This window comes from Hypanus sabinus, chromosome 31, assembly GCF_030144855.1.
Source record: "Hypanus sabinus isolate sHypSab1 chromosome 31, sHypSab1.hap1, whole genome shotgun sequence".
In the NCBI taxonomy this organism is placed as follows: domain Eukaryota; kingdom Metazoa; phylum Chordata; class Chondrichthyes; order Myliobatiformes; family Dasyatidae; genus Hypanus; species Hypanus sabinus.
Window position 1 is genome coordinate 25,940,333 of NC_082736.1, and position 136,067 is coordinate 26,076,399.

At 50.8% G+C, this 136,067-nt stretch overlaps 3 protein-coding genes across 3 annotated transcripts in view; 2 read left to right on the forward strand and 1 right to left on the reverse strand.

Annotated features, from left to right (window-relative positions):
• The window catches only part of c31h11orf68 (chromosome 31 C11orf68 homolog), a 9,093-nt gene extending 3,637 nt beyond the window's left edge, over positions 1–5,456 (forward strand). Inside the window, exon 2 of the mRNA XM_059955238.1 lies at positions 4,538–5,456. Within this exon, the coding sequence (XP_059811221.1) occupies positions 4,565–5,326 (762 nt within the window). The 5' untranslated portion in view covers positions 4,538–4,564 and the 3' untranslated portion in view covers positions 5,327–5,456. The remainder of the gene's footprint in view (positions 1–4,537) is intronic.
• A 16,958-nt stretch (positions 5,457–22,414) lies between these two features.
• On the reverse strand, positions 22,415–121,492 carry rela (v-rel avian reticuloendotheliosis viral oncogene homolog A). The gene is made up of 11 exons (XM_059955240.1): positions 121,334–121,492; positions 80,763–80,810; positions 80,521–80,657; positions 60,085–60,230; positions 48,048–48,139; positions 47,798–47,938; positions 36,754–36,858; positions 29,073–29,288; positions 26,845–26,922; positions 26,254–26,346; positions 22,415–26,003 (listed from the first exon to the last, which is right to left on the reverse strand). The coding sequence occupies exons 1-11, from the start codon at positions 121,338–121,340 to the stop codon at positions 25,300–25,302; spliced, it is 1,767 nt and encodes a 588-aa protein (XP_059811223.1). The 5' UTR covers positions 121,341–121,492; the 3' UTR covers positions 22,415–25,299.
• On the forward strand, positions 87,183–96,712 carry LOC132383620 (uncharacterized). Its single transcript, XM_059954815.1, has 5 exons — positions 87,183–87,241; positions 88,282–88,417; positions 90,947–91,114; positions 94,253–94,587; positions 94,684–96,712. The coding sequence occupies exons 1-5, from the start codon at positions 87,183–87,185 to the stop codon at positions 96,287–96,289; spliced, it is 2,304 nt and encodes a 767-aa protein (XP_059810798.1). The 3' UTR covers positions 96,290–96,712.
• Positions 121,493–136,067: the final 14,575 nt, after the last annotated feature.

A 136,067-nucleotide genomic window follows, 5' to 3' on the forward strand; every position in this document is an offset into this window, starting at 1 on the left:
TTGCTATTTTTCACTTAGTCTACTCACACTGCCCTTTCTGTTACACCTCATAAAAACATAGAAAACCTGCAGCACAGTACAGACCCTTCGGCCCACAGAGCTGTGCTGAACATGCACTTACCTTAGAAATTACCTAGGGTTATCCATAACCCTCAGTTTGGTTAACCTCCATGTACCTGTCCAGGAGTCTCTGAAAAGATTCTGTTGTATCTCTTTCATGAATGTGAATTGTTACATTTGTTATGCACTGCATAATTCTCCTTTATACTATGTTCTCTTTATTTAAAAAAAACAATAAAGATATTGTCGAAAGAAAAAGAAAGACCCAATCGTATCAGCCATCACCACCGTCGCCGGCAGCCCATTCCACGCACTCACCACTCTCTGAGTAAAAAACTTACCCCTGACATCTCCTCTGTACCTACTCCCCAGCACCTTAAAACTGTGCCCTCTGCCTCTCATCATCTTGTACACCTCTATCGGGTCACCCCTCACCCTCTGTCGCTCCAAGGAGAAAAGGCCGAGTTCACTCAACCTGTTTTCATAAGGCATGCTCCCCAATCCAGGCAACACCCTTGTAAATCTCCTCTGCACTAATTGTGCTCCCAGTGTGGCCTTTTATATATTGGTGAGACCCGACAAAGACTGGGAGACCGTTTCGCTGAACACCTACGCTCAGTCCGCCAGAGAAAGCAGGATCTCCCAGTGGTCACACATTTGAATTCCACATCCCATTCCCATTCTGATATGTCTATCCACGGCCTCCTCTACTATCAAGATGAAGCCACACGCAGGTTGGAGAACAATACCTTATATACCGGCTGGGTAGCCTCCAACCTGATGGCATGAACATTGACTTCTCTGACTTCCGTTAATGCCCCCCCTCCCCTTCTTACCCCATCCCTGATATATTTAGTTTTTTTCCCCCTCCCTTTTTTTTCTTTCTCTCTGCCCATCACTCTGCCCGTTCTCCGTCTCCCTCTGGTGCTCCCCTCCCCTTTTCTTTCTCCCTAGGCCTCCCGTCCCATGATCCTTTCCCTCCTCCAGCTCTGTGTCCCTTTTGCCAATCACCTTTCCAGCTCTCAGCTTCACCCCACCCCCCCCACCCTCGGTCTTCTCCTATCATTTCACATTTTCCCCACCCCCTCCTACTTTCAAATCTTTTACTACCTTTCCTTTTGGTTAGTCCTGACAAAGGGTCTCGGCCCGAAATGTCAGCAGTGCTTCTCCCTATAGACGCTGCCTGGCCTGCTGTGTTCCACCAGCATTTTGTGTGTGTTATTTTAAATGTTGGGACCACGCTCCTGAATCCTCCCGGTCAGCAGGGGGTGGTATTGAACCTGTTTTAGATGTTGGGACCACTCTCCTGAATCCTCCCGGTCAGCAGGGGGCGGTATTGAACCTGTTTTAGATGTTGGGATCACTCTCCTGAATCCTCCCGGTCAGCAGGGGGCGGTATTGAACCTGTTTTAGATGTTGGGACCACTCTCCTGAATCCTCCTGGTCAGCAGGGGGCGGTATTGAACCTGTTTTAGATGTTGGGATCACTCTCCTGAATCCTCCCGGTCAGCAGGGGGCGGTATTGAACCTGTTTTAGATGTTGGGACCACTCTCCTGAATCCTCCCGGTCAGCAGGGGGCGGTATTGAACCTGTTTTAGATGTTGGGACCACTCTCCTGAATCCTCCCGGTCAGCAGGGGGCGGTATTGAACCTGTTTTCGATGTTGGGACCACTCTCCTGAATCCTCCCGGTCAGCAGGGGGCGGTATTGAACCTGTTTTAGATGTTGGGACCACTCTCCTGAATCCTCCCGGTCAGCAGGGGGCGGTATTGAACCTGTTTTGAGTCCTTACGAAGGGTCCCGGCCCAAAGCGTCGACAGTGCTTCTCCCTATAGATGCTGCCTGGCCTGCTGCGTCCCACCATCATTTTGTGTGTGTCGCATTCTTTCTCAGATAAGGAGCCCAAAACTCCAAGTGAGCCCTCGCCAGTGCGTCATAATGTCTCAACATTACATTTGAGATGCGAACACTGCATCCACCACGCTAAAGGTGACCACTAGGGAGTCCCGCACAAGGACTCGCTTTGCACCTCAGATTTCGTAATCTTCTCTCCATGAGAAAATAGTCTAGCTTAATATCTCCTGTTGAAGGGTCTAATCGGAAACGTCGACTGTTTATTCTTTTCAACAGCCGCTGCCTGGCCTGCTGAGTTCATCCAGCATTTTGTGTGTGTTGCTAGGTTAGTGGGTTAATTGGTCACATGGGTGTAATTGGGTGACATGGGCTTGCTGGAAAGCCCTGTGTCTTTAAAGTTCGAAGCAAATTTTAATATCCATGTACATGTATGTTACCACATACAATCCTGAGATTCGTTTCCCCGCGGGCATCCTCAGCAAATCTATAGAATAGTAACTGTAAACAGGATCAGTGAAAGGTCAGCCAGAGTGCAGAAGACAACAAACTGTGCAAATGCAAATATAAATAAATATCAATAAATATCGAGAACATGAGATAAAGAGTCCGTAAAGTGAGGTTCATTGGTTATGGAGACATCTCAATAGATGAGTGTAGGAGCCTTCTGTTCAGGAGCCTGATGGTTGAGGGGTAGTAACTGTTCCTGAACCTGGTGGTGCGAGTCCTGAGGCTCCTGTACCTCCCTGATGGTTGAGGGGTGGTAACTGTTCCTGAACCTGGTGGTGCGAGTCCTGAGGCTCCTGTACCTTCTACCTGACGGTTGAGGGGTGGTAACTGTTCCTGAACCTGGTGGTGTGAGCCCTGAGGCTCCTGTACCTTTTACCTGACGGTTGAGGGGTGGTAACTGTTCCTGAACCTGGTGGTGCAAGTCCTGAGGCTCCTGTACCTTCTACCTGACGGTTGAGGGGTGGTAACTGTTCCTGAACCTGGTGGTGTGAGTCCTGAGGCTCCTGTACCTCCTTCCTGATGGTTGAGGGGTAGTAACTGTTCCTGAACCTGGTGGTGCGAGTCCTGAGGCTCCTGTACCTCCCTGATGGTTGAGGGGTGGTAACTGTTCCTGAACCTGGTGGTGCGAGTCCTGAGGCTCCTGTACCTTCTACCTGATGGTTGAGGGGTGGTAACTGTTCCTGAACCTGGTGGTGCAAGTCCTGAGGCTCCTGTACCTTCTACCTGACGGTTGAGGGGTGGTAACTGTTCCTGAACCTGGTGGTGTGAGCCCTGAGGCTCCTGTACCTTTTACCTGACGGTTGAGGGGTGGTAACTGTTCCTGAACCTGGTGGTGCAAGTCCTGAGGCTCCTGTACCTTCTACCTGACGGTTGAGGGGTGGTAACTGTTCCTGAACCTGGTGGTGCGAGTCCTGAGGCTCCTGTACCTCCCTGATGGTTGAGGGGTGGTAACTGTTCCTGAACCTGGTGGTGCGAGTCCTGAGGCTCCTGTACCTTCTACCTGATGGTTGAGGGGTGGTAACTGTTCCTGAACCTGGTGGTGCAAGTCCTGAGGCTCCTGTACCTTCTACCTGACGGTTGAGGGGTGGTAACTGTTCCTGAACCTGGTGGTGTGAGCCCTGAGGCTCCTGTACCTTTTACCTGACGGTTGAGGGGTGGTAACTGTTCCTGAACCTGGTGGTGCAAGTCCTGAGGCTCCTGTACCTTCTACCTGATGGTTGAGGGGTGGTAACTGTTCCTGAACCTGGTGGTGTGAGTCCTGAGGCTCCTGTACCTCCTTCCTGATGGTTGAGGGGTAGTAACTGTTCCTGAACCTGGTGGTGCGAGTCCTGAGGCTCCTGTACCTCCCTGATGGTTGAGGGGTGGTAACTGTTCCTGAACCTGGTGGTGCGAGTCCTGAGGCTCCTGTACCTTCTACCTGACGGTTGAGGGGTGGTAACTGTTCCTGAACCTGGTGGTGTGAGTCCTGAGGCTCCTGTACCTCCTTCCTGATGGTTGAGGGGTGGTAACTGTTCCTGAACCTGGTGGTGCGAGTCCTGAGGCTCCTGTACCTTCTACCTGATGGTTGAGGGGTGGTAACTGTTCCTGAACCTGGTGGTGCGACTCTTGGGGCTCTTTCTCGAGGAGCAACTTCCTTACGTGGGGGTGGGGGGGTGCATTATGGAACAAGCTACCCAGCGGAAGCGGGTTGGGATAGGTATGACTTTTCCAAGACTCTCGCGTGGATTTAACGGGGTATGGGATAGTGAGAGCAGCTTAGATGAGATGGGAACCTTGGTCAGCACAGATCAGATGGGCTGAAGGGCCTTTTTCTGTGCTGTATGAACCTATGAAAGGCCCAATGGATGAGGAGCATTTGATGTTTCTGAGCCTGAACTTGATGGGGAACTGGGACTCAGGGGCCACTTTATTAGGTATGCCCTGCAGAAGGCAGTACAGAGAAAGTGTGGTTCAGGCAGTCAGGTGCAAAGTCACAATGAGGTATATTGTGAGGTCAAGAGAACAGGAGGAGGGGTGAGTGTGGATGGGCTGTCAGACGGGATAGAGCAGGTGGCAGCTCCTACCCCCCTCCACCAAAAGCCCATGGCTCACTCTCTCCCATTCCCTTTAACACAGGAACCCCACCACCCGGAGACCCGCAGGATGAGTGACCACGAGGAGGAGGAGGACGGCGAGGCGGCGCCAGCGGCCGGGGAGCCCCGTGAGGCGGTTGACTATGCGGCGGAGTCGATGGCGGCCGACATGGACCCCTGGGTGGTCTTTGACGGCCGCAAGACCCCGCGGGCCGAGTTCAACGACTGGCTGGACAGCAACCGCCCCTCCCGCACCTTCCGGCACGGGGCGCCGGGGCAGGGGGGCGAGCCGGTGGGCTGGATCGCCGTCTACGGGCCGAGCAGCGCGCCGCCGGCCGAGTCCGGCAACGTCGAGGGCCTGCAGGAGGACTGGGAGCGGCTGCTGTCCAGCGGCCGGCCGGTCACCTTCGAGACGGTCAGCGAGCTGGCGCTGAACCGCAAGGTGCTGAGTGGCAAGTGGCTGATGCACCTGGACACGGGCTTCAAGGTCGACCAGGCCTGGGGGCGCATCGCCCGGGCGGTGATGGACGGCAAGCTGCCCGCCGCCAAGGTCAGCCCATTCTGCCCCTCCTCGGGGGCCAAGCACGTGATCTGCGTCCCTGGCGACGACTTCACCGACCTGGCGCAGGTGGTGAGCCTAGACACTGCCATCCGCTCGCTGGGCATCAAGTGCCCGCTCTCCTTCAAGCCCGACGCCTACACCTACCTGGGTCTGTACCGGGGCAATCGCTGGAAGCTCTGTCCCACCATCTACGAGAGCCACTTCGACCTGGAGTGCATCCCCCGGCGTTCCCGCATCATCAGCAAAGTCACCATGCAAGAACTGACCTGATTCCGTCTGCGGGAGGTTTTTTTAAAAATTAACTTAAGCGTGTACAGGTTTTAACAGAGTGAGAAAAAAAATATCGGCAAAGAAACGGGTGTTGGCATCGTCAGTGTCTTGTAGAGCTGCTAGCTTAACCACTCATCGTGTGCACAAGGGTGCAGGGTCCCTGCCAGAGGGGGCAGTGTCTGCCCCCCTCGTTTCAGCCATGGCTCTCTCCACTCGGGGTGCCCTATAGTTTTCGGCGGGGGTTTTGAGGGAGAGGACTCGAATTCCGGCCTATTTCTTGCGTGTACGCCAAAGCGGACAGGGAAACGCGCCGTTTACTGCCGCGAGCTGGGGGCTGCCCACAAGAGTCGCCGCATAGTTCGGCTCCCAGCATGGCGTGCCCGCGGGCAACGGCAGAGTTAGCCGCAGCCCGCTACACCATTGGAGTTCAGGGCAGCAGTGAAGGTCCTCCCATCTCTGGCAGCGTTCGGGGCTTCCCTCCTCGTGTCAGGAGCTTCCTCTCGGTTTGCACTGCTGTCAGTCGTGCAAGTCCGATTGGAGACTCAGGAATACCGTCACACTCGGATGTAGGAGGAATCGTCACTGCTGTTTCCGTTTTCACAAAGTTTTCACAAAGTACACTGCAGATCCTGTGGTCAAATCTTTCAAATTTTCCCTCTCTACCCCTCTCTGCTTTTCACAGGGATCGTTCCCTCCGCGACTGCCTGGTCCACACGTCCCTCCCCACAGATCTCCCACCCGGCACTTATCCCTGCAAGGCTAAGTGCGACACCTGTGCTTACACCTCCTCTCTTACCACCATTCCGGGCTCCAAACGGTCCTTCCAGGTGAGGCAACACTTCATTTGGGAGTCTGTTGGGGTCATCTATTGCATCTGGTGCTCCCAGCGCGGCCTCCTCTACATCGGCGAGACCCGACGCAGATTGGGGGACCACTTCGTCGAGTACCTCCGCTCCGTCCGTCACAACAGACAGGATCTCCCGGTCACCACCCACTTCAGCTCTTCCTCTTATTCCAATTTGGATATGTCCATACATGGCCTCCTCTACTGCCATGATGAGGCCAAACTCCGGTTGGAGGAGCAACACCTCATATACCGTCTGGGTAGTCTCCAGCCCCTTGGTATGAACATCGAATTCTCCAACTTCCGGTAATTCCCTCCCTCTCCCTTCCTCCTCCTCCAGCTGCCTATCACCTCTCTCACAATTCTGCCTTTTTCCATAGTGCTTTCCCCTTACATTCCTTCTTTACCTCTCCTGCCTATCCCCTCCCTGCTTCCCCTCCCCCACCCCTTGATCTTTTCTCTGATTGGTTTTTCACCTGGCACCTTCCACCCTCCCCCCCCACCTTCTTTATAGGGCCCCTGCCCCCTCCCTCTTCAGTCCCGAAACATTGACCGCTCGTTTCAACGGATGCTGCCCGACCTGCTGAGTTCTTCCAGCTTGTTTGTATGTGTCTGTAACAGTTTTGTCTGACCATTCAGGGTTGTTAGCCCCGAGCTGAACCCCGAACCCCACTCTTAGTCTGGCCTCTACCCTTTGACCTGTTTGGCGTGGGTGGCCCTACCAGGAGTCAAAGCACAAGGCCCTGACTCCAGCCAGCACAGCTCTCTGGGTCACCGAGGCACTCAACCCTCCAAACCCAGCAAACCAAGCCCCTCCCCTCCCACTCTCACGCAGGGCTGTGAATGTACGAAAAATGGGAACCGGAGTTGGCTGGTGCCACTATTAATGGCTGACCTGACTGAATCCTCATCCCTCTCCCCTGTGCTAGTTCCCCAAACTTTCATTAAAGTTGTCTTATTTCTCTTCTGACTATCTACAATAAATGTATCTTTACCCTCACCCTCGCTCCGTAGTCCATTCGTCCCTCCTCACTAATCTCCCTCCCGGCACTTATACCTGCAATTAGCCTGCCCATTCACCTCCTCCCTCGCCTCCATTCAGGGCCCCAAACAGACCCTGTGAGTGAGGCGGCACCTCACCTGCGCGTCTGCTGGGATCTGCTGAGATCCCCTGATTCGATGAGACTCGCCGCAGATTGGGGGACCGCTTCAACGAGCACCTCCGCGCCGTCTGCCGATGAGTGGCCGAACATTTCAATTCCGCTTCCCACTCCTGTTCCAATGCACGACCTCCTCTCGTGCGAGGATGAGGCCACCCTCGGGGTGGAGGAGCAACACCTTAAACTCCGTCTGGGAAGCCTCCAACCCAATGGCATGAGCAAATTCCCCCACCGCCCTTCCTTTTAACCCCACCCTGACCATTTACTTCTTCTCACCTGCCTATTACTTCCCTCTGGGTCCCCTCCTCCTTCCCTTCCTCCCACGGTCCACTCTCCTCTCCTATCCGATTCCTTCCTCTCCAGCCCTTGACCTTTCCCACCCTCCTGGCTTCACCTATCACCTTCCAGCCAGCCCTCCTTCCCTTCCCCCACACCTTTTTATCCTGGCATCTCCCCCCCTGAGGAGGGGTCTCGGCCCGAAACGGCGACTACGGACGCTCCCTGACCTGCTGAGTCCCTCCAGCATTTTGTGTGTGTTACTGTGGATTTCCGGCATCTGAACACTTTCCCGTGTTTATGGTTTGCACTAATCAAATGCAGTTTATTGTGGTTAAACTATACACAATATACGAGGGGTGATTGATAAGTTTGTGGCGTAAGGTAGAAGGAGTCAATTTTAGGTCGTGGAGCATACGGATCTTGGACCTTCATAAAGTGTCCACAGGCTGGCCACAGTTTGTGGCCTCAGGTAGAAGGAGATGAGTTATACAGATCTTGTTACGTGCAGTTCAACTCTTTGAGTGATTGTGCAGAAAGTTTGAAGTTAATAACTCATCGGGGTGATTGATAAGTTCGTGGCCTCGGGTAGAAGGAGATGAGTGACTAACTTCAAACTTTCTGCAGAGTTGACCTGTGTGTGCATGTAACGAGAGCTGTATAATTCATCCTTTACCTCAGGCCATAACTTCAAACTTTCTGCAGAGTTGACCTGTGACTGCATGTAACGAGAGCTGTATAATTCATCCTTTACCTCAGGCCATAACTTCAAACTTTCTGCAGAGTTGACCTGTGACTGCATGTAACGAGAGCTGTATAATTCATCCTTTACCTCAGGCCATGAACTTATCTGTGGACACTTTCTGGAGGTCCAAGATCCGTACGCTTCACGACCGCTGGACCAAGTGTGTAAATGTAGGAGGGGACTGTGAGAAAAATAAATGTGCTAGGTTTTCTAAAATTGACTCCTCCTACCTTAGGCCACAAACGTATCAAAATCAACCCCCCCCCCCCATATATAACCATATAAAGTATATAGAAATGAGACATTTCTCTAAACCTGGGTGTAAAGCACAGTAGTACACATAACACATGATAACTTATGAAAGATTAAAATCTCCAGATAAATTACACATAAATAACAAACTAAAGTGCATTAACATCAATATTCAACCTCCATACCCCCCCCCCCCCCACCGGCTTTGAACTCCAGGGATTTCCTACTCTGCGAGGAAATCGGACATGCCTGGGTTTTAAATGGCAGCCCCTAATCTTGTATCTCTGTCCCTTCAAACCAGACGCTCCCACTGGTAAGAACGTCTCCACATCCCCTCGTCACCGCCTCCCTCGGGATCCGAATGTCCCGACCAGGTTGCTGCTCATTCTTCCAAACACCAAAGAACACAGGCTTACTTTCCTCGGCTGCTCATTAAAGGGGCCGAAAGATAAGCCGAGTGGATCTCTTCTGAACAACCACTGATGTCGGTATTCTCCTCTTTTGAAAATACGCTGAGTGGCCACTTCATTGGGTCCACCTGTACATTAACATGAATGAGCCATCATCATGATTAACATAATCAGCCAATCGCGCGGCAGCAACTCAATGCCCTGAAGCACACTGACACGGTCAGGAGGTTCAGCTGTACACCTGCCCGTTAATGCAAATATCTAATCAGCCAATCACGCGGCAGCAACTCGTTGCATTAAAACACGCAGACCTGGTCAAGAGGTTCAGCTGTTGTTCAGACCAAGCATCAGAAGTGGGGAAGAAATGTGAGGTTGACCGGGGAATGGTTGTTGGTGCCAGATGGGGTGGCTTGAGTATCTGAGAAACTGCTGATCTCCTGGGACTTTCCTGAACACCAGAACTGGTGCGAGAAACAGAACACATCCAGTGAGCGGCCGTTCTGTGGCCGAAAACGCCTCTTTAATGAGCGAGGTCCGAGGAGAAGGGCCAGACTGGTCCAAACTGACAGTAAGTCAAATAACCACACGTTTCAACAGCACAACATGTCAAACTTTGAGGTGGCCGGGCTGCAGCAGCAGAAGACCACAATGGGTTCCACTCCTGAACTTAGTAAAGTTGTCACTCTGTTGCAAGTTGATCTGAACTGTGCAGGGTCCCTCAGGTAGAGTCTCACAAGCTCCCCGGTTCGAAATTTTATCAATCACCGGCCCACCTACACTATTGCCCCTCTATCTTCTTCGTGCTCCCCGCCCCAACTCCCTCCGCGCTCAGGACAACACAAACAGCTTGCTTCGCTGCCACTCATTTCGATTCCCGGAACTGCAGTGCTGCTGATGTCGCTGTGGTGTGGTCACTGAGCCGGGAAATGAAGGAAACTGTTGTTTTGGATCCCTATGCGGGGTTTCGTCTTCAACCGGCGACAGTTCCCTTCCCCCGCGCAGATGTTGCTCGGCCTGCCGAGCTCCCCCATCAGCTTGTCGCTCAAAATCCCAGCGTCTGCTGTCTCTCACGTCCTCCACGAAACCCAACTCTTTGATTTCACTTCCTTGTTGAAACTCTTCCGATCCGAAGCTCTCCTTTGCCTCAGACCCTTCTTTGTGAGACTTACTGCCTGTTACCCCACTAGCATTTGAAGGTCCTCCAGCTCTGGCGATGTTCAGGGCTTCCTTCATCGTGTCGGTAGCTTCCTCTCGGTTTTCACTCCTGTCAAGTCACGCACGTCCCGGGTGGATACTCAGGAACACCGACACACTCAGATGCAGAAGGATTCTTCATTGCTGTTTCCATTTTGTTTGACCAGTCAGCCCTGAGCTGAACCTGGAGGATTGATGGGCCACTCTGAGTATGACCCCTACCCTTTGACCTGTTTGGCATGGGTGACCCTACCAACAGCCAAAGCATAAAGCCCCGATTCCGGCCAGCACAGCCCTCCGGGTCGTTGAGGTGGGCGAGCCCCCCCCCTCCCCCGGACCGTGACAGGGTTGGGGTCCTCTTGGGGGTCTTCATAAGACACAGGAGTAGAGCTCGGCCGTTCAGCCCAAGTCTGCCTTCATCATTCAATCACGGCTGACTCACTTTCTCTCTCATCTTATTATTCCCCTGCCCTCTCACTGTAACCTTTGACCCCCCCTACAAATAAGTCCCCATCAACCTCTGCTTTCTACCCAATGGCTTGGCCTCCAAAGCATTCAGTGGCCAGGAATTCCACGGATTCAACACCCTCTGGCTAAAGAAATTCCTCACCTCTGTTCTAAGGGGAGATACTTCTATTCCGAGTCTGGGACCTCTGGTCCCAGACTCGCGTATTATTGAAAACCTCCACTCTGTCTCGGCTTTACAGTATTTGGTGGGTTTAGAACATAGAAGATCAAAACCCTACAGCACAGTACAGGCCCTTCAGCCCACAATGCTGTGCTGAACATGTACTTACTTTAGAAATTACCTGGGGTTACCCACAGCCCATGCACCTTTCCAGGGGTCTCTTAAAGGACCCTATCACATCCGCCTCCACCACCGTCACTGGCAGCCCATTCCATGCACTCAGCACTCTCTGCGTACAAAAAAATTACCCCTGTATCTACCAATCAGAACCCCCCCCCCCCCATTCTTCAGATTTCCAGCAAATACAGGCCCACAGCCATCAAACAATCTGCTGATTAACCTAATAATCTCCTGCGTTAACCTTTGGCACCCATACTAATCAAAAACTGACAGTTTTAAGTATGAGACTATGAGAGATAGTAGGCCATTCTGCCCATCGAGCCTGCTCTGCCATTCCACCGTGGCTGCTTTATTACCCTTCTCAATCGGCCTTCTCCCCATAACCTTTGATGCCCAAGAGCTAATCAACCTCCACTTTAAATATACCCAATGGCTCGGCTTCCACAGCCGTCTAAGGCAAGGAATTCCATAGATTTACCACAAATTCTCTGTTCCAAAGGATATCCTTGTGTTCTGAGGTTGTGCCCTCCGGCCCTAGACTCCCACATTATGGAAAATACCCACCCTGTCCAGGCCTTTCAGTACTTGGTAGGCTTCAACTGGATCCTCGCCCATTCTTCTAATTTCCATAAATACAGGCCCAGAGCCATCAAACACGCTTCATAGTTAACCCTTTCATTCCTAAGATCATTCTCCTGACACCCTTACCAATCAAGAACACTCCAACTCTTGTACTCAAATCAAAGTATTGAGTATAAAAGTTGGAAATGTAATGGTGAGGTTGTATAAGACTTTGGTGAGGCCGAATTTGGAGTATTCTGTGCCGTTTTGCTCACCTAATTACAGGAAGGATATTAATAAGGTTGAAAGAGTGCAGAGAAGGTTTACGAGGATGTTGCCGGGACTTGAGAAACTGAGTTACAGAGAAAGGTTGAATAGGTTAGGACTTTATTCCCCGGAGCGTAGGAGAATGAGGGGAGATTTGATAGAGGTGTATAAAATTATGATGGGTATAGATAGAGTGAATGCAGGCAGGCTTTTTCCACTGAGGCCAGGGGAGAAAAAAAAAACAGGTCATGGGTTAAGGGTGAAGGGGGAAAAATTTAAAGGGAACATGGGGGGGGGGGGGTTTCTTCACACAGAGAGTGGTGGGAGCGTGGAATGAGCTGCCAGATGAAGTGATGAATGCGGGCTCACTTTTGACATTTAAGAAAAACTTGGACAGGTATTCAGATGAGAGGGGTTTGAAGGGATATGGCCCAGGTGCGAGTCAGTGGGACTAGGCAGAAAAATGGTTCGGCACAGCCAAGAAGGGCCGAAAAGCCTGTAATGTTCTATGATTCTAAGAGGCTATCGACCTCCGCTTTAAATATACCCAGCTCTGCTCCACCATTCAAACATAGCTGACTTATTTTCCCTTTCATCTCCATTTCCCTGCCTTCTCATTGTAACCTCTGACCTCCACCCCCACAAATCAACCTCGGCTTTCTACCCAATGACTTGGCCTCCACAACCATCCGTGGCAATGAATTCCACAGATTCACCACCTCTGGCTGAGGAAATTCCTCCTCACCTATTTTAGAGGGACATCCTTCTTGACCCGAGGCTGCGCCCTCTGATCCTGGACCCTCCCCCCTACCCAACAACTTTAGGAAACATCCTCGGCTTGCCCGCTTTATCTCGGCCTTTTGCCTGAATCTTTACAAACACTGAGACCACCTGCCACACCCCGCTCCCCAAGGCGTGATCTCTCGGCTTTAGAACACTTCCCGCCTTTTATTTCAAAACTTCTACTCCCTTTAGGCCCACTACCTTTTTTAAAAAATTAAAAATCCCAGCTGGAAATCGACTCTGATTCACAACAAGATGAAGTGTGGGCCCTGGACCCTGCAGAAGGTCTTTAGTCGTAGAGGAATCCAGCAGGGAAACACGCCCTTTGGCCCAATTCCATGGCGACCAAGTTGCCTTCCCCAGCTCGTCCTACGGTTCCCCCCTCGATATACTGCAAAACTCTCCACACCTGTACAAATACCTTTGTAACCACCTCTACCAGTTCCTCAGGCAGTTTGTTTCATGCCCGGTAGTGTAGTGGTTAGCACAACAGTTTACAGTACCAGCGACCCCGGCTCAATTCCCGCCACCTCCCGTAAGCAGCTTGTACGTTCTCCCCGTTTCCTTCCACGATCTGGTTACTAGATCAATCGGACATTGTAAATTACCCATGGTTAGGCTAGCATTAAATCAAGTCATCACTTTTATTGTCATTTCGACCATAACTGCCGGTACAGTACATAGTAAAAATGAGACAACGTTTTTCAGGACCATGGTGTTACATGACACAGTACAAAAACTAGACTGCATAAAGTGCACAAAACAGTGCAGGCATTACAATAAATAATAAACAGGACAATAGGGCAGTAAGGTGTCAGTCCAGGCTCTGGGTATTGAGGAGACTGATAGCTTGGGGGAAGAAACTGTTACACAGTCTGGCTGTGAGAGACGGAATGCTTCGGAGCCTTTTCCCAGACGGCAGGAGGGAGAAGAGATTGTATGAGGGGTGCGTGGGGTCCTTCATAATGCTGTTTGCTTTGCGGATGCAGAGTGTGGTGTAAATGTCCGTGATGGTGGGAAGAGAGACCCCGATGATCTTCTCAGCTGACCTCACTATCTGCTGCAGGGTCTTGCGATCGGAGATGGTGCAATTTCTGAACCGGGCAGTGATGCTGCAAATCGGGGGATTTGCTGGGCGGAGGGGCCCGCAAGACCAGAAGGGCCCACTCCACACTGTATCTCAGTAAACCAATAGACCCACCACCCTCTGTGTTGGGGAAAAATACCCCTCAGATCCCCTATTTGTTACCCAATCCCTGTTGATACCCACTACAGGGCGCTACAGTGCAGAAACAGGCCCCTTGGCCCATCGTGCCTATGCTGAACAATGACCCTGTCTCCTCCTATCAACCTACACCCAGAACATAACCCTCCCATCCATGTACCCATTCAAACTTCTAAATGTTGAAATTGAACCCACATCCATCACTTCCACACTGAGTGAAAATGCTCCCCTTTAATCCTTTCACCCTCAACCCATGACCTCTACTGTAGTCCCACCCAACCTCAGTGGGGAAATCCTGCTTGCATTTACCCATCTATATCCCTCATAATTTTGTACACCTCGATTAAAATCTCCCAATCTTCTACATTCCAAGGAATAAAGTCCTAAACTGTTCAATCTTGCAACTCAGCTCCTCCAGACCCGGCAACATCCTTGTAAATTTTCTCCACACTCTTTCAATATTATTATCTTTCCTGTAGGTACAGTACCGGTCAAAAGTTTTAGGCTCATACGTGTTCCTGCTGCTGCCCGTACGTTCTCCCCATAACCACGTGGGTTTCCTCCGGGTGCTCCGGTTTCCCCCCACAGTCGAAAGACTGACCGGTTGGTAGGTTGATCGGTCACTGTGAATTGTCCCGGGATTAGGCAAGGGTTAAATTGGATTGATGGGCGGCGCGGCTGAAAGGGCTGGAAGCGTCTGTTCCACGCTGAGTCTCAATAAAACATATCGCTAAGGTGCCCGGGGCTTTTGCGCAACGTGGAGCAGAGAGCAAGCTCGTAAATCTCAGGGGAGCAGAGGATGTTGGGAATGGCGTGGGTGGAGCGCCGTGGCGGGGGCATAGGAAAGAGTGCCGGGGGGTGCGCGGGTACAGACACACCCAGCCCCGAGACACCAGGCAAGGCCATTTGATTCCAAACAACTGGTTTATTGATCATTGCAGAACGTCTCTCAGGTGCTTCCCGCTCCCTCTCCTTTTCCCGACCACGATTCCCCCCCTTCCCACTCTCAGTCCACAATAGAGACCCAGATCAGAATCAGGTTTGTCATCACACACATAAGTTATGAAATTTGTTTTTTTTTGCAGCATCAGTACCCTGCATTACATAAAACCACTACAGTATTGTGAAAAAGTACTAGGTATATAGCTAGGCTACTGGACAGAACTGGGAGGTGACCAGCTCCACACACCATACTCCAAATTAAGCCTCACTTCAACATAGCATACCAACTTCAGTAGTCACTACTTAGATCTATGAAGGCCAATGTGGCAGCAGTTCTCTTTACGACCCTATTTAACTGTGACCCACTTTCAAGGAATCTTTATTCCCAGATCACTCTGTTCTACCACACTCCTCAGGGACTTACTGTTTGTCCTAAGCAACAATAGACAATAGGTGCACGAGTAGGCCATTCGGCCCTTTGAGCCAGCACCACCATTCACTGTGATCATGGCTGATCATACACAATCAGTACCCCATTCCTGCCCTCTCCCCATATCCCTCGACCCCGCTATCTATAAGAGCTCTATCTAACTCTTTCTTGAAAGCATCCAGAGACCTGGCCTCCACTGCCTTCTAAGGCAGAGCATTCCACATATCCACCACTCTCTGGGTGAAAAAGTTTTTCCGCATCTCTGTTCTGAATGGCCTACCCCCTTATTCTTAAACTGTGGCCTCTGGTTCTGGACTCACCCATCAGCGGGAACATGCTTCCTGCCTCCAGCGTGTCCAATCCCTTAGTAATCTTACATGTTTCAATCCCACACACTCACACACACACACACACACACACACACACACACACACACACACACACACACACACACAAAATGCTGGAGGATCTCAGCAAGTCAGGCAGTATCGATGGAAATGAATAAATAGTTTGTGATTGGATTACTGCACTGTTAAGTCTCATCCAGGGATGCCTACCCTGAAGAGGTTTAAATCTTCCCTTCGATGGGAGCTCATTGAGACCCTCTCTCACTGCTCCCCCTCTGTGATCTCTGTTGCCCTCCGAAATGCAGCTTCTCCAGCCCTTTATCTCTTTCACCAATCGACTTCCCAGCTCTTTACTTCACCTCGCTCCCTCTCCCGGTTCCACCCATCACCTGCCACCGTGTACATCTTCCTCCCCTACCCTCCACCTTCCTACTCTGACTCCTCATCTTCCTTCCCAGTCCCGAGGAAGGGTCTCGGCCCAAAACGGCGACTATGTACTCTTCCCCACAGATGCTGCCTGGACCGGGGGTGGGGGTGGGGGGGTGGGGGGAGGCAGTGGAATACAAAGGTGGGGGGAAGAGGGAAGCTGGAAGGTGATAGATGGTCAGGTAGTGAAAGGGCTGGAGAGGAGTGTGGACCATAAAGGAAAGGGAAAGAGTTGGGGACCCAGGGGAAGTGATAGGCAGGTGAGAAGAGGTAAAGGCCAGAGTGGGGGATTAGAGGAAGAGGGGCGAGGGGAGGGATTCCTACCCTTTTTGTCCTCCTGAAATAGAAACAGAGAAACATAGAAAACCTACAGCACAATACAGGCCCTTCGGTCCACAAAGCTGTGCCGAACATGTCCCTACCTTATGTAACCCCCTGGGTCGCCTCAGGCTCGCTCAGCTCGTTCTTGTCTAGGGGGAGCAGCCTTCAGCCCCGCCAAACTGGGTAATCAGCTGGTGTGGATGCTGTGTGATGTCCCCGCCTCGCCCAAAACCAGACAGTACACCATACGCGATTAAATGAGTACAATTTATAAAGGTTACTATAACTAAGTGATTAATAACGATACAGTATATATGAAGAGAAAAAATAAAGAAAAGGCGCCAAACTTATCAAAGTCCAAACCACTTCGTGCACTGCCGTTGGAGCTCAATTACTGAAGTCTTCTGGCCACCATTCGCTCCCCTCCGAACTCCTCGACTCGCAGCTCAGGACCCTCCGAACTCCTCGAATCGCAGCTCAGGACCCTCCGAACTCCTCGACTCTCCAAACAGCTCAGGACCCTCCGAGTGGTCAACCAAGCACATCTAGCTTCATCCCCCCCCCTCGGAGAATCTCCCGGCCACGGACCCCCCTTTGGGGTCCGATCCTCGCCCAGCTTAGAGCATTGCGTCCTCTCTCTCGACCCCCTCGCGCCGATCTCCCCAAAAGCCCGTCAACAAAAGCTTACAGACTCAGAAGAAAGAAAATTAATCCCCATTTGGTTTACAAAGGAATACCATTCTCGTTATCAGTGAATTAGCATTCCTGCTAGTTAACAAAAGGAAACCCTTTCCCAACAGTAACAAAGAAAAAAAAGAAACCCTCTTTACACACTTCTTCCACCAAATAAAAGTCATGTCCTCATGACTACTAAATAACTCGCCACCTTTCCTGCCAACACACCGTAACCCAAGCACAAACAGTGACATCTCCTCCCCACACAGTAAACCTCACGCCCTGTTCCTCAGGCGCTACTTAGGCCAACTATCTGGGAGTTCCCTAACCCTTCTGAGACCGCCGTACCCCCTCACCTAAACCCTTCAGGCTCGGACACAACTGGGGATACCTTGGGCCCACTACCAACTCCTCTCTCAACCTCTCACTCATGCCCCACACGGCACACAGCTAACTATCCCCGCTACACCTGACTCAATGGGAGAAGGGCCAAAGGTCTCTTCCTCAATCGAGGGAAAGTCAGCAAAAGGCAGCATGTACCACACATCCAGCACGATATCCATCGAATCTGTATTCTTCCTCATTCCTGTGATCGGTAGCTGCTGTTTGATCTTCTCCAAACGGAAACACGTGGCCTGCACTGCTCCTGCAGTCTCTTCAGCCTCCTGTTCAGTATTCACTGCACTTCTCTCCAGCTTTTTCTTCCTCATGACTTCTTCCAGATCAACTTTCAGGTTTTGCACTTCTTTTGAACTGTCGATGGTCATCTTCAGGTTCCCTTCAAGCTTCCGCTTCTCTCTTCTGAGATTCGTCTGTAATTTCTTCACCTCCGCAAACTCCCCTCTCCGGGTTCTCAGTTTGCTATTACCCTCAGTCAGACAACTTTCTTCATTCTCTCCAACTTGTAAGTCTTCCGAATGGTTCCAGATCTCTTTCTCCAGTCTCTCCGTCTTCATTTCAAACTTGATTCCGTAGAGACAGTCACTCACGAGCTGCGACCTTCGCCAGCCCTGGCACGTGTCCAGAAAACACTTTAACTCGGTAGTTCTCAGCTGCTCCTGCAACCACCTCACTTCATATTCTCCTGAGGCAAATCCAAACACCAAGAGATCATCCACATACACCAAAACTCCAAACGCCTCCACATCCCCTATGGTCTTCCACCTGCCCCGCAGGAAGTTTGCAGGGGCTCCAGATATGCCCTGTGGCATCTTTTCGGACCCGAAGACTCCTAGGGAATTTATAACGGCCGTCTTCTCCTTGTTGGCCCCACTCATCGGGATCTGGCAACATCCACTCCTCAGATCCAGCACCTTAAACCACTTCACACCATTCAGACAGGCCATCGCCTCTCCGGCCCTCAGGGCCATATTCTGGTCACTGACAGTGCGCCTCTTCAACGCAATATAATCCATACACACGCTGCCTACATCTTCCACGGCTGTAGGGGCCAGTCGCCGCAACCTCTCTCTCTCCGAGGTGTCTTCAGCAGTCAACTCCGCTCCCTCGTGGTATTTCGCAGAGTCCACTAAAAGGGTCTCACCCTCAGATACTTCCCCCAGGCCGTACCACCACTGGCTCATGTTTGAATTCGGTATCGGCCCAATACTGCTACACACGTCCGCACAAGCAGCTCGAAACTCTGGGTGCATCGACAATGCCTCCAAACAGCGCTCACCCGCCTCCTCCGGGCAGGCTCCCAAGCGCACCAGCAGGATTTTGGTTCTCTCTAGAACAGAAACGCTGCCCGTCTCAACAGGGTCCGGACACGTCAGCATTAACGATTCACGAACCTCAGTCTCCTCCACATTTGCCTCCAAGAACTCCATTTTCACTGACCAACAACCGTCGTCTGGATAATCACCGGCACTGGTACCCCGAATCTCCAGTGTCCTCAATGTCGTCAAGGGTAAATGCTTCCAATAACGGTTATGAAACAAACTGTACAGCAACTTAACCGGCGCCCCGGTGCCGAGGATGGCTTTAACTTGACTTCCATCCATCCGTAACAACACCTGTGTGCGTGGCCCCTCTAAGCCTTCAGGAATAGAGTCTGTTCCTTTCGGGAGTTCCTTGTACATTGCTGGGAACGTGCTCCCCCAGAGACCCCAAGCCGTTCCCCCACTGGGCCTCCTCTAAGTTTCCCGACACCTCTCGAATCAACGGAACAACTGATCCCCTTGACAGATCCCCTTGGACCACAAGCAATTTATCTGCCCCCCTAGGCAAAAAGGGATACCCTAAAAACTTCCCACCAATCTCCTGCCACGGATATGATAAGCCCCCCAGCTGCGGCATTTGACTTCCAGTCGAACCACACGCATTTTCCCACGCTTTCCCAGAACTGGCAGCGGTCACTTCGAGGTAATTGCGCCCGACAGTTCTAACAAAGTCACCAGCCCGCCTACTCAAACTTTCAACCCGTCCCTGTCGCTTTCCCTCAGCCAAGCACTGCCACTCACCCAACAACTGAGGGGTCCGCTCCGCCCACGCCTCCGCCCCTTTAGGGCTGGACGTTATTCCAACAACCGGGCGGAGCTCACCACTGCTGAAACATCCCAACCTGTCACTCCTCACTCTCCGAACAGTACGGACAACCCATGGTCCCATCACCATTTCGTCAGCACTAGTTGGAACTTGAACAACGACCTCCAGGCTACCAACAGCAGCCACCCCACCCAACACACACGCAGCGATAACCAGCAATCGCACACCCACAAAGGCACACCAGCTCTTCACCGCAGACACAATTTAAAGAGGGTGATCACACAGCTTCCATAGAAATCAATCCCGGATGAGCCCCCACAGTGTAATCCCCTGGATCGCCTCAGGCTCGCTCAGCTCGTTCTCGTCTAGGGGGAGCAGCCTTCAGCCCCGCCAAACTGGGTAATCAGCTGGTGTGGATGCTGTGTGATGTCCCCGCCTCGCCCAAAAACAGACAGTACACCATATGCGATTAAATGAGTACAATTTATAAAGGTTACTATAACTAAGTGATTAATAACGATACAGTATATATGAAGAGAAAAAATAAAGAAAAGGCGCCAAACTTATCAAAGTCCAAACCACTTCGTGCACAGCCGTTGGAGCTCAATTGCTGAAGTCTTCTGGCCACCATTCGCTCCCCTCCGAACTCCTCGACTCGCAGCTCAGGACCCTCCGAACTCCTCGACTCTCCAAACAGCTCAGGACCCTCCGAGTGGTCAACCAAGCACATCTAGCTTCATCCCCCCCCCCCCTCCTCGGAGAATCTCCCGGCCTCGGACCCCCCTTTGGGGTCCGATCCTCGCCCAGCTTAGAGCATTGCGTCCTCTCTCTCGACCCCCTCGCGCCGATCTGCCCAAAAGCCCGTCAACAAAAGCTTACAGACTCAGAAGAAAGAACATTAATCCCCATTTGGTTTACAAAGGAATACCATTCTCGTTATCAGTGAATTAGCATTCCTGCTAGTTAACAAAAGAAAACCCTTTTAACAAAGAAAAAAAAAGAAACCCCCTTTACACTTAGAAATTACCGTGGGTTACCCATAGTCCCCCACTCCATTTCCCTATCCAGGAGTCTCTTAAAAGGCCCTATATATTCCGCCTCCACCACCCCATTCCACGCACTCACCACTCTCTGTGTAAAAAAACTTACCCCTGACATCTCCTCTGTACCTACTTCCAAGCACCTTAAAACTGTACCCGCTTGTGCTAGCCATTCCAGCCCTGGGGAAAAGCCTCTGACTATCCACACGATCAATGCCTCTCATCATCTTGTACACCTCTATCAGGTCACCTCTCATCCTCCGTCGCTCCAAGGAGAAAAGGCCAAGTTCACTCAACCTATTCTCATAAGGCGTGCTCCCCAATCCAGGCAACATCCTTGTAAATCTCCTCTGCACCCTTTCTATGGCTTCCACATCCTTTCTGTAGTGAGGCGACCAGAACTGAGCACAGTACTCCAAGTGGGGTCTGACCAGGGTCCTATACAGCTGAAACATTACCTCTCGGCTCTTAAACTCAATCCCACGATTGATGAAGGCCAATGCACCGTACACCTTCTTAACCACAGGGTCAACCTGCACAGCTGCTCTGAGCGTCCGATGGACTCAGGACCCCAAAAGCAGCACCTCAGACCTGTCAGCAGTAATTGTCACTGTTTTCTCTTCCTCTACCATGCCCCACAACTTCCAACCCCTCCTCCATTTATTTCTGTCTCCTTCCCACACGGGATGGACGCCGGAGGGCCAGTACAAGTACAGCAATGAGACCTTGAGACATTGGAGCAGATTTGGGCCATTCAGCCCATCGAGTCTTCTGTGCCATTCCATCATGGCTGATTTATTATCCCTCTCAACTCCATTCTCCTGCCTTCTCTCTGTATCCTTACTCATCAAGAACCTCCCCTTTAAATATACCCAATGACTTGGCCTCCACAGCCATCTGTGGCAATTAATTTTACATTTTTACCACTTTCAAGGTTGTCAGAGCTGGGGTTGGTAATGGGAACAAGCTCCTGATACCTTTTAAGTGTCCCCAATGATTTGCACCTCAAATAGCCTCTGACAACCAAGTCCAGCTCCTGGCCTTCACGTGTGGCTTAGCTACCGAGCCCAGTAGAACCATTTCTACTGACAGGAGAAGGGGCAAAGGCGGGTTACCGACGCCTCAAAGCCAGTTGCTCCAGGCAGATGGGGCTCCTCAGCTCACCTAGAAGGCAAACTCTGATCTGAAACCTCAGCTGCTTTGCGGCCGGACCTGCTCACAGGGAGGGCCTTGGGAGCAAATCCCGAGGGAAAAATCTGGACTGGCAACCCCTGTGGCGCTGCTGGTACCGAACTCTGCTGTTCCTCTGGGCCCATCGGATGCGTGGAGAGGGGGAGCTTGATACACGGGCAACAGCCTGTATCAACAGCTGGAGAACCTGCTCTCCATATCGTCCTGCCCCGGCTTGCGTATCTAGGCAGCTAAGACGCAGTATCCGTGGTCGACCCTGACCGACGGAGGCCCCAGGCCGGACCCTGGCCAAAGAGATTTCTCCTCTGTTGTATTCCACTACTCTTTCCGCATTACCGCATTACCTCCCACCCTCTGCACTCATGCACTCCATCTAACCTTTTCAAGAATCAGCATGTTCCAGTGAGATCTCCCCCCTCCTTCGAAATGCTCACGGCCCAGTTAGCACGACGGTTTACAGTGCTGGCGACTGGGGTTCCATTCCCGCCGCTGCCTGTGAGGAGTTCGTACATTCTCCCCCGTTCCCCCCACCCCTGGTGCTCCAGTTTCCTCCCCTGGTCCAAAGCTGTGCCAGCTGGTAGGTTAATTGGTCACTGTAAATTGTCCCGTGATAGGGCTGGGATTAAGTCGGGGGCTGGCCAGGTGGTGCAGCTTGAAGGTCAGTAAAACAAATAAAACTGATGAACAGATCCCAAAGCATGAAGTACACTTTTAGCAAAAATTTATTATTCTTTTTTTAAAAAAAAAACACACTACATGTTAATACTTTTACACGTGCAAGCTACTTGCTATACAAAGATGTGGCCTGGCCAAGGTGCCTTGGCAATGTACATGCTGGTTAAGCTTCTGGTGAGCTCTACTTTGCAAAAGTGTGTTGATTTGTGGACCTTCGCCATTGTGGGGAGCGCACTGTTACAACTGTGTGGGGGCCTTCCCCCACCCTCATCCTCCCTACAACACTCATTGTTGTCCATTCTTCTTTGGCGAGCGCAGGGAACTGGGGACTTGGCCCTCGCCGCGGCCCAGCTCTCCCAGTTGATGAAAGTTGCCTCCCGGCAAGGTTCACCCCCATTTGCCCAGGAGGAGGGCGGTAGGGGAAGGGGAGGGGTGAGGGTGAGGGTCATAAACGATCAGCTTGCCGGAAGGAAGGGTGCACAAACTATTCAGGCACGACGCCCATCCGCTCCTCCCAGCGTCTCTCTCCAAAGTGCTGGAACTGCTTCGCTAGAGGGCTTTCTTAGGCACTTGGCATGCTGGGATGGCACTGCCTCCATTGTGTATTCAAAGCCTTCAGACGCACCAGGAACAATCCTACAACCTACCCCATCCTACCATCTTCTATTTATTTCCCTAGCCTAAATGCCACCCAGGAGTGGTTTATTTTTTTTTAAATCATAGCTTCCCTTAACATAATAGATGGGTTCTAAAAAGAGGCATCAAAAGAGAAAACGGTGAATCTACGGGAAGTTACCTGTTGGGAGTTAGACTCAAACCAGGCAGAACTCTGGCACTCTCTCCCTCTGGGGTGAGCAGGGAAGGCTTTAAAATGGAGGCAGGGCCTTCCCAGATGCCCAAGTACCAGCAAAAGCCCCCTTCCAATTTCTAGAACTTTGCAGAGTCCCGCTGCCCGCCAGAAATTGTGTTTTCTATTTTCACTTTTAAGGTATATTTTCTTTATACAAATAGTGAATGGAGGGTTTATAAGTGGAAAGAAAAGGTGTTCAAAAGTCTGTACAACAAATTACATGTCAAATAGATAGACATCTCAGGAAACAGGATTTACTCCAGCGCCTGCATTTCCCAAAAAAGATTCCAGAGGCTGGAAGCGTGGGAGGCTAAGGGACAGAGGAGAACCAAGACTGATCTCTTGCAGCTGGAGCACAAATGTCAGAATCCGAGGTTCTCCCCCCCCTCCAAACAGCAACTTCTTTAACAGAGGGTTTCATCTCACGTAGTTCTGCTCCCGAGGTTTGAAGGATAATTTGTTTTTGTTAAATATCTCTTTGTGAAGCAGACATTAAACATCTTTGAGAGTCCAGAGCTGGGTGGGAGTGGAACTGTTGCAGTGGGAAAGATGGGGACTGAGAACAAAGTTTGAGGGGGGAGCAAGGGACAAGCAGGAGATAGAATGGAGGAGGGAGAGAGAGAGACAGATGGGGTAAAGAGAGACAGACAGACAGAAGGGGGAAGGAGAGAAACAGACAGGCAGAGGGAGACAGACAGATGGAGGGAGAGAAAAACAGAAGATGGGGTAGAGAGAGAGACAGACAGATGGGGGAGAGAGACAGATAGACAGATGGGGAGAGAGAGAGACAGACAGACAGATGGGGGAGAGAGACAGATAGATAGAAGATGGGGAGGGAGAGAAAGACAGATGGGTCAGAGAGAGATAGAACATGGGGAGAGAGAGAGACAGAGACAGAAAGAAGATTTGGAGACAAACAGACAGGCAGATGGGAGAGAGACAGACATAGATGAGGAGAGAGTCAGAGACAGACAGACAGATGGGGAGAGAGAGACAGGCAGACAGAAGTTGGGGAGAGAGACAGACAGAAGTTGGGGAGAGAGAGAGAGAGAGAGACAGAAGATGGGGGAGAGAGAGACAGACAGATGGGGGAGAGAGACAGATAGACAGATGGGGAGAGAGAGACAGACAGACAGATGGGGGAGAGAGACAGATAGACAGAAGATGGGGAGGGAGAGAAAGACAGATGGGTTAGAGAGAGATAGAACATGGGGAGAGAGAGAGACAGAGACAGAAAGAAGATTTGGAGACAAACAGACAGGCAGATGGGAGAGAGACAGACATAGATGAGGAGAGAGTCAGAGACAGACAGACAGATGGGGAGAGAGAGACAGACAGACAGAAGTTGGGGAGAGAGACAGACAGAAGTTGGGGAGAGAGAGAGAGACAGAAGATGGGGGAGAGACACAGAAGTTGGGGAGAGAGAGAGACAGAAGTTGGGGAGAGAGAGGCAGACAGAAGTTGTGGAGAGACAGACAGACAGAAGTTGGAGAGAGAGAGAGACAGAAGTTGGGGAGAGAGAGAGAGAGAGAGAGAAGTTGGGGAGAGAGAGAGACAGAAGATGGGGAGAGACACAGAAGTTGGGGAGAGAGACAGACAGAAGTTGTGGAGAGACAGACAGACAGAAGTTGGGGAGAGAGAGAGAGAGACAGAAGTTGGGGAGAGAGACAGACAGAAGTTGTGGAGAGACAGACAGACAGAAGTTGGGGAGAGAGAGAGAGGCAGAAGTTGGGGAGAGACAGACAGACAGAAGATGGGGGAGAGAGAGACAGACAGAAGTTAGGGAGAGACAGACAGACAGAAGATGGGGGAGAGAGAGACAGACAGAAGTTAGGGAGAGACAGACAGACAGAAGATGGGGGAGAGAGAGACAGACAGAAGTTGGGGAGAGACAGACAGACAGAAGATGGGGAGAGAGAGTGAAGGTGCATGTCTGAGAGTGTGTCAGTTGAGAGAAGGGATGGGAGTGGGGGGAGAAGAGCAAGGGAGTGCAGAATTGCAGATTGGAGATGGAGGGGAGAGCCTAAATGGATCGGCTCCCTCAAAACCCGTGCTCCCTCTCCCTCATTCCCTCCCCCCACCCGCTCCCTGACTGGCCCGCTCCGTCTCGTACATGTTGTTGATCTCGGACGAGTTCATGAGCTCGAAGCTCTGTGTGAAGATGGACATGAATTGTTCGTCGTCGTCCGGCAGGAAGTCGGAGGCCGTCACAGCCGCCTCCAGCTCGCCGTTGAGCGCCGGCCCCGGCGCGGCCCCGGCCCCGGGCCCCGGCCGCAGATCCTGGCCGCTGCCCATCAGCTTGATGAGGTCGGGGGAGTAGCTCATCAGCGTGGGCTGCTGCGGGCCGGCGAGGGCGAAGTCGGGCTGGCGGGCCAGCAGGTCCCGGAAGTCGCCGTTGTCGATGGAGCCCAGGCTGACGCACTCGCCGTCCTGGCCGGGCAGCTCCACGCCGGCGGCCGGCTCACCCAGGTACAGCTCCGGCCGGTCGAGGGCCGCCGGGAAGGCCGCGCCGAACAGCTCGGTGGCGTCGATGGTGGAGAAGGCGGCCGGCGGCTCGGGGGCCTTGGGCGGCAGCTGGGCCTGGGGCTGGGCCTGCAGCGGGGGGAAGAAGTTGCCCAGTAGGCCCATCCCCGGAGGCTGGAAGGTGGGGAAGGCCGGCCCCAGGCCCGGCATGTCCAGGCCCCGGCGGGGCTCCAGGCCGCTGTCGAGCGGCAGGTAGGCGGAGGCGGCGGGCCCTGTGCCGCCCAGCAGGTCTGGAGCGCTGGCCCCTGTGGAGACAAGGCGGGAGGGAAGCGAGTGAGAGTGGCCATACCGAGATATGTCCCCCAGGACTATCAAAAGGAATCCCAGTCCTCCCTGCCCAAGCACCCAGCAATTCCCCCCTCCTTACTTGCCTGAACCAACCTCCCCCACACTCTGACCTCCCACCTCACTGATTCCCCTTCCACCCACAACCCACCTCTCGCCCCCACCCCGACCCTCCCACCTGATGACCGAACCCCCCCCCGGGTGACCTACCTGTCTGGGGGAGCTTGTGGAAGTGTTTCGGCTTCGCCCTGCCGTCGGGCCCGCGGGTCGGGATCGATATCGGCCTCTTGGAGATGGGCACCCCTGGGGAGGCGGGCAGAGGGTGCGAGGGTTAGCGGTGCACTGTGGCATCCGGAAGTCCGGATGGGAGGGGGGAGATGAGGAGGTGGGTTTCAGAGTAGAGGGCAAGAATGAGGTGAGACGATGGGTGGGAGGGAGCAGGAGGTTGGGGGGGAAGGGGGCAGGAGGGAACAAAGAGGGGAGGGGGAGAGGGCAGGATCAGAGGTTGGGGAGGGAGTAGGCAGGAGCAAAGGGGAAGGGAGCAGGAGGGAACAGAAAGAGGGGAGGGAGAGAACGGGAGGGTGGGAGGGAGCAGAGGGGAGGGGGAGAGGCTGAGTGGGAGAGGGCAGGATCACAGGTTGGGGGGGAGGGAGTGGCCACGAACAGAAAGGGGAGGGGGAGAGGGGAGACAAGGGATGAAAGGGCAAGGTGAGAGGGTGCAGAGTTCAGGGGTCAGAGGTTGGGGGCGGGACTGGGGTGGAAACAGGTTAGGGGGAGGAGTGAGGGAGAGGGGACACTCACCTGGTAGCTGGCACTTATGGAGCATGTTGACAAACTCGTTGTGGGTCTTGCGCCGTTTCTCCTGGGTACCGTACGGATCTGGAGGAGAGAGCGGAGAGAGTGATCGCACTCGGGGCCCGAGAGTAGCCGCAGCAGCCGCGAGAACACAGGCGCTCAGCCGAGGGCGGTTCACCTCCGGGGGCGAAGTGCCGTCTGCCTGTTAGAACCCTCCTCGACAGGACGCGCCGGAAGTGCGGTTGGCAAGTTCACTGGAATTCTGGGATTTTCCCAGGGGACTGGCGTGCAGCAGGAGGGAGGTTAATTTGATCCCGGAAGGATGAAAAATAAAGCGTGTGCCTTTGGTTTGTCATCGCGGGGAGTATTCTGACTGGGCTGCATCGAAATAAGCTGCAGAGAGTTGTAAACTCAGTCAGCTCCACCACGGGCACCGGCCGCCGTCGTATCCAGGACATCTTCAGGGAGCGGTGTCTCAGAAAGGCGTCGTTTGTCATTAGGGGACCCCCGTCACCCGGGACGTGCCCTCCTCTCATTGATACCGTCAGAGAGGAGGTACAGGAGCCTGAAGGCACGGCTTTCTCTCCCTGTTATCATGTAACCGCCGCGGCAAAGAGAACAAATCTCGCGGTGTATGCCGGCGCCGTTAAACCCGACTCCGATTCCGACGTTGACTGGACGGCCGGGTCCGGGTCAGGCGGGGGGGGGGCTACCAGACCGCTCCCGGGGATGAGGCCCACCTGCTGTCAGGCCGTCCGTCGAGGAGAGGCTCGGGGCTGCGGGCGGAACGCAGCGCTGGCAAGCGTACGGTCGCGCACCTCAGGAGAGGAGAGAAAAATAAAAAAAAGGGGGGGGGGGGGGAGACTGCTTTCCGAAGGGAGAGAAAATTCAAAAACTTGCACTCGCTGGAGCTGCGAGAATGAGGGGGAAACTCGTTGAAACCTATCGAATGTTGAAGGGTCGAGAGAGAGAGGATGTTTCCAATGGTGGGGGGGGGGTCTAGGAGCAGAGGAAACAGCCTCAGAAATAGAAGGCATCTGTTTTAGAACAGAGATGAAGAGAAATTTCTTCAGCTGGAGAGCAGTAAATCTGCGGAGCGCAAGTCACTGGGGATATTTAAAGCTTAGGTTGGAAGATTCTTGGTTGGTCAGGGCATGAAGGGATTCGGGGAGAAGGCAGGAGATTGGGGGCTGAGAGGGGAAATGGATCAGCCGTGATGAAATGGCAGAACAGGCTCGATGGGCCAAACGGCCCAATTCTGCTCCTATATCTTGTGGTCTTAAAATTATTAAAAGGAAATGGGGGAGACAGTAGGTGGTTGAAGGTGAGTTAAAAGCTTGGGGGGGTCAAAAAACGCTTGAGAGGGAAAATAACGTATTCATCGAGCATTTTTCCTGCAGGTGATGAGGTTCAAAGTGCATTACAATAGGATAAAAGGCAAACGTCAAATGAAAACATTAAACAGATGTTAGTTAAAAGCAAGGTAAGTAAATACTGGAGGTCTCGAGACGCCAACCACGTCAGCGTCCCTGTGACCCGCAAGGAGCTAGCACAGACTCGATGGGCCCAATGGCTGCTTCTGTTGCTGCAGCAACTCGCTGATTACAAATTTTTTTTTTAAACTTTTTATTGAGTTATTGGGACACGGCGCGGACTAGGCCCCTCGATTCGCTGTCTGCTAATCTAGTCGCGGGACAATTTACACTGACCAATTAACCTGCCAACCGGTCCGTCGTTGGACTGTGGAAAGAAACCCGGAGGAAACCCACGTGGTCACGGGGAGAGCACGCAAACTCCTCAAGGGCACCTTCAGGTAGGGTTCGGAGGCTCGCGTGCCTCAGTGACCCGGACAGCTTTGTCGGCTGGAGTCGGGGCCTTGTGCTTTGGAGCGTGGGAGGGTCAAAGGTTAGAGGCCTGACCAAGAGCGGTCCGCCGGCCCTCCGGGTTCAGGGCTAACAACCCTGACTGGTCAAACAGAATTGTTACAGAAACACCGATCCTACATCTGTGTGTCATCAGAGAGAGATGGAGGACCTCCACTGCTGCCCAAAACAGCAGTGGCCTAGTAGGCCTCAGGCCTTTAGGCAATGGCGGGAATTGAACTCAGGCCGCCTGTACTGTACAGCACAGCCCCCCCCCCCAGGACTGATGTTGACCCACGCCATCCAAGGCAACGAATTGAAAGCGAGCGCGGCAGAGGGGGCTGAGCTGGAGGGCCAGCGAGGCGGGTGTACCTTTGTCCTCGGGGAGGTACTGGAACTCCATGGCGTCGCTGACCTCCTTGTCGGACGGCCGCCGCAGCTGCATGTGCACGGTGACCGGCTGCGTCAGCATCACGTCCTTGTACGGCGGCGTCTTGAAGACGATGGCCACCTGCCGGTGCACGTCCGCCTGCGAGAAGGAGCCCTTGCCCTCCCAGTCGCTGGTGAAGAAGCGGACCTCGATGTCCTCTGCGGAGGTTTGGGGAGGGGAGGGAACCGGAGGAGATCGAGATCACAATCACACCGACAGACAAACACCCGCAGATCCAATGCACGCGGCCAAGTTCCAGTCAAAGAAACTTGGGACACAAAACTCTGGAGGAACCAGTCCCGGAGACAAGTCTCGGCCCACTGGAGGCTTAATGATCCATTATGTCCACACTAACACCTCCGGAGCAGATATATACGAGGCGCAGGAGCAGCATTAGGCCGTTCAGCCCATCAAGTCTGCTCCGCCATCCCATCATGGCTGATTTATTATCCCTCCCAACCCCATTCTCCCCGTAACCTTTCATGCCCTGACTAGCCAAGAGGAATGGCCTGACGATCAGACGGGCTGGATTGAAACGGAAGGGGGTCGGGACCGGAGGCGAGGGTCAGGTCGAGTTGGGCCAGGCCAGTTCTGTTCACTGCTCTGCGGTTTACTCTGCTCCTGGCTGAACTGAGGCCGAGGCTGCGGCCTGCTCCGGGCTTTGTGTCTACGGGCTCACTTTGGTTCTGAATGCTGTTGCTCGCTTTATTGTTTGCAAAATTTATCTCTCTCTCTCTCTCCCCCCTCCCTCTGCATATTGGGTGGTTGTTGCATTTTCTTTAACAACGGGTTCTACTGTATACTCAGTTTTGTGGCTGCCTGTAAGTAGACGAATCTCAAAGTTGTATGAAGTATACATACTCTGATAAAAAAATGTACTTTGAACTTAAGAAAAAACCCTGCTGTTGCACGGTTTTAGTGCCTTGCCCGGCACCAACCATCTGGGTTGGCAAGGTAGTGTAGTGGTTAGCACGACGCTTTATGGCATGGGAGGTCCCTGTTCAATTCCCGTTGCTGTCTGTAAGGAGATAAGTCCCAAGGTGCTATAATTTTTATTTATTTCGTTGTCTATTTATTTATTTATTGTGATACAGTGCCGAGTAGGCCCTGCGGCCCAGCAATCCTCCAATTTTAATCCCAGCCTAATCACGGGACAGTTGACAACGAGCATTTAATCTACCAACCGGTACGTCGTTGGGCCGTGGGAGGAAAACCGGGGCGCCCGGAGGAAACCCACGCGGTCAGGGCGAGAACGTACAAACCCCTCACGGGCGGCGGCGAGAATTGAACCCGGGTCGTCGGTACTGTAAACCATTGCGGTAACCGCTACGCCCCCCCCCCCAACCCCCACTTCTCTGTAGCTGTTACACTTCAGTCAACTTTGATTATAAATGTATTTTGAGCTCTGCTTTAAGTATACCCAAATGCAGTGGGAGTAGAGCAGTAGAAACTGGACCTTTGGCCCAAAGAGTCTGTACTGATCACAACTACCAACTTAATCTGCCTGTCATGCCTAAATTTGCTTCTCTTCTCCCCTGGCTATTCATCGCATCTGCCTTAAAACCTCTTTGATTTCCCCATCGTATCTGCTTCAACCGTTTCCCTTGAGGGCGACTCCGGCTTTCATCAAACCTGTGTGTGTGTGAATAAAAACCAGCCTTGTAATTCCGGGCTTCCCTCCTGATTGGCTAGTCCTCGACCAATCGGCTTTCCGTTGTCCCACCAGGTTTAGAATCGCGGAAACCTGATTGGTCGAGGATTAGCCAATCAGGAGGGATGGATGATGGGGGTATAAATACCACCAGACTAGACCGGGCCAGGCATCTCCTCAGATGAAGGTGGCGGAGTTTGTCATCGAAACATTGGGTTAAAATCGACACCCGGACCCAGCTGGAAGCCCGAGAAGAGTCTATTTGTCATATACGGTTGGAAAGCTCTGGATCCTTTTTGATCCTTGTAAATATTTAAAGTTTAAAAATCTTTCACCTGACTGTCTATCCATTCTCCAACTGTTACTTATTGTTATTTATTGAGATAAAGTGCAGAGTAGGCCCTTACTGCCCTTTGAAGGATTGCGCCCCTCTGCAATCCCCCGTTTCATCCCAGCCTAATCCTGGGACAATTCACAATGGCCAACTCACCTACCAACCGGTTTGTCTTTGGACTGTGGGAGGACACCAGAGAACCATTTCTAAAATAGGGACACGTTCAGCATAGCTTTGTGGGCCGAAGGCCTGTACTGTGCTGCAGGTTTTCCAACCCGGAGGAAACCCACTGGGTCACAGGGAAAACATACAAACGCCTCACAGCGGCAGGAATTGAACCCGGGTCGCTGGTACTGTAAACCGTTGTGCTAACCACTACACTACCGTGGTCTTACTGTGAGGTTGCACATCATCTCACGGCTCCTAAACTCAGTCCCCCAACTAATGAGGGCCAACGCACCAGACACTTTCCTAGCCTCCCTGTCCACTTGGGAGATCCAGAGACGACAGACCCCACTTGGAGTACTGTGCTCAGTTCTGGTCGCCTCACTACAGGAAGGATGTGGAAGCCATAGAAAGGGTGCAGAGGAGATTTACAAGGATGTTGCCTGGATTGGGGAGCACGCCTTATGAGAACAGGTTGAGTGAACTCGGCTTTTTCTCCTTGGAACGACGGAGGATGAGAGGTGGCCTGACAGGGGTGTACAAGATGATGAGAGGCATTGATGGTGTGGACAGCCAGGGCTGAAATGGCTAACATGAGGGGGCATAGTTTTAGTGCTTGGAAGTAGGTACGAGGGCGAAGTTTTTCACTCAGAGAGTGGTTGGTGCGTGGAATGCACGGCCAGCGAAGGTGGTGGAGGTGGATACGATAGGGTCTTTTAAGAGACTCTTAGATAGGTACACGGAGCTTAGTAAAATAGAGGGACATGCGGTAGGGAAATTCTAGGCAGTTTCTAGAGTAGGTTACAGGGACGGCACAAGCTTGTGGGCCGAAGGGCCTGTCATGGGCTGTAAGTTTCCATGTTTTAAGATCCCTCTGTTCCTCCACACAGCTGAGACGCCTCCCACCTGCCCTCCGGAGGGTGCGTCTTCCCACTCCTCCAGAAGGAGCTCCGTCTGCCCCTTCTCAGCTGAGCTCTGCCCTCCCCCCCGCCCTCCCTGCCGTAACCCTCGGCGACCTTCCGCACCGTCCACAACGGAGAGGGCCTGGCAAGCTCGCCAGCCCTCCCTCCCTCCCTCCCGCGCCTCCTCATCCGGGTAGCGACACCCGGACTCTGTGGTTTCCCCGAGCAGGCGCCGGCCGGCCGGCTGAGGCCGCCCAGAACGCCGGACGCCGCGTTCGAAGGTTAACGCAGCTGCAAGGTGACTTCACACAGAACCGGACGGCACAGTCACAGGCCATTCGGCCCACAACACTGTGCTGAACCAGCTCAAGAGTAAACTTTGAAATATCCCCAGAAACTAATCCCCCCCTACGTACACCACGTCCACGTCCCCATCTTCCTCACATCCATGTGTCTGTCCAAACGTCTCCTAAAAGCCTCTAATGTATTTGCCTCCACCACCACACCAGGCATCCACCGCTCTCTGGGTAAAAAACTTACCCCTCACATCCCCCTCTCACCTTCAATGCTACCCTCTGGTATTAGACATTTCGACCCTGGGAAACAGGTACTCCCTGTCCACTCTATCTCTGCCTCTCATCGTCTTGTAAACCTCCGTCAGATCTCCCCTCAGCCTCCGACACTCCGGAGAAAACAGCACAAGCTTGTCCGGCCGCTCACGATAGCCTGCTCGCAAAGTGCTACAGATGTACGGTGGAGAGCGTTCTGACCGTCTGTGACAGCGTCTGGTATGGGGGGGTGGGGGCTACGGCACAGGATCGAAGTGAGCTGCGGAGAGTTGTAAACTCGGCCAGCTCCTTCACGGGCACCGGCCTCCATCGTATCCAGGACATCTTCATGGAGCGGTGCCTCAGAAAGGCAGCATCCATCATTAAGGACCCCCATCACCCAGTACGTGCCCTCTTCTCATCGCTACCATCAGGGAGGAGGAACAGAAGCCTGAAGACACACACTCAGCGATTCAGGAACAGCTTCTTCCCCTCTGCCATCAGGGAGGAGGTACAGGAGCCTGAAGACACACACTCAACGATTCAGGAACAGCTTCTTCCCCTCTGCCATCAGGGAGGAGGTACAGGAGCCTGAAGACACACACTCAGCGATTCAGGAACAGCTTCTTCCCCTCTGCCATCAGGGAGGAGGTACAGGAGCCTGAGGGCACACACTCAGCGATTCAGGAACAGCTTCTTCCCCTCTGCCATCAGGGAGGAGGTACAGGAGCCTGAAGACACACACTCAACGATTCAGGAACAGCTTCTTCCCCTCTGCCATCAGGGAGGAGGTACAGGAGCCTGAAGACATACACTCAGCGATTCAGGAACAGCTTCTTCCCCTCTGCCATCAGGGAGGAGGTACAGGAGCCTGAAGACACACACTCAGCGATTCAGGAACAGCTTCTTCCCCTCTGCCATCAGGGAGGGGGTACAGGAGCCTGAAGACACACACTCAGCGATTCAGGAACAGCTTCTTCCCCTCTGCCATCAGGGAGGGGGTACAGGAGCCTGAAGACACACACTCAGCGATTCAGGAACAGCTTCTTCCCCTCTGCCATCAGGGAGGGGGTACAGGAGCCTGAAGACACACACTCAGCGATTCAGGAACAGCTTCTTCCCCTCTGCCATCAGGGAGGAGGTACAGGAGCCTGAAGACACACACTCAGCGATTCAGGAACAGCTTCTTCCCCTCTGCCATCAGGGAGGAGGTACAGGAGCCTGAAGACACACACTCAACGATTCAGGAACAGCTTCTTCCCCTCTGCCATCAGGGAGGAGGTACAGGAGCCTGAAGACACACACTCAGCGATTCAGGAACAGCTTCTTCCCCTCTGCCATCAGGGAGGGGGTACAGGAGCCTGAAGACACACACTCAGCGATTCAGGAACAGCTTCTACCCCTCTGCCATCAGGGAGGAGGAACAGGAGCCTGAAGACACACACTCAGCGATTCAGGAACAGCTTCTACCCCTCTGCCATCAGGGAGGAGGAACAGGAGCCTGAAGACACACACTCAGCGATTCAGGAACAGCTTCTACCCCTCTGCCATCAGGGAGGAGGTACAGGAGCCTGAAGACACACACTCAATGATTCAGGAACAGCTTCTTCCCCTCTGCCGTCAGGGAGGTACAGGAGCCTGAAGACACACACTCAGCGATTCAGGAACAGCTTCTTCCCCTCTGCCATCAGGGAGGAGGTACAGGAGCCTGAAGACACACACTCAGCGATTCAGGAACAGCTTCTTCCCCTCTGCCATCAGGGAGGAGGTACAGGAGCCTGAGGGCACACACTCAGCGATTCAGGAACAGCTTCTTCCCCTCTGCCATCAGGGAGGAGGTACAGGAGCCTGAAGACACACACTCAACGATTCAGGAACAGCTTCTTCCCCTCTGCCATCAGGGAGGAGGTACAGGAGCCTGAAGACATACACTCAGCGATTCAGGAACAGCTTCTTCCCCTCTGCCATCAGGGAGGAGGTACAGGAGCCTGAAGACACACACTCAGCGATTCAGGAACAGCTTCTTCCCCTCTGCCATCAGGGAGGGGGTACAGGAGCCTGAAGACACACACTCAGCGATTCAGGAACAGCTTCTTCCCCTCTGCCATCAGGGAGGGGGTACAGGAGCCTGAAGACACACACTCAGCGATTCAGGAACAGCTTCTTCCCCTCTGCCATCAGGGAGGGGGTACAGGAGCCTGAAGACACACACTCAGCGATTCAGGAACAGCTTCTTCCCCTCTGCCATCAGGGAGGAGGTACAGGAGCCTGAAGACACACACTCAGCGATTCAGGAACAGCTTCTTCCCCTCTGCCATCAGGGAGGAGGTACAGGAGCCTGAAGACACACACTCAACGATTCAGGAACAGCTTCTTCCCCTCTGCCATCAGGGAGGAGGTACAGGAGCCTGAAGACACACACTCAGCGATTCAGGAACAGCTTCTTCCCCTCTGCCATCAGGGAGGGGGTACAGGAGCCTGAAGACACACACTCAGCGATTCAGGAACAGCTTCTACCCCTCTGCCATCAGGGAGGAGGAACAGGAGCCTGAAGACACACACTCAGCGATTCAGGAACAGCTTCTACCCCTCTGCCATCAGGGAGGAGGAACAGGAGCCTGAAGACACACACTCAGCGATTCAGGAACAGCTTCTACCCCTCTGCCATCAGGGAGGAGGTACAGGAGCCTGAAGACACACACTCAATGATTCAGGAACAGCTTCTTCCCCTCTGCCGTCAGGGAGGTACAGGAGCCTGAAGACACACACTCAGCGATTCAGGAACAGCTTCTTCCCCTCTGCCATCTGATTCCTGAACGGACATTGAACCCATGAACACTACCTCACTACTTTTTTAAAATATCTGTTTTTGCACTACTTATTTAACTATTTAATATATATACAAACTGTAATTCTCGTCCTTTTTCTATTATTACGTATTGTGAAGACAAATTTCACAACATATGCCGGTGATATTAAACTTGATTCTGATCCGGCCCTCGAAACCTCTTCCGGTGAATCTCTGCTACACCCTCTCCAAAGCCTCAACGTCCTCCCTATGGGGGGCCGGCCAGAACTCAGAACTAGTTCATCTCCTCTACCCGGGCACGATCCGTCTCCACTAACCAGCTACCTGCCCCGCTCAGCCCCCAAGAGGACCACGACAACGCCGTGGAGTCTGGAGGCTTCCTGCCTCAACGACCCGGACAGCAGTGCTGCCTGCAGTCCGGTCACCCCACGCCAAACAGGTCGAAGGGTCGAGGCCAGACCAAGAGGGGCCCACTGTTTCGGGAGGGTGGGGGGGGGCAGCAGAGGGCCAACGACCGCGGCTGGTTCCGGACACATCGACGACGAATCCTTCTGCGCCTGAGAGCGGCCGAGCAAACCCGAGTCGGCACCATAAGACATAGGGGCAGAATTAGGCCATTCAGCCCATCGAGTCTGCTCCGCCGTTCCATGGTGGCCGATCCTGGATATACCTGCCTCCTCATCGTAACCTTTGACCGATCGGGAAACGATCAACTTCTGTCCTAAACACAGCTTGTGCCCCCACCGCAGTCTGGGGCAGAGCATTCCACAGATTCACTACTCTCTGGCTAAAAAGGTTCTCACTTCTAAAGGGCCGCCCTTCAGTACTGAGGCAGGGCCCTCGAGTTCTGGGTCGCCCCCGCCGTAGGAAACAGCCTCCAACCCGAGCAAGCCCTCTCAGGATTTGAGTATGTCAGCATTTCAGCATGGCCGACAGAGTGGAGTCACTCAAATGATGCCTTCATTGTGGCCCGAAACGCCAGCGGCGTAGCGGACGCTGCCATCTACGGCTCCTGGCAAGCCGGTCAGACGCGAGGGGGAAGTGGAAGCAGCGGGGAGGGGAGAGGGCCCAGTCAGCATCAGAGCCCAGAATCGAACCTGCGCCTTGCGAGCTGGCAGGCGCCCGCACTACCCTCTGCTCACCGCAACGGCGAGACGAGCGCTCGAGGAGCTGACGGCCGGTTCTATACCCCGGGGCCCGGAGTCACCCGTTACCTTTCTGAACCTTGTCGCAAAGCAGGAAGATCTCCTCACCGCCCCGGCAGCTTCCCGAATTCTTGTTCACCCGGCAGATCTTCAGCTCCGCTGTGTTCGGGGCTCCTGAGGCGAGACGAGAGGCCGTCAAAGACCAGGCAAAGCCGGTTAGAGCTCCTCCACACCGTCCCATCACACCCTCCCAGGGTCAGACACAGAGTGAAGCTCCCTCCACACCGTCCCATCACACACTCCCAGGGTCAGACACAGAGTGAATCTCCCTCCACACCGTCCCATCACACACTCCCAGGGTCAGACACGGAGTGAATCTCCCTCCACACCGTCCCATCACACACTCCCAGGGTCAGACACAGAGTGAATCTCCCTCCACACCGTCCCATCACACACTCCCAGGGTCAGACACAGAGTGAATCTCCCTCCACACCGTCCCATCACACACTCCCGGGGTCAGACACACAGTGAATCTCCCTCCACACCGTCCCATCACACACTCCCGGGGTCAGACACAGAGTGAATCTCCCTCCACACCGTCCCATCACACACTCCCGGGGTCAGACACACAGTGAATCTCCCTCCACACCGTCCCATCACACACTCCCGGGGTCAGACACAGAGTGAAGCTCCCTCCACACTGTCCCATCACACCCTCCCGGGGTCAGACACAGAGTAAGCTCCCTCCACTTCGTCCCATCACACACTCCCGGGGTCAGACACAGAGTGAATCTCCCTCCACACCGTCCCATCACACACTCCCGGGGTCAGACAGAGAGAAGCTCCCTCCACACCGTCCCATCACACCCTCCCGGGGTCAGACACAGAGTGAAACTCCCTCCACACCGTCCCATCACACACTCCCGGGGTCAGACACAGAGTGAATCTCCCTCCACACCGTCCGATCACACACTCCCGGGGTCAGACACAGAGTGAATCTCCCTCCACACCGTCCCATCACACACTCCCGGGGTCAGACAGAGAGAAGCTCTCTCCACACCGTCCCATCACACCCTCCCGGGGTCAGACACAGAGTGAAACTCCCTCCACACCGTCCCATCATACACTCCCGGGGTCAGACACAGAGTGAATCTCCCTCCACACCGTCCCATCACACACTCCCGGGGTCAGACAGAGAGAAGCTCCCTCCACACCGTCCCATCACACCCTCCCGGGGTCAGACACAGAGTGAATCTCCCTCCACACCATCCCATCACACACTCCCAGGGTCAGACACAGAGTGAAACTCCCTCCACACCGTCCCATCACACACTCCCGGGGTCAGACACAGAGTGAATCTCCCTCCACACCGCCCCATCACACGCTCCCGGGGTCAGACACAGAGTGAAACTCCCTCCACACCGTCCCATCACACACTCCCGGGGTCAGACACAGAGTGAAACTCCCTCCACACCGTCCCATCACACACTCCCAGGGTCAGACACAGAGTGAAACTCCCTCCACACCGTCCCATCACACACTCCCGGGGTCAGACACAGAGTGAATCTCCCTCCACACCGTCCCATCACACACTCCCGGGGTCAGACACAGAGTGAAACTCCCTCCACACCGTCCCATCACACACTCCCGGGGTCAGACACAGAGTGAAACTCCCTCCACACCGTCCCATCACACACTCCCGGGGTCAGACACAGAGTGAATCTCCGTCCACACCGTCCCATCACACACTCCCGGGGTCAGACACAGAGTGAAGCTCCCTCCCCACCGTCCCATCACACACTCCCGGGGGCAGACACAGAGTGAATCTCCGTCCACACCGTCCCATCACACACTCCCGGGGTCAGACACAGAGTGAATCTCCCTCCACACCGCCCCATCACACGCTCCCGGGGTCAGACACAGAGTGAAACTCCCTCCACACCGTCCCATCACACACTCCCGGGGTCAGACACAGAGTGAAACTCCCTCCACACCGTCCCATCACACACTCCCAGGGTCAGACACAGAGTGAAACTCCCTCCACACCGTCCCATCACACACTCCCGGGGTCAGACACAGAGTGAATCTCCCTCCACACCGTCCCATCACACACTCCCGGGGTCAGACACAGAGTGAAACTCCCTCCACACCGTCCCATCACACACTCCCGGGGTCAGACACAGAGTGAAACTCCCTCCACACCGTCCCATCACACACTCCCGGGGTCAGACACAGGGTGAATCTCCGTCCACACCGTCCCATCACACACTCCCGGGGTCAGACACAGAGTGAAGCTCCCTCCCCACCGTCCCATCACACACTCCCGGGGGCAGACACAGAGTGAATCTCCGTCCACACCGTCCCATCACACACTCCCGGGGTCAGACACAGAGTGAATCTCCCTCCACACCGTCCCATCACACACTCCCGGGGTCAGACACAGAGTGAAACTCCCTCCACACCGTCCCATCACACACTCCCGGGGTCAGACACAGAGTGAAACTCCCTCCACACCGTCCCATCACACACTCCCGGGGTCAGACACAGAGTGAATCTCCGTCCACACCGTCCCATCACACAACCCGGGGTCAGACACAGAGTGAAGCTCCCTCCCCACCGTCCCATCACACACTCCCGGGGGCAGACACAGAGTGAAGCGCCCCCCACACCGTCACATCACACACTCCCGGGGTCAGACACAGAGTGAATCTCCCTCCACACCGTCCCATCACACACTCCCGGGGTCAGACACAGAGTGAAGCTCCCTCCACACCGTCCCATCACACACTCCCGGGGTCAGACACAGAGTGAAGCTCCCTCCACACCGTCCCATCACATATTCCCGGGGTCAGACACAGAGTGAAGCTCCCTCCACACCGTCCCATCACATACTCCCGGGGTCAGACACAGAGTGAAGCTCCCTCCACACCGTCCCATCACACACTCCCAGGGTCAGACACAAGGTGAAGCTCCCTCCACACCGTCCCATCACACACTCCCAGGGTCAGACACAAGGTGAAGCTCCCTCCACACCGTCCCATCACACACTCCCAGGGTCAGACACAAGGTGAAGCTCCCTCCACACCGTCCCATCACACACTCCCAGGGTCAGACACAGAGTGAATCTCCCTCCACACCGTCCCATCACACACTCCCGGGGTCAGACACAGAGTGAAACTCCCTCCACACCGTCCCATCACACACTCCCGGGGTCAGACACAGAGTGGCGCTGTTCTGATTGCGCTGGGAGAAATCGGGGAAAAAACTACTTTTTGAAGGTCTTGAATGGCTTGGAAATTGGTTTCCAACGTCCCTTGAACTTCTAAGTGAGCGGCTGGTTTCGAGTGGAAGCTTCGTTTGGAGATTTTCTGCCAGTTTGGACGGGGTTCGTTGACGGCTTCGAACTGCGTAGCACCCAGCTGTGGCCGCTGGCAACTCGCCTTGAAGCAGTTTCGCTCCCAAAACCGGAGGCAAACGACGTTGTTTGTCCCCACTGACATCGAGGCAACCTCCTTCCATCTCTATCGTCGGGATTCTCGTTCGGTGTTGGAGCTGAACCGTTGTTTGAGACGTCTCGACCTCTCACGGCCTGGAAGTTTCTACAGGACTCACGGAGCCTTTCCTGGCGTTGGAATTTCTGGCATTGGGCCAAACTTTTCCCGCCAGTTACTCAACTCACTCCGAGACTTTATAACCAGCACCACCGTATCATTCTCGGTTCGGACACACAAGTAACATGCCGGACCAGTCTGCAGGGAGTCGCAGGCCTTCGGGGAGTTATGCAAAGGCGGCTGCCTCTCCGGCCTCGGACAACGCCCTGTTTCGGACGGTGAAAGTTGAACGCGGGGTGCAATGTATTTTGCGAACTGGAACTACGCTGGAAAAGTGCGCGGAGGCCATGGAGGACTTGTTGGGGAGAGATGGTGTTTTGGCCGCTGAGAAGGAGCTCGGGAAGGCGGTGTTTTACCTGAGGAATGATGAGTTGGTGCATCGGGCCCTCAGTAGAGGGATCACGGTGGAGAACATCTTTTTACAGATGAAGCTAGTGACAGCTCCCACACAACGCATCGTCCTCGGTCACGTACAGCCTTTCATCCCCAACGAGGACCTGCTTCCTGCATTGGCCCGCTTGGGGCAAGTACGGTCAAAGATAACTGCCATCAGGCACAAATTCAGGAGGCGCACCCTCCGGACCGTAATCTCTTTCCGGCGACAGGTATTCATGAAACTGGAAAGGGAGGACGAAGTTGAGGGCTGGTTTACTGTCCGGCACGGGGGGGTAGATTATCAGGTGTATTGGAGCTCTGAGCGCCCACGGTGCCATGCGTGCGGGGAGGTGGGGCACTTTCGGAGGGACTGTCCTAGCACCCGAAAACCCAGGGAGTCCACTTCAGGAACTTGTGCCCTAGCTACCTCTGCCCCTGATCCCATCCCTGCTCCAACACCTGTGCCGACCCCTGCTCCTGCCCCTGACCCTGTCTCTAACCCTGCCCCTATTCCTACGTCTGCTCCTACCCCTGTGGTTCAGGCGGGTGATCCTGGGGCTACGTGTGGGGAGGTTCAGGCGAGGGACGGGGTGGAGTCCGGGCGGGGCAAGAAAGCGAGGAAGAAGTCGAAACACGTGAAGAAGTCGGCCCCCGAGACCGCAGAGCTCACGCCCATTTGCCCTGAGGTGGAGAGGGAGGCTCGGGGAAGCGTACGGTTGGACGGGGCGATAGGAGCGGAGAGTACCGCGCTGTCGGTGAATTCCGCACCTGTGTGCTCCTCCGGCTTGAAGAGGAGATGGGATTGTTCCCCCAAGAGGGCAGAGAATGCAGATGAGGGGGAGTCCCAGAAAGGGGTGGGGATCCGGGTGGGAGTTGTGTCTAACCCTGAATCCCCAGATGTAGACACCAGTCCTGGGGTGGGTGGTGTGGTTATGCATGAAGCTAGTGCTGGGCCTGTTTGCACGCCTAAAACAGACCTGGAGCTCTCCACCCAGGACTTAGCAGTCAGCGCCTCCCTGGAGGCAAATGTATTAAGTAGTACAGGTGGAGAGGAGACCAGGCTCTCTCACAGTCAGCATCAGGCTGCCAGTGAATCCATTGGGCCAGAGCTGCTGGGGTCCCCTTCATGCCTGTCTCCTGGGGAGGGTGATGTAACCTGCATGCCGACCCCATTAACTAATGGCCTGCAGGGAGTCCCTTGGGATTTTCCCTCCAACGTCGCAACTGTGGGTAAGACTGCTGCGACGGTGGAGCGGGAAGGTATGGGGGAGGTACCCACTGTGCAGTGTAGGTTACAGGGGCAGCCACCTTATACACCACCTGAGGAGGACGGTGGGGGATCTGTCTGCAGTGAGGGGTTGGAGGGGGATTCATTTGACAGCGAGACAATGGACATCCTCACCCCTCCAGAGAAGTCCCCATTGATACCTGTGGAGGAGATCAGAGAGTTTATTCACTCCTCCGTTGGTGCAAAGCATCGGCCTAAACTAGCCTCGCTTCGCTGGCCTAGCATGCCGAGGCTGGTGAAGTCCCTGAGGGTCATCCTCAGACGGAAGGGGAAGGGGAAGAGGAATGCTGTGTCAGGGAATGACAGGCGGCAGCTGAAATCCTTCCTGGATGACCTGGTGCGGGACATCAGGATGAAAAGCAGCCTCGCTCCTTCGGGAGATGGTGGGTCACAGGGTAGCGATGGTAGCAGTCGGGCCCGGAAAGCAAAGGATATTCTCGGTTTTCTTCGGGAGAGTGCGGCTGAGGGCGCCATCGCTCTCAGTGGGAAGGGGACTGGTGCTGAGGCCTAGTGTGCTCTCGACATGAAGCTTACCATAGCTAGTCTCAATGTGAACGGTAGCAGGGGCTCTCCCTGCAGGTATAACAATCTCTCAGTCCTCAGGGATGGGAGATACGCGGTGTTTCCTGCAGGAAACCCATACCACCCCGGGGGACGAGTCCGCTTGGCTCCTGGAGTGGCAGGGCGGGGTCTACATGAGTCACCTTAGCTCCAACTCTAGTGGGGTGGCGATCCTGTTGGCCCCAACCTTCCGGCCAGAAATCGTAGGAGTCCAAGATGTTGTGCCCGGCCGTCTGCTCCACCTGGCTGTGCGCCTGGATGGTGTACCGTTACATTTTATCAACGTGTACGCTCCGAGACGCGGGGTGATGCAGACGCGCCTATTCTGTCGGCTGTCCACCTTGCTGAGTTCCATCGACCCGGGGGACTGCGTCGTCCTCGGGGGAGACTTCAACTGTACCCTCGAGGTGGAGGACCGCTCGGGCCTCCAACGCGACCCGGCATCAGCGAAAAAGTTAAAGGAGCTAGTCGGCTCCTTTGACTTGGTGGACAGCTGGCGGAATCTTCACCCCTACTCTAGTGCCTTCTCCAGAAGATCGAGAGAGGGGGGTTCCCGGATAGACCGCCTGTATATCTCTCGGGCTTATGTCTCCCGCGTGTCGGCTTCCTCCATGCGGCCGGTGTCGTGCTCGGATCATCACCTTGTGTGGATGGAATTTACTCCTCTGCAACCTCGGGTGGGATCCGGGTATTGGCACTTTAACAACCGGCTGCTGGAGGACAGCCGATTCCGGGATTCATTCCGAGCGTTCTGGAGAGAGAGACGGAGAGAGTTCAGCTCCCTACGGCTGTGGTGGGATGTGGGCAAGGCCCACATCCGGTTTTTATGTCGGGAGTACACTAGAGGGTCGACAAAGAGGCGGGGCTCTGAGATTGAGCGGCTTGAGAGAGCGTTGCTTGACCTAGAGTCCCGTCTTGGTCCGACCGGTGGAGACCATCAAACGTGGCAGGAATACCAGGAGAAGAAGGACACACTAAGGAATCTGCAGCTTCAGCAGTCCCAAGGTGCATACGTGAGGTCGCGGATCCAAATGCTGCAAGATTTGGACTGCAGCTCACCCTTCTTCTACTCGTTGGAGAAGTGGCGGGGAGTTCAAAAGCAGCTGGTGGAGCTATTGGCTGCTGATGGCTCCTCCATCACGGATCCTGACGAAATTATCGAAGAAGTCCGCACTTTCTATCGGTCCTTATTCTCACCGGATCCGTCAAATGCGGGGGCGTGCAGTGAGGTCTGGGAAGATTTGCCAAAGGTCAGCCCAGATGACGCAGCGCGTCTGGACGCCTCCCTGACTGGGGAGGAGCTGTCTGCTGCCCTTCGGCAACTCCGGAGGGGTAAATCCCCTGGCTTAGATGGTCTAAGTGTGGAGTTTTATCAGGCTTTTTGGGATGTCCTGGGGGTCGATTACAGCCTTGTTCTAGGGGAGAGCCTAGCCACCGGGGAATTGCCCCTCTCATGGCGGAGAGCTGTCGTGGTCCTGCTGCCCAAGAAGGGAGACCTTCGCCTGCTAAAGAACTGGCGCCCGGTCTCCCTCTTGTGCGCGGACTACAAGATCTTCGCCCGGGCAATGGCCAACCGTCTTGGTTCAGTACTGAGACAGGTGATTCATCCTGACCAATCTTACACAGTCCCGGGCCGCTCCATCCATGACAATGTCCACCTAGTACGGGACCTGATCCACCTGCACCAGGAGACTGGGTCCCCGGCAGCGTTTCTTTCTCTTGACCAGGAGAAGGCGTTTGACCGGGTAGACCACAGTTTCCTGGTGGGCACTCTGCAGGCCTTTGGGCTCGGACCACACTTTGTGGCCCGAGTTCGGCTCCTCTACTCTGCCGCAGAGTGCCTTGTTAAGGTCAATGGATCACTGGCAGCACCCATTCCCTTCAGGAGAGGAGTACGTCAGGGATGCCCCATGTCCGGTCAATTGTATGTGATCTGTGTCGAGCCATTCCTGAGCCTCCTACGGCGAAGACTGACAGGTCTGGTTCTGCGTGAACCGGACATGGAGGTCGTCCTCTCGGCCTACGCCGATGATGTACTCCTCATGATGACAGATCCCAATGACCTGCGGAGGATGCGCGGGTGCCAAGACATTTTCTCGGCAGCATCCTCTGCCAGGATCAACTGGGCGAAATGTTCCGGACTCTTAGTGGGTCAGTGGCAGGTGGACTCCCTGCCGGAGGAGATGAGAGCTTTCGAGTGGGGTACTAGGCATCTCCTCTATCTGGGAGTCTACCTGAGTCCTTCTGGGGAGGCCTGGCTGGCGAACTGGCAGGACCTGGAGATGAAAGTCATGGCCCGGCTGGGGCGCTGGTCAGGCCTTCTCAGGGTGCTTTCCTATCGAGGCAGGGTGGTGGTCATAAACCAGCTGGTGGCCTCCATGTTGTGGTATCGGATGGTCACCTTGGCCCCTCCTGCCCCATTTGTTGCAAGACTGCAGAGGAAATTAATGGACTTCTTCTGGGGCAACAGGAAACACTGGGTCTCTGCAGCGGTCTTGAGTCTCCCAGTGGGAGAGGGCGGACAGTCGCTGGTGTGCGTCCGAACGCAGCTGGCGGCTCTCCGCCTCAGGACTCTGCAGAGATTCCTGTACACCGAGCACCCTCCCAGGTGGCACGTGTTGGCGACTTTCTTCCTCCGGAGGGGCTGCTGTCTTCACGAAGACATGCGGCTACCACCGGCGGGCGTCAGCCGTGCGGCTTTGCGGAGTCTGCCCGGCTTCTATCAGTCTGGAACATGGTTGCCTCAGGCCGGGAATCCCCTCCTCCGGCGGAGGGCGGGGTCCTGGCCGGCCCTTGCCCTACCTCAGTGGCTGTCGGTGCGGCTCAGTTGTGTGGACCGACTCAGGCCGAGCTGCTGGTGGGGCCCAGACCCCGCAATCTTCTCCGGGAGCCGTGTCCACACAACTTGAGCCGTCTCTCATCGATACCCACAGTCCCATTCAGGGATGCAAGTAGGAGGTATTTGTAAGGGCTGCTCCACACCCTCCACTTCCTTGCCCTTGTCCGCCGTCCCGACACGCCATGGCGGTTGGTCCTTCCACCCAGAGGTGAGGAGGGTCCCCACTGGAAGTCCCTTTACGCCGGGGTTCTTCCCATGCACCTGGGGGATCTCGGCTGGAGGGTACTGCATAGGGCAGTGCCCTGCAATAAGTTTTTCAGTTTGTACATGGACTTCCCACCCGCATGCCACTTCTGCGGGCTGGAGGAGACCGTGTACCACATGTACATGGAGTGTGTGAGGCTGCAGCCTCTTTTTGCATATTTGCGTGGGCTGCTTCTTGCCTTCTGGCTGCATTTTAGTCCCACCCTGTTTATATATGGTCATCCAGTAAGGAAGGGGGCATGGAGGGATGAGGATGTCCTACTCAACTTGCTCCTGGGGCTGGCGAAATCCGCCATCCGTGGGTCTTGGAAACGGGTGGCGGGAGGATCTCCCCGGGCAGACTGCCTGGCAATGTTTAGGGGGTATGTTCGTGCCCGGGTAACTATTGAAAAGGAACACGCGCAGTCCACAGTGGCCTTGGAGGAGTTTCGAGACTGTTGGGCTCCGCAGTGTGTAAATGCCATCGTGGATAGGGATGACAACATTCTGGTGTAATGTCTATTGTCTATTTGTAGTTCAGTAATTGTGTTTGCCACTGTTTTATATATATTGTATAGCACCGAAATTTGTAATAAAGGATTTTGTAATTAAAAAAAAAGGGGTCAGACACAGAGTGAAGCTCCCTCTACACCGTCCCATCACACACTCCTGGGGTTAGACACATTCTTCTCAATGTGCTCAATAAAAAGCACAACAAGAAACAAACCCATAGAAAAAAATGAAAGAATAAAATAGCGCATAAAGGAAGACTGTCCAACAGCCAGCGGGCGTTGAAAAAAGACAGCTTGCAAACAGCAACCGTGATCGAGCAGCGTCTCTGAACTGAAATCCATAAGGAGGGTCGCATAGTTCAGCGCACAGCTGGGTAAACGCCGTGAAACAGCGAGCAGAGTCAGCCCGTACCTCGCCTCGGACCCTGATGCCCTGACCCTCTCAATATGGCCCGCTGGTTAAACCTCCGTCCCAACTGCGGGTCCTGCCGCTCGGGAACGCCGGACTTGGCCACCTCGATGCCGCCCGTGAAACAGTGGGCTCAGTGGCGTTGCCGCGCTCTCGGGCCCGGACCCCGCGGCTTCGATTCGACTCTGGCCCCGACCTTTCACGCCCTTCCTCGCTCTTGGCAAAGGGCCTGCCCCCTCACCTCTGCCACTCCTCCTGGTCCAGAGGGAAGTGAGAGACTCGCTCGCCACGATCGTTCGCCAGCAGAAGTTTGTTTAACAAACTTTTGTTCAGTTATCCTTTTTGATCCATTGGCTAGCAGACACAAGTCGCTCAGATCCACCGGCGCCTTCTCACACCGCAAATTCTCCTTCGTTCCTCATTTGGTTATTGAATGACTATGCAAATAATTGTGCCTTGTCGATACAGCTGCTCTGACGACCGTGAGCGGATCGAGGGGCCGACTTTCGAACGGAGGGCCGGAGAAATTCAGCAGGCCAGGCCGCATCGATGGAAATGAGCGAACGGTCTGCGTTTCGGGCCGGGAGCGTTCAACACGACCGAGATGGAAAGGGGGGGTGGGTAGGGAAGAGGCCAGCGTAAAAAGGGTGAAGGGGAGGGGAAAGAGGGAGGCTCGCAGGAGATGGGTGAAGCCAGGCGGGTGGGGAAGGTAAAGGGCTGGAGAGGAAGGAATCCTCAAGGGGACCGGGGGAGGAAGAGAAGGAGGAGGGGACCCAGGTTGTTGCGGGGGGAGGAGGTAAGTGATAGGCAGGTGAGAAGAGGTGAAAGGTCAGAGTGGGGTTCAAAAGAGGGGAGGGGGGGAGATTTGATTACTGGGAGGAGAAATCGATATTAATGCCACCAGGGAGGAGGGTACCCAGGAGGTACGGCTTAGCGGGCGCAAAGAAAAATCGCTGGGAGATTAGGCCAGGAGATCGACACAGTACCACGTTCTTCCAAATAATGAAGTTCCACAGCCGATAAAGGTCCAGCCGGTCCTTTACCATGAAATCGGCAAAGGCGTGCGATCTCACGGCGGAGGGAGACTAAACCAGCGATACGGCGCCCTTGGCGCTCAAACCAGTGCCCTAACGGGGCCGGCTGGCGGGGTAGCGGGCACCAGCACCGGACTTCAAGGCCGACGGCCCCGGGTTCAAACCCCAGCCGGAGCGGGACTCACCGCGGAAAGCCCGCCAGGTTGGACTCAGATTTCGCAAACGGGAGCTCTGCACTTACGGTTGTCGTAGATGGGGTTGGAGACGGCGGGCGGCAGTGGCACGCTGCAGATGCCCATCTCGTTGGGGAGGAACACCTGGAAGCACAGCCGGACCACGTTGAGGTCCTCCTCGGAGTCGTTCTGGAGCTCCTCCGCCGGGACTGCGAAGCAACGAGGGGGCAAAGAGACATTATAGGCCGAGGCTTCAGACCCCCCACCCCCTCCCCCGCCCCACCGCCGGGAGGAATAGGAGGAGGGGGAGAGCCTCACCGTTGAAGGGGTTGACGTTCTTGCTGAGCCGGTTCTGCAGAGCCATGGCCACCTCCCGCTTCTTGACGCACTGGATGCCCAGGTTCTGGAAGCTGTTAAAGAGCAACGGGATGACGGACGGACGGACGCTCACCCCCGATCCCTCGCCTCCCCCGCCCCCCAGGCCTCGACCTCGCCCCGGCCCGTCCCCGACACCCCTACGGCCCACGAGTGCCGTGCTGATCCTTTAATCTACTCCACCCTTCCCTCTCCCTTCACCCTCCGCTTTTCCATCATCCGCGTCTCTTAAACGTCCCAAACGCGCCCCTGTGTTCCACACACGTACCACGCCTCTTTGTGGCAAACCGACCGTTCACATCGAGCCCTACATGTTCCTCCAATCACCTTAAAATTATGCCCCCCCCCCCCACCGTGTTGGCCGCCTCCACCCCCAGAAACAGTCTCTGGTTGTCCACTCAATCCACCTCGAACAGGTCAACGTAACTTCATTTTCAAGGTACATTTACGTCACTATGTACAATCATTCACAGTAAAGGCAAGAAACTCAATTGAAAGGCTGCCCCCCAACAGGACGGACAGCGTGCAGCAGACAACCAGCTGTGGACGTACAAAGAGAAGAAAAACTATCAGCAGCAGAGAACAAGAACACGAGATGAAGAGTGAGTCCGTTTCTGTGATGGGGCGAGTGAAGTTGAGCGCAGTTATTCCTTTTAGTTCTGGAGACTGACGGTTGAGGGGTGGTAACTGTCCCTGAACCTGGTGGTGTGAGTCCTGAGGCTCCTTTACCTTCTACCTGATGGTTGAGGGGGGTAGTAACTGTTCCTGAACCTGGTGGTGTGAGTCTTGAGGCTCCTGTACCTCCTTCCTGATGGTTGAGGGGTTGTAACTGTTCCTGAACCTGGTGGTGCGAGTCCTGAGGCTCCTGTACCTCCTTCCTGATGGTTGAGGGGTTGTAACTGTTCCTGAACCTGGTGGTGCGAGTCCTGAGGCTCCTATACCTCCTTCCTGATGGTTGAGGGGTTGTAACTGTCCCTGAACCTGGTGGTGTGAGTCCTGAGGCTCCTGTACCTTCTACCTGATGGTTGAGGGGTGGTAACTGTCCCTGAACATGGTGGTGCGAGTCCTGAGGCTCCTGTACCTTCTACCTGATGGTTGAGGGGTGGTAACTGTTCCTGAACCTGGTGGTGCGAGTCCTGAGGCTCCTGTACCTCCTTCCTGATGGTTGAGGGGTGGTAACTGTCCCTGAACCTGGTGGTGCGAGTCCTGAGGCTCCTGTACCTCCTTGCTGATGGTTGAGGGGTTGTAACTGTTCCTGAACCCGGTGGTGCGAGTCCTGAGACTCCTGTACCTCCTTCCTGATGGTTGAGGGGTGGTAACTGTCCCTGAACCTGGTGGTGCAAGTCCTGAGGCTCCTGTACCTTCTACCTGATGGTTGAGGGGTAGTAACTGTTCCTGAACCTGCTGGTGTGAGTCCTGAGGCTCCTGTACCTTCTACCTGATGGTTGAGGGGTGGTAACTGTCCCTGAACCTGGTGGTGCGAGTCCTGAGGCTCCTGTACCTTCTACCTGATGGTTGAGGGGTGGTAACTGTCCCTGAACCTGGTGGTGCGAGTCCTGAGGCTCCTGTACCTTCTACCTGATGGTTGAGGGGTGGTAACTGTTCCTGAACCTGGTGGTGCGAGTCCTGAGGCTCCTGTACCTCCTTCCTGATGGTTGAGGGGTAGTAACTGTTCCTGAACCTGGTGGTGCGAGTCCTGAGGCTCCTGTACCTTCTACCTGATGGTTGAGGGGTGGTAACTGTTCCTGAACCTGGTGGTGCGAGTCCTGAGGCTCCTGTACCTTCTACCTGATGGTTGAGGGGTGGTAACTGTTCCTGAACCTGGTGGTGCGAGTCCTGAGGCTCCTGTACCTTCTACCTGATGGTTGAGGGGTGGTAACTGTTCCTGAACCTGGTGGTGCGAGTCCTGAGGCTCCTGTACCTTCTACCTGATGGTTGAGGGGTGGTAACTGTTCCTGAACCTGGTGGTGCGAGTCCTGAGGCTCCTGTACCTTCTACCTGATGGTTGAGGGGTGGTAACTGTCCCTGAACCTGGTGGTGCGAGTCCTGAGGCTCCTGTACCTTCTACCTGATGGTTGAGGGGTGGTAACTGTCCCTGAACCTGGTGGTGCGAGTCCTGAGGCTCCTGTACCTTCTACCTGATGATTGAGGGGTGGTAACTGTTCCTGAACCTGGTGGTGTGAGTCCTGAGGCTCCTGTACCTTCTACCTGATGGTTGAGGGGTGGTAACTGTTCCTGAACCTGGTGGTGCGAGTCCTGAGGCTCCTGTACCTTCTACCTGATGGTTGAGGGGTGGTAACTGTTCCTGAACCTGGTGGTGCGAGTCCTGAGGCTCCTGTACCTTCTACCTGATGGTTGAGGGGTGGTAACTGTTCCTGAACCTGGTGGTGCGAGTCCTGAGGTTCCTGTACCTTCTACCTGATGGTTGAGGGGTGGTAACTGTTCCTGAACCTGGTGGTGTGAGTCCTGAGGCTCCTGTACCTTCTACCTGATGGTTGAGGGGTGGTAACTGTTCCTGAACCTGGTGGTGTGGGTCCTGAGGCTCCTGTACCTTCTACCTGATGGTTGAGGGGTAGTAACTGTCCCTGAACCTGGTGGTGCGAGTCCTGAGGCTCCTGTACCTTCTATCTGACGGTTGAGGGGTGGTAACTGTTCCTGAACCCGGTGGTGTGAGTCCTGAGGCTCCTGTACCTTCTACCTGATGGTTGAGGGGTAGTAACTGTCCCTGAACCTGGTGGTGCGAGTCCTGAGGCTCCTGTACCTTCTATCTGATGGTTGAGGGGTGGTAACTGTTCCTGAACCCGGTGGTGTGAGTCCTGAGGCTCCTGTACTTTCTACCTGATGGCAGCAGCGAGAAGAGAGCACGGCCTGGGTGGTGGGGATCCCCGATGAAGGATGCTGCTTTCCTGCGACCGAGCTCTCTGTAGCTCAGTGGTGGGGAGGGATGGACTGGGCCATATCCACTACTTTTTGTGGGATTTTCCCATTCCAGGGCATTGGTGAGTCCGTACCAGGCTGAGATGCACCCAGTCAATACACTCTCCACCGCACGTCTGTACAAGTCTGTCAAAGTCTTAGATATCGTGATGAATCTCTGCGAACTTCGAAAGGAAGCTGAGGCGTCTCCGTGCTTTCTTCATGCCGGCTGGTGTGATGGATCGGCTGAAATGATATCACCAAGGAACTTAAAGCTTCTGTCGCGGCGTGGGATAACAAGTCTATCGGGACCCTGAGGACTTGTGGAAACTGCGTGGTGGTTTCTTTCGAGCTTATAGTCTTTTAACATCTTTGGACTATTTTTACTGTGCCCATGGTCTTTTTTTTATCAATTATAATATTGTCTGCACTGTTGTAACTATATGTTAACTATAACTATATGTAACTATGTGGTTTTGTGTAGGTCTTGTAGCTTTAGTTTTTGGTTTGTTGGGTGGTAGAGTTGGTCTCCTGACTTGGTGTGTCTGGGTATACTTGTTTTGTATGGTGGGTTTGGAGCTCCTTTCTGGGGAACGCGCTAAGACGGTAGCGCGATATTAATACGCAGCAGCCTCTCCAGACTCTGGATTGGGGATTGCCAAACGTTATGTGGATTTTCTGGTGTAGTCTGTTTTGTCATGTGTTTTGTTGATATCATTCTGGAGGAACGTTGTCTCATTTTTTTTACTGCATTGCGTTTGCGGTTTCTAAATGACAATAAACTGAAACTGAACTGAACTGAACTGAGTGACGGCAGAACGGGAATGGCCGGAATTTCCGGGGGCAATTCAGAAGGCACTGGAAAGATACATCCCTGAGATAAAGAAATCTTCTAAAGGAAGGATGGGGCAACTGTGACTGACAAGGGGAGTTGAAGGCAGCATAAAAGGGAAAGAAGGGGCATATAATAATGCAAATATTAGTGGGCAGTTAGAGGATTGGGAAGCTTTTGAAACCAACAGAAGGCAACTAAATGAGCGGGAGGATGAAATATGATGATTCAAGAGGATACCAAAAGCTTTTTCAGATATATAATGAGTAAAAGAGTGGATGTCAGACCCCTGGAAAATTACGCTGGAGAGGTAGTAATGGGGGGGGGCAAAGAAATGGCAAATTAGTAATTATTTTGCCTCAGTCTTCACTGTGGAAGACACTAATAATATGTAAGGGTGCCGGGGACAGCACAGAAGTGAGTGCAGTTGCTATTACTAAGGGGAACATGTTTGGGAAGCTGAACGGTCTGAAGCTTGACAAGTCAGCTGGAGCAGGTGGACTATGCCCCAGGAGGTGGGTCGAGATAATGGAGGCTTTAGAATCTGCAGAGAGATATCGACAGGTTAAGCGAGTGGGCAAGTGTCTGGCAGAGGGAGTGCAATGTTGGTACACGCGAGTTCATCCACTTTGGAAGGGAAAATGGAAGAGCAGATAATTACTTCAATAGTAAAGATTGCAGCATGCTGCTGTGCAGAGGGACTTGGGAGTGCTTGTGCATGAATCACAAAAGGTTGGTTTGCAAGTGCAGCGGGCTGTCGAGAAGCCAAATGCAATGTTAGCCTTCATTGCTGGAGGGATTGAATTAAAGAGCAGGGAGGTCATGCTATAACTGTACAGGGTACTGGTGAGGCCACACCTGGAGTACTGTGTGCAGTTCTGGTCTCCTTACTCGAGGAAGGATATACTGGCTTTGGAGACGGTGCAGAGGAGGTTCACCAGAGATGAGGGGATTAGACTATGAGGAGAGATTGAGTCGCCTGGGACTGTACTCACTGGAATTCAGAAGAATGTGAGGAGATCTTATAGAAACATATAAAATTATGAAACAGGTAGAGTCAGGAAAGTTCTTTCCACTGGGAGGTGAGACTAGAACGAGGGGACGTAGCCTCGAGATTCGGGGGAGTAGATTTGGGATGGAGATGAGGAGGAACTGCTTTTCCCAGACGGTGGTGAATCTGTGGAATTCTCTGCCCAGTGAAGCAGTGGAGGCTGCCTCAGTAAATATATTTCAGACAAGGTTGGATAGATTTTTGCAGAGTAGGGGAATTGAGGGTGATGGGGAAAAGGCAGGTAGGTGGAGATGAGTCTGTGGTCAGATCAGCCATGATCTTATTGAATGGCGGGGCAGGCTCGACGGGCCAAATGGCCGACTCCAGCTCCTGTTACTTATGTTCTTCAGGGTTCTAATGTTTCCTGTCATTCATTCTGGACGTCTGTGAAGAGTACGAATTTCAGGTGGTACCTGTATACCTTCCCCGATATTAAATGCAACCACGGAAGACCGGCCTATTGGCCGGAGTGGGAATAATGGGAGCCTTTTCCGATTTCCTTTTCCCCTGCGCTCCGCAGGGGCCGGTGCTGGGACCGCCACTCGTCGCGTTACTTGTCCGTGATTTGGCTGAAGAACTTGACGGCTCTGGTGGCCAAGGTTGCGGACGGCGGGCGGAGGGGCAGGTTCTGTTCAGGGGGCAGGCAGTGTGCAGAAGGACTTAGGGCAGATGGGCAAAGAGGTGGCAGGTGGAATGCAGAGTCAGGAGGTGCGTGGGCATGCAGTTTGGCAGGAGGAATATAGGTACAAAGGGACCTGGGAGTCCTTCTGCAAAATTCCCTAAAAGTTAACTTGCAGGCTGAGTCAGTGGTGAGGAAGGCAAATGCAATGTTAGCATTCATTTCGAGAGGACTAGAATATAGACTATAGATGCAGGAGTAGGCCATTCGGCCCTTCGAGCCAGCGCCGCCATTCGCTGTGATCATGGCTGATCATCCACAATCAGTACCCCGTTCCTGCCTTCTCCCCATATCCCTCGACCCTGCTATCTTTAAGAGCTCTATCTAACTCTTTCTCGAAAGCACCCAGAGAATTGGCCTCCACTGCCTTCTGAGGCAGAGCATTCCACAGATCCACAACTCTCTGGGGGGAAAAGTTTTTCCTCAACTCCGTACTAAATGGCCTTCCCCTTATTCGTAATCTGTGGCCTCTGGTTCTGGACTCCCCCATCAGCGGGAACATGTTTCCTGCCTCTAGCGTGTCCAATCCCTTAATAATCTTATATGTTTCAATCAGATCCCCTCTCATCCTTCTAAATTCCAGTGTACACAAGCTCAGTCGTTCCAATCTTTCAACATATGACAGTCCCGCCATCCCGGGAATTAACCTCGTGAACCTACACCGCACTCCCTCAATAGCAAGAATGTCCTTCCTCAGATTTGGAGACCAAAACTGCACACAATACTCCAGGTGGGGTCTCACCAGGGCCCTGTACAACTGCAGAAGGACCTCTTTGCTCCTGTACTCAACTCCCCTTGTTATGAAGGCCAACATGCCATTCGCTTTCTCCAATGCCTGCTGTACCTGCATGCTCGCTTTCAGTGACTGATGAACAAAGCAAGGTTGTAATGGAGAAGACCACACTTGGTGCATCGTGAGCAGATTTGGGCCTCTTTACCTGCTGGCATTGGAGAGGGTCCAGGGGAGGTTCGTGAGAATAATCCCAGGAAAGGAAGGGTTAACTTACGAGGAGTGTTTGACGGTTCAGGGCCGTTTAGAAGAAGTGAGGGGGGGGGATCCCATTGAATCCTATTAGATATTGAAAGGCATAGATAGAGTGGACGTGGAGAGGATGTTTCCTGTAGTGGGGGAGTCTAGGACCAGAGGACACAGATAGAGTGGATGTGGAGAGGATGTTTCCTATATTGGGGGAGTCTAGGACCAGAGGACACAGACAGAGTGGATGTGGAGAGGATGTTTCCTATAGTGGGGGGAGTCTAGGACCAGAGGACATAGAGTGGATGTGGAGAGGATGTTTCCTGTGGTGGGGGAGTCTAGGACCAGAGGACACAGATAGAGTGGACGTGGAGAGGATGTTTCCTGTAGTGGGGGAGTCTAGGACCAGAGGACACAGATAGAATGGATGTGGACAGGATGTTTCCTATAGTGGGGGAGTCTAGGACCAGAGGACACAGATAGAGTGGATATGGAGAGGATGTTTCCTATAGTGGGGGAGTCTAGGACCAGAGGACACAGATAGAGTGGATATGGAGAGGATGTTTCCTATGGTGGGGGAGTCTAGGACCAGAGGACACAGATAGAGTGGAGGCGGAGAAGATGTTTCCCCATAGTGGAGGAGTCTAGGATCAGAGGACACAGATAGAGTGGATGTGGAGAGGATGTTTCCTGTAGTGGGGGAGTCTAGGACCAGAGGACACAGATAGAGTGGATGTGGAGAGGATGTTTCCTGTAGTGGGGGAGTCTAGGACCAGAGGACACAGACAGAGTGGATGTGGGGAGGATGTTTCCTATAGTGGGGGGGTCTAGGACCAGAGGACACAGAGTGGATGTGGGGAGGATGTTTCCTATAGTGGGGGAGTCTAGGACCAGAGGACACAGATAGAGTGGATGTGGAGAGGATGTTTCCTATAGTGGGGGAGTCTAGGACCAGAGGACACAGACAGAGTGGATGTGGGGAGGATGTTTCCTATAGTGGGGGAGTTTAGGACCAGAGGACACAGATAGAGTGGATGTGGAGAGGATGTTTCCTATAGTGGGGGAGTCTAGGACCAGAGGACACAGATAGAGTGGATGTGGAGAGGATGTTTCCTATAGTGGGGGGTCTAGGACCAGAGGACACAGACAGAGTGGATGTGGGGAGGATGTTTCCTATAGTGGGGGAGTCTAGGACCAGAGGACACAGATAGAGTGGATGTGGAGAGGATGTTTCCTATAGTGGGGGGTCTAGGACCAGAGGACACAGACAGAGTGGATGTGGAGAGGATGTTTCCTATAGTGGGGGAGTCTAGGACCAGAGGACACAGATAGAGTGGATGTGGAGAGGATGTTTCCTGTCGTGGGGGAGTCCAGGATCAGAGGACACAGATAGAGTGGATGTGGAGAGGATGTTTCCTGTCGTGGGGGAGTCTAGGACCAGAGGACACAGCCTCAGAGCCGAAGGGTATCCATTTTGATGAGGAAAAGTTCCTTCAGCCAGAGGATGGTGAGTTTGTGGAATTCATTGCCACAGACGGCTGTGGAGGCCGAGTGGCAGAGGTCGATTAGTCAGGGTGACAAAGGTTATGGGGAGAAGGCCGGAGAGTGGGGTTGTGGGGGGGGGGGGGAATGATCAATCAGTCCTGATGAAGCGGTGGGGCGGTCTCAATGAGCCAAAATGGCGTAACTCCGCTCCGAGGTCCTGTCGCCTGAGGTTTGGCTGGCACCGGGCGAGAGGCCGCTGTGGTGGCACCGCTCAGACAGATTGTTCATTCTCCCCCCTACAGGCAGTGGCGTCATCAGCAAATTCAACTACGGCTCTGGAGCTGCGATCGGCCTCAGGGTCGTAAGTGCAAAGCGAGTAGAGCCGGGGGGTTCTCAGCACACGGCCTCGAGGTGCTCCTGCGCTGACGGAGGTCGCGGAGGAGCTGCTGTTACCAATCCGGGCTGTCTGGGGTAGGCAATCGAGGGTCCAATTCCACTCCGACTTACTGAGGCCGAGGTCTTGAGGGTTATTGATTAGCTTTGAGGGGGCTGAACGCCGAGCTGCGGTCGGTAAACAGCACCCTGATGTCAGCACCTTTCCCGCCCAGATGCTCCGGGGCCGAGGGAAGAGCCAGTGAAATGGGAACTGCTGTGGACCTCTTGCGACGGGAGGCAAATCGGACCAGGTCCCACTCCCTCCTCGGGCAGGGGACGGTCCGTTCCGTCACCACGGACGGAGGCGCTACTGACCGATGGTCATTGAGGCAGGTCGCCACGTTCTGCTTGGGCACCGGTATCACTGCAGCAGCTGAATATCTCAGACGGCCGAGGCGGGAGGTTAAAGATATCGATGAATACTCCTGCCAGTCGATTAACAAGGGTCTTTAGTACTCGGCCAGGTACCCTGTCCGGGCTGGACACTTTCCCCGGCTGGAGGCAGCTGTCATGTTGAGCTCAGAGACTGAAATCGCACAGTCAACGAGGGCCGTGAAGTTCCTGGAGGTGCCTCGGATCTTTGACGGTCAAGGCGAGCACGGAAGGCGCTGAGGACACCCGAGAAGGAGGTGACAGCGTTCCAGTCCTGCCACGCCTGTCCAGCGCCCTTCAGTGACCAGAGTCTGGTCCACCTCGCTCCCCGAGATCGCAGCTGGACCTTGGTCGCCGTCGAACGCCGGTGATCTGGCCCCTGGCAGGCAGCAGATCTTCTTCATCCCGGGCTTCTGGTTGGGGAGGGCGCTGAATGATTCTGTGGGAGCACCCTCGTCCACAACCGATTTTATAAAGTCCGTGACAATCATGATGTCATTGTTCAGATCTGTGGATGAGGCCCAGTCCACTGACCGGAAGCAGTCCCATGATCCCCTCTCCGTCCTCCTTCACTCCAGACTCGCTCATCTTATCTTCGTACGACCTGCTCTCTAATCCAGTAAAATCTCCTCTGCACCTTCCCCAAAACTTCCACACCCTACCTCTCACGTCCGATCCTCAGCCTTCCTTCTCCACTCGGATCGTGAATCCCACTCCCCAGACACCAAAATCACCCGCCCTCCTGGATCTCCTGCCCACTGTCCCCCCAGACTCTCCCCCCCCCCTCCCGTATCACTGTAGGCACTCCTAAAGCAACCCCTCCCAATCCCGCAGCTCGGCCCCTCCCAGACCAGTCCCTCCCTCTCCATCTCGATCACCTCGGTCCCCCCTCAGACCAACCACTTCCCCATCACCTCACCCCCTCCCCAGACCAATCGTCAAACCCCCACAACCATCACCTAAACCTTCCCAAACCACTCTCCCTCTCCCATCACCTCAACCTTCCCAAACCAGTCCCTCTCTCTCCCATCACCCCAACCTCCCCAAACCAGTCCCTCCTCTCCCATCACCTCAACCTTCCCAAACCAGTCCCTCCCTCTCCCGTCACCTCAACCTTCCCAAACCAATCCCTCCCTCTCCCGTCACCTCAACCTTCCCAAACCAGTCCCTCCCTCTTCCATCACCCCAACCTTCCCAAACCAGTCCCTCCCTCTCCCATCACCTCAACCTTCCCAAACCAGTCCCTCCCTCTCCCATCACCTCAACCTTCCCAAACCAGTCCCTCCCTCTCCCATCACCTCAACCTTCCCAAACCAGTCCCTCCCTCTCCCATCACCTCAACCTCCCCAAACCAGTCCCTCCCTCTCCCATCACCTCAACCTTCCCAAACCAGTCCCTCCCTCTCCCATCACCTCAACCTTCCCAAACCAGTCCCTCCCTCTCCCATCACCTCAACCTTCCCAAACCAGTCCCTCCCTCTCCCATCACCTCAACCTCCCCAAACCAGTCCCACCCTCTCCCATCACCTCAACCTTCCCAAACCAGTCCCTCCCTCTCCCATCACCTCAACCTTCCCAAACCAGTCCCTCCCTCTCCCATCACAACCTTCCCAAACCAGTCTCTCCCTCTCCCATCACCTCAACCTTCCCAAACCAGTCCCTCCCTCTCCTATCACCTCAACCTTCCCAAACCAGTCCCTCCCTCTCCCATCACCTCAACCTTCCCAAACCAGTCCCTCCCTCTCCCATCACCTCAACCTTCCCAAACCAGTCCCTCTCTCTCCCATCACCCCAACCTCCCCAAACCAGTCCCTCCTCTCCCATCACCTCAACCTTCCCAAACCAGTCCCACCCTCTCCCAACACCTCAACCTTCCCAAACCAGTCCCTCCCTTTCCCATCACCTCAACCTTCCCAAACCAGTCCCACCCTCTCCCAACACCTCAACCTTCCCAAACCAGTCCCTCCCTCTCCCATCACCTCAACCTTCCCAAACCAGTCCCACCCTCTCCCAACACCTCAACCTTCCCAAACCAGTCCCTCCCTCTCCCATCACCTCAACCTTCCCAAACCAGTCACTCTCTCTCCCATCACCCCAACCTCCCCAAACCAGTCACTCTCTCTCCCATCACCCCAACCTCCCCAAACCAGTCCCTCCCTCTCCCATCACCTCAACCTTCCAAAACCAGTCCCTCCCTCTCCCAACACCTCAACCTTCCCAAACCAGTCCCTCCCTCTCCCGTCACCTCAACCTTCCCAAACCAGTCCCTCCCTCTCCCGTCACCTCAACCTTCCCAAACCAATCCCTCCCTCTCCCGTCACCTCAACCTTCCCAAACCAGTCACTCTCTCTCCCATCACCCCAACCTCCCCAAACCAGTCACTCTCTCTCCCATCACCCCAACCTCCCCAAACCAGTCCCTCCCTCTCCCATCACCTCAACCTTCCAAAACCAGTCCCTCCCTCTCCCAACACCTCAACCTTCCCAAACCAGTCCCTCCCTCTCCCGTCACCTCAACCTTCCCAAACCAATCCCTCCCTCTCCCATCACCCCAACCTTCCCAAACCAGTCCCTCCCTCTCCCATCACCTCAACCTTCCCAAACCAGTCCCTCCCTCTCCCATCACCTCAACCTTCCCAAACCAGTCCCTCCCTCTCCCATCACCTCAACCTTCCCAAATCAGTCTCTCCCTCTCCCATCACCTCAACCTTCCCAAACCAGTCCCTCCCTCTTCCATCACCCCAACCTTCCCAAACCAGTCCCTCCCTCTCCCATCACCTCAACCTTCCCAAACCAATCCCTCCCTCTCCCATCACCTCAACCTTCCCAAACCAGTCCCTCCCTCTTCCATCACCTCAACCTTCCCAAACCAGTCCCTCCCTCTCCCATCACCTCAACCTCCCCAAACCAGTCCCTCCCTCTCCCATCACCTCAACCTTCCCAAACCAGTCTCTCCCTCTCCCATCACCCCAACCTTCCCAAACCAATCCCTCCCTCTCCCATCACCTCAACCTTCCCAAACCAGTCCCTCCCTCTTCCATCACCTCAACCTTCCCAAACCAGTCCCTCCCTCTCCCATCACCTCAACCTTCCCAAACCAGTCTCTCCCTCTCCCATCACCTCAACCTTCCCAAACCAATCCCTCCCTCTCCCTCACCTCAGCCCCATCTTAGACTGACCCCGGCCCCAGACCAGCCTCTCTCCCTCCCCCTGGCCATCCCCAACCCCCTGCAGACCTGTGAACGCTCCTCTCGGGCAGGTCGGCCTCGTAGTAGCCATCCTTGCAGTCCTTCCCCACCAGGTCGTGGGGGTGGGGTTTGTAGGGCTCCTTCTTGGTCACCAGGCAGATCCGCACCCGGGCCGGGCCGAGGTAGTTCACAATCTGCACGGTGGAAAGACCGACACAGATTAAAGGGGGGCCTTCCGCGTCCCACACCCGTACGCGGAGCCACACGGCACGGAAACAGGCCCCCTCCAGTTGGGAATTCCCCTCCGCGCCCTGTTTGGCCGACGGGCAGCAACCTCGTTCCCTGACGCTCGACCCGGCACAGCTGTAAATCGCATAAGGAGCCGGCCGGATTTGAACCTTGGACCCCTCGGCTCAAAGTCCAGCGCTGATACCACTATGCCACTGGCCAGCTTGAGCTGCCCCGCCAAACTCATCTCATTTGGCCCGTAACCATTTGCAGCTCCCGTGGGGCAGGAGGTACAGAGGCCTGAAGTCCCAGACCGCCCAGGTTCAGGAGCAGCGACTTCCCGATCTATCAAAGACCCCCCACCATCTGGGCCAGGCCATCTTCTCACCCCCCCCCCATCGGGCAGGAGGTACAGAAGCCTGAAGTCCCACACCACCAGGTTCAGGAACAGCTCCTTCCCCTCAACCAGTGGGTTCTTGAACTGACCTTCGCTACCTTGGCATAGTAAATAGCCGGCCGCTGGGGTAGTGGTATCAGCTCCGAGGCGAGTGGTCCCCGGTTCGAATCCAGCCGGCTCCCCCTTCGAACCCTTGCGGGCTTTCCACCCGTACTGGGTGGAGCGTCGAGCTAGCGACTCCCCCCCCCCCGTAAAAAAAAACAGACAAGTGCTAAAGAAACGGCAAAGTTGCTGCCCGATGTGCCACGAGGTGCGGAGAGGAACAATGATCGTATAGCGACACCGTGACCACTTTGCGTTAAAAGTGGACTTTTGTTCTACTGTCTTGTGAAAAATCTGTTAAAGTTCATGCATCTTCTAGTGAATGCCGAGTCTCTGATGCTACATCTCTGCCGTTGGATTTCTGCTGACCTCCTGACCTTCCGGGAGTCAAAATTAGCGAGCAGTCCTAATTCCAAGATTTCAGTTTATTTTAGAGTACAAGCAAACCCCCAAATACTAACCGAACCAATTAAGGAGCTGAGAGACGATGTAAGAAGGAATTAACGCTAAGGGGTGTAAGACAAAGGAATAAAAGACGGCGATTCTCAAAGATCTTTCACTTCTATAGGTAAGATAAGGAAAATTAAATAAATAGGAATCAATTAGTTAATAGGCTACATAATCGGGATGGTATGGAAACGTACTGGTTCCTAAGTGCTTTACAGTTAGAGGTGACCCATTTTCCAACGCAAATTTTCCTCTGACAGACAGACAGACATATTTATATTTCTAAGCTCCATGTATCTATCCAGGAGTCTCTTAGAAGACCCTATTGTATCCACCTCCACCATCATTGCTGGCAGCCCATTCCACACACTCACCACTCTCTGAGTAAAAAACTTACCCCTGACATCTCCTCTGTACCTACTCCCCAGCACCTTAAACCTGTGTCCTCCCGTGTTGGCCATTTCAGCCCCGGGAAAAAGCCTCTGACTATCCACACGATCGATGCCTCTCGTCATCTTATACAGACAGACATACTTTATTGATCCCGAGGGAAGTTGGGTTTCGTTACAGCCGCACCAACCAAGAATAGTGAAGAAATATAGCAATATAAACCATAAATAGTTCAATAATAATAAGTTAATCATGCCAAGTGGAAATAAGTCCAGGACCAGCCTATTGGCTGGGGGTGTCTGACACTCCGAGGGAGGAGTTGTAAAGTTTGATGGTCACAGGTAGGAATGACTTCCTATGACGCTCAGTGTTACATCTCGGTGGAATGAGTCTCTGGCTGAATGTACTCCTGTGCCTAACCAGTACATTATGGAGTGGATGGGAGACATTGTCCAAGATGGCATGCAACTTGGACAGCATCCTCTTTTCAGACACCACCGTCAGATTAGGCCAGGATTAAAATTGGAGGGTTGCTGCACGCATGGGGATGGGAGGGCCTACTCCGCCCTGTAGCTCCATAAATAAGTAGACAATCGAAAGGATTACATCACCACGGTCATGTGCTAATACTTGGCCAGTGAAAAAATGAGAAAGGTGAGAAAACATTGGTTTAGCTGCTATACCACTTTCTGCCGGTGAGCGTGGAAAATACATGAGCTTTGTTACGTACTCGTGACACATGACAGTGGTACCCTTGTCATGTGACTGGGGTTGAAGCTATACTGGACGAGGTAATGGTCTTGTGATGGTGGAGTGATGTCATTTTCCCGCAGTAGAGATCATGTGACAGGTTTTTTGTTACAGGTTATAAAAGGAAGACCCCACCCTGTGAGGGGGGGGGGGCAGTCCGTGGCGGGATTTGCCATGTTGACTTCATGCCACTGTGTGATTTAATGTGATGACGCAGTTTAGTTGAAGGATGAAGTTTTATCTAATGCCTAAAGTTTAAAAGGTCATTGCCAGCAGTTTCTTTACAATACTGCTAGTTGAGAATCAGTGGAGAGTGAAGATCGGAGTTCGGGAGTTAAAGATCGAGGAGAATCGATTTTCGACGGTGAAACGGGTTTCACCTTGTTTAATCCTTATTCGGAAGGAATTCGTTGACTGTTCTCGTGTTAATCTCTGCGGGATAGCAGGAAAGATTGAGGGCAATGTGATAAAGGAAAGGTCAGTGCCTTTAAGCTGTTTCGTTACGTTTCGTAAATTCTTCATTGGAAAGAGTTTGACTTCAGGGACTGAAGCAAAGCGACGTGAAAGAGAATTTAAATCGTCTTATAAAGTCTCTCCCTTAAATGGACTGTGAGCATTTCGAACTTTTGGCAATAGTACGTTAAAGAACTGTTTTTGCAACATCGCTTTAAGAACTGTTCAAGCTGCCGCACAGCAGCTGATTTCCGGTTACGGTAGTGTTTGTTTACTTTGGGGGGGTTTGTTTTCAGTGTTTAATAAACATGTTGTTTGTTATAAAAACCCTTGCCGAACTCATATATTTATTGTTGCCTGGATACATAACATAAATATGGGGGCATGTCCGGGAATGGATCGTTTGAGTTTAAATGCTTGTTGAATTTTGAGTCGGTGTTTTGGAAAAGGGGAATACTTGATTCTTTTGTTTGATTGGTGTGAGTGGTATTCGGCAACAAGGAATATTGATGAGTTTCTGGTTTCGCCAGATGCGGAGTTGTTAGCGAAGGCGAAAAAAACTGAGGTATCTGAGATAGCTAGTAAATTGCAACTTAAAGGTATTTTGCAGACTACACCTAAGGCTGTTATACAGAGAAAAATCGCGTCACACTATGTGGATTCGGGTGTTTTTGATTAATCGATTTTAGGGTCGTTTCCAATAAGTAATCTGGAGATGCAGTTGCAAATCGAACAAATGAGGTTGGAACAAAGTAAAGCAGAATTGGAGCATTGTAAATTGGAGGCGGATCAAAAGAAGAGAGAATTTGAATATGCAATGGAGGAATTAAGGTCTGGGGATCAGTCTTCTTGTTCTAGAAAACCGTTTGTTGCTAGTCAAGAAATTAAATTGGTCCCTCCATTTAGTGAAACAGAAGCGGAAAGATATTTTCAACATTTTGAAACTATTGCTCAGATGTCAGAGTGGCTGAAAGATAAATGGTCAGTGTTGCTACAGAGTGTAATTAAAGGTAAAGCACAACAAGTTTACACAGCTTTAACTGTTGCGCAAGCACTTGATTATGATATTGTGAAAATGCATGTTCTAAAAGCACACGAATTAGTCCCAGAAGCTTATAGGGAAAGATTCAGAAGTTTGAAAAAGTCTGTGGAAAAAACTTATGTGGAATTTGCCTGGGTCTCAAGATGGCGCTTATGGAGTAAACCGCTTTTGGCTTTGCTCCAAACCTTTTACGTCTTTTTAACCTACAAACACCCCTTAAATTATCTTTTTTTACTTATTCTAAAGGGGTTTAAACATATAGAATTTTTCTTTTTAACTATTTGAACTTGCTGAAATGTCTAAAGTAAAAGAATTGAAACAGACGAAAGAACCGATAACTTTAGAAACTATTGCAAAGCTTATAGAAGATAAATTTGCGGGTCTGGAGAGAAAAATTACTGAACAGCTTTTTGCGTTTGATGAGTGTTTAAAATCATTCGAAGGAGAACTTAAAACACTTTCACTGGAACTACAAAAACAACAAGCAAATATTTTGGTACTTGAAGAAGCCACTCGTAAGAAAGAACATAATATCGAAACTTTGCAACAAGAGCAAGCTTCGACTTCTCAACAGATGGATCGTTATAAATCTAAAATTATTGATCTTGAAAATCGCTCTCGAAGACAAAATCTTCGGCTAATTGGGATTCCGGAAAAATTTGAGAGCAGTGATCTTACCGTTGTCTTTTCTAAACTTCTAATGGATGTCTTCAGTTCAGAAGTTCTGGACTCTCCTTCAATAATCGATCGTGCTCACCGTATCTCTCGCTATCATTCTGATTCAGATAAACCATGGCATGCAATTCTCCGGATCCATTACCCTCATATCAAAGAGCGACTGATTCGAGCGGCTCGGAAAAAGGGTATGATTAACTTTCAAGAATTCAAATTTCGTATTTTGGAAGATTATAGCCCTGAAGTTTTAAGGGCAAGAATGGCTTTTAGACCGGTCATGTCTAAATTTCACCAGGAAGGCTACAAGCAAGCGCTGTTATTTCCAGCACATCTGAGAGTTACTTCTGAAGAAGGAACTGTTCGGCTGTTCAAATCTCCAGTGGATGCTCAAAGTTTTTTGGAACAATGACACTCTAGCGGGTTGACTAATGTAATAATTAGTCTATAAATTTCGATCTCTTACAGAATGATGGTTTTTTTTAGGTATGGCTGACATGTATTTTTTATATATTGTAAAAGTTCTCTTTTTTTTGGTTTATTCTGATTTTATTAATTTTTTTATATTTTATTAATCTATTAACCTTGAAAATAACTGATTAGGGTTCCCTTTTTTAAAGTTTGTATAAGCTTTTTTTATATTTTTAACATTTAAATATTAAGATTTAAAAAAAATGATAATAAAATGGCGTTTCTTCTCCCCGACAGACTCTAGTGCTTGGAATGTCATATCCGTTTTGATGAGTTTGAAAGTTTTAAACTCTCATTTAAAATACTAATTTAGTAGTATTTATTTATGGGTTTTATCAATTTAATTTTTTAATCCTTTTGTATATATATAATACTAATTTTATATTTTAACTTTTGTTATATTAACCCTTTCGTATAATATGGGTTGTTTGTATTTTTTTCAATTTTTTTTTTTCTGAGTTGCCGTCCTGAGACACAGGGGTAATTTTAGTATTAGTTTGCCTGCTTGCCTCTTTTTGGCTTTTTTCCTGGGGTTTCGAGGGTGGAGGGAGGGGGATTTTTCTTTTTCTTTTTTCTCTTTTTGCTTGCTTTTTGCTTAGCTTTATTTCATGGGCCTATATGAAACTACAAAAATGGTTGCAGTGCCGTGACTTCCTGTTTCTCCTTGAACTCACTCCCTTCTTCCGGGTTCATGAGTTCACTTTTTTTTTAAACTTATGTGTTAACTGTAATAAATATTGTCAACATGGATAGGATTATTAATTTTGTTTCTTGGAATACTAATGGTTTAAATCATCCGATCAAACGGAAAAAAATATTCAAAGTATTCCATAGAATGAATGCTAATGTTATTTTTGTGCAGGAGACTCATGTAAGGAAGGTGGATAGTCAACGTTTTTTTAGGTTTTGGAAGGGTCAACAGTATCACGCAAATTCGCAAGCCAAAGTAAGAGGTGTTTCTATTTTTATAGACTCATCAACTTCTTTTATACATCATGAAACAATTTCAGATCCACAAGGTAGATTTTTGCGTATTACTAGTCTACTTTTTAATCAAAAAGTTGTTTTAGTTAACGTTTATGCTCCAAATACTGATTGTCCTGAATTTTTTAAATGCTTATTTACATCCTTTCCTAATCTGAATCAATATAGACTGATAATGGGTGGGGATTTTAACTGTTGTTTAAACCCTGTGATGGATAGATCCAAGCCTACCCAAACTCTTTCAAATAAATCGGCTTCTCTTATTAACTCTTTTATGATTGATTCAGCTATTTGTGAAATTTGTTTTCTACACCCTAATGACAAAGAGTTTTCATACTTTTCCCATGTTTATCATAATTAAGAATTGATTACTTTTTCATTGATCACCATTTACTTATAGATGTTACTGATTGTAAATATGACTGTATTATCATATCTGATCATGCACCCCTGAAGTTATCTATTAAAATAACGGATTCATATATCAATGCTAAATTTTGGAGGTTTAATCCTATTTTATTGCAGGATTTAGACTTTGTTAACTTTATTAAACAACAAATAGATTTGTTTTTCGCAACTAATTCTACAGTAGAGATCTCTAGTGGAATTTTGTGGGATACTTTTAAAGCATATATTCGTGGACAGATTATTTCATACTCTGCTGGAGTTAGGAAATGAACTAATGCTAAAATATTAACATTAGTTGTCTCTTTTGTTTGTTTTTTTTTCTTTTATATTACTTATTAGCTATAGTTATTAGATTAGATTAGTTAGTTCTGCATTATATAAATTTTTTTGTTTTTTTTTCTTTCTTTTTTCTGTTTTTTTATATTATACATTATGAAATATTTAGATTTACTATGTCCATACATATATCTTATGGCCTATGTCTTGGTAAACTCATTTATATTGTAACTATTATGTATGTTTTTTTTTCATATGTAATGTGTATGTTGGTAATTTCTTTATCAATATATCATCTGTATTCTGTCCATATTATTAATATTAATAAAAAGATTTAGAAAGAAAGATAAAATCAAAGCAATTGATAAAATTTATTCAATGACCCCTAGTAAAGAACTTTATAAAGAAAGAGTGGGACTTCAAATGGAACATAGTTTATTATTATCCTCTTCGATTGAAAGTCAGTTAATTAAATCAAAAACTCAATTCTATATGCATGGAGATAAGTCTGGTAAATTATTGGCTAACCAATTGAAAATTGTTTTGGATAAACGACAGATTACTAGAATTCGTAAACAAGATGGTACTCTGACGATCGACCACAAAGAGATAAATAGAGCCTTTCAAAATTTTTATATCAATCCTTATATCAATCAGAATTCACTAAGGACTCTTCTATAAAAAATGAATTTTTAAGGAAATTGAATATTCCAAAAGTAACTGTTGAGGATAATATAATTTTAGATACACCTATTACAGAGTCTGAAATAGAAAAGGCTATTTTTTTAATGAATTCTGGTAAAGCTTCAGGTCCAGATGGTTTTCCTGTAGAATTTTAAAAATCTTTTTCTCCTATACTTTCTCCTTGGCTTTGTAAAATTTTTGAAGATGTATTAAGTGTAGGTAAATTACCACAATCTTTTTATGAAGCTTCTATTTCTTTAATTCTTAAAAAAGATAAAGACCCTACTGAATGTGCATCCTATCAACCTATATTCTTATTAAATATGGATTTTAAGATTTTCAGTAAAATTTTGGCTAATAGATTAGAAAATATATTACCTCGAATATATTAGTTCAAATATATTACCTTGAATATATTAGCTCAAAATTTATATCATGGATTAAATTAATATACCATAAACCTTTAGCTTCGGTTTTTACCAATAATCAAAGATCCCTTTTTTTTCAGCTATTTCGTGGTACAAGGCAAGGTTGCCCTTTAAGTCCTTTACTATTTGACATTGCTTTAGAACCGTTGGCTATAGCTATTCGTGAATCACCTAATATTCTGGGTATTACCCGTGGGGAGAGGACGTATAAAGTATCATTGTACGCTGATGATTTGTTATTATATATATCTGACCCTGAAAAATCTATCCCTGCTATTTCATCTTTGCTTGCTCAATTTAGTAATTTTTCTGGTTATAAATTGAATTTTAACAAGAGTGAACTATTTCCATTAAACATGCAAGTTCCAATTTATAAACATTTACCATATAAAATTGTTACAGATTATTTTACTTACCTAGGTATTAAAATTACTAAAAAACATAAAGATTTATTTAAGGTTAACTTTTTACCTTTAATTGATCAAATTAAGCAACTTGCTATTAGGTGGTCTCCACTATCTTTGTCATTGGTTGGTAGAGTTAATGCTATTAAGATGATGATACTACCTAAATTCTTATATTTATTTCAAGCATTACCAATTTTTATTCCTAAAGCTTTTTTTGATACTATTGACTCTAAAATATCTTCTTACTTGTGGCAGAACAAAAATCCTAGATTGGATAAAAAATATTTACAAAGCCTATTTACAAAGTTTGGCTTTACCAAACTTAAGATTTTACTATTGGGCAGTCAATCTACGGTATTTAATATTCTGGACACAAGAATGGACTATAGCTACTTGCCCACAATGGGTAAATTTGGAATGTAAATCTGTGCAAGATTTTTCACTGATTTCAATCTTAGGATCTTCACTTCCTTTTTCTTTATTCAAATTGAATAAACAGATAACTAATCCTATAGTCAGATATACATTACGAATTTGGTTTCAATTTCGTAAATTTTTTGGTTTGAATAAATTTATTTTATCATGTCCTATAATATCTAATTATTTTTTTTGGCCTTCATCTATAGATCAAGCTTTTCTTTTATGGAAAACAAAAGGTTTAACATGTTTTCGTGATCTGTTTCTGGATGATAACATTACGTCCTTTGAACAGCTATCTAATAAATATAATTTACCTAAAACCCATTTTTTTAGATATTTGCAAGTTAGAAATTTTTTGTATAATGAGTTACAGTATTTTTCGAAAGAATGTTCATTGGACATTACAGATAGAATTTTAGCCCTTAATCCTTATCAAAAGGGTTTAGTAGCCATCATTTATAAGATGATTATGAATTTACAGTTAGATGTATCAGAAAAAATTAAGAAGGAATGGCAAGAAGAGTTGCATTGTCCTGTATCTACTGAGTAATGGGAAAATATTTTATTATTGGTAAATTCATCCTCTGTCTGTGCTAAACATGCCCTAATACAATTTAAGGTTGTACATAGAGCTCATATGTCTAAGGATAAACTGGCTCGATTTTATTCTCATCTTAACTCAACTTGCAATAGATGTCATTCTGATGTTGCTTCATTGACTCATATGTTCTGGTCTTGTCCTTGTTTACAAAATTATTGGAAAGATATTTTCAGTATTATTTCAAGAGTCTTAAATATTAATTTCCAACCGCATCCTCTTACTGCAATTTTCGGTTTACCAATGACAGATAATAATCGTTTATCCGCTTCATCTCAACGAATGATTGCATTTGTTACATTAATGGCTAGAAGATCTATTTTATTGAATTGGAAATAAATTAATCCTCCAACTGTATTTCAGTGGTTTTCTCAAACTATTTCTTGTTTGAGTTTAGAAAAAATTAGAATTGTGGTATTTGATCCTTCAGTTAAATTTGAAGAAACTTGGAGACCTTTTACTCAACATTTTCACGAGTTGAATTGTCTTTTCCTAAACCTTACCTATATTATCCTTAATCAATTGGATGGAGGTTCGGAGTTATTGGCACTACTGTGTATGTACTTAATATTATTCAATGGCCCATGTTGGTTAGTGTTGTTTTTTTTGCTTTTTTTTCTCTCTTTTTTTGGGGTTTTTCTTTTTTTTTTCTTTTTACTTCTTTGTTCATTAATGTTCTGGGTTTGAGAGGTTATATATTTTTATTATTACATATCTGACTGTCTATTTAAACTATGTACTCTCAAACATTTTGTATTCATGTTTCATTTATGTTTGTTTAAAACTAATAACAAGAAAAGGAAAAGGAATTTGCCTATGATAAAGCTGTGTGTTTTGAGAGGTGGGTTTCTTCTAAAAATGTAAATGGGGACTATGATACATTGAGAGAGCTGATTTTAATGGAGGAATTTAAAAGAAGCATTCCTGTTGAAGTAAGGACCTACTTAAATGAGAGGGATACTGATAAATTGCAGGACTGTGCTAGATTAGCTGATGAGTATGTTTTAATCCATAAGAATAAATTTCCTCAGGGCACAATTTTTAAGAGGAAAAATAACACGGAGACTCAAGGTAAATCAGAAGTTAATGAGAAAGGTAAGGAGCAAGGTAAGTCTGTGAAGGAAAGACAGTTTAGTCTTATTTGTAACTATTGTAAGAAGCCTGGCCATGTAATAGCTAACTGTTTCAGATTGAAAAAGAAGGAGAAGGAAGCAGTTCCAGATGCTTGTGTGCAACATACTGAAGCACCTGTAAAGTTACAGGGTTTGATAAACACAAATGAGGTTTTGTTAGTGTCTGACCAAGTTAATGTACAATGTCCTGTGTATGTTACTCAGGATGGCCTCTTTGGTTTGTTACAAGTAGGAATGCTTCTTTGTCGGATAAGTGTTTCTCTCACCGTTGTTTCACTTTAGAATGGCTGATATGGTAATTGTATTCATTTGTTAATCAATGGGGAATGTTATTGTGTCTTGTGATGCTGGGAACTTGGGGGAGGGGTTTTCGCGGGTTTTTAGTGAGAGGGGGAGGCCGAGGAAGATGGACGTGTGCTGGACTGCTCGTAAGACCACCGGGGTGGTCCCAGGTGCGACGGCCGGATGGGTCCATTGGTTCGTTGATTGAGCTCCAACGAGTGCACTAAACAGACTGAACTTTGATAAGTTGGTGCCTTTTGTTTTTATCCTTGTATATATATATATATATATTGTATTGCCTACTACTCTTTTAATTTTAGTAAACTCTTTAAAGTGTATTTCATAACGGTATTTGTTGTGGGTTTGATACTGTTGCGGGCGCGAGGCATTAACTCGATTCTCCTTGAAAGAAGGCTCTACTCTGGTGCCAATAAAAATCCTTAGGGATACTGGAGCTTCTCAATCACTGATGTTAGACAGTGTATTGAAGTTTAATGGAGAGTTTGATACTGGTGAGGTAAATTACATAAGAGGTGTTGGGAGTGATTTTATGCCTGTACATTTACATAAAGCAAATTTAAAGTCAGGGTTAGTTACAGGATTTGTTAAAGTAGGACTACAGCATAGCTTACCTGTGAAGGGTATTTCTTTATTGTTAGGTAATGACTTGGCAGGTGGACAAGTTTTTCCTGAAGTGCATTTGACAATGGAGTCAGAGGAACCAGAGATGAATTCTAACACAGATTCTTCCTGTGTTGTGACTAGAGCTATGGCTAAAAAGATTGATGCGCAGAATGAGGTTGTTACTCATGACTGTTCAACTCAGGATTTAAGTTTTGAGGATGTGTCAGAGACTTTCTTAACTTCGTTGTTTGAACAAGATTCTGGGAGTAAGTCTGACTATAAAGATTTATCTCTGTCTCGGAACGAGATGATAGCAGAGCAGAATAGAGACTCTGAGATTATAAAATTAAGAGAGCAAGCTTTACTAGGTAGTGAAATTGCGAAGGAAAAAGGAGTGTTGATGAGGAAGTGGAGATCGCCTACAATTCCTGCAAGTGAGGATTGGAATGTTGTTTACCAGGTAGTTGTCCCGAAAGTTTATCGAAATGAGATTTTGACTTTAGTTCATAGTGTGCCTTTAGGTGGACATCAAGGGGTAAGGAAAACTGTGGACAAGATTTTAAAACATTTTTACTGGCCTGGTCTAAGAAAAGATGTGGTGATGTTTTGTAAAACGTGCCATACTTGTCAAATTGTGGGTAAACCAAATCAGGTTACACCAGTAGCTCCATTACAACCTATCCCAGCATTTGGTGAACCGTTTTCTAAAGTTATTGTAGATTATGTTGGTCCATTACCAAAGACAAAAACTGGTTATCAGTACTTGTTGACTATCATGTGTACTACTTCTAGGTTTCCAGAGGCAGTACCACTTAGGAATATAAAAGCTAAGACTGTGACAAAGGCCCTTATAAATTTTTTTACTTATTTTGGATTACCTAAGGAGATACAAACTGATCAAGGCAGTAATTTTATGTCTGGATTGTTTCAACAGATAGTTTATAAATTGGGAGCGAAGCAAATCACTTCGTCTGCATACCATCCAGAATCGCAGGGTGCCTTGGAGAGGTTTCATTCTACTCTCAAGAATATGATTAGGACATATTGTGTGGAAAATGAAAGTGACTGGGATGAGGGTATAAACTTACTTTTATTTGCTGTAAGGGAATCAGTACAGGAATCTTTAGGTTTTAGTCCATTTAAACTTGTGTTTGGGCATAGAGTTAGAGGACCTTTAGCTTTATTGAAAGAACAGTGGATGAGTAAGGAAGTACACACTAATTTGTTGGACGATGTTTTGAAATTTAAGGACAGGTTACATAAAGCTTGAAGCTTAGCCACGGAAAATTTAAAGTTGGCTCAGGAGAAAATGAAAACTTGTTATGATAAAGAAGCTAGGATGAGGATGTTTAAGCCTGGAGATAAGGTGTTGGTTCTTTTCCCAGTGCAGACAAATCCTTTACAAGCTAGATTTCATGGTCCTTATGAAATTGTGTCTAAAATCAATGATGTGGATTACGTGATAAAAACTCCAGATCGTAGAAGGTCAACACAACTTTGCCATATAAATATTATAAAACCATATTTTGAGAAACAATCTGATACTGTGACTGTTGTGGTTAGTGAGAATGAGTTTGATTTAACTGGGAACATGATAGATGATTCATCTGACTTTCATTCTAAATCCAACATTGTTTCTGTTAGGTTACCAAATTCAACCATTCTGGAAAATATTGATGAGAAATTAGCACATTTACAGCTAGAGCAGAAACAACAGATGAAGGGATTAATTTTTAAATATAAAGAGTTGTTTCCAGATGTTCCGAGAAGGACTACTATAGCTTCACATGATGTAGATGTTGGGGATGCCAAACCTATTAAACAACATCCATATAGGATGAACATAGAAAAATGTGAACTTGCTGAGAAAGAAATTGGATATTTGTTAGAGAATAATATTATTAGACATTCTAACTCGAATTGGAGTTCGCCATGTGTTATGGTGCCAAAACCAGATGGTAGTATTAGGTTTTGTACGGACTATAGGAAGGTGAATGCTGTAACGAAAACAAGTGCATATCCAATTCCTAGAGTAGATGATTGTGTAGATAAAGTTGGAAAAGCAAAGTTCCTTACAAAGATTGATTTATTGAAAGGGTATTGGTGTGTTCCATTAATGGACAGAGGTAGAGAGATTTCTGCATTTGTAACTCCATCTGGGTTATATAAGTATAATGTTCTTCCATTTGGGATGAAGAACGCCCCAGGTACTTTCCAGAGGATGATTAACTCTGTGATTCAGGGATTGAAAGATACTGATGCTTATATTGATGATTTAGTGACAGGAAATGATACTTGGGAAGCACACATTATTGCGGTGGAGAAATTGTTTGAAAGGCTTTCAAAAGCTAACTTAACTATTAATTTAGCTAAGAGTGAATTTGGACATGCCACTGTGACTTACCTTGGTTATGTTGTGGGTCAAGGTAAGGTAGCTCCTGTTCAGGCAAAAGTTCAGGCAATTTTAGAGATTCCCACTCCAACAGGGAAAAAAACTCTCAGAAGATTTTTGGGAATGGTAGGATATTATCGGAAATTTTGTAAGAACTTTGCTAATGTTGCCCTTCCATTAACTAACCTTCTGCAGAAGAATGTGAAGTTTGTGTGGACAGTGCCTTGTCAAGAAGCATTTGAAAAATTGAAAATAATGACATGTCAACAACCTGTACTTAAGGCACCTGACTTTGGAAAACCTTTCTCATTAGCTGTAGATGCTAGTGATGAGGCTGCAGGAGCAGTATTAATGCAAAGGAATGAGGGTGATGAGGTTGATCATCCAGTGGCTTACTTTTCTAAGAAATTTAATAAGCATCAAAGAAACTATTCGACAATAGAGAAGGAATTGTTATCTCTTGTTTTAGCTTCAGAACATTTTGAGGTATATGTTGGTACAACTCAAAAACCACTTATAGTTTACACTGATCATAATCCGTTGGTTTTTCTGAGTAAGATGAAAAACAAAAACAAAAGATTATTAAATTGGAGTTTGATGTTACAAGAGTACAGTATTGTGATAACTCATATTAAAGGTAAAGATAATGTGGTTGCTGATTGTCTATCTCGATGTTGAATGTACAATGCAACTTTTTATGGTGTGGTTTTTTTTTCAATTGTAACACTCCTACTGTATTGTGAGTTATAAGCTGTTATATGATGGTATTGTATATTATGTATGTTATAAAATTTATACCTTTGTTTTTCTTGTAAGCAATTGTTAAAAATTTTTGTTCTTGTCAGACCAAAAATGTGTTTTCTTTTGGAGGGAGGTGTTACGTACTCGTGACACATGACAGTGGAGCCCTTGTCATGTGACTGGGGTTGAAGCTATACTGGACTTGAGATAATGGTCTTGTGATGGTGGAGTGACGTCATTTTCCCGCCAGTAGAGATCATGTGACAAGTTTTTTTTACAGGGTATAAAAGGAAGACCCCACCCTGTGAGAGGGGGCAGTTCGTGGCTGGATTTGCCATGTTGACTTCATGCCACTGTGTGATTTAATGTGATGACGCAGTTTAGTTGAAGGATGAAGTTTTATCTAATGCCTAAAGTTTAAAAGGTCATTGCCAGCAGTTTCTTTACAATACTGCTAGTTGAGAATCAGTGGAGAGTGAAGATCGGAGTTCGGGAGTTAAAGATCGAGGAGAATCAATTTTCGATGGTGAAACGGGTTCGACCTTGTTTGATCCTTATTCGGAAGGAATTCGTTGACTGTTCTCGTGTTAATCTCTGCGGGATAGCAGGAAAGATTGAGGGCAGTGTGATAAAGGAAAGGTCAGTGCCTTTAAGCCGTTTCGTTACGTTTCGTAAATTCTTCAGAGGAAAGAGTTCGACTTCGGGGACTGAAGCAAAGCGACGTGAAAGAGAATTTAGATCATCTTAAAAAGTCTCTCCCTTAAATGGACTGTGAGCATTTCTAACTTTTGGCAATACTATTTTAAAAAACTGTTTTTGCAACATCACTTTAATCATCGCTGCACAGCAGCTGATTTCCGGTTATGGTAGTGTTTGTTTACTTTTGGGGGGTTTGTTTTCAGTGTTTAATAAATGTGTTATTTGTTATATAAACCCTTGCCTAACTCATATATTTATTGTTGCCTGAATACGTAACAGTTTGTTGTTACAAAGTTCAAAGTAGATGTATTACCAGAGTACATTTTGAAAGCCCTAGTCAGCCCAACTCCTCCCCTCAAGTCCTCGCGCCATCTTTGTAAAGGAGCATCTGCTGGCTTTGGGCCAGTGCTCGTTGCAGGTCAGAAGAACGAGATTGAGATTGAGAGTGATGATGCGACGACCACCTCCCACTCAACGTCAGCAAGGCCAAGGAGCCGATTGCCGACCTCGGCAAGAGGAAACTGGAGGTCTGGGAGCCAGACCTCATCGGAGGATCGGAGGTGGAGAGGGTCAGCAGCACCAAATTCCTTGGTGTTACCATTTCAGAGGACCTGCCCTGGGTCCAGCACCCACGTGCCATTACGAAGAACGCACTTCAACAAACTTCTACAGACGTGTGGCAGAGGTACTGACATTAACCAGCTGCAACACGGCCTGGTTTTGGAAACACCAATGCTCCCCCGGAAACAGGTTCGGGGACCGTTACTAGTCCTCAACCATCGGGCCCTTGAACCAAAGGGGATAACTTCACTCACTCCAACACCGAACTGTTCCCACCGAATTGGGCTCTAAATCTAAATCTTCATCTCATGTTCTCAATATTTATTGCTTATTTATTGTTATTTTTTTGTGCAGAGGGCTCCTCCGACAGCGCGAGACTCCGCAGCGAACGGGCACACTGTCGCAGAGTACAAGGGCGTCAGGTTAGAACAGAGACGAGGAGGAATCTCTGCAGCCAGGCGGGTGGTGGATCTGCGGAATTCATCGCCACAGATGGCTGTGGAGGCCAGGTCCTTGGGTGTATTTAAAGCGGAGATTGATACGCTCTTGATTTGAAAGGGCACCGGAGTTTACAGCAGAATGGGGGTGAGAGGGACGATAAATCAGCCATGCAGCAAACTCGATGGGCTAAATGGCCTAATTCTGCTCCGTTCTCTTATGGTCTGGACCCTTTCTGCAGGACTTCTGGTTTAATAACACCTTCCCCTCGCGGCAGGGCGATCAAAACTGAACCAAATACTCCAAGCCTGTCATGGGAACGGTAAGATCCCACAAACAGCAATGTAACAACAACCTGACTGTCGTACATCAAAGTACTGAGTACAGAGGATGGGATGTTATGTTGTACAAGACGTTGGCGAGGCCTAATTTGGAGTATTGTGTACAGTTTTGGTCACCGACCTACAGGAAAGATGTAAATAAGGTTGAAAGATGCAGAGAAAATTTACAAGAATGTTGCCGGGTCTGGGGGACCTGAGTTATAATGAAAGAATGAACAGGTTAGGACTTTATTCCTTAGAACGTAGAGGACTGAGAGGAGATTTGATGGAGGTATACAAAATCATGAGGGGTATCAATAGGGTAAATGCAAGCAGGCTTTTTCCACTGAGGTTGGGTGGGACTACAACCAGAGCTCAAGGGTGAAAGGTGAAAAGTTTAAGGGGAACATGAGGGAAAACTTGTCACTCAGAGAGAGTGGAACGAGCTGCCAAGTGGTGCACAGGAGCTTGGTCTCGGCGTTTAACAGAAGTTTGGATAGGTACATGGATGGGAGGGGCGTGGTCCCGGTTCAGGTCGATGGGAGGTTAAATAGCACAGGCTAGATGGGCCAAAGGGCCTGCTTCTGCGCTGTGACTCCCTTGACTGCGTCGCCTGCTTTAGCAAAATCTGGCGGCGGGTCACGCTACCGTGGAGTCCCGGCCAACGACCATCTGCAGGTCGCCCAGCCGCTCAGCCCCGTCTCCGGAACGGCCAGCCGACACTCCACAGCGTCTTTAATTCACCTTCTTACCCACGGGGGGGTAGACACGCTAAACAAAGCCAATCCCGCATCTCACAACACACCGTTCACCCATCCAGTCATTCCAGTCTTCCCTCCCATCAGATCAAATCTGGACTCCTACCCCTCACTCACACACTTGGGGCGGGGGGGGGGGGGAGGCAGCAATTAACTCCCCCACCCAATATTTGAGATTTGGTTTGTTACCTAAAACACTTGAAAACTTCTAGACGTACCCTGGTGAGTATTCTGACCGCCCGCATCACTGTCTGGTATGGGGGGGAGGGGGGGTTTACAGCACAGGATCGAAGTGAGCTGCAGAGAGTTGTAAACTCAGTCAGCTCCATCACGGGCAGCGGCCTCCATCGTATCCAGGACATCTTCAAGGAGCGGTGCCTCAGAAAGGCAGCGTCCATCATTAAGGACCCCCATTACCCAGGACGTGCCCTCGTCTCATGGCTATCATCAGGGAGGAGGTACAGGAGCCTGAAGACACACACTCAACGATTCAGGATCAGCTTCTTCCCCTCTGCCATCAGGGAGGAGGTACAGGAGCCTGAAGACACACACTCAACGATTCAGGAACAGCTTCTTCCCCTCTGCCATCAGGGAGGAGGTGTAGGAGCCTGAAGACACACACTCAGCGATTCAGGAACAGCTTCTTCCCCTCTGCCATCAGGGAGGAGGTACAGGAGTCTGAAGACACACACTCAACGATTCAGGAACAGCTTCTTCCCCTCTGCCGTCCGATTTCTGAATGGACACTGAACCCACGAGCACTACCTCACCACTTTTTATTTTTGTTTTTGGCTCCATTTTTAATTTAACGTTAATATGCAAATATATACTTACTGTAATTTCTCTATATTTATCGTGCATCGCATTGTACCGCTGCCACAAAGTTAACAGAGCTCACAACACGTGCCGGAGATATTAACCCTGATTCCGGTTCTTGCTGGTGGCAGGAAGAAGGGATGACCTTCGAGATGGGGGTCATCATCCGGGACATCCAGGAAGGCCAAAACCAAGACTGGTTGGCAGTTTACAAAAATAGCAGAAGGGTTCAAAGCTTTTAGACCATAAGACCATAAAACATAGAAACAGAGTTAGGCCATTCAGCCCATTGAGTCTGCTCTGCTATTCCATCATGGCTGATTTATTGTCCCTTTCAACCCCAGTCTCCTGCCTTCTCCCTGTAACCTTTGGGGCCCTTACTAATCAAGAACCTTGCTTTAAATATAGAAAATGGTGCCCTCCCCAGCCAACTATGGTAATGAACTCCACAGATCCACCAGCCTCTGGCTAAAGAAATTCCCCTTCATCCTCTTATACGTGGTAAATGGTAGGGCATTGAGGAATGCAGTAGAACAGGGTGATCTAGGAATAATGGCGCATAGTTCCCAGAAGGTGGAATCTCATGTGGATAGGGTGGTGAAGAAAACTTTTGGTACGCTGGCCTTTATAAATCAGAGCATTGAGTATAGGAGTTGGGATGCAATGTTAAAATTGTACAAGGCATTGGTGAGGCCGAATTTGGTCACTGAATTATCGGAAAGAGGCAGTGGCTCTTACTGTTGTGCCACTGTGCAGCTTTGGGGGGGGTTGGGGGGGGGGGGGTCAATGCCAGTCCCGGGACAGTGAGGAACAATTCTGCGGGTCCTTCTCCAACAGTGGGAAGATTTTTTGCGTTGCACCTCAGGTGCTAGATGTTCCAAAGAACTAAGAACAATACAGCACGGTACAGGCCATTTGGCCCACAATGTTGTGCCGACCCTCAAACCCTGCCTCCCATATAACCCCCCACTTTAAATTCCTCCATATACCTGTCTATAGTCTCTTAAATTTCACTAGTGTGTCTGCCTCCACCACTGACTCAGGCAGTGCATTCCACACACCAACCACTCTCTGAGTGAAAAACCTTCCTCTAATATCCCCTTGAACTTCCCTCCCCCTACCTTAAAGCCATGTCCTCTTGTACTGAGCAGTGGTGCCCTGGGGAAGAGGCATTGGCTGTCCACTCTATCTATTCCTCTTAATATCTTGTCTCCTCTCATCTTCCTAGCTCCCTAATCTCTGATCATAATCCTTACTCTCTAAACCAGGCAGCATCCTGGTAAATCTCCTCTGTACCCTTTCCAATGCTTCCACATCCTTCCTATAGTGAGGCGACCAGAACTGGACACAGTACTCCAAGTGTGGCCTAACCAGAGTTTTACAGATCTGCATCATTACATCGCAACTCTTAAACTCCATAAGCTTTCTTATCTACCCTGTCTAACTGTGAGGAAACTTTCAGGGATCTGTGGACATGTAACCCCAGATCCCTCTGCTCCTCCACACTACCAAGTATCCTGCCATTTACTTTGTACTCTGCCTTGGAGTTTGTCCTTCCGAAGTGTACCACCTCACACTTCTCCAGGTTGAACTCCATCTGCCACTTCTCATCCCACTTCGGCATCCTATCAATGTCTCTCTGCAATCTTTGACAATCCTCTACACTATCCACAACACCACCACATCTTATCCAGGCAACAGCACCCCCGGTAGGTTGAGTTCTACAGATTCTTGCGCAGAGTCTGCCATCTTCAGAAGTTTTCTGATTACTCTGCCATAGTTGGATGCATCAGCAAGGGAGATGAGGGGGAGTACAGGGCTATGGTGGGAAACTTTGTCACATGGTGTGAGCAGAATCATCTGCAGCTTAATGTGAAGGAGACTAAGGAGCTGGTGGTGGATCTGAGGAGGGCTGAGGCACCGGTGACCCATTTCCATCCAAGGGGTCAGTGTGGACATGGTGGAGGATTACAAATACCTGGGGATATGAATGGTCAATAAACTGGACTGGTCAAAGAACACTGAGGCTGTCTACAAGAAGGGTCAGAGCCGTCTCTACTTCCTGAGGAGACTGAGGTCCTTTAACATCTGCCGGACGATGCTGAGGATGTTCTACGAGTCTGTGGTGGCCAGTGCTATCATGTTTGCTGTTGTGTGCTGGGGCAGCAGGCTGAGGGTAGCAGACACCAACAGAATCAACAAACTCATTCATGAGGCCAGTGATGTTGTGGGGGTGGAACTGGACTCTCTGACGGTGGTGTCTGAAAAGAGGATGCTGTCCAAGTTGCATGCCATCTTGGACAATGACTCCCATCCACTCCATAACGTACTGGTTAGGCACAGGAGTACATTCAGCCAGAGACTCATTCCACCGAGATGCAACACTGAGCGTCATAGGAAGTCATTCCTGCCTGTGGCCATCAAACTTTACAACTCCTCCCTCGGAGTGTCAGACACCCCGAGCCAATAGGCTGGTCCTGGACTAATTTCCACTTGGGCCAGAGAGGGCGTGGTACCCACGGCTCAGTGCAAAGTGGTTAAGCGCGGATGGGGGGGCACTCACCTCGATGGCTGGGTACGTCCGCGTGCTGTCTGTGCTCTTCTCACCGGGGATGCTACCCGCCGAGCGGCCCTCGCATTTGTACCGGAACCGCATGCCCCGCTGCTTGGGCTGCTCCAGGATCCGGATGTAGGGCGGGGCTGGAGGGAGAGGACAAGAAGCCCGGTGAGCAAAGGAGCCCCGAGACAGCCCTCCCCCTCCCCGACGTCCAGCTCGTGGGAGCTCCCCCGCCCCCAGAAACTCACCTGGGGTGATGCTGTGCGTCCATTGTACAGTCGGCATCTGCAGGAAACCTGGGGCGGACAAGAACGCGAGGATTAGTTTGCTCTGCCCTTTCCACTCGGCCCATCGAGGCCCTGCTAGCCCACTCCCCCCTCAACGTAACTTTCCTGCAACCCATTCAGCCCTCCGCCTTCCTACCGATCCTCCCCCCCCCCCCCACCAAGGGAGACAACTGGGGCACCCAGAGAAAATCCACACAGCCTCGGGGAGATTGTCCAGACTCCAGGCCCAGCGCCCGAGCCCAGAACCGAACCGGGGTTTTGCTTCCGTTTTCCCAGTGTGCGGCGCTAAGCATTTGTGCGTTAGTCCTTTCCAGTACCCCTGACATGTCGGGCGCCTCACCGAGCCGGCAGCGAGGCACAGGACTTCCGGCCGCGAGCTCGGTCAGACCAATCACGACCTATCCTTCTGTTAGTCCGGACGCGATTCCCCGGAAGCAGCCGTCCCTGGACAACTGTCCGAAGTCAGCACTCCCCCGCCTCAGCCCGCAGCGGGATCGTAGCGGTCATCGTAACGCCCTACGGTGCCAGCAATAGGGATTCATTTCCTGCCTCTGTCTGTAGGGACCTCGTACGTTCCTCACCACAACCGCGCGGGTTTCCCCCGGGCGCCCCGGTCTACCCCCCTCCCCGCGACCCACAGGTGTACCAGTGAAGGTCAGCGAGCCGTGGGCAGGTTGCGCCGGCACCAGGAACGTGGCGGCATTTAGAGGGTTCAAAGTGCGCGCGTGGTCACAACCCCGCGACTCGCCTTGCACACAGGCGGCCACGGAACGGGGAAAAGCCAATGGGTCCGTTTACAGGAGAACATCAACCCCCTCAAAGTGAGAGAGAGAGAAAAAAAATCAAATCACGCAAAGGGCAATAGAAAGGACTGAATGCAAAACACCAAACCACAAAGACGGTGATAGAGTTCCGCTCAGTGCAACCCAGCGCAGGTCTCCCGCGACCACTAGTCCGCCCTGACAATAAAAAAACCCGCACAAACAGAGTAACAGTAAAAGAAAACTTTTGCGCTCCTCAGCACATCCTTGGGTGTTGGTCGTTGACAAGAATTAGATTAGATTAGATTAGATTCAACTTTATTGTCGTCGTGCCGAGCACAGATACCAAGCATGCAGTTAGCATCGAACCAGAAATGCAAAGAATGGTGTTATTTACAAAATAACTGTGAATAACAAGTAGGAGCTACAGCACACAAATATAAAAGTACTGAGACAGTCCAATATGGGTGTAATACTGCTTAGCGCTGTGATGTGAGGTTCAGCAGGGTCACAGCCTCAGGGAAGAAGCTCTTCCTGTGCCTGCTGGTGCGGGAGCAGAGGCTCCTGTAGCCTCTACCGGATGGGAGGAGAGTGAAATGTCCATGGTTAGGGTGAGATGCATCCTTGATAATGCTTCTCGCCCTGCCCGGGCAGCGTTTATGGTAGATGTTCTCAACGGTGGGCAATTGGGTGCATGTGACGTACTTTACATTGTACCGTATGTTTCGATGTACATCTGTCCAATAAGACTAATCTTTACAGAAAAAGGAATCAACACAGTAGTGTTCATGGACCATTCAGAAATCTGATGGTGGAGGGGAAGAATTAACAGTGGGTTCTCAGGCTCCTATACCTCCTCCCCGAGGGGAAGAACTGTTCCTGAATACTTCCTCCAGTGTCGCTTCTTTCCCCTTGTAGGTGGCTGGGGTCCTGTCGGAGTCCGAGATCTCCAGCTGCGCTCAAACCGCGGGCCTTCACGGCGGCCCCGCGGGCAGCCCGACGCCTCGCCGGTGTCGCGGACGATCGGGGGCCTCTGAACTCTGTCTCCCTCCCTCCTGTGGGATGTCAAATTTGTCGGGTAAGCAAAGGCTTTTGATTGGAGCATGGTCACTTTGGGGGCTTTGCGGTTGTTCGCATGGTGGGTGGTGATGGGGGGGGGGGATGATGCTTTCTGCAGGAACAAATGGGGGGGAAGGATCGATGCTTTGCTGCTGCTGCTGTGTGGGGGGGGGAGGGCTTTGGGGTTCTAAACCTTTCTGTCATTCGTTCTTTTGGGGTTTTTTCCCCTCTCTGTTTTGCAGGTGTCTGTGAAGAGTAAGAATTCCAGGTTCTAGACTGTACATATTCTCGGATAGTAAATGGAACTACAAACGATTGTAGTTGTGGGTCTTCGGGCTCCTGTCCCTCCTCCCTGATTCAGGGAGAACTGATCCAGATTTACTGTAGTTACTTTAAAGATTATAATTTATTATTGTCACAGTGACAATCAGATCGTTACATGGTGCATGGAGAGAGAAGGAAGTACGACAATATCAGAGTGAAGTGTTAAGTGGAACATCGAAAGTACAGAACAGTATGGAAAACCGTTATCTGCCGACCTTTGAACCTCCTCTAAGACCAATCTAACCCTTCCCGCTCACATAGACCTTTCCTCTTACATAGAAACATAGAAAATAGGTGCAGGAGTAGGCCATTCGGCCCTTCGAGCCTGCACCGCCATTCAGTATGATCATGGCTGATCATCCAACTCAAAACCCTGTACCTGCTTTCTCTCCATACCCCCTGATTCCTTTAGCCACAAGGGCCATTTCTAACTCCCTCTTAAATATAACCAATGAACCGGCCTCAACTTTCCTGTAGCAAATTCCACTGGTTCTCCACTCTCTGTGTGAAGAAGTTTTTCCTCATCTCGGTCCTAAAAGGTTTCCCCTTTATCCTTAAACTGTGACCCCTCGTTCTGGACTTCCCCAACATTGGAAACAATCTTCCTGCATCTAGCCTGTCCAATCCCTTTAGAATTTTATATGTTTCAATAAGATCCCCCTCAATCTTCTAAATTCCAGTGAGTATAAGCCTAGTCGATCCAGTCTTTCTTCATATGAAAGTCCTGCCATCCCAGGAATCAATCTGGTGAACCTTCTCTGTACTCCCTCTATGGCAAGAATGTCTTTCCTCAGAATACAATACTCCAGCTGTGGTCTCACCAAGGCCTTGTACAACTGCAGTAGAACCTCCCTGCTCCTGTACTCGAATCCTCTTGTTATGAATGCCAACATACTTTTTCACTGCCTGCCGTACCTGCATGCCCACTTTCAATGACTGGTGTACAATGACACCCAGGTCTCGTTACACCTCCCCTTTTCCTAATCAACCACCATTCAGATCATAATCTGTTTTCCTGTTCTTGCAACCAAAGTGGATAACCTCACATTTATCCACATTAAATTGCATCTGCCATGAATTTGCCCACTCACCTAACCTATCCAAGTCACCCTGCATCCTCTTAGCATCCTCCTCACAGCTAACACCGCCGCCCAGCTTTGTGTCATCCGCAGACTTGGAGATGCTGCATTTAATTCCCTTGTCTAAATCATTAATATATATTGTAAACAACTGGGGTCCCAGCACTGAGCCTTGTGGTACCCCACTAGTCACTGCCTGCCATTCTGAAAACGTCCCGTTTACTCCCACTCTTTGCTTCCTGTCTGCCAACCAATTCTCTACCCACATCAATATCATACCCCCAATACCATGTGCTTTAAGTTTGCACACTAATCTCCTGTGTGGGACCTTGTCAAAAGCCTTTTGAAAATTCAAATATACCACATCCACTGGTTCTCCCCTATCCACTCTGCTAGTTACATCGTCAAAAAATTCTATAAGATTTGTCAGACATGATTTTCCTTTCACAAATCCATGCTAACTTTGTCCGATGATTTCACCTCTTTCCAAATGTGCTGTTATCACATCTTTGATAACCAACTCTAGCATTTTCCCCACCACCGATGTCAGACTAACCGGTCTATAATTCCCCGGTTTCTCTCTCCCTCCTTTTTTAAAAAGTGGGGTTACATTAGCCACCCTCCAATCCTCAGGAACTAATCCAGAATCTAAGGAGTTTTGAAAAATTATCACTAATGCATCCACTATTTCTTGGGCTACTTCCTTAAGCACTCTGGGATGCAGACCATCTGGCCCTGGGGATTTATCTGCCTTTAACCCCTTCAATTTACCTAACACCACTTGCCGACTAACATGTATTTCCCTCAGTTCCTCCATCTCACTAGACCCTCGGTACCCTATTTCCGGAAGATTATTTATGTCCTCCTTAGTGAAGACAGAACTAAAGTAGTTATTCAATTGGTCTGCCATGTCCTTGTTCCCCATGATCAATTCACCTGCTTCTGACTGTAAGGGACCACATTTGTCTTAACTAATCTTTTTCTTTTCACGTATCTATAAAAGCTTTAACAGTCAGTTTTTATGTTCCCTGCCAGCTTTCTCTCATAATCTTTTTTCCCTTTCCTAATTAAGCCCTTTGTTCTCCTCTGCTGGTCTCTGAATTTCTCCCAGTCCTCAGGTGTGCCACTTTTTCTGGCTAATTTGTATGTTTCTTCCTTGGAATTGATACTATCCTTAATTTCCCTTGTCAACCATGGGTGCACTACCTTCCCTGGTTTATTCCTTTGCCAAACTGGGATGAACAATTGTTGTAGTTCATCCATGCGATCTTTAAATGCTTGCCATTGCATATCCACCATCAACCCTTGAAGTATCATTTGCCAGTCTATCTTAGCTAATTCACATCTCATACCTTCAAAGTTACCCTTCTTTAAGTTCAGAACCTTTGTTTCTGAATTAACTATGTCACTCTCCATCTTAATGAAGAATTCCACCATATTATGGTCACCCTTACCCAAGGGGCCTCGCACGACAAGATTGCTAACTAACCCTTCCTCATTGCTCAATACCCAATCTAGAATGGCCTGCTCTCTAGTTGGTTCCTCGACATGTTGGTTCAGAAAACCATCCCGCATACATTCAATGAAATCCTCTTTCTCAGCACCCTTACCAATTTGGTTCAACCCAGTCTATATGTAGATTGAAGTCACATTCAAGCTATCCTACAAATATACTGAAATAAGCAAACCATTGTTAATATAGCCTAATTTCTGAACAGTGACTATCTATTGTGCAAATATCTTTGGTTTTATTCACTCATGCAACCTGGGCTCTGTTAGTGTCAGTGGCTGGGTCCGGCAGCACCGTGGAAGTCCACAGCGGGGGTATTCCCTTCTGCCGCCTGCGTGGGATGACGAGTCCATCGGGACCCTGAGGACTTGTGGAAACTGTGTGGTGGTTTCTTTCGAGCTTATAGTCTTTTAACATCTTTGGACTATCTTTACTGTGCTCAAGGTCTGTTTTTTTTTAAATCAATTATGGTATTGTCTGCACTGTTGTAACTATATGTTAACTATAACTATATGTAAGTATATGGTTTTGTGTAGGTCTTGTAGCTTTAGTTTTTGGTTTGTTGGGTGCTTTGGTTTGAGTTGGTCTCCTGACTTGGTGTGTCTGGGTAGTCTTGTTTTGTCTGGTGGGTTTGGAGCTCCTTTCCGGGGAATGCGCGAGGATGATAGCACGATATTAATACGCAGCAGCCTCTCCGGACTCTGGATTTGGGGATTGCCAAACGTTATGTGGATCTTTTTGGTGTCGTCTGTTTTGTCACGTGTTTTTGATATATCGTTCTGGAGGAATATTGTCTCATTATTCAAACTGCATTGCAGTTGTGGTTTCTAAATGACAATAAACTGAAATTGAACTGAACAGACGAGAGGGAGAGCAAGAGCGCGCGGTTTCAAAGTTACCATCTGCAGCGCCGCTTATTCAAGTTGCCCCAACCCGAGGACAACAGCGGGGGGGGGGGCGGTTGGAGGGGGAAGGGGAGAGTACAGGGGCCTCCAACAGCCGCGCTGACTCAACGTTTCGGTGCTTCTCACGTTATATTCTGTGCTTCTCACTTTATTTTTTGCTTTTTTTGTTGCGCGTTGGGGGTTTGATGTTTCTCTCTGAACGGTTTCCATGGTTTTCTTCGTTTCCTGGCAGCCCGCGGGGAGGACGAACACCGCGTACGTACTTTAATAAACGCGATCTGAATCATCAAGACTGGAAGAGCCAGACGGCAGGCGGTGTCTTTGCCCATCGCTGGCTGACACCACCGCTGGTTGGACCCTCGTACCTGAGCAATCCCTCGCGCTCTCTTTCTCTGGCGAGGTCCTCGGGGACGGGCGGGGAGAAGCGACATCGGAACAGCAACTCTGCTCTCGCTGTCACAGGAGTGACCTCCCTCCCCCTCTGGTGAGACAGTAAGTGTTGGTTTGTGCACTGTAGTAATGACAGACTCTGGAACTTTGGTGGGGGGGGGGGGGGGTCAATGCAATTTGCTGCTGCTCTGGCAAAAGGGGGGGGGGCTTCTTGTCTTTGATCTTTCTATCGTTCATTCTGTGGCTTTTTTTTACTTTGTGGGTGTCTGTGAAGAGGAAGAATTTCAGGCTCTGTATTGGATATCAAAATCAAATCAAACCGAGATTAATTATCATCCAGGCCAGACTTCAAGATGGCGGCGCGACGCAGCGTGCAGCAGCCACTCCGGGATGAATATCTGTCATCTGTCAAGTAGGAAGCCGTGCACAATCCTGACTTGATGGAGACGGACGTGAGAAGCACGGAGGAACATCTGGTGAAACTTTGGACATGCCCGTTTCGCTGCCACTGCTACTGTGCGATCGAGAAATCTCCGGAGAGGAAGGCCCCGAATCCTCGGCTTTGCCTGTCGCTTGGCGGCCGGGGCCGGGGTCGAAGTGCTCGGCAGAGATGGCGCTCGGTGTCGGAGGCTCGAAGTTTTCGGACAGACTCGGAGTTGGCTGTGGTCGGGGCTCCCAGAGGCTGCATCGGGAAGCTGCGGCGCTGGAGGTTCACGGCAGGAAGAGTTTTCCTTCCTTCTACCGTCTGCGTGAGATGACGGGCTGTCGGGGACTTCGAGACTTTCATTTACCGTGCCCACGGTCTGCCCTTTATCAGATTACGTATTACTTTGCACTGTAGAAACTATGTGTTATAATTATGTAGTCTTTGTCAGTTAGCCTTTTATCAATTATGGTATTGTCTGCACTGTTGAAACTGTATGTTAACTCTAACTATATGTAACTATGTGGTTTTGTGTAGGTCTTGTAGCTTTAGTTTTGTCTGGTGGGTTTGGAGCTCCTTTCCGGGGAACGCGCTAAGATGGTAGCGCGATATCGATACGCAGCAGCCTCTCCAGACTCTGGATTGGGGATTACCAAACGTTATGTGGTTTTTCTTGTGTGGTCTGTTTTGTGCTTTTTCAGGATATCATTCTCATTTTTTAACTGCATTGTATTTGTGGTTTATAAATAACAATAAACTGAATTTGAATGTGAATCGGACATGGATACAGTCGAATGGGACAGGTGCAAAAACATACATTCAAAATTGTTAGAGTAAAAAAAAACACACATACACAAATCGTTACACAAGAAAACGCACGTATAGTCCAAGTCCCTGAGCGAGATGCAAATTGATGGTACAACTCCTAGCCTGTCCTTCTGCCAGACAAACACTAGAGGGCAGCACTGATGGGAGAAGCCAGCCCCCCCCCCCCCCCCCCCTAACACTGCCTCCGGGTTTTGTCTCAGCTGGACTGCAAGCCCGCAGTTTGGGGCCGAGACCTCGCCACAACTGAGGCCACGCGGCTGCCTCGCCGCCCGTCTCACCACCGAACGGGGTAAACAGGCCTGTGGCTTTTATTACATCCAACAGGGCCTTGCGATCGCAAGAGAGACATCCAAGACAGGGTCACACTTATTAAACCTTTGACAATAAACCTGATTATTAGATTATTTTAGACTTTTTTTTAAAAACACAAATTACTGCTCATTATAGAGTCATCAATGAGTTAGAAATTCAAAGAGAACCATAGAACATTACAGCACAGAAACAGGCCTTTCAGCCCTTCCTGGCTGTGCCGAACCATTTTTCTGCCTAGTCCCACTGAGCTGCACCTGGGCCATATCCCTCCATACCCCTCTCATCCACGTACCTGTCCAAGTTTTTCTTAAATGTTAAAAGTGAGCCCACATTTACCAGCTCATTCCACGCTCCCACCACTCTCTGTGTGAAGAAGCCCCCCACCAATGTTCCCTTTAAACTTTTCCCCCTTCACCCTTAACCCATGTCCTCTGGTTTTTTTCTCCCCTGGCCTCAGTGGAAAAAGCCTGCTTGCATTCACTCTATCTATACCCATCATAATTTTATACACCTCTATCAAATCTCCCCTCATTCTCCTATGCTCCGGGGAATAAAGTCCTAACCTATTCAACCTTTCTCTGTAACTCAGTTTCTCAAGTCCCGGCAACATCCTTGTAAACCACCTCTGCACTCTTTCAACCTTATTAATATCCTTCCTGTAAATTGGTGACCAAAAATTAGTTGCTTATAAACTCCAGTTCATTGTCGGAGAGGGTTTCAGTGCTGGTACGGTGGAGTTAGTTACTCGCCACTCGTGGGAGCTGTCTATGTTGCAGTTGAAGGGAGTGTACTGTGTACGAAGGAGATGCCACCAGTAGAGAGAGCAGTCAAACGGGCACGCAGTCAGAGTAGTTACGTAGGCACGCACACACACACACACACGTTGCCCCCGTCTGACGCAGGCCGATCGGAGTCCGGCCGCGACCGCCAGCCCGCAGCTTTTAATGCGGCACAGCGACCACCCAACCCGGACGCATCCCGGCTCAGCACGGGGCCGCGAGAAACCGCAGAGAGCCCTGTCCACGGCTTGGCACGTCGAGGCAATCAGCCGCCCCCTCCCTCCCCCAACGGACTCGAACGGCCCAATTCTGCTCCTATATCTTATGATTTTAATTGCATCCTCTCTGACTTTCTACCGTCGGGCAGGAGACTCCGATGCATAAAGACAAGAACGGTCAGGATGGGAAACAGTTTCTTCCCTCAGGCCGTCAGGCTTCTGAACCCCTGCCACATCGCATTCGAAGTGTCACCGGCTAATCTGTTCCGTACCTGACAATATTTAGTTTATGCACTTCAGTTTGTCTATTGATGAGTAATTCATGTAAAGATATTATCCTTACTTTCATCAGTTACTGTGCATTGAGAGTACTACTGTGCCTTACACCCTGGTTCAAAGAAACATCATCTCGTTTGACGGTATACGTGTATATAGTTAAATGACAATAGACTTGACTTGATGAACACCCTTTCCTTTCCTCCGGAGGATGCAAAGCGTCAGATCGCTTGACCGGCCTGGAAACAGACCATCGAGATGTTGATCATTGGCCCCGACAGTAGCAGAACCACGTTTGAAAGAAGGAGACAGCGTTGTGAACCGTCTGGAGGATGTCGCTCTCGGTCGCGTTGGACGCTGGCGCCATCTTTATCTAGAATAAGGTGAAAGGACGGGAAGCTCTTTCTGCACTATTTATGTTTTAAAGGTACATTCTTATTGTAATGTATAGTTATTTTATGTACTGCCAGAAACAAAAAAAAAGAAAATCACGTTATATGTCTGTGACGGTAAACGAGATTCGGACTCGCGGCACATTTCCCTGCGCGGATGCTGCTGGCTCGTTGAGTCCCTCCAACAAACCGTGGGTGGCTCCAGTTTCCAGCGTTTGCCTTCCCCCGCGTCGGCAGCCAGTTCTGTCTGGGATCTGCCCGGTGGCCTCCGCCCGCAGGAACTTTGCCTCATCCCAAATGTTCGCACCCTTCCTTTCCAGGCAGCGCACCCTGTGTTTCCGGCCAGCCCAGCCCAGTGGGAACGTCAGCCCCGACACATCCGCGCTGTCAAACCCCGCCGGTACTCCGTGCTTGTCAAAAATGCCACCTCTCGGATTTCTAATGGACTTATATATGCAGGGTGGCGCGCGGCCAAGTGGTTAAGGTGCCGGACTAGCGATCTGAAGCTCGTGAGTTCGAGCCCCAGCCGAGGCAGCGTGTTGTGTCCAAGGCACACTTAACCACACACTGCTCCAGTCCACCCAGCTGAAAATGGGTACTGTCAAAATGCTGGGGGTTACCCTCACGATAGACAGGCGTCCTATCTGGGGGGAGTCTCGTACTCTCAGTCGCTTCACGCCACGGAAACCTGCACAAGCACCAGAAACTGATGAACCTATAAGGCTCGGGACAGACTTTAACTTTTTAACTTATACTCAGGCATCTTCCCAAAATGTTGACTATCTAATCAGGAGGGGGAGGAGCTAAAAATGGCACCAGAGGGTGACTTCTCCCAGTCCGTCGGCAAAACAGTTTTCAATCTTCTCTTTAATGTCTCTCCTTTTCGAGGTGGCCAGGGTCCTGTCGGAGTCCGTGAGCTACAGCTGCACTCAAACTGCGGTTCGGCACGGCGGCGGGTTCCCGCTCGCCGAGCGGCCTGGCGCTTTTGACATCTCCAGCAGCGGCCGGGAAGACGGGCGCCTCCGGGGCGCGGCCCCGTGGAAGTACCGATTCCACGTCGGTGCCGCGGACTGAAGCGTCGCGGGAGGCTGCGAGCTGCAGTCAAAATAAGCAGCGGTCTGTAGGTCCCTCGCTCGCTGTGGCGGGGGCGGTACCTCACTCTCCCTCGTTGGGGAGAACAGTGGATTTTCTATGCACTTTACCTCGGGGGGTCACCAACCATTTTAGCACCACGGACCGGTTTAATATTGACAATATTCTTGTGGACTGGCCAACTGGGGGTGGTGGGGGTGTTAATCACGATCGGACTATAGGTGATGAGTCAACTATAAGTCACTTATAAGCGGCTAATACACTCAATTTCGTTTCTAAAAGGGTTTATCTAACGAATTTAATATTAAACACACAGCCCATATTTTCCCCGCATGAATATAGTGAAGTCAATTATAACACACTGATAAGTCAATAGCATCATAACATTTTAAGTAATGCTTGGATATTAAACACACAGCGCTTATTTTCCCCATATGAACATATAAAATCATGACAACACACCAGTGAGAGGACAAGGTAAGGACCGGAGGTCCCCGTACCGAGGCTGCGGCGGTCGCAGTCTGGAGAGAGCAGCTGACGAAAGTTTGGCTCGAGCTGCTCTGCTACTTGCGGAACCCCGAGCCCGAATTAGGTCGTCTGTGAATATTTTAGCCCCGGGTTCCCCGCGCACACGGGCCAGTAGCAACGGTGCTTCCCGCCGGCCGGTGACCCGAGGCCAACCGGCGATCCCCCGGCGCGAGGGCGTCACTGCGCTTCGGCGACTGGTGACCTCGCGTGTGTTCAAGTTCAACAGTGGGCGTGACAGGGAGTGAGGAAAGGTGCAGCTGACTCGTATCGTTCCATATCGGCCCGGTACCGGTCCGCGGCCCGTTGGTTGGGGACCACTGCACTACCTCATGGTCTCTTTGGGGTTTGAGCTATTTCTTGCGTGGGGGTGGTGGGAGGGGGTGATGCTCTTCCCCGAGGGGTAGGTTGATGCTTTTGCCACCTGTGTGTGGGAGGACGATCTAATGTTTTCCGCTCATTCATTCAGCGGGGGCTTTTCTTGTTTCGTGGACATAGAAACATAGAAAATAGGTGCAGGAGTAGGCCATTCGGTCCGTCAAGCCTGCACCGCCATTCAGTATGATCATGGCTGATCATCGAACCCAGAACCCTGTACCTGCTTTCTCTCCATCCCCCCTGATCCCTTTAGCCACTAGGGCCATATCTAACTCCCTCTTAAATACAGCCAATGAACCGGCCTCAACTGTTTCCTGTAGCAGAGAATTCCACAGATTCACCACTCTCTGTGTGAAGAAGTTTTCCCTCATCTTGGTCCTAAAAGGCTTCCCCTTTAACCTTAAACTGTGACCCCTCGTTCTGGACTTCCCCAACATCGGGAACAATCTTCCTGCATCTAGTCTGTCCAATCTCTTTAGAATTTTATATGTTTCAATAAGATCCCCACTCAATCTTCTAAATTCCAGTGAGTATAAGCCTAGTCGATCCAGTCTTTCTTCATATGAAAGTCCTGCCATCCCAGGAATCAATCTGGTGAACCTTCTCTGTACTCCCTCTATGGCAAGAATGTCTTTCCTCTGATTAGGGGACCAAAACTGCACACAATACTCCAGGAGAGCATCCTGTCCGGTGGCAGCGTGGCCTCGTGTGGGAACGCCAAAGCCCAATGTTACCTACGTGGCTTCTGACACAAAAACAAACTTACAAACATTAGCGAAAGTAGCTAAACACAATTATAAAGCACAATTATAACTACATAAAATGTCTAATGTGAACTACCGTCAACTCGATCTCTCTCTCCCTCCTGCTGAGGCCACATTAGTTTTGTAGAAACAGGACAGACCACCTTCACTTCTGGAGGCCAAGTCTTTACGTATATTTAACACCACGAGAGATAGGAGCAGAATTAGGCCATTTGGCCCATCGAGTCTGCTCTGTCATTTCATCATGGCCGGTCCGTTTTTCCTCTCAGCTTTAGTCCCCTGTCTTCTCCCTGTATCCCTTCATGGCCTGACCAATCAACCTCTGCCTTAAATATCCCAAAGGACACAGCTGCCTGTGGTGAAGAACTCCACAGATTCACCACCCTCTGGCTTAAGAAATCCCTCTTCATATGCCTTCTAAATTGACGCCCCACTATTCTGAGGCTGTGTCCTCTGGACCTAGACTCTCCCACCATCACAAACATCCTCCTTTCCACATCCACTCTATCAAGGCCTTTCACCATTCAATCGGTTTCACTATATATATATATATATATGCGTGTGTGTGTGTGTGTGTGTGTGTATATATATATATATATATATATATACGTATATGTGTGTGTGCGTGTATATACACACACACACACACACACACACACAAACACACGTACAGAGAACGTACACTGAGTGTTCTCCATCAAACGAGAGAGCGGAAAATCCTCAGTAACGGTAGTGGGTACTAACCAGACCATCCCAAACAATACACAGATCCACAAGGAGCACTGCCTCAAGAAAGCAAAATCCATCATCAAGGAAACCACCCGCCAACCCCCAACCATCCAGGACCACCCCCCACCCCGCACCATCCAGGACCCCCCACCATCCGGACCACGCTCTCTACTCGCTGCTGACATCGGGAAGGAGGTACAGGAGCCTCAGGTCCCACACCACCAGCTTCAGGGACAGTTATCACCCCTCAAACATCAGGTCCCACACCACCAGGTTCAGGGACAGTTATCACCCCTCAACCGTCAGGTCCCACACCACCAGGTTCAGGGACAGTTATCACCCCTCAACCATCAGGTCCCACACCACCAGGTTCAGGGACAGTTATCACCCCTCAACCATCATGTCCCACACCACCAGGTTCAGGAACAGTTATCACTCCTCAACCATCAGGGTCCCTCACCGCCAGGTTCAGGATCAGTTATCACCCCTCAACCATCAGGTCCCACACCACCAGGTTCAGGGACAGTTATCACCCATCAACCATCAGGTCCCACGTCACCAGGTTCAGGGACAGTTATCACGCCTCAACCATCAGGTCCCACACCACCAGGTTCAGGGACAGTTATCAACTCTCGACCGTCAGGTCCCACACCACCAGGTTCAGGGACAGTTATGACCCCTCAACCATCAGGTCCCACACCACCAGGTTCAAGGACAGTTATCACCCCTCAGCCATCAGGTCCCACACCACCAGGTTCAGGGACAGTTCTCACCCCTCGACCATCAGGTCCCACACCACCAGGTTCAGGGACAGTTATCAACCCTCAACCATCAGGTCCCGCACCACCAGGTTCAGGGACAGTTATCACCCCTCAACCATCAGGTCCCACGTCACCAGGTTCAGGGACAGTTATCACCCATCAACCATCAGGTCCCAGTAACCAGGTTCAGGGACAGTTATCACCCCACAACCATCAGGTCCCTCACCGCCAGGTTCAGGGACAGTTATCACCCATCAACCATCAGGTCCCACGTCACCAGGTTCAGGGACAGTTATCACTCCTCAACCATCAGGTCCCACGTCACCAGGTTCAGGGACAGTTATCACCCCTCAACCATCAGGTCCCACACCACCAGGTTCAGGGACAGTTATCAACTCTCGACCGTCAGGTCCCACACCACCAGGTTCAGGGACAGTTATGACCCCTCAACCATCAGGTCCCACACCACCAGGTTCAAGGACAGTTATCACCCCTCAGCCATCAGGTCTCACACCACCAGGTTCAGGGACAGTTCTCACCCCTCGACCATCAGGTCCCACACCAACAGGTTCAGGGACAGTTATCACACCTCGACCATCAGGTCCCACACCACCAGGTTCAGGGACAGTTATGACCCCTCGACCATCAGGTCCCGCACCACCAGGTTCAGGGACAGTTATCTCCCCTCAACCATCAGGTCCCACACCACCAGATTCAGGGACAGTTATCACCCCTCAACCATCAGGTCCCACACCACCAGGTTCAGGGACAGTTATCAACTCTCGACCGTCAGGTCCCACACCACCAGGTTCAGGGACAGTTATGACCCCTCAACCATCAGGTCCCACGTCACCAGGTTCAGGGACAGTTATCAACCCTCAACCATCAGGTCCCACGTCACCAGGTTCAGGAACAGTTATCAACCCTCGACCGAGAGGTCCCACACCACCAGGTTCAGGGACAGTTATCACCCCTCAATCATCAGGTCCCACACCACCAGGTTCAGGGACAGTTATCACCCCTCAACCATCAGGTCCCACACCACCAGGTTCAGGGACAGTTATCACTCCTCAACCATCAGGTCCCACACCACCAGGTTCAAGGACAGTTATCACCCCTCAGCCATCAGGTCCCACACCACCAGGTTCAGGGACAGTTCTCACCCCTCGACCATCAGGTCCCACACCACCAGGTTCAGGGACAGCTATCAACCCTCAACCATCAGGTCCCACGTCACCAGGTTCAGGGACAGTTATCACCCATCAACCATCAGGTCCCACGTCACCAGGTTCAGGGACAGTTATCACCCCTCAACCATCAGGTCCCACACCACCAGGTTATCAACCCTCAACCATCAGGTCCCGCACCACCAGGTTCAGGGACAGTTATCACCCCTCAACCATCAGGTCCCACACCACCAGATTCAGGGACAGTTATCACCCATCAACCATCAGGTCCCACGTCACCAGGTTCAGGGACAGTTATCACCCATCAACCATCAGGTCCCACGTCACCAGGTTCAGGGACAGTTATCACCCCTCAACCATCAGGTCCCTCACCGCCAGGTTCAGGGACAGTTATCACCCTTCAACCATCAGGTCCCACACCACCAGGTTCAGGGACAGTTATCACCCCTCAACCATCAGGTCCCACACCACCAGGTTCAGGGACAGTTATCACCCCTCAACCGTCAGGTCCCACACCACCAGGTTCAGGGACAGTTATCACCCCTCAACCATCAGGTCCCACACCACCAGGTTCAGGGACAGTTATCAACCCTCGACTGTCAGGTCCCACACCACCAGGTTCAGGGACAGTTATCACCCCTCAACCATCAGGTCCCACACCACCAGGTTCAGGGACAGTTATCACCCCTCGAGCATCAGGTCCCACACCACCAGGTTCAGGGACAGTTATCACCCCTCAACCATCATGCTCCTGAACCAGTGGTGGTAACTTCCCTCACTTCAACTCTGAACTGACTCCGTGACCTATGGACTCACTTTCAAGGACTCTGCACCGCATTTTCTCAGTACTACTTACCAATTGTTATTTTTTCCTCGTGTCTGAGCACAGTTTGCCCTCTAACCATTGGCAGCGTGTCAGTCTTTGTCTGTGTGCAGTTTTCCACTGACTCTATTGCATTTCCTTGTTCCACCGTGAATGCCCACGAGGAAGTGGATCTCAGCTGACATAAACACTACGTCCTTTGATAATAAATTTGCTCTGAACTTCTCAATGTTCCAAACACTCAACAGCCTGTATTAATTGTACAAATCAGCCCTTACTCAGGAGCTGGGGGAGTTATGGAATGTCCCCAGAGCAAGTTATTTTTAAACAGATGTACGGTGGGGGAGCATTCTGACCAGTGGCATTGGCACCTGGTGGGGGGGGGGGCTCCAATGTACAGGATCGGAAAGTTCCGCCTAGGTTTGTGAGCCCATCTCCCCTCCGTCATGGGCACAGCCCTCCCCTCCACTGAGGATAGCTCCGAAGGGCAGTCCATCATTAAGGACCCCCTCCCCACCCGTCACCCTCTTCTCATTGCTACCGTCAGGGGGGAGGCACAGAAGCCTGAAGACAAACACTCAATGTTAGGAACAGCTTCTTCCCTTCCGCCACTGATTTCCAAGCAGTCCACAAACTCCCGGACACGCGATCTTAGCCAAACGGCTGATTACGGGGTGAAGGCAGGAGAATGGGTGCTGTGAGCAGGATGGGATAGTAGAACACTTGATGGGCAGAATGGCCCAATACCACTTCTATATCTTATGAACAATATCTCAGTATTCCTCTTCAGCATAGTTATACATTCTCTGTAAGTTACAGTAACTTTATGTTTTGCACTGTCCTACTGATCCTACGGGGGGGGGGGGGGGGGGGGGGGGCAGCACCCTGTTGCACTCCTCGCTCGGTCGGTTGCTCTGCCCAGACTGTGACCACCGTGGCGGGCGGGGGTGCTACTGCACAGGATCGAAAGAAACTGCAGAGAGTTGTAAACTTAGCTCCACCGCAGGCACTAGCCTCCTTAGTGTCCCGGACATCTTCATGGAGCTGTGCCTCGGTCAGGAAAACGACCCCTCCCTCAATGTCGCAAAAACAAAGGAGCCGGTTGTGGATTGCAGGAGGGATGGAGACAGGCTAACCCCGACTGATGTCAATGGATCTGGGGTTGAGAGGGAAAACAGGACCTCACGTGGTCTGTACACAAAAGGCTGTGTGGTGAAAAATGCACAACAGCGCCTCTTTCACCTCAGACAGTTGAAGAAGTTTGGTGTGGGCCACCAAACCCCAAGAACTTTCTCCAGGGGAACGATTGAGAGCATCCTGACTGGCTGCATCACTGCCTGGTACGGGAACCGTACCTCCCTCAATCGCAGGACTCTGCAGAGAGGGGTGCAGACAGCCCAGCGCATCTGTGGATGTGAACTTCCTACTTTTCAGGGCATTTACAAAGAGGGGTGTGTGAAAAGGGCCCGAAGGATCATTGGGGACCCGAGTCACCCCAACCACAAACTTCCAGCTGCCACCATCCGGGAAACGGTACCGCAGCATAAAAGCCGGGACCAACAGGCTCCGGGACAGCTTCTCCCACCAGGCCGTCAGACTGATGCACTCACGCTGATTTGAGTTACACTGACTGTTCTATTTATTATAAATTACTGTGATTATACATGGCACGTTTAGATGGAGGTGTAACATAAAGATTTTCACTTCTCATGTATGTGAAGGATGCAAGAAATAAAGTCAATTTAATTCAATTCAAGAAGGTGGTGCCCGTCATTAAGGATCCCCGTCACCGTATTCTCATTGCTGCCATCAGGGAGGAGGTACAGGAGCCTGAAGACACACAATCAGCGATTCAGGAACAGCTTCTTCCCCTCTGCCATCAGGGTGGAGGTACAGGAGCCTGAAGACACACACTCAGCGATTCAGGAACAGCTTCTTCCCCTCTGCCATCAGGGTGGAGGTACAGGAGCCTGAAGACACACACTCAGCGATTCAGGAACAGCTTCTTCCCCTCTGCCATCAGGGAGGAGGTACAGGAGCCTGAAGACACACACTCAGCAATTCAGGAACAGCTTCTTCCCCTCTGCCATCAGGGAGGAGGTACAGGAGCCTGAAGACACCCACTCAGCGATTCAGGAACAGCTTCTTCCCCTCTGCCATCAGGGAGGAGGTACAGGAGCCTGAAGACACACACTCAACGATTCAGGAACAGCTTCTTCCCCTCTGCCATCAGGGAGGGGGTACAGGAGCCTGAAGACACATACTCAGCGATTCAATAACAGCTTCTTCCCCTCTGCCATCAGGGAGGAGGTACAGGAGCCTGAAGACACATACTCAGCGATTCAATAACAGCTTCTTCCCCTCTGCCATCAGGGAGGAGGTACAGGAGCCTGAAGACACACACTCAATGATTCAGGAACAGCTTCTTCCCCTCTGCCATCCGATTTCTGAGTGGACATTGAATCCATGGACGCTAGCTAACCGCTTTTTTATTGCAGAGTGAGTGTGTGTGAGTGTGTGTGTGAGTGAGTGAGTGTGAGTGAGTGAGTGTGAGTGAGTGTGTGTGTGAGTGTGAGTGTGTGTTAAATTAAATAAATATATACATAGTACATTATAATCTACATATATTTTTAAATATATAATTTAACCTTATGTATATTTAATGTAATTTCCATATTTTCTCTATCATGCTGTGTTGCATTGTCCTGCTACTGCAAAGTTAACAAATTTCACGTGTACCCGACTTTGACGATGAACCCAATCCCGATTTGACACTTGCACTCAAAGGCTGATGCACGTTTTGCTTCCTCATTGGCTTGTTGAACCCCAAGGCGAGTTCTCAGCGATCAGGGCCGTGTCAAGGCTACAGGGATTAGTGTTCCGTCCCCTCCTCTGGCACTGTCTGTCTGAGGTCTACTAATTCTCTCCGTGTTCCCTCCCACACCCCAGCAACACAAGCCACTGTACATTTTCCCCTGACGGGAGTATATAAAGTTCTGAGGGGCAGAAGTCGGGTGAATGGACACAGTCATTTCCCCAAGGAGCATAAAGTAGTTATTATTAATAATAATAACTGACATTGATCTGGAAAGTTAACAAAGTAAAATAAGAACTGAAATGACAATTTTCAGGGAACGTTATGTACATTTGAATGTGTTTAGATTAACACTACCTCGGACAAAAGGAGGAAGAGGAATTCTAGACTTTAAAAATCTGCACAACAACAGTCAGATAAAACTTTTACAGATAAGCTTGTGTAACACTCTTTAATATTTCACTGCTGGGGCTAATGAAATGGCCCCTCTGTAATGTTCCACTGCTAATGAAATGGCCCCTCTGTAATGTTCCACTGCTAATGAAATGGCCCCTCTGTAATGTTCCACTGCTAATGAAATGGCCCCTCTGTAATGTTCCACTGCTAATGAAATGGCCCCTCTGTAATGTTCCACTGCTAATGTAATAGCCTCTCTGTAATGTTTTACTGCTAATGTAATGGCCTCTCTGTAAGGTTCCACTGCTAATGTAATGGCCCCTCTGTAATGTTTCACTGCTAATGTAATGGCCTCTCTGTAATGCTTCACTGCTGAGTTAATGGTTTCTCTGTGGCAGCAATGTTTGGGTTATGACTAGATATAATGGGGCATCTTAGTCAATGAGTGGGATGTTGTTCTTTCTTGTGTGTCTGGGAGCAGGGATTTTCGCGGTCTTTTGTCAGGGAGCGATGAAGAGAGTGGACGCGAACGGAGGGAGTGGACTCAGGAGCGAGGGTCCGAGGGTCAGCTGCGCTTGGAGGAGGTCGACAGAAACAAATGGACAACACTGTGAGCTCCAAATGGGACCTTTTCTATTTTTTTTGTTTCTCTATTAACCCTATAGTCAGATTAAGAATTACAAAGCTCAATCGTTCAATCGCATATTGTGTACCATTTGTTATCTTGGGGTAATGATTTGAAACAGGGGACACATCACACAGCATCCACACAAACGAGATTTCTTAAATTTGGCCGGGACAGGGGCCATCATCCCCTAGATTAAGTTTGGCCGGGCCAGGGGCCATCATCCCCTAGATTAAGTTTGGCCGGGCCAGGGTCCATCATCCCCTAGATTAAGTTTGGCCAAGACAGGGGCCATCATCCCCTAGATTAAGTTTGGCCGGGCCAGGGTCCATCATCCCCTAGATTAAGTTTGGCCGGGCCAGGGTCCATCATCCCCTAGATTAAGTTTGGCCGGGCCAGGGTCCATCATCCCCTAGATTAAGTTTGGCCAAGACAGGGGCCATCATCCCCTAGATTAAGTTTGGCCGGGCCAGGGTCCATCATCCCCTAGATTAAGTTTGGCCAAGACAGGGGCCATCATCCCCTAGATTAAGTTTGGCCGGGCCAGGGTCCATCATCCCCTAGATTAAGTTTGGCCAAGACAGGGGCCATCATCCCCTAGATTAAGTTTGGCCGGGCCAGGGTCCATCATCCCCTAGATTAAGTTTGGCCAAGACAGGGGCCATCATCCCCTAGATTAAGTTTGGCCGGGCCAGGGTCCATCATCCCCTAGATTAAGTTTGGCCAAGACAGGGGCCATCATCCCCTAGATTAAGTTTGGCCGGGCCAGGGTCCATCATCCCCTAGATTAAGTTTGGCCGGGCCAGGGTCCATCATCCCCTAGATTAAGTTTGGCCGGGCCAGGGTCCATCATCCCCTAGATTAAGTTTGGCCGGGCCAGGGTCCATCATCCCCTAGATTAAGTTTGGCCGGGCCAGGGTCCATCATCCCCTAGATTAAGTTTGGCCGGGCCAGGGTCCATCATCCCCTAGATTAAGTTTGGCCGGGCCAGGGTCCATCATCCCCTAGATTAAGTTTGGCCGGGCCAGGGTCCATCATCCCCTAGATTAAGTTTGGCCAAGACAGGGGCCATCATCCCCTAGATTAAGTTTGGCCGGGCCAGGGTCCATCATCCCCTAGATTAAGTTTGGCCGGGCCAGGGTCCATCATCCCCTAGATTAAGTTTGGCCGGGCCAGGGTCCATCATCCCCTAGATTAAGTTTGGCCGGGCCAGGGTCCATCATCCCCTAGATTAAGTTTGGCCGGGCCAGGGTCCATCATCCCCTAGATTAAGTTTGGCCGGGCCAGGGTCCATCATCCCCTAGATTAAGTTTGGCCGGGCCAGGGTCCATCATCCCCTAGATTAAGTTTGGCCGGGCCAGGGTCCATCATCCCCTAGATTAAGTTTGGCCGGGCCAGGGTCCATCATCCCCTAGATTAAGTTTGGCCGGGCCAGGGTCCATCATCCCCTAGATTAAGTTTGGCCGGGCCAGGGTCCATCATCCCCTAGATTAAGTTTGGCCGGGCCAGGGTCCATCATCCCCTAGATTAAGTTTGGCCGGGCCAGGGTCCATCATCCCCTAGATTAAGTTTGGCCGGGCCAGGGTCCATCATCCCCTAGATTAAGTTTGGCCGGGCCAGGGTCCATCATCCCCTAGATTAAGTTTGGCCGGGCCAGGGTCCATCATCCCCTAGATTAAGTTTGGCCGGGCCAGGGTCCATCATCCCCTAGATTAAGCTGCTAGCCAAAACGAGGGTCACAACTGTAGCAATGAAAACAGGGTCCAGCACTCCGCGTCAGCATATGCAATTCTGCTAAGTACACACCACTTAAAGGCAAGAAAAACGAAGACATTATCACTATTGAAGAAAAATTTGACCAAAGGAAGAGCACGACCCTCCATGGAAGACATCCCCGCGATCCGAGCAGACCAGTTGTCGACAAGGAAGCGTGGAACGCCTGGAGACCTCCTCCCAGAAACGGGAGGGTCCCTGGTGGCAACGCAGGACCAGGTGGTTATCACACAAAAAAGAGATTATCAGAAATACATAACAAACGACCGACAAATTCAAGACGATAAATGTCGAAAATGCCGAGAAAATCCAGGCACAGTTCAACTCATCACGGGATCCCCTAGCAGTTTAACTCAATCTGATTACTCACGTAGGCACTATCAAGTCGCAAGCGTCATTCACCAAAATCTTGCTTGAAAATACAATCTCATTGAAGACAAGCTTGATCCAGTTTTAGAGAGCCAAAAATTATATTACGACCGGTCCATTATTACAGATCGAACAACCGTCTGGACATAATAACACAGGATCAAGAACAACTTCCTTAATAGATAAAGCCGTTCCAAAGACACATAACTTACAGAAATCAATAAGGTAAAAACACCAGAAATATGTGTTAGAGACGAAGTTGGTAATGGGAAAAAGTTCCCCTACATATTAAATGCTCCCAATGGCGTGTGCCTCAAACAGTCTCTGACAAGCAAATCCATCTCCCGGCCTTCACGTGTGGCTTAGCTATGAAGCCCGGCGGAACCGTTTCTACTGGCAGGAGAAGGGGCAAAAGCGGGTTACTGGCGCCTTAAGACCAGTCGCTCTGTGCGGGCGGGGCACGTCGGGTGTGGCTGGCGGCTCATCCGGGAGAGGGGAAAACTCTGATCTCAAACTTCCGCTCTACCCGCTCGCGGTGGGGGGGTGGGAGGCTTCGGGAGCGAACCCAGAGGGGAAGATCCGGAGCTGGGAGTCCCTGAGGCAGTCCTACACTGAGTTCAACGCTGATCGGCAACTCCCGGAGCCAAACTGTATCGGTCTCTGCCGTTCCTTTGGGTTCATCGGATGTGTGGAGAGAGGGGAGTTTGCTACCAGTCATGTGTTTCTAGACAGCTAGGATACAATATCCACGGTCAACTCTCACCTATCATCCCAAAAGTTTCCACACTAAAGCATTAAACTATTAGGGCTACCCAACAGTAGTTGTACAAATCTCTGGAAACCTACAATCCCATACACCACTACAAGTTCCTAGCCATTGAGAAATGAGCGTGCTTGCTTATGCCTATACCTCTGACTTATTTTAATAATTAAAATAACTTATTTATAGAAGACTTTTCACACCAACGATGTAGCTCAAAATGCAGTAGTGCAGCAGTTAGCACAACGCTTGGGGCCCGGCAACCTGGGTTCAATTCCTGCCCCTGCCTGTAAGGAGTTTGTACATTGTCCCCGTGACCGCGTGGGTTTCCTCCGGGTGCTCCGGCTTCCTCCCAACAGTCCGAAGACATAATGTCTGACAGGTTAATTGCTCGTTCAAATTGTCCCGCGATTAGGCCAAGATTAAATCGGGGAAGTTTGCTGGGCCCGGCCGGAAAGGGCTGGAGAGATCTACAGGTGTGCGCCGTTTAACGTCCGTTCGGAAAACGTCTGTGGTCCCGATCGGAGAACGTAGTGACGTAACCAACCAAAAAGTGTTTACGCAAAAGTTTAAAAAATTAAAATGTTTAATAAAAATAAAACTTTAAAAATAAAAAAGTATCGTGTTTGTATGTATAATAGCATACAGTATGCAGTTTTAGTGTAAGTTCTTGGCTATTTAAGTCAATGCCAGTACATTACAGTACAGCAATACTCAATATAGGTTCGCGAAGTATACAATACGGCGTTCACACAATATCCAAATCGCATAACGTCGTGTTCCGCGGCACGTATCGACGACGTTAACATAGAAAACAGAATAGTACAGCACAGTACAGGCCCTTCGGCCCACAATGCTGTGCCGACCCTTAAACTCTGCCTCCCATATATAGGCGACACGTACCTGTATTCTGCTCTGAAGCTCAATACATTTTAAAAAGTGCCTTATTAAGGGATAAAGTGCAAACGTGAAAATAAAATTACCTTGAAAGACATAAAGATGCCAGTTAAAATCAAGGTTAAATAAACAGGTTTTGAGCTCACGTTTCAGCTGCGTCCGCATCCCTTGCAGCTTCAGATATTGAATTCCTCAGTTCAAGAAAGCTGGCTTGCCAGTTATCATTTGAGGGAGATTGTTTTAAGGTGAGAAGGGAAAATTTTAAAGGGCAGCTGAGGGGTGACTTTTGCCCCGTAGAGGTCTGTGTGCCTATGGAAATGCAGCGGGCGGGTAAGATTACAAACTTAATAAGACATTTAGACAGGTGCAGGGATGGGAAGGGTTTAGAGCAGGGGGTTCCCAAACTTGTTACTTCAATGCCATGGACCCCAGTTTGGGAATCCCTGGTTTAGAGGCACGTAGGTGGGACACAAGCAGATGGGGAAGGCAGCCGAGGAGTTGGGTCGAAAGATCTATTTTGTGTTTCACGTTTGCAGAACATACAAGAACATCTGGGTCTCTGTTGACAACGTGGGAAAACGCCCACAAGACGCCACTTCAGGTCCACCTGCTCATTGATGCAAACATCTAATCAGCCAATCACGTGGCTGCATCTCAATGCAGGAAAGCATGCTGACACGGTCAAGAGGTTCAGTTGTTGTGCAGACCAAACATCGGGGAGAGGAAGAAATGTGACTTTGATTGTCGGTGCCAGATGGGGTGGTTTGAGTATCTCAGAAACTGCTGATCTCCTGGGATTTTCACGCACAACGGTCTCTAGAGTTTACAGAGAATGGCTGAGAAATAGAAATCTTTTGGCGAGTGGCAGTTCGGTGGGCGAAAGGTCTTGGTAACGAGAGGTGGGTGGGGTGGGGGGGGGGGGGAGGTCAGAGGAGACTGGCCAGACTAGCTGAAGCAGACAGAAAGATGACAGTAACTCAGTGACCAGGCGGAACGACAGAGGTGTGCAGAAGACCACCTCACAGGTCGAACTTTTCAGTGGACGGGCTACAACAGCAGAAGACCACGGACATACACTCAGTAGCCACAGGACGTACCAAATAAAAGTAGCCCCCGCCCACCCCACCCCCGGAGTCCCAGTTCCCCATCAAGTTCAGGCTCAGAAACAACAAGCGCTCCTCATACATCAAATCTTTCATGGATTCATATACAGCACAGAAAAAGGCCCTTCGGCCCATCTCACCCATGCTGACCGAGGTTCCCGTCTCATCCGAGCCGCTCCCACAACCCTCTTTTGCCCCCTATCCTGTCAAACCTGTCCAATCCATGCACATGTTGGAAGTGTCTTACCCACGTCCTCCGGTAGCTTGCTCCATAGTACGCATCACCCCCCCACCCCCCCCCCCACACACACACACACACACACACACACACACACACAAAGAAATTGCCCCTCAGGCAAGAGCCTCAGGACTCACACCACCAGGTTCAGGAACAGTTACCACCCCTCAACCATCAGGTATAAGGTACAAGAGCCTCAGGACTCTCACCACCTGGTTCAGGAACAGTTACCACCCCTCAACCATCGGGAAGGAGGCACAGGAGCCTCAGGACTCACATCACCAGGTTCAGAAACAGTTACCACCCCTCAACCATCGGGAAGGAGGTACAGGAGCCTCAGGACTCGCACCACCAGGTTCAGGAACAGTTACCACCCCTCAACCATCAGGTAGAAGGTACAGGAGCCTCAGGACTCACACCACCAGGTTCAGAAACAGTTACCACCCCTCAACCATCAGGAAGGAGGTACAGGAGCCTCAGGACTCACACCACCAGGTTCAGGAACAGTTACCACCCCTCAACCATCAGGTATAAGGTACAAGAGCCTCAGGACTCGCACCACCAGGTTCAGGAACAGTTACCACCCCTCAACCATCAGGTATAAGGTACAAGAGCCTCAGGACTCGCACCACCTGGTTCAGGAACAGTTACCACCCCTCAACCATCAGGAAGGAGGTACAGGAGCCTCAGGAATCGCACCACCAGGTTCAGGAACAGTTACCATCCCTCAACCATCAGGAAGGAGGTACAAGAGCCTCAGGACTCACATCACCAGGTTCAGAAACAGTTACCACCCCTCAACCATCGGGAAGGAGGTACAGGAGCCTCAGGACTCGCACCACCAGGTTCAGGAACAGTTACCACCCCTCAACCATCAGGTAGAAGGTACAGGAGCCTCAGGACTCGCACCACCAGGTTCAGAAACAGTTACCACCCCTCAACCATCAGGTATAAGGTACAAGAGCCTCAGGACTCGCACCACCAGGTTCAGGAACAGTTACCACCCCTCAACCATCAGGTATAAGGTACAGGAGCCTCAGGACTCGCACCACCAGGTTCAGAAACAGTTACCACCCCTCAACCATCTGGAAGGAGGTACAGGAGCCTCAGGACTCGCACCACCAGGTTCAGGAACAGTTACTACCCCTCAACCATCAGGTAGAAGGTACAGGAGCCTCAGGACTCGCACCACCAGGTTCAGGAACAGTTACCACCCCTCAACCATCAGGAAGGAGGTACAGGAGCCTCAGGACTCACACCACCAGGTCCAGGAACAGTTACTACCCCTCAACCATCTGGCTCTTGAGACGTTCCCACAACCAATGATCTCACTTTAAGGACTCTTTATCTCATGTTCTCATTATTTGTTGCTATTTATTTATATTTGCATTTTAGAATCAGGTTTAATATCACCAGAATGCGTCATGAAATGAAACTTTGCCACAGCAGTACAATGATAATAGAGAGAAAAAAACTGAATTACAGTAAGATATACTGTGTAAGCATACACACATATGTGAAATAGTTAAATGAGTAATGCAAAAACAGATATAAAAAGCAGTGAGGTGGTGTTCATGGGTTCAGTGTCCGTTCAGAAATCGGATGGCGGAGGGGAAGAAGCTGTTCCTGAATCGTTGAGTGTGTGCCTTCAGGCTCCTGTACCTCCTCCCTGATGGCAGAGGGGAAGAAGCTGTTCCTGAATCGTTGAGTGTGTGTCTTCAGGCTCCTGTACCTCCTCCCTGATGGCAGAGGGGAAGAAGCTGTACCTGAATCATTGAGTGTGTGCCTTCAGGCTCCTGTACCTCCTCCCTGATGGCAGAGGGGAAGAAGCTGTACCTGAATCATTGAGTGTGTGTCTTCAGGCTCCTGTACCTCCTCCCTGATGGCAGAGGGGAAGAAGCTGTTCGTGAATCGTTGAGTGTGTGTCTTCAGGCTCCTGCACCTCCTCCCTGATGGCAGAGGGGAAGAAGCTGTTCCTGAATCACTGAGTGTGTGTCTTCAGGCTCCTGTACCTCCTCCCTGATGGCAGAGGGGCAGAAGCTGTTCCTGAATCGTTGAGTGTGTGTCTTCAGGCTCCTGTACCTCCTCCCTGATGGCAGAGGGGAAGAAGCTGTTCCTGAATCGCTGAGTGTGTGTCTTCAGGCTCCTGTACCTCCTCCCTGATGGCAGAGGGGAAGAAGCTGTTCCTGAATTGTTGAGTGTGTGTCTTCAGGCTCCTGTACCTCCTCCCTGATGGCAGAGGGGCAGAAGCTGTTCCTGAATCGCTGAGTGTGTGCCCTCAGGCTCCTGTACCTCCTCCCTGATGGCAGAGGGGAAGAAGCTGTTCCTGAATCGCTGAGTGTGTGTCTTCAGGCTCCTGTACCTCCTCCCTGATGGCAGAGGGGAAGAAGCTGTTCCTGAATTGTTGAGTGTGTGTCTTCAGGCTCCTGTACCTCCTCCCTGATGGCAGAGGGGAAGAAGCTGTTCCTGAATCGCTGAGTGGGTGTCTTCAGGCTCCTGTACCTCCTCCCTGATGGCGGAGGGGAAGAAGCTGTTCCTGAATCGCTGAGTGGGTGTCTTCAGGCTCCTGTACCTCCTCCCTGATGGCAGAGGGGAAGAGGCTGTTCCTGAATCGCTGAGTGGGTGTCTTCAGGCTCCTGTACCTCCTCCCTGATGGCAGAGGGGAAGAAGCTGTTCCTGAATCGCTGAGTGGGTGTCTTCAGGCTCCTGTACCTCCTCCCTAATGGCAGAGGGGAAGAAGCTGTTCCTGAATCGCTGAGTGTGTGTCTTCAGGCTCCTGTACCCCCTCCCTGATGGTAGCAATGAGAAGAGGGCAGGTCCTGCAGAATCTGTTGTCTTCTGCACACTGGTTGATCTTTCATTGATTTCTGTTATTTGTTAAGTAGGGATCCGTGCACAATCCTGATTTGATGGAGGCAGACGTGAGAGCGCGGAGGAACATCTGTAATGCCCGCTTCGCGGCCACTGCTACCGTGCGGTCCGGAATCTCCGGAGGAGAAGGCCTCCGAGACCTCGGCTTTGCTCGTTTCGGCTGCCGGGACGAGGTCGAAGGCGCTCGGCAGAGGCTGGTGCTGGGGAGGCTGTATCGGAGGGGCTGGTCAGAGGCTCGAAGTTTTCGGATGGACTCAGAGTCTGCTGTCGTCAGGTGCTTCCGAGGCGTCAGTTGTCGGTGCTTGGAAGTTTATGGCAGGGAGAGTTTTCCCGTTTTGCTGCCTGATATCGGGAACTATCGGAGTCGATCGGGACTTGAGACTTTTTTAAAAACCGTGCCTATGGTCTGCTTTTATCAAATTATGGTGTTTCTTTGCACTGCTGTAACTATATGCTATAATTATGTGGTTTTGTCAGTGTTAGTCTTTGGTTTGTACTGTTTGTTTTGTGATATCATACTGGAGGAACATTGTATCATTTCTTAATGCATGCAGTTCTGAATGACAACAAACGAGGACTGAGAGTCCTCATAATCTAATCTACAGTTTCTATTCTATAGATTTGCTGAGGATGTTCAGGGTTCTATGTGGTGACGTATGTGCACTCCGATAATAAAGTTTACTTTGAACTTTTAAACCCACCCCCTCTCGCCCCCGCGTGTATTCATCCCGTGTCGGCCCCTCATGGCTTTCTAAACCTCTAGACGGTCACCCCTCAGTCTCCTACACTCCAATAGATAAGGCACAGCCTCGGGCCCTCACATCCTGACAGTATCTGCGTAAGTCTTCCTTGACCTCGTTCTAGACTTGTTGACGATGCCAACGCTCTGCTGAGGGCCCCCGGGGCCCTTCCTCGGATGCAGGGCCCATAATTGCCGAGGAGGTTCCGACGGCGGACCGGAGATGAAGCAGGTCACCGAAGTTCGAGGGGCGGACTGCGGGCTGGCTGCGAAACCGGCCGGTCTGCAGGGGCCACTGCGCTGGATCGTGAAAAAGCTCCAGAAAGTCGTAAATCTCGGCCAGCTCCATCATGGACACCAGCGCCCCCACCATCGGGGATATCCCTTTCCCTTTCCTTTTCGAGGTTCTTTCAAAGACCTGAAGTTACATGCTGACTTCGGTTCTTTGCGGGAACCGGACCCGCCCTCGCGACCGGCCGCTTTTCGATACGCCGAGGACGCGGCCCAGGAGATGATCGCGCCCTTCAGGGTGCCGGATTTTCGAGGCCCTGGGAGCGTGCAGACGTGTCATGGGAGACTGGAAGCAGGGAGGTGGCTGCTGGCTGTGTGCCCGGAGATGCAGGGCTGGGAATAAGCACATGGCAGATTCTTAACACTGTAAATCAGCCAGTTGTGTGTTATGTCTGCCCTCTCGCTGTGTCACTAGACACCTCTTTTTCCCTTATTAGGGAGAGAGCCTGTGGTATGTCGAATTACCGGGTGAACGGGTAGTCTTCGCGATACTGCGTCTGTGTATCTGTGATACGCTTTGCTGCACGCTTCAGTACCCCGTGGAGAATTCAGATGTTTGTTTTTGCTGGGGGGGGGGTGAGTCGGTGCTTGCCTCTGCTTGTGCATGGGCGGGGGGGACTGGGGTGGGGCTTTGGGGTTCTGACATTCACCTGTCATTCATTTTTCGGGGCCACTCCTCTGTTTTCATGGATGTTTGCGAAGAAGAAGATTTTCACGAAGTATATGGTATACATTTCTCTGAGATCAAATGTACTTATTGAAACCTGTCTTAAAAAGGCGGTGCTTCAGAAAGGCAGCGTCCATCAATAAGGACCCCCACCACCCAGGACGTGCCCTCTTCTCATGGCTACCATCAGGGAGGAGGTACAGGAGCCTGAAGACACACACTCAACAATTCAGGAACAGCTTCTTCCCCTCTGCCATCAGGGAGGTGGTACAGGAGCCTGAAGACACACACTCAGCGATTCAGGGACAGATTACTCCCCTCTGCCATCAGGGAGGAGGTACAGGAGCCTGAAGAGACAAACTCAGTGATTCAGGAACAGCTTCTTCCCCTCTGCCATCAGGGAGGGGGTACAGGAGCCTGAAGACACACACTCAGCGATTCAGGAACAGCTTCTTCCCCTCTGCCATCAGGGAGGAGGTACAGGAGCCTGAAGACACACACTCAACGATTCAGGAACAGCTTCTTCCCCTCTGCCATCAGGGAGGAGGTACAGGAGCCTGAAGACACACACTCAGTGATTCAGGAACAGCTTCTTCCCCTCCGCCATCAGGGAGGAGGTACAGGAGCCTGAAGACACACACTCAGCGATTCAGGGACAGATTACTCCCCTCTGCCATCTGGCTTCTGAGCAGACAATGAACCCGCCTCACTCAACTCTGAGCTGCCATCGGTTCACTGTGGCAGCTGCTTATTTGGGACAACAAAAGCTAAATTGAGAAAGTAGCCAGGATGCCCTGCATTTATTTGGGACGCAGTGCCTCTTAATTGGGACAAGAGGCTGTTGCCAAATAGTTTCTAACTAACTTCTTTAAGATTATTTCAGATTATGAGGGGGACGTAGATAGGCTTTTTTCCATCGAGAGTAGGGAAGATTCAAACAAGGGGACATGAGCTGAGAGTTAATGGGCAAAAGTTTAGGGGTAGCACGAGGGGGAATTTCTTTACTCAGAGATGGCCTGTTTCCGTGCTGTCATTGTTATATAGTAAACATCAAATGCATGCACTTGCGTGGCTATTAAACATTACACCATGCACAAAGTGAACAGTTTTTAAACAGCGTCAGTTGCATGTCCTTGTGTTCGAACAGCAGTGATTTTCGTCACCGAAATAATGAGCAGGACAATTCAGAGCTCCTTTTGCCCACTGCAGTTTCAAGCATTCAGTCTTGCAGATGCCAGAAGCAGCTGGGAGTGAGAATAAAACAACTTCACTACTTCCTAACTACTAATGACTATTTCCTAACTATTCCTAATTATTTCCTAACTACCTCAACAAGTTAGGGACTACAAAAAATCTGAAGGCATCAAAAATCATCCTGATTGGTGCAATGAAAATGAAGGGTTGGAGGGTGCGATCATTGAAAGCATTGTGTGAAGGCAGTCCAGCATCTACACTTAGGACCCTGCAAGCTTTTGTTCGTCTACAGTCGATCAAGTACAGGCGTAGTGGCATCAGCGCCGGACTTCGGAGCGAAGGGCCCCGAGTTCGAATCCGGCTGGCTCCCTTGCACGCTTTCCCTCCGCGCGGGGCTGAGCGTCGAGCTGGCAACTCGTGAAAAAAAAACCCCAAAGCTGGCGAATGCCCCGTGACGAACAGCCACCAAAAAGATCGGTGCAAAAAGTTTGTTGTGACACCAGCAGGAGTTAAAGGCATTCTTCTTCTGCTTCAGTCAATCAGAACAATGCAGAAGTGGATCAGTTCCTCTGTCGATAACTATTAGGAACTAACACACACACTGTCGGAGTGTTCCAACTTGTTCTGTATTTCATTTAAATACATAATTTGATAGTTTGCCTTTTTTCAATATACCTTTTTAACTATTTCCATCAAACTCTGGCTAATTGGGCAGCCGCTGAAGTTGGGCCAAAATGTACAAAATTAACTGGAATCCATTCTATTTCTCATTGTAATTCACGGTATGTTTTTCTTAAATGTATTCCAGTGTTGTGCTGCCACAAATTTCATGACATATGTCAGTGATTTTAAACCTGACTCTTCACCTCAGCAGTCCATCTTTGCCTTTGTAGCAAAGCTCAAAAGCTCAAAGTAAAATTCATTATCAGAGTACATACACGTCTCCACATCCAACCCTGAGATTCGTTTCCCCGTGGGCATCCTCAGCAAATCTATAGAACAGTAACTGTAAACAAGATCAGTGAAAGATCAGCCAGAGTGCAGAAGACAACAAACTGTGCAAATGTAAACATAAATAAATAGCAATAAATAACGAGAAGGTGAGACAGAGTTCATAAAGTGAGAACGTTGGTTGTGAGAACATCTCAATGATGGGCAAGTGAGTGTCGTCATCCTCTTTTGTTCAGGGGCCTGATGGTTGAGGGGTGGTAACTGTTCCTGAACCTGGTGGCGCGAGTCCTGAGGCTCCTGTACCTCCTTCCTGATGGTTGAGGGGTAGTAACTGTTCCTGAACCTGGTGGTGTGAGTTCTGAGGCTCTTGTACCTTCTACCTGATGGTTGAGGGGTGGTAACTGTCCCTGAACCTGATGGTGTGAGTCCTGAGGCTCCTGTACCTGCTTCCTGATGGTTGAGGGGTGTTAACTGTTCCTGAACCTGGTGGTGCGAGTCCTGAGGCTCCTGTACCTCCTTCCAGATGGTTGAGGGGTGGTAACTGTCCCTGAACCTGGTGGTGTGGGACCTGACAGTCAAGGGTTGATAACTGTCCCTGAACCTGGTGGTGTGGGACCTGATGGTCGAGGGGTGAGAACTGTCCCTGAACCTGGTGGTGCGAGTCCTGAGGCTCCTGTACCCTCTACCTGATGGCAGCAGTGAGAAGAGAGCACGGCCTGGGTGCTGGGGATCTCTGATGATGGACGCTGCTTTCCTACGACAGCGTTTCAGGAGGATGTGCTCAATGGTGGGGAGGGCTTTACCTGTGAGCCAAGTCCACTACCTTTAGGAGTTGATGGTTAAGTTAAGTTGATGGTTTCCTGATCGGTCGGGGCACCAAAGGATATGGCGAGAAGGCAGGTGTACGGGGTTGAGTGGGATCCGGGGTCAGCTGTGATGGAATGGCAGAGCAGGCACGATGGGCTGAATGGCCTAGTTCTGCCCCTATGCCTCGTGGTCCAAACATTGAGGCAAAATAATCTACTTTCCTTCCATTTCCAATTAACACACAGTATTTATAAACCTCTGGAGTTGCCCGAGTCAGGGTCTCTGCTCAGATCACTCCAGACTGCCCTGACGCTGCCTGTACTTCGACCAACATTTTCTCTCGTCTCCTCCCTTGGACACTCCCCGTCCCAACCACTCTGCTAACCCCTGACACCCACTCCTACTCCTGAAGAGTACCCCCGATCTTGTCTAAACCCTCCAAGACAAGGGACTCACTCTGTGAGCTGCGTCTCAAACAACAATAAGTCCGAGCACAGGAAGGGGACGGAGAATTTAGTGACGTTACTCGACCCAGGATCAGCTTCTTCCCCTCTGCCATCCGATCTCTGGACGGACATCGAACCCGTGCTCACTGCTTTTTTTTTGCCTTACACCCCAGGACATGGAGAATGATAGAGCTCAGATCCTCCGGGACTTCCAAACACAGACCGGCCAGCAGGCGCTGGCCAACCAACCAGACGCAGTAACACTGGACAAGGTGCGAGACAAGAACTTGGTCAGAGTCCACTGTGCTCAGTTCCGGTCGCCTCACTACAGGAAGGACGTGGAAACCATAGAGAGGGTGCAGAGGAGATTTACAAGGATTGGGGAGCATGCCTTATGAGAATAGGTTGAGTGAACTCGGCCTTTTCTCCTCGGACGATAAGAGGTGACCTGCTAGAGGTGTACAGGACGATGAGGGGCATCGATCATGTGGATAGCCAGAGGCTTTTCCCCAGGGCTGAAATGGCTAGCACAAGGGGGCACTGTTTTAAGGCGCTTGGAAGTAGGTACAAGGGGGATGTCAGGGGTTAGCATGGGGGGGGGGCACTGTTTTAAGCTGCTTGGAAGTAGGTACAAGGGGGATGTCAGGGGTTAGCATGGGGGGGGGCACTGTTTAAGCTGCTTGGAAGTAGGTACAAGGGGTAAGTTTTTCACACACAGACTGGTGGGTGTGTGGGATGCACTGCCAGTGGATTCAATAGGGACTTTTAAGAGACTCTTAACATAGGTACGTGGAGCTTAGAAAAATAGAGGGCAGTCGGGAAACTCTAGGCAGTCTCTGGAGTGGGTTACTTGGTCGGCACAGCATTGTGGGCCGAAAGGCCTGTAACGTGCCATGGATAAGGAAGTTAAGGAACAGAATACCAATCTGCGTGGCAATCCCGAATGACAGCGACACCGGGAGGAAAGAGTGCGGGAAGCTGGAGGGACGCCGGGGGCTGGGAAGAGCAGAGGGAAAAGGGGGGCGGGGGAAGGTTCAAGCCAGAGTAATCCCGGGGGGGGGGGGGGGGCAGGAGCTGTGACTCCTGGATTGGGGGAGTGGCTCCAACAAACCTGGGAACAACATCGGAGATCTCAGTCCCGAAGGGCGCAGTGCCGCTGAGCCCTCAAACTCCTGCGCCTCTGATTGAGGGAAAAAAATCCACATACAGACCATAAGGGGCGAGGGGAGAGATTATATAATTCATACACATTATTTTCAGGAAGGAGAGGGGGTAGTATAATTTTAAGCAATTTTATATATAATGCACATACATATTATGCACATATAGAGACGCATTTACTGAACAGTTGTTATCATTAAGGATAGCAATGTACCGCTGTCAGGAAAACAACAAGTTTCACGACACATGTGGTGATATTAAACCTGAATCTGACTCCGCATAGGCCCTTCCACCCTGATTTAATCCTAGCCTAATGATGACCAGTTACCAACCGGTACATCTCCGGACTGTAGGAGGAAACCAGAGCACCCGGAGGAAACCCACGTGGTCACGGGGAGAGCGCGCAAACTCCTCACAGGCAGCGGCGGGAGCTGGCAGTAACAATCCCCACCCCCCCCAATCCTCAGCGTTAAGAAAACTAGAGGGCTGGTCCTTCAGGGTGGGTGCGTCACTACGGCGCGGGTGTAGCTCGCTACCCACCCTGTCCTGGTCCAGCCGCGGAGACACCGGCCCATCTCGCGACATCTGCCGGCGGTGTTAAACGCGAGTCCGACTCTGATTCGGGACAGGACCCTCGAGTCGGGCCGCCCAGCCGAGAAAGGTAAACAAACCCCCCCCCCCCCCACCGCTTTCCCGTGTCACTGAACCGCCGTCAACCTTTACCAACTCTTTAAAAGTCGACAGACCGTAGAAAACATTCTCTCTGGTGGCTTAAATGCAAGAGATTCTTCAGATTTCAGAGAGCAAACACACACACACACACACACACACGTACACACACGTACACACACACACACACACGTACACACACGTACACACACACGTACACACACACACACACACACACACGTACACACACGTACACACACACACACGTACACACACGTACACACACGTACACACACGTACACACACACACGTACACACACGTACACACACACGTACACACACACACACGTACACACACGTACACACATACGTACACACACACACACACACACATACACACACACGTACACACACACACACGTACACACACGTACACACACGTACACACAATGCTCGGGGAGCTCAGCCGGCACAACGGAAGGGAATAAAACAGTCGGGATGCCACCAGAACGGAAGGAGAACAGTCCAGGAGGTGATGTGTGAAGCCAGGTGGGGAGGTGGGGGGGGGGGGGGGGGGAAGAAGAAAGGAACTGGGAGGTGATAGCTGGAAAAGGCCGATAGGAGAGGGGTTTTCCATAGAGCACCTGCTCTGCCTGTGACCGCAAGATGCTAAAGAGAGCTGTGGGTACACCTCGGCACATCACAAGAGCCAGCCTCCCCTCCATCGACTCTGCCTACACTTCTCATTACCAGCGTAATCAAAGTCACCCCCCTCCACCCACCCCAGATACCTCCCTCTCCCGTCGGGCAGAAAAGCCAGAAATTGCGTCCCACCAGGCTCAAGCGGGGGGGGGGCGTCCAACCCCACTGCTCTCGGATTTTTAAACTGGCTCGGCCGCGTAATCGACTCCGCGAGTACCTCGTCTGCCCGGCCTGCCCTTTCTCTGTTGCTGTCGCCCTTTATTCTGTAATTTTACTGTTTCGTCCTCGCTCCTACCTCGACGCGCGGCGCAATTGTCCGTCCTGCACGTCCGGAGACAAGACTTTCACTCTGTCTCGGTCCAGGCAACAGTCAAAGTTCAAAATAACGCTCTAAGTAGATTTTATAATCAGAGTGGGTATACGTCACCGTACACAACCCTGTGATTCATTTCCCCGCGGGCATACTCAGCAAATCTATAGAATATTCACTGTAAACAGGATCAGTGAAAGGTCAGCCAGAGGGCAGAAGACAACAAACTGTGCAAATGCAAATATAAATAAATAGCAATAAGTAACGAGAACATGAGATAAAGAGTTCTTAAAGTGAAGTCATTGGTTGTGGGAGCATTTCACAAAGTGAGTGTAGTTGTCCCCTTTTGTTCAAGAGCATGATGTGGCTGAGGGATAGTAACTGTTCCTGAACCTGGTGGTGCAAGTCCTGAGGCTCCTGTACCTTCTACCTGATGGTTGAGGGGTGGTAACTGTTCCTGAACCTGGTGGTGCGAGTCCTGAGGCTCCTGTACCTTCTACCTGATGGTTGAGGGGTGGTAACTGTTCCTGAACCTGGTGGTGCGAGTCCTGAGGCTCCTGTACCTTCTACCTGATGGTTGAGGGGTGGTAACTGTTCCTGAACCTGGTGGTGCGAGTCCTGAGGCTCCTGTACCTTCTACCTGATGGTTGAGGGGTGGTAACTGTTCCTGAACCTGGTGGTGCGAGTCCTGAGGCTCCTGTACCTTCTACCTGATGGTTGAGGGGTGGTAACTGTTCCTGAACCTGGTGGTGCGAGTCCTGAGGCTCCTGTACCTCCTTCCTGATGGTTGAGGGGTGGTAACTGTTCCTGAACCTAGTGGTGCGAGTCCTGAGGCTCCTGTACCTCCTTCCTGATGGTCGAGGGGTAGTAACTGTTCCTGAAACTGGTGGTGTGGGGCCTGAGGCTCCTGTACTTTCTACCTGATGGTCGAGGGGTAGTAACTGTTCCTGAACCTGGTGGTGCGAGTCCTGAAGATCTTGTGCCTCCTTCCTGATGGCAGCAGCGAGAAGAGAGCCCGGCCTGGGGTGGCGGGGCTAAACCAGTTCCAATTTCTACCCAGTGAAGTCTTTCCTAGACGTGGTCTCTCTAATGAAAGTGCGGAAGCAGGGACCGCGGAGATACAGGAGCGGTGGGTGGAGGAGAGAGAGAGAGCCTGCATTTCGGTTGAGGGCAAAGCATTAGGTAACGAGCTTGCTTCACGGCCTGGCGCGGAGACTCGAGTGCACAGGAAGGGGCCGGCAGTGGACAGGGTGAGCAGCTTCAAGACGTGGCCAGAGATCTGACCCGGGCCCAACAGCACACTGACCCCATGGCGACAAAGGTCATGTCAGTGGCTCTACTTCGTTGGGAGTTTGAGGAGATTTGGCCAGTCATAGACTTTTCAAGTCAAGTCGTCACTTTTTATTGTCATTTCGACCATAACTGCTGGTACAGTACACAGTAAAAACGAAACAACGCTTTTCAGGATCATGGTGTTACATGACACAGTACAAAAACTAGACTGAACTACGTAAAAAACAACACAGAGAAAGCTACACTAGACTACAGACCTACCCAGGACTGCATAAAGTGCACAAAACAGTGCAGGCATTACAATAAATAATAAACAGGACAATAGGGCAGTAAGGTGTCAGTCCAGGCTCTGGGTATTGAGGAGTCTGATAGCTTGGGGGAAGAAACTGTTACACAGTCTGGTCGTGAGAGCCCGAATGCTTTGGTGCCTTTTCCCAGACGGCAGGAGGGAGAAGAGTTTGTACGAGGGGTGCGTGGGGTCCTTCATAATGCTGTTTGCTTTGCATGTGCAGCGTGTGCTGTAAATGTCCGTGATGGTGGGAAGAGCGGCCCCGACGACCTCACTATCCGCTGCAGGGTCTACAGGTGGGCAGTGGAGAGCATTCTAATTGGTCGTGTCACCGTCTGGGAGCGAGGCTCCGGGTATGCGATCCAAGTGAGTTCTGACCGAGCCAGACGGGGTGGCTGCAGTATCTCAGAAACCGCTGGTTTGAGATTTTCGGGCACAGCACTGTCTAGTTTATCGGGGGGGGGGGGGGGACACATCTGGTGAGCGGAAGTTTTGTGGGCAGAAACGTCCTGTTAATGAGGGAGGCCAGGCGGGTTCAAGCTGACGGGAAGGCGACAGTAACTCAGGTAAGCACCCGCTACTACAGCGGACGAGCACCTCTGGAGAGACGACGCAAGAGGTTGCGGACGCAGCCAGCCCCACCCTACAAGCACAACCCTCCCCCAGCGAGGAATCCGTCATTAAGGACCCCCACCATCCAGGACGTGCCCTCTTCTCATTGCCACCATCAGGGAGGGGTTACAGGAGCCTGAAGACACACACTCAACGATTCAGGAACAGCTTCTTCCCCTCTGCCATCAGGGAGGAGGTACAGGAGCCTGAAGACACACACTCAGTGATTCAGGAACAGCTTCTTCCCCTCTGCCATCAGGGAGGAGGTACAGGAGCCTGAAGACACACACTCAGTGATTCAGGAACAGCTTCTTCCCCTCTGCCATCAGGGAGGAGGTACAGGAGCCTGAAGACACACACTCAGTGATTCAGGAACAGCTTCTTCCCCTCTGCCATCCGATTTCTGAATGGTCCGTGAACACACCCCGTTAACTCTTTTCTCTGCACTCTTCTGGTACTATACATATATTTTTTAAAAAAAGTCTTTTCACTGCACTGCTACGGCAAACAAGACATTCCACATGGTAATAAAACTCCGGTTCCAACTCTGAAATGAGAATCAGGTTTATTGTCACCGGCAAGTGCCATGAATTCTTTCAGCAGCAGCAGTTCAATGCCATACATAATCTAGAAGAAAAACTAATAATAAATAAAATAAAAACAGTAAATAACAATAAATAAATCAGTTACAGTGAAGAGATTTTAAAAACGTGCAAAAAACAGAAATACTGTATATTAAAAAAGCGAGGTAGTATTCACGGGTTCAATGTCCATTTCGGAATCGGATGGCAGAGGGGAAGAAGCTGCTTTTGAATCGTTGAGTGTGTGTCTTCAGGCTCCTGTACCTCCTCCCTGATGACAGAGGGGAAGAAGCTGTTCCTGAATCGTTGAGTGTGTGTCTTCAGGCTTCTGTACCTCCTCCCTGATGGCAGAGGGGAAGAAGCTGTTCCTGAATCGTTGAGTGTGTGTCTTCAGGCTTCTGTACCTCCTCCCTGATGGAAGCAGTGAGAAGAGGGCATGCCCTCGGTGACGGGGGTCCTTAATAACGGACACTGCCTTTCTGAGACACCGCTCCTTGAAGATGTTCTGGGTGCCCAAGGTGGAGCTGACTAATTTTACAACCCTCTGCAGCTTCTTTCGGTCGTGTGTAGTAGCCCCCCATCCCTCCAATACCAGACTGTGACGCAGCCTGTCAGAATGCTCTCCACGGTACAACTATAGACATTTTTGAGTGTATTTGTTGAATTTTAGCTCAGGTTTGGTATCTTCAGCCGACTTCCGGCAACAAGTTACGCTGAGACGCAACGAGAGCCCGGTTTGACTTCTCAGCCCGGAAGACGATCACCAATGGCGCAGCGCCCCCGCAGCATCACACTTCCGAGTCTCCCCGAACCCCCCCCCCCCCCCGCACGAAGCAAGCGCAGAGTTCATCCCGGCCACCCCCCCCCCCCGCCTGCCCGTTAACGCAGACCTCGAATCAGCCAATCACACGGCAGCAACTCGGTGCCTAGGAGCGCGCCGGCACGGTCAAGAGGCTCAGTTGCTGTTCAGGCGGAACGTCGGAAATGGGGGGGGGGGGGGGAGAGAAGAAATGTCCCCCACCCCCGCCCAAGTGTCTTCGGTCGCTGGTGCCAGACGGGGTGGTTTGAGTATCTCAGAAACCGCTGATCTCCTGGGATTTTCAACGCGCAACTGGTCTCTGGGAGTTCTAGACAATAGACAATAGGTGCAGAAGTAGGCCATTCGGCCCTTCGAGCCTGCACCGCCATTCTGAGTTCATGGCTGATCATCTACTATCAATACCTGGTTCCTGCCTTGTCCCCATATTCCTTGATTCCCCTATCCATAAGATACCTATCTAGCTCCTTCTTGAAAGCATCCAGAGAATTGGCCTCCACTGCCTTCCGAGGAAGTGCATTCCAGACCCCCACAACTCTCTGGGAGAAGAAGTTTTTCCTTAACTCTGTCCTAAATGACCTACCCCTTATTCTCTAACCATGCCCTCTGGTACTGGACTCTCCCAGCATCTGGAAAATATTTCCTGCCTCTGTCTTGTCCAATCCCTTAATAATCTTATATGTTGCAATCAGATCCCCTCTCAATCTCTCATTCACAGAGAATGGTGCAGAAAAACGGAAAATCACCCCAGTGAGAGGGAGTTCTGTGGGCCTTGTTAATGAGAGAGGTCAGAGGAGAACGGCCAAGGTGACAGTTCCTGGTTCAAGCTGACAGGAAGGCGATAGTAACTCAAATAACCACACTTTACAACAGTGGTGTGCAGACGAGCATCTCTGAACACACAACACGTCGAAACTTGAAGTGGACGGGCTACAGCAGCAGATGAGCACGGACATACACTTAGTGGCCATTTTATTAGGTACAGGAAGCCGAGAAAGCGACCGCCGAGTCTATCGGTGGAGGGCTGCCGAAACACTGCAGGTTGGACGCCTGGTGCCCAGGCAGGGGACGCGCACCACAAGCTTCCCCTTGTGACTCAAGCGCCGCGACTCCCTCCTGCAAAGTCTGCCTGTGATCAGACCGCCCGGCAGAAAGGCCGCCTCCTCCACCCAGCCCCGACATCCCTCCCTCCCTCTCCGGATCTCCCTCACCCCTCCAAAAATAAAACAGACGCCAGTCCTTTCCTTTGGAGGGAAAAGCGAAAGTACAGAAACACACACACACACACACACACACAGACACTCGCACACGCGCGCGCATTAACCCGTTCCTGTCGCGAGGTCCGCCAGCCACGACCAGCTTCCAAACGGGAAGTCATCAGAGCACAGGGCCTCCTTCCAAATGGGGCACACCAAACAACGCCAGCCTCTTCGCTCTCGGATCGGGCAGCGTGTTGGAGGGCCGGGCGAGGCAGTTCCGTCCTATTTGTGGTACAGTAGGGGGCAGGCAGTAACGTTGTGATCTCTTCCCCACCCTCTCTCTCTCTCTCTCTCACACACACACACTCACACAGGCCACAGCAATGAAGCCCGCTTTTAATTTACAACGTTTTTCAAAATAAAAAGACCTCTGGAACTGACCTTCCATTGGGCTGCACGGCCGGCCTCCCGCTGTCCGGAGGGGCGGGCGAGGAATCGATTGCAGGCGGGGGGTGAGGAAGGGGAGCGGGGAGCTCCCCGTCTCTCTAACTTTATTTACTGACAGACGCGGAAATACCCAGGCCGGTGACGTCACCGCCGGGATGGAATTCTGGTCTCAGAAGGTAACAAAGTAGCGGCGGCGCCCGCGCCTGCGCACTCGGCCGGCCGCCCATTCATAGCCCGAGACGCGAGGTGGAACTGGCGCAATACCGACCCGGTTGCGCCGAACTTGCAAATTGTAAATAGCTCTCTATATTTCTAAGCTCCATGTATCTATCCAGGAGTCTCTTAGAAAACCCTATTGTATCCGCCGCCGGCAGCCCATTCCACGCACTCACTACCCTCTGCGTGAAAAACTTTCCCCTGACATCTCCTCTGTACCTATTTCCAAGCACCTTAAAACTGTGCCCTCTCGTGTTAGCCATTCCAGCCCCGGGAAAAAAAGCCTCTGACTATCCACACGGTCGATGCCTCTCGTCATCTTATACAGACAGGCAGACTTTATCTATCCCGAGGGAAATTAGGTTTCGTTACAGCTGCACCAACCAAGAATAGTGAAGAAATATAGCAATATAAAACCATAAATAATTCAATAATAATAAGTTAATCATGCCAAGTGGAAATAAGTCCAGGACCAGCCTATTGGCTCAGGGTGTCTGACACTCCGAGGGAGGAGTTGTGAAGTTTGATGGCCACAGGCAGGAATGACTTCCTATGACGCTCAGTGTTACATCTCGGTGGAATGAGTCTCTGGCTGAATGTACTCCTGTGCCTAACCAGTACATTATGAGTGGATGGAGTCATTGTCCAAGATGGCATGCAACTTGGACAGCATCCTCTTTTCAGACACCACCGTCAGAGAGTCCAGTTCCACCCCCTCAACATCACTGGCCTCATGAATGAGTTTGTTGATTCTGTTGGTGTCTGCTACCATCAGCCTGCTGCCCCAGCACACAACAGCAAACATGATAGCACTGGCCACCACAGACTCGTAGAACATCCTCAGCATCGTCCGGCAGATGTTAAAGGACCTCAGTCTCCTCAGAAGTAGAGACGGCTCTGACCCTTCTTGCAGACAGCCTCAGTGTTCTTTGACCAGTCCAGTTTATTGTCCATTCGTATCCCCAGGTATTTGTAATCCTACATCATGTCCACTCTGACCCTTGGATGGAAACAGGGGTCACCGGTGCCTCAGCCCTCCTCAGGTCCACCACCAGCCCCTTGGTCTTTTTCACATTAAGCTGCAGATGATTCTGCTCACACCTCTCATCCTCCGTCGCTCCAAGGAGAAAAGGCCAAGTTCACGCCACCTATTCTCATAGGTCTTCACTGAAATCTTCCTGGGGCGCAGGAGTCTCTGGAAATCCGATGCAACAGGATGGAGATGAGTGAGCAGTCAGTGTTTCGGGACTTCCCATTGGCCAGCCATTTTACTTCTCATTCCCCGCTGTTCGGGAGCGGCGCCTTGTATTCCATCTGGGTTGCTTCAAACGCCGGTTTCAGCAACATGCGGTATTTTTCCCGCCCCCTTCCCTCTTCTTTAATTCCGGCCTCACCTGCCTGTCACCTCCTCCTGGTAGCCCCTCTTCTCTGCCCTATCAGATCCCTTTTTTCTCCACCACCTGTCACCTCCCAGCTTATCACTGCATCCGCCCCCACCAACTCAGCTTCACATATAACCTTCCCGCCCACCACGACCTTACAAAAGAAATAGGAGCAGGTGTCGGCCTGATCCGCCTCAGGGCTGACGCAGCACGCTGGCGGAACTCAGCAGGTCGGGCAGCATCCGTGGAAATGAGCGGTCAACATTTCAGGCCGAGCCCCTTCATCAGGACTGAAGAGGGAGGGGGCAGGGTCCCCATAAAAATGGTGGGGGGAGGGGGGAAGGTGCCAGGTGAAAAACCAATCAGAGGAAAGATCAAGGGGTGGGGGAGGGAAAGACAGGAAAGGTGAAGAATGTAAGGGTATGGGCAGTACTATGGGTAGTAGAAGGAGGCGAACCATGGGGAGTTGATAGGCAGCTGGAGGAGGAGGCAGAGTGAAAGTGGGATGGGGCAAGGGTGGGGAGGGAATTCTCGAAGCTGGAGAATTCGACGTTCATGCCAAGGGGCTGAAGACTACCCAGACGGTATTTGAGGTGTTGCTCCTCCAACCGGAGTTGGAGGATCATCATGGCAGTAGAGGAGGCCATGTATGGACATAACGGAATGGAAAGATCATGGCTGATCCGGCCAAGGATCAACCGGCCATCTCCACCTACCTGCATTTCCCATAACCTTAATACCCCTACTGTGCAGAAAATCTATCCAACTTTGCCTTAAATATATTTACTGAGGCAGCCTCCACTGCTTCATTGGGCAGAGAATTCCACAGATTCACCACTCTCTGGGAAAAGCAGTTCCTGCTCATCTCCGTCCTCAATCTACTCCCCGAATCTCGATGCTATGTGATCCACCATCAATAACTCTCTGAGACGGGAGGCGAGATATCGACTTTATTGATCAGAAGAAAGAACAAGCAGTAATTGACCACCATAATTGACCAGTAATTGACCAGTCCTGGAGACTGAGGGCAGGGCTCAGGCCTCAATCGCCTTTATACCGGGGTCTGTGGGAGAAGCCACAGGAGCAGTCAGCAGTGGGCGGGGGGGGGGGGGGGGAGGCGTGTCCAGACAGGGATATGTAGTTCACCACAGTATGTCTGCGAGTTCTAGTCTCACCTCCCAGTGGAAACGACTTTCCTGCCTCTATCTTATCCACCCCCTTTCATATTTTATATGTTTCTATAAGATCTCCTCTCATTCTTCTGAATTCCAGCGAGTACAGTCCAGGTGACTCAATCTCTCCTCGTAGTCTAACCCCCTCATCTCTGGAATCAACCTGGTGAACCTCCTCTGCACCGCCTCCAAAGCCAGTATATCCTTCCTCAAGTATAGAGACCAGAACTGCACACAGTACTCCAGGTGCGGCCTCACCAGTACCCTGTACAGTCGCAGCATGACCTCCCTGCTCTTCAATTCAATCCCTCCAGCAATGAAGGCCGACATCCGATTTGCCTTCTTGATAACCTACTGCACCTGCAAGCCGACCTTTCTGGTGCCTTCCCCCGGTGACGGGTCTCAGCCTGAAACGTCAACTCCTTATCCATTTTCAAGGACGCTAGCTGACCTGCTGAGTTCCTCCAGCATTTTTGTGTGGGTTGCATTCTTTAACCTTGGCGGGTGACTTCACTTGAGGGAGCTGCTCGATGCCAGTGGTTAATGGAAGAAATCAGCGTGACCTCTGCTAACAGCTTACTCTGGTCGAATGTTATTCTTCCTGTCTCTACCAAAGAACCTCAGGATTCCAAATCCTACCCCCCCCCCCGTCCACACTCAATCTCTCTCTCTCTCTCTCTCTCTCTCTCTCTGTCGCTCTCTCTCTCTCTCTCTCTCTGTCGCTCTCTCTCTCTCTCTCTCTCTGTCGCTCTCTCTCTCTCTCTGTCGCTCTCTCTCTCTCTCTGTCGCTCTCTCTTTCTCTGTCGCTCTCTCTCTCTCTCTCTCACTCTCTCTCTCACTCACTCTCTCTCTCACTCTCTCTCTCTCACTCTCTCTCTCTCACTCTCTCTCTCTCTCTCACACTCTCTCTCTCTCACTCTCTCTCTCTCTCTCTCTCTCTCTCTCTCTCTGTCGCTCTCTCTTTCTCTGTCGCTCTCTCTCTCTCTCTCTCTCTCTCTCTCTCTCTCTCTCTCTCTCTCTCTCTTCTCTCTCTCTCTCTCTCACTCTCCTTCAAGATCCATGAGGTGTTATTACAGCTATATAAGACCTTGGTCAGACCCCACGGAGTACTGTCCTCAGTTCTGGTCCCCTCACTACAGGAAGGACGTGGATACCATAGGGAGAGTGCAGAGGAGATTTACAAGGATGTTGCCTGGATTGGAGGGCGTAACTTATGAGAATAGGTTGAGTGAACTCGGCCTTTACTCCTTGGAGTGACGGAGGATGAGAGGTGACCTGACGGAGGTGTACAGGACGATGAGGGGCATTGATGGTGTGGATAGTCAGAGGCTTTTTCCCAGGGCTGAAATGGCTAGCACGAGGGGGCACAGTTTTAAGCTGCTTGGAAGTAGGTACAAGGAGGATGTCAGGGGGTAAGTTTTTCACACAGTGAGTAGAATGGGCTGCCAGTTGACGGTGGCGGAGGCGGATACAATAGGTCTTTTAGAGGGCTCTATCAGTAGGGTCTTCATCTTTTTTAAGAATTGAAGAAATAGAAGCCTCATGAAAAGTAGAGGGTAAATCACCTTTCACAAAAGAGTCCTCAAACATTTCCAATATGCGGAGAGAGCAATTTTCCAAATTTTTATCGAGTTCTTCAGGGTAGCCCTCAGGTCCGGGGACCTTACCAGGTGGCATCGGAAAAAGTAGCTTTATGAGTTTCGGCTTCAGTAATACGGGCACCCAGAGTTTTTTGATCCTCGACAGAAATTATGAGGAAAAGCAATCTTTCGTTTAAAAAAAAAGCATTCGTTTTAGAAGAATCCACCGGACATTGAGATTTCTAAAGTTCAGTGTAAAAATCTTGAAAAATCTTATTAATTTCTTCATATTCCCAAGCCAGGGTGCCATCTTCCCTTGCGATTTTCAAAATTTGCCTTTTGGCTCTGGTCGTTTTTAATTGAGATGCAAGCAGTTTGTTATTTTTAATCTCCAAACCTATAAAAATTGACTTTTTTTTTTAGCTTAGAAAGTAGCCTTCAATAGGATGAGTAATAACAAAGTTAAATTGTGATTGGAGTTCCACACTTTGTTTAAATAAGTCAATATTAGGGGAAATCGCATAAGTATTACCTAAGTCTTTAATTTGTTTTCAAAGCTTATCTAATTCTACTTTAGTCTGACAGGAGGTACAGAAGCCTAAAGTCCCACATCACCTTCAATCAATCGATTCTTGAACCAAACTGCATAACCCTGATCATTATCTCGTGCGTTCATGACAGATCAGGTCTTTCCACGAGCGTAATTGCTCTTGGCAAATTTTTCTACAGCCATTGCCTTCTTCTGGACAGAGTCCCCACAAGACGGGCGAGTGACCCCATCCCCAAGCCATTGTCTCTTCAGGGATTGTCTGCTTGGCGTCGGTGGCCGCATGACTAGGACCTGTGATGCACACCGACCGCTCCTATGAGCGGTCATAAGTGATGGGAGGGGCCGTGGTAAAAGCGAAGGGATTAAGCTCCGTACTCTTGCTTTTTTAGAAACACAGAAAAACTACAGCACAATACAAGTCCTTAAGCCCACAAATCTGTGCCGAACACGTCCCTACCTTAGAAATTACTAGGCTTACCCATAGCCCTCTATTTTTCCAAGCTCCATGTACCTATCCAAAAGTCTCTTAAAAGACCCTATTGTATCCGCCTCCAGCACCGCTGCCGGCAGCCCATTCCACACACTCGCCACTCTCTGAGTAAAAAAACTTACCCCCGACATCTCCTCTGTACCTACTCCCCAGCACCTTAAACCTGTGTCCTCCCGTGTTGGCCATTTCAGCCCGGAAAAAGCCTCTGACTATCCACACGATCAATTACCTCTCATCATCTTATACACCTCTATCAGGTCACCTCTCATCCTCCGTCGCTCCAAGGAGAAAAGGCCGAGTTCACTCAACCTATTCTCATAAGGCGTGCTCCCCAATCCAGGCAACATCCTTGTAAATCTCCTCTGCACCCTTTCTATGGCTTCCACATCCTTCCTGTAGTGAGGCGACCAGAACTGAGCTCAGTACTCCAAGCGGGGTCTGAGCCAGGTCCTATAGAGCTGTATTTCGCGGCCGATGTAGCTTGGGACTGGTGGAAGTCATATCATCTGCTGAGATAACTCTCAATTAGCTCAGTTTACCTTTGGGTATGCTTAAGATTCACCTCTTCAAGATTGTAGGTTTGCGAATTGCTAATAAAGGACTGGATAAAAGGTTTGACTCTGGGAACAATCATTAGAGCCACGGGCACATCATGCACATATAACAGTCCATACGTTCGTGGGCAATGGCAAATACATTGTGTTGATCTGAGTTTAGTTTTACCTCGACAAGGAGTATCTAATGATTTGAGTAGCCAACCACTTAAGGTTTTTATTTTGCATCAGGATGCTGTCTGTGAATTACACATTGAATGTGTTAGGTACAGCTGGCTTCAAGAAAGTGACCCCCCCCCCCCCCACGGTGGTGTCCTGTCATTGACTGTGCCCCACCGATTGCACTAGCAGAAATGTTGATGAGCAGAATGTCGTCTTCGAAAGATTGCCCGACAACCTAAAATATGGTTCCCTCGCCTCAATATCTGGTGGAGGATTACAAATACCTGGGGATACGAATTGACAATAAACTGGACTGGTCAAAGAACACTGAGGCTGTCTACAAGAAGGGTCAGAGCCGTCTCTACTTCCTGAGGAGACTGAGGTCCTTTAACATCAGCCGGACGATGCTGAGGATGTTCTACGAGGCTGTGGTGGCCCAGTGCTATCATGTTTGCTGTTGTGTGCTGGGGCAGCAGGCTGAGGGTAGCAGAATCAACAGGAACAACAAACTCATTCGTGAGGCCAGTGATGTTGTGGGGGTGGAACTGGACTCTCTGACGGTGGTGTCTGAAAAGAGGATGCTGTCCAAGTTGCATGCCATCTTGGACAATGTCTCCCATCCACTCCATAATGTACTGGTTAGGCACAGGAGTACATTCAGCCAGAGACTCATTCCACCGAGATGTAACACTGAGCGTCGTAGGAAGTCATTCCTACCTGTGGCCATCAAACTTTACAACTCCTCCCTCGGAGTGTCAGACACCCTGAGCCAATAGGCTGGTCCTGGACTTATTTCCACTTGGCATAATTTACTTATTATTATTTAATTATTTATGATTTTATATTGCTATATTTCTACACTATTCTTGGTTGATGCGGCTGTAACGAAACTCAACTTCCCGCGGGATCAATAAAGTATGTCCGTCTGTCTGTCTGTCTGTCTGTCTGTCTGTTTCTCGTCCCGTTGCAAACAGCAACTCTTGAGCCATGCTTTCATCTTTTAAGAAGCGGACATAACCAAGAAGTGAAAGATGCTTTGACTGGTCCGGCTGCATAGAAAAGTCTGTTAAGGTGTCCTCCACGTTCTCAGACATTTCACCTGTTCATCTTGGAGCAGAGTTGTCGCTGAGCAGAATTCCTTCACCTCGCGTAAGGTCCTGCAGTCGCTGAAGGAGAAGGACGAGATGGTCACAGTTCCCTGTCCAGTTCATCTGGCAAAATGCCTCATCGCCAGACCTCGCCTGGCTGGCGGTGAGGTCCGATCCCTCCTGTACGCCCGGAACGTCGCCTCCACACCCCTCTGCCCACGGGAGGACTGCAGTGAGGAGGAGTCGGTGACCCACCTCTTTGCACACTGTGGGTTCGTGGAGAAGGTGTGAAGGAGGATGGAAGGGACGATGTCAAGATTCATGCCCAGCGGCTGCGTAACCGAGGACTCTCTGATCTACGGGCTGTTCCCGGGGACGCACACCGAGACCAACATCCGGCAGATCTTCAGCTCGGTCAAAGACCCTCTTTGGTCGGCCCGAAACTTGGTGGCCTACCAGCACACGGAGATGTCCGTGGCTGAATGCTGCCGACTGGCACATTCTCGGCTGCAGGAGTACGTGCTGAGGGACGCACTCAGCCTTGGCGCAGCCACCGCGAAGGCCCGTTGGGGAAGGACCATCCCCCGCGGGAGTGGGAGGGGTCGGGTGGGGAGGAGAATACCCCTCACCAGCGGTGTGGATAGATGAGTCAACATGGTGCCCCCGGAGGGGCTGGAAATGTATAGCCCGTAAAGGAACTTAAGAAAAGGAATGAGAGGCAAGGCCTGAATGTTTATGGTTAATAATTTGATTGTAAATAAGTATTTAATCCTTGTCTAAGGTCTAAACATCTAATTTGAAAATGAAAGGAGAGTCAACGCATAATTTATTGTAAATAACTTTATTAAATAAGGACTCAGAATCAACGCATGTTTCATTATAAGCATCTTTAATTTGAATATTTTCCCTGTACACCGTGACATCACACACTCCCACGGCAGGAACAGTTGGGGTCTCGGATTATCACTTTGGTGAATGACGGAGTCACCCAGGGACCGGGGTCAAAGCCCTTTGCTCCTGGAATTCTGGACCCTCTCTACCGGTGCGGAGAATTTCCCAGCCGTTTGCACCGGAGCTGAATCCTTGCTGAGTCGCCGCATTTCAAGGTGGAATCCCTCCATTTCTGTAGCGCCTTTCACCACCCTGGAGTTCGTTATCACACTCCCTCCCCACCTCCCCATCAGAACGGAACTCACTCCTCATTCATTCACTCCCCTCGCACTCCCCTCCCCCGCCCCCGCCCTCACCACCCTCACCGCCCTCATCGGCGCTTCCCTCTCACTACCTACTCACTCAGCGCGACACTGCGCACAGTGCAGCCCCCCCCCCCCCAGTGCTCAGATCTCGGGGGTGGGATTTGACCGCACGACCCCGTGGATGGTGGCGCGGTGGGGAGATTGGCGCCCAGTCCTCTGAATCTGCGCGTCTACAGGGTCGCCTACCAGTTGCCGTCGACGGAGGCTCTTGATCAGAGTAACCACGTGGTCATCAGAGATTGGTTTCCTTCTGCCCGGTCCACACTGAGACACTCCCCCGGACCGACTCTGAGCACAGAAAGGGTTTTAAACTAAAGTCTGACCGTCCCGCAGTACAGTCCCTCCCGCAGTGCAGCGCTCCCTCGGTACAGCCCCTCCCACATAGCGATACTTCCCCCGGATCACCCCTCTCCTGACAGTCCCTCAGTACCGCCCCTCCCACAGCGGGACGCTCCCTGCTCACCTCCGCTCCCACAGTATGTCGCCCCCACCTCGCGCTCCCTCTTCAGGCCCCCATCCCACAGCATGGGATGCCCTCGGTTCTGCCGACCTCCCCGGAGTGCTGTGCCGTCTCAGTGGCGCCCCTCCCGCAGGACCGTGTGAGACTCAGTACTGCCCACCCCACGTTGTGGCGCTCCTTCGGTGTCTCCCACCCGCAGGGGTGCGCCACCTTAGGTGCTCAAGTCAGAGGGAGACGAGGAGACAGAGGGAGGGGATGAGGAGACAGGGGGAGGGAGATGAGGAGACAGGGGGAGGAAGACGAGGAGACAAAGGGAGGAAGACGAGGAGACAGAGGGAGGGAGATGAGGAGACAGAGGGAGGGGATGAGGAGACAGGGGGAGGGAGATGAGGAGACAGAGGGAGGGAGATGAGGAGACAGGGGGAGGAAGACGAGGAGACAGGGGGAGGGAGACGAGGAGACAGGGGGAGGAAGACGAGGAGACAGAAGGAGGGAGACGAGGAGACAGGGGGAGGGAGACGAGGAGACAGAGGGAGGGAGATGAGGAGACAGGGGGAGGGAGATGAGACAGAAGGAGGGAGATGAGGAGCAGAAGGAGGGAGACGAGGAGACAGAGGGAGGGTGATGAGGAGATATAGGGAGGGAGATGAGGAGACAGAGGGAGATGAGGAGACAGGGGGAGGGAGATGAGGAGACAGGGGGAGGGAGATGAGGAGACAGAGGGAGGGAGATGAGGAGACAGGGGGAGGGAGACGAGGAGACAGAGGGAGGGAGATGAGGAGACAGGGGGCGATGAGGAGACAGGGGGAGGGAGATGAGGAGACAGAGGGAGGGAGACGAGGAGACAGGGGGAGGGAGATGAGGAGACGGGGAGGGAGACGAGGAGACAGAGGGAGGGAGATGAGGAGACAGAGGGAGGGAGATGAGGAGACAGGGGGAGGGAGACGAGGAAACAGAGGGAGGGAGATGAGGAGACAGGGGGAGGGAGATGAGGAGACAGGGGGCGATGAGGAGACAGGGGGAGGGAGATGAGGAGACAGAGGGAGGGAGACGAGGAGACGGGGGAGGGAGATGAGGAGACGGGGAGGGAGATGAGGAGACAGAAGGAGGGAGATGAGGAGACAGAGGGAGGGAGACGAGGAGACAGGGGGAGGGAGATGAGGAGACGGGGAGGGAGATGAGGAGACAGAAGGAGGGAGATGAGGAGACAGAAGGAGGGAGACGTGGAGACAGAGGGAGGGAGACGAGGAGACAGAGGGAGGGAGATGAGGAGACAGAAGGAAGGAGACGAGGAGACAGAGGGAGGGAGATGAGGAGACAGAGGGAGGGAGATGAGGAGACAGGGGGAGGGAGACGAGGAAACAGAGGGAGAGAGATGAGTAGATAGAGTGAGGGAGATGAGGAGACAGGGGGACGGAGTTGAGGAGACAGGGGGAGGGAGATGAGGAGACAGGGGGCGATGAGGAGTTAGGGGGAGGGAGATGAGGAGACAGAGGGAGGGAGACGAGGAGACGGGGGAGGGAGATGAGGAGACGGGGAGGGAGATGAGGAGACAGAAGGAGGGAGATGAGGAGACAGAGGGAGGGAGATGAGGAGACAGGGGGAGGGAGACGAGGAAACAGAGGGAGGGAGATGAGGAGACAGAGGGAGGGAGATGAGGAGACAGAGGGAGGGAGATGAGAAGACAGGGGGAGGGAGACGAGGAAACAGAGGGAGGGAGATGAGGAGACAGAGGGAGGGAGATGAGAAGACAGGGGGAGGGAGACGAGGAAACAGAGGGAGGGTGATGAGGAGATAGAGGGAGGGAGACGAGCAGACAGAGGGAGGAGCCGCGCAGCCCCGGGAGCTCGGACAGGGATCGGGCGGAATAGCGGCGAACGTACCTGTGGTCCACTTCACCACAAACCCGAAGGTCGGCTGCGCGACGTTGACCTGGAATCCGATTAGAACCCGCTCAACCTGCGTCCCAGTGCCGGACACTGCGGATCTGTAGGTGCCTCGCAGGGTCCCGTCCTCGTCCTCGACCCCAGTTCATTAGTCCAGCAGCCGGTCAGTGTCGGGACCTGAATCAACGTCAACTGATCGAATGTCGCCGGTCACCCGTGTCTCCGTCGCGCCCACCTTTCCGGAAAATTCCACAGTTTCACAGGCAAGCGACGCAATCTTAAGATGCAGTCACACTCAGTGCGGGGTGTGTGTGTGTGTGTGTGGGGGGGGGGGGGGTCATTCTACACTGAATGATCCCAGAGATTGGGTACAGCCGCAATATCACCGAGGTTTCGCAGTCACAACAGAACTCGATAGATCCAGGAGTAGGAGGCGGAGTTAACAATGCTCGTTCTCTGTCACCTAAGCTGATCCCCCACCCCTTCTCTCTGACCCAGAGGTCACCGGTCAAGGATGGGGAGCAGGAACCCCGGCTGAATCCCCCCTCTCTTTACAAATAGGAATCAATTTCCCTTAATGTTCCTGCAGTGATCCCGTTTCCACCACTTACCCCAATGGAACAAGAGGCACCGACGATGCCCAGCGCCAACAGGAGGGTCGGGGGTGGGTGGGAAGGGTTTGCGCAGCATGGTGTCACCCCCGATCTGAGATGGAGAGGGCAGGTGCTGGGGAATATATCCTGCCCAGATGGATTCTGAGAGAAAATAAGCTAACAATATTGCAACTCGAATTCTCGGAACCGGAAAAGTGCGTTATCGGCAGATTGCGGTCGGCGGTGGCGGCGGGGGTCAGACGGTCGGATGTGACCGACAACACTGAGCGCGGGGTTGCAATGACGATTATACAGGATTTTGTACATTCCTGGACGGTAGGGCTGTGGTCCAGGTGCAGTGCGACGGGAGCAGGCAGTTTAAGTGGTTCTGATACGGGGTGGGTCAGTGTCACACCACACACAGTCCGGCAGGGGAACGGGGTGGGCCGAAGGGCTTGTTTCTGCGATCTACTTCTCGATGACTCTATTTCCAAATTCAGCAGAATGCTATTTTTTTTAATAGTTCATATCTATTTCACCCATCACACTACTCTCCCCCCAACACCCCACCCCCCAATCACGAACAGGAATGGCGCGGCATCTGAAAACGCCATCCTGGCGTTGACCTTGGGGTCCACCTTGACACTGAGCCCGGGGGCGGTAAACCGAACCCCAGTCGGTCATTCATTGCGTCTGCATTTGGTGGGGAGTGGTGGAGGCATTTTTCCAAGATTGCCGGCGGTGTTATCAACCGTGATTCGGGTGGCTGGGTGGGGGGAGGGGAGCAGAAATGCGCCAACGCCACGAAGAAAGATCAGCGGGAGTTCGAAAAGAAATCTCCACGATTCCATCAGCTGAGTCCCCTTGCTCCACTCACTTTACACTGACGACTGTGAGACTAACTACAGAGTTGCAAAACCACATTGAAGTTTGCTCTCGACATCGGCTGTACATGGGATGCTTGCCAGAGTTCCTGCATAGCTTTCCACTGTTTCCGTTGTCCCGCTTTGTTCACTGTGAATGCCCGCAAGAAAACGATCCCGGGATTACCGATGGTGATTCCTACGCCCTTTGCTGATCAGTTTACTTGGAACTTTGATCATGAAGGCGGAGCTGATCCGTTTCGGCAGAAGGAGGCAGACAGTGTTCTATTCAGCCCGGAGTTCGATCGGAGACGCGGGTCCCACGGGATCTCGGCGTCCACTCACTTGGGTTCGTTGCTGTCGATTGTGTCAACTGCCCTCTATTGCCTATTGTCTTGTTTATTATTTATTGTAATGCCTGTACTGTTTTGTGCACTGTATGCAGTCCTGGGTAGGTCTAATGTAGTTATTTTTTTTTCTGTGTTGTTTTTACGTAGTTCAGTGTAGTTTTTGTACTGTTTCATGCAGCAGCATGGTCCTGGAAAACCGTTGTCTCGTTTTCACTGTGTACTGTACCAGCAGTTATGGTCGAAATGACAATTAAAAAGTGACTTGACCTGACTTGAGTACAGGGTCGAGGGCCTTCCCCCTCCCCACCCGAATCTCAGGATGCCCCACATCGGCGTCCCGACTGTTGCACCTGAGCTCAGCCATTTTGAGAACAGTGCGATCCCCAGGAGTGGGCAAACTTTTTGACCTGTGGGCCACAAAGGGTTCTAAAATTTGACAGGCGGGCCGGACCAGGAGCAGATGGACGGAGTGCTTTGGTAATACACCTCATAAGAGAAAATAAAATATCATGGGATATGTAGAAAACATGTGCTTTAATTTCAATTGAAAATGAACAAATGCATTACAACAAAATATCTGACTTTGAAGTCCCATGGTATTTAGCTATTTATTGAAATGACTTTTAAAACACTGAAAATTAAATGAATAAAATACAGCTTTTTTTTTAATAGTAACAGTTATTCTTTTAAAGCACTGAAAATCCTGTTATCCTTCAAGATATTATCATCATCACTCTCCTCCTGACTGTCTTTATTTCAAAAACGGTAGGAAGATGCTGGTCTACTTGTCCTGCTCCTTCTTATTCAATTGTCCCCTGTGCCAAAACTCAACAACGACCAGCACAAGGACAGAACAGTGACAGCGCGCCAGTATGCGGAGCGCGTTATTTGATCTGGAGCGCATTTTTTATTTTGAGAACGTACGTGCACCTGCGCGCTACTCATGTCCATCACTTAACAGAAATGACATGTAACATGTAAGGCTTATTGAAAAAAATATTTTCAAATGCATTTTTTACATAACACAAGGAAGAAACTTATTTTAATTTCAGTGGGAACTGTGTTGTTGGTCTCCCTTTTCAGCCAGCGCATCAAAGTCTGGATTTAGTTTTGTTGTGGCGATTCTCAGGATGGATCTGAGGTGTTGGTCAGTTAACTTGGATCTGTGGCTGGCTTTGTTGACGTTCATGACGCTGAACGCCTGTTCACACAAATAGGTCGAGCCGAACAAAGAGTAAAGCGCAAATGTGGAGTAATATGCTGCACCTCAACAAAGGTCAATGTATATAGAGTGCGTCATCTATTGGGAAAACGCCAGAATTGCGGGGAAAAAACGTTAACAAGGTTTATTAATATAATTTCATCAAGTTCTGCGGGCCGGATTAAAAAGCTTAACAGGCCGCATATGGCCCGCGGGCCGTAGTTTGCCCATGCCTGGACAAGCCCCTTCCTGAGGGTAACGCAGCGCCCCCTAGGCATTTCCAGCCTGATCCCTGTGAACGTTCCTGCACGCTTCACTATGAAACATTGTTTTTATCTTTAAACTCGGTTTCTCTCCCGATTTGGCAAGAAGCGCTTATTTAACCCCCCCCCCCCCCCAGCCAGTTAAGCAGAGGAGAGATTCTGCAGGTGCCGGAAATCCAGAGTAACAGACACCAAGTGCTGGAGAGCTCAGCAGATCAGGCAGCATTTATGGGGAAGAATAAAATATCCACGTTTCGGATCGAACCCCCTTCATCGGGGCCCCGATAAAGGGTCTTGGCTCGGAGCGTCGTCTCTTTATTCCACCCTCACCCCCCGCCATCAGCTGCCCGACCTGCTGAGGTTCCGTGTGTGTATTTCTCTTTCCTGCTTATCGTGGGCTACCCGCCATCGCGCTGCGCGTCACGCTGAGGCCCTGCTGGGACAGGGGCCTCCGGAGGTATCGTGGGCACTGGCAGCAGCGGCAACGTACATCACCACCCAGCCCCCTCCCACAGCGAGCCAGTTGCACGACGGCCCAACACACACGTGTCTCTCATTCTAACAAGCTGAGGAGTGGGTGGGGAGGAGGGAGAAGGAAATTTGGAACGCCCCCAGATGAGGGGGCTTTTCCTATTTTTACAGGACGGGACAGCCAGGATAGT

Bases quoted from the DNA above. Each gene is read 5' to 3' on its own strand.
- rela (XM_059955240.1), bottom strand. The intron at 48,140-60,084 runs GTCTGCAGGGGG...GCTCTTTAACAG, and splicing joins CCCGAGAGGAGCGTTCACAG to CTTCCAGAACCTGGGCATCC. The intron at 36,859-47,797 runs GTAAGTGCAGAG...GTCTCGCCTCAG, and splicing joins CAACCCCATCTACGACAACC to GAGCCCCGAACACAGCGGAG.
- LOC132383620 (XM_059954815.1), top strand. From the start codon at position 87,183: ATGGCGGCGCGACGCAGCGTGCAGCAGCCACTCCGGGATGAATATCTG. The intron at 91,115-94,252 runs GTCGGTGCCGCG...CCACACCACCAG, and splicing joins CGTGGAAGTACCGATTCCAC to GTTCAAGGACAGTTATCACC. The intron at 94,588-94,683 runs GTTCAGGGACAG...CCACACCACCAG, and splicing joins ATCAGGTCCCACGTCACCAG to GTTCAGGGACAGTTATCAAC.